General features: G+C 38.9%; 1 protein-coding gene across 1 annotated transcript; it reads right to left on the minus strand.

Annotated features, from left to right (window-relative positions):
- Positions 1 to 12,715: 12,715 nt before the first annotated feature.
- On the minus strand, positions 12,716 to 118,685 carry LOC101168518 (vertebrate ancient opsin). The gene is made up of 4 exons (XM_023965347.1): positions 117,804 to 118,685; positions 107,807 to 108,135; positions 41,965 to 42,198; positions 12,716 to 14,307 (listed from the first exon to the last, which is right to left on the minus strand). The coding sequence occupies exons 1-4, from the start codon at positions 118,174 to 118,176 to the stop codon at positions 14,026 to 14,028; spliced, it is 1,218 nt and encodes a 405-aa protein (XP_023821115.1). The 5' UTR covers positions 118,177 to 118,685; the 3' UTR covers positions 12,716 to 14,025.
- Between the last annotated feature and the right edge of the window lie 25,494 nt (positions 118,686 to 144,179).

Here is a 144,179-nt window from a genome sequence, read left to right on the forward strand (position 1 = left end):
TAATAATTACCCCCTACAACCACCACCTCTGTAATCATCCTCCAGACTCCTTAACTCACCATTTTCCCCCTATCTTCTGTACCCTTAACCCCTTGTCTCCAACATCCCTCCCTTCTTTCCTCTTCTTCTTTTCCGTCCAGTCCAACAAAAAAAAGGGAGCCAAATATAATCTAAATAAATAAAGTGTGTCTCTGTGACAGACTGAGGACTTGCCCAGGGTGTATCCTGTCTTTGTCCAAAGTTGGGATAAGCTCCAGCAATCCCATAACCCTATAAGGGATTCAGTGGGTTTGGAAAAATGAATTTAAGCATGAAATCTGAAAAAAAAAGACAAGTGTCACATGTGGTTTTAATTAAAGCAGTATTCATTTATGGGTTTTTGTTATTTCAGTAAATTTAGTTTTGTGAGGTTCCTTTTTTCTCATGTTTGTCTCTGCACCAAGGCAAATATTCCTGCACTGGCCTATATGTTGTTGATTTAGGATGTGCTCCAGAAAACAAGGACAAAAAGGGGAAAAGAGTTCATTTTTTAATGTATTAACCCATAGGTTTAGTTTTAATTATGAAGACATCTTACAGCAAGGGACTTTTTAGCTCTGCTAAAGCGTGTAAATATCAGAAGTTATTTCTTAAAGAATCGGTTTTGCCATTGCCTCTGTCACAAGTCAGCTTGCAACGAAAATTAGGGATCCCCCCCCCCCCCCCCATCTTTTCAAGTAGATTTCATGAAAATGAGGTGTTTTACTAAATCATGGGAGGGATCGGTGAATAGTGAATCAGAAAAGCCTTAATAATTAGGTTGTCTTAGGGACAGTAGCTTGGCTACGATCCATATTTTGAACCATGGTAGAATCTTGTGAGTTTCCTCAGAAATTGATTTTTTTACTTGAACAAAATGCATTTCATCCAATGCTGCTACTGCTAAATTGTCAGGCAGGGACATTTCCGAAACAACTGTCAAAACAGAATCTTACTTGTACTTTTTGGCATTTTTTTCTTTTCCTTACATTGAACAAAACTGTCATGCTTTTTTGGGTCAGTTTAAAAAAACAGTTTACAGTTTTTTTGAGTGGCATTTCTGTCCTTTGCGTCTTCAGGAGTGGAAAGCTTTTTACCTCATAAAATGAGTTCAAAATGCCAGTTTTTCTAAATAACCCATTTACCAGTCTCAGCACAGGAGTTTATATTTTATTGAAAAGCTTTATAGAATTCACTGCTGCCCAGTACAGCTGCTTTGCCAAAGAGACAATCTTGACTTGTGCTTGAGAGGATGACCATTGATGACTACCCACCATGTGGGTCTCCATGTGATTTCTTTTTTAAAATATTGTCCAGTTCTGTTTCTGACATCCTTTTTAAAAAAAATCAACCAAAAAATCCAACAACAAACTTTTAAATACTGATGACTTACAAACATAAAAAGTTGATTGTAGTAAAAAAAAAAGAATAATCTAAAGCTAGTTTTCACCCAACAAAGACTCTGGATCCTAAAATCTTCAGAGTTCACATTATGGAACCTGTTATGTCACACTCCTATCAAATCATGGTTCAAACAAATTCAATGTTTTTTGAGTTGTTTAGTGAGCCAGTCAGGATCAGTCTGTCACAAAATTGTGAGGACTGACCTAATCAGATATTTATTGGCACCCCGCACAAAGAGGATAATACACAAAAGGTCAATGCTAAAGAAGTTGACAGTTAAGAGTGCAATTTCCAAGCACATTCATAGAAAATAGAATGAAACCAGTTTAAAAAAATGTGCGAAGGCAACAAAAGTCTTTAAATGATAATCAATTGAGTACAACAGGTTAACTAGTACTTGATTCAAAAGCTGTGGGGTTTCAAAAGCCACCATGTTTGTAATAGCAGGAGCCCAAATGGCAGAGTTGGAAGAGTGTTTGTTGCTTCAACAAAAGAACCTAATGCATGGTGAAGCCAAGGTCATCACACTTGTGGTTTTGTAGACGAAGTTTGAAGGATTATTGCACAGATGCACATGTAACATTCAAGATGACTAGCCAATCTTGGACTAAATTTATATTAGTTTAATCCCAGCAGAACCAAAAAGAAGAAAAATGTCTCTCAAAGATTTAAAGTTGCCTTTTCATCCAGCATTTGATGTCAAAATTACTTCCCATAATCTGATAAAGAAAAAAGGGGGCACAAGGTGCTTTAACTAAAGTTTCCTTAGTCAGCAGTGTTTTTATGTCATTTATAAGTGTTGATCTGCAATATCAGGTCCCACAGCAGACACTTGGGAGCCCTTTCTGCTCTCTCTGATGACCAGTTGTTTAGACATGTGGACTTTATTTTCTTTCAAAACGTGGCCGCTGCCCACGCTGCCAAATGTACCAACTTTAGATTTAAGGACAATAGTAGTAACCCTGTGATTTATTAGCCACCAAACGTACCTGATCTGAACGCACAGAAAATTTATGGTGCATTGTGAGGATATGAGACAATGTGAAAAATACAAAAGCTGCAAGCACAGCAACCTAGGCTTTCAAAACATCCCAGCAGAGACACAGACTAATCACCTCCATGCTGCACTACCTCCTCACAGTAATTCATGTAAATCAAGATCCAAGCATGTATTTGTTGCAATATTTAGTCATATTCTTCAAGAGAAATATGTTTTTGTAGCAAGAAATTATTTTACATTGAATTTAGTAGCTAATGTGATGTCCTGAGATTAGAAATTTTAGGTTTCGTAATTGATAAATTCAAAAAATCTATAAGTATACTCTATAAGTAAAAAAAACAACCTGGAAAGTGATCAGTGAACTGTATTTTAAAGAGCCCTTTTTATACAGTCTGTGCTTTAAAGTTCTTTCCAAAAGCCCCCAAATCCCCCCTCCACACATGAACCAATGAAAACAAACAGATAAATTCGTAAAAAAAAAAAAATTAACAGTAGATAGGCAAATCTAAAACATAAGGAACTTAAATGCTGGATTTTAAGGAGATATTAGAGATATCCATAGAAACAAATCATAGAAATTCCCTCAATTGATTTACACAATTTTCTAAAGTTACATTGACAGATAACCATGAAAATTGTAATAAATAGATAAATTGCAGTAAAATAAAGTGCAGATAATAAATAAACATAAAACTCTGTGATGAAAATTTGTGATATCATGTTCAAATGGAGCAGATAACAATGCCTATAAAAATTACAAGAAGTATCTTAAAGTATAGAATCATGTAAATGCCCAATCCAATTAAAGCCTTTTTAAAATGAATCAAACATTAAAAATCAAAATACATTAATAATCTCAGCAGAAGCTTAGCTGAATGATGAGCCTTTAGTTGAGTTTTGAAGCTCTGCAGAGGCAGAGACTTTATCCCCAGGAGACTGTTTAAAGACGAGCACTGTAAAAATGAAACAAAATACTAACCTTTAGAACAGTTACAAGACCATTACCTTAAGATCTGGTAGAAATTCTTCATGGTTTGCTTAAAAAAAGGCCCAAAACCATTAAGATATTTCAAAATTAAAATAATATTCTATTCTTTGTTGCAAAGCCAGCAGCTGCATTTTGGACAGTTTGTAATTATTTTTATTTAAGTTCAATTAACATTTCAATAGCATTTTTTGTTTTGGGATTCATTCTTTTTTGTATCCAGTTCCTAATGAGTTTAACTGCAATTCTGCTTGAACCTGTTTCTTCGTCATATGCTTGCTTCTCTTTGTCTTCTTTTAGATTGTTGTTTATTAATTTTTACCTCTTACTTTTTTAACGATAAACCTACAAGAAAGGGTCTGAGGCTATATTTAGCCACCCAATGCCCTGCAACCAACACACATTTCTTGGCAAAACACACTAATGAGGCTACCAAAAGGAGACAGGAGGGTTTCCTGGCCCACCACAAATCAGTGAGTTTACGGTGGAACTGTCTTGGTGCTAACCTAAAGAATGAACCTCATCCCTGGGGAGAGGGAGGTCAAGGAGCGACAGAAGCCCCATAGCCTGACCTCTTAGATTCTACTGGCTGGCCTGCTTTATCTTCAAACTTAGAATCACTCATCAACCCCTGAACATGGATTTGTAAACAATTGATCAAAAGGGAATCTCCCTCTTAAAGGAACCAAACAATTCCACAAAAGGTTAGAACCACTAGAAACCCCTATATTTCCCTTGGATTGCCTTAACAACTTCTCGTATAGCAAGGTAAGGACTAAGAGGAAACAGCAGAAAAATGTCGCAGAAAACCCTCATAACTGGGCCTGGAACTTCAACTGTGGGTAGTTTTGCAGCTAAAAAGCAAATCTGAATGGCAAACATACACTGACATATTGTTTCGCCAAAGACGTGGTTTCTGAGCTGAGAGAAAAATTACAAACATCAGGACTAAACTCTGAAAACGTTGCTGTAGTAATATCTGAAAACCACAGTTGAAGGTTCAGAAAAGATACTCTACTGATCTTCTGGAGATGCTTTCCCTACATGAACACTGATGTGTTCATCAGTTTCCTGCAACATCAATAAGGAAAATGGAAGGAAGATTCAACCAGTTGTGGGTGCTAAACAGGTGGTGATCAGTGAAATGTAGAAACTTTGACCCTGGGCTTACACTGCATCCAGTCCAGCTCCGGTTCAGTCACCTGAGCGGTCTAGCTACAGCAGATGAATCGCAATGGCTTCGGATGGTTGCAGTCCTGCTGCAGTAACAGGGTAGGCTGCTGACCTCGTGAGACATCGAACTCCTGTAGGTTCACGTGGTAACCCGTCATTTATATAGTAAGTACTGGTAAAGAAACCCTCGTTCCACTGTGATTTGGGATTTTCACAACACTTCTTTTGTGCGTGACCTGTCTTCTTTCAATGGGTAAGCACAATGACCAATGAGGATGACAAATGATCGATATGACGCTCTACCACACACTTTGTGACCCATGTCAGCGGAAATTATGTCATGTTTACACCACGGGGGAAACATAGTGAGGGCATCGGAAAATATGTTTTATTTAAAAAAACGTACCGGGTGCACTTTACACTAGCCAGAAATGATTTTCAGTTAAGATTGTTTCATTTGCCCCAATTCCACTAAAAAAGGGCTCAAAGGATACTTCGACTTCTGATTTTTTGATTTGAAATGGTTTATTTCAAGCAATAAAAGCAAGAATAATGTACAAAACAATACAATCAGCAGTTATGTATTTGTACAGAGACATATCAAACTCAGGATAATTAGAAATTAAATCAAAGATTGCTCGAAAGGGAGTGGAAAGAAGCAAATTTATATAATCCCACCCCTGTCCTACCGTAACCATTTTGTTACATGATTTATCATAAAACCGGTTAATAACTTTAATCAGACAGAATTAAGAATCCTCAAGTATCAATAAAGCAGATGACAAAAAATATGTGCAGATTTTTTTTTCATCAGAACAATCATAAATATAATTATACATAACACTATTTCTGAAATCTTCATACTATTTCCAATATTCAAGCGATTTAAAAGCTTGTGTTTTGAGTGCTGCCGACATAAACACGTGTCTGTTATGTAACCCGGAAATCCCGACGTCTGCTGTTTAACCTGTACATGCTAGTTTAAGCGTCGTAAGCCCCCGGCCATCCCTCAACTCATCTGGATGAATCCCATCTGCTTGACTATTTAACCATGTATTGTAGAGATAGATAAGCCAATTTTTCTCCAAGAGTTCTGGTACATCGCCTGTCCATCCTCTGAGAGGATCCTTCCTTCATGTGGACATCCGTGAGGTTTCTTTTTCTTCTTCTGGAATCCGTTTTTAGGGAGTTTTTCCTCACTATTTCCTTACTATTGCTGCTGCTTGGAGCAGCTAAAACCCCAGATAGGGTTAAACTTCACCAAACTTCAGTTAGATGACAACAGAAGTCGTATCCTTAAGGAAACAAAAAGAGACGAGTTAAGAAAACCGAAAAGCTTCTTTTAAACGAATCAGGACCTTTTGCCAAGTTAGAAACTTTGCTTGTCATTTCAGACTAAGACCATAGTTTCAGTGCTCACCTAAAGGAAACATCTCAATCAAATGGTGAAGAGTGGAGATCACAATTCTCGGTTAGTTGGGTGGTTTCACTACAACCAGGAGAAATGACCACATCCCTCCGGTTCTCATGTTCTTACACTGATGACCAGTTAAAAATAGATTTTATTTTAAAGTGTTGCTGTTAGTTTAAACTGGTTCTGCTGAGTCACTGTGAAAGGCCTGGAAGTTAATCTACAGTGACTTTATTAAACCATTACCCATGGAAAGCCCAGCGCTGTCTGCACTCATATACAAGGTGCTTCAGAAGTTGTTACCTTGCAGACTCCACTGGGCTGCTAAACAGAGATTTCAATAACCTAACCTTGTTCTGTGTTTAAAATAAACGATATAAAATCAATTTTCAGGATGGATGAATATAACAGCAAAATGTTTTGCCTCAAACCTTGTTTTTATTGTAGATTAGGGATTGTCCCTTGTGCAGAAGATCAAACACAGACTCCCCCTCGTATAAACTTTTCAGATACACTGAACCATGAAGAAACATATGGGACAGATTTTTATTCACTAATTTTGTTTGGTAACTTTCAATGCATTTTTCTGGTCTAGCTCATATTGGGTGCTTTAAAACATTTGCTCAAAATATAGCTTTCTGTTGGTTAAACAAAATAATTTAGTAGAACATGATTGATAATAATAATAAATTGGAATTTTCTGGACTTTTCCTGAAGCTCAAAGGGCTTACTATGATTATTCATTCATATTTGGTAATGTAAGCTAATGTAACCACAGCTGCCCTGGGGCAGACTGACAGAGGTGTGGCTGCCAGTACGGGCCTGCGGCGCCTCTGACCATCACCGGGACATTCATACACATCCACACTCCAGTGGAGCCACACTGGAGGCAAGGAGGGTGAAGTGTCTTTTCCCAAGGACTCTTTGATCTGCATTATTATATCAGAAAAATGCGACACATAAAAAAGTTTTGTTACATAAGAAAGCTAATGCTAAACTGTCATAACCTCTTTTTTTGTGCAAAGGTGATCTTTGATGATGGCTAAAGCAAACCTGTAAAAAAAACAGAGGACAGAAGGATTTATTGAAATGTGAAAGAACTTTTTTTTTTTTTCTGCTGGTGTTACTGACAGAAACCACTATTTCAACTTCAGAAGCAAAATTAGTCTTTGGTGCACCTGGCTATTGCTGGTGGTATTTAATCAAATAAGAAAAAAAAATCCAATAAATATTTGTGTGAAACAGAGTGTGAAATCCTATTCTGGAGTTACATGGCTGTAATAGCAAGACTGTGTGAGTAAAGCTCTGACAAAAAGAAGTAAACGGAGCACAGCTGGGATGTACCTTTAGGCCACATTTGGCCTGTTGTAAGACTGTTGCCAAATCAACTAACTGTAATTGGACTCCTAGCCTCTCCCAAAAGCCTCATTTGTAAGTTTTATCTGTCACTCTACTCTTGAGCTTACACAAGACAGCCATGGAGAAATCAAAATATCATGTTTAATGAAGTATCTGGTGGTGCTTTGCTTACTATGCAGCTGACAGCCCAGGCTTAGAAGTGAAGCAGAGAGTTGGTTGAAGCATGTTTGCAAATGGAAAAACAACTTCTGCCATATGCACGTAAAATGAAGCACAAGAAAGTAGAAAACCACGAGCAGCGGAAGTTATACAAGTGTTTTCCCAAGAAGTTGCATTTCTCAGTGGTTGGACTCAAAAGCACACGTGCAGTATATGAGTGCAGTTGTCAGTTAGTTTAGTTTAAATAAGTCTACTTTTATAGGCCACGCTCACTGTAAATGTCAGTGTTCTGCACAAGTACTTCTCAGACTAATTATTGATGTGAGGAAAAGAACTATTAATTCAGTATGCCACAGCACCTCCACTATGAATTGGACTTTGGCAAGGTAAGGTGTTTACCCCGAGAGGCAAGGTAAGTTTCCCCTGAAGTCACACGCCCTTTAAGATCTAGATGTCTTTTCCGTGTTTGCGACAGGAACCGTTTCTTGGAATTTCTTCTTCGTATGAAGTCTTCTTGTCAATGATGAGACAGCATGTCTTTTGACCACATTAATGATCTACAAAAAGTGCTTCTAGTGTGTCTGGGTTGTAAAAGGGGTTATGAGGCTACACACTGATTGGATAGTTGCACGTTATGCCTAAACAGATCTCGGCTCTCCAGAAGAAATCAAGGACATTTTGTTATTTGTGGCAGTGGTTGCATTAACTGTATTCACCGTCAAAACACAAAGTGACAGTGCATGTATGCTTAGATGCACCTAATATAATTGCACTATGCACCATGAAATCATCAAGATAGGCTTTTCAAGATTACAAACAGGTCTTGCCACCTTAAAGCTTGAAGGGCCTAGAAAACTAAAGTGTAAGACTAAAATGGATAAATCTTTGCAGCTCAGCTGTATTTTTACTGAACAATAAAACATTTAAAAAATTTGGATTCGATGCAAGATTGCTGTGACTGTGTTAGAATGTAAAACAGAACATTTCATGGTAAACGTGAATGTGGACCATCAGTTACATTTTTAAACATTCATCACACTGTTGTGCATTTTTCCCATTTTCCAAGAAAGCAAATTGCTTCATAGGCAGCATTTGGTCTCATGTGATTTCCTCAGTTAGAGGCTCTGGTGTTTACTGCCGATAGCTGAAGAATAACAGCATTGGGGAGGCTGTGGTGCAGAGGTTAGGGCAGTCGACCACTGATTGGAAGAGGGTTACGGTTAGTGTTTAGTTCCCGCCTTGGCCAAGGCCATGTGGCCATGTGTTGAAGTGTCCAAGACACTGAAACCCACGTTGCCTCTGGTGGTTGTAGGCTGGCGCTAGTGTTCGACAGTTGAGCCACTATCAGTGTGTGAACGTGTGTGTGCATGGGTGAATGGGACTGTGACTATAAAGCGCTTTGGGCCTTCAAGGAAGGAAGAAAAGCCCTATACAAGTATACATCATTTACAAATATATTTTCCTAGTTTCATTTATTTACATTTGTCTTATATGCATTCAACAGGGAGTGTATGGAAGAACACTAATAATGGATTGGATTTAATAGTGCTTTTCCACAAGCACAAAGCGCTTACAATGTGTCCACTATTCATTCACTCCTCATTCACACTTGGTGATGGTAAGCTACTGATATAGCCACAGCTGCCCTGTGGGAGACTGACAGAGGCGTGGTTGCCAGTAAGCGCCTGCGGCCCCTCTGACCATCACCGGTACATTCCCACGCCTTCACACACACACCAGTGCAGCAAACATTGAAGGCAGGAAGGGGTTAAGTGTCTTGCCCAAGGACACAATGACAGTTGACTTGTGGGAGCAGGAATCGAACCGCCTTTGAATATTGGCCAACCTGCTCAACCGCCTGACCCACTGCCGCCACATAATACAGTGTATTACTTACAGATAATTCAAACATGAGGGTGAACAAAAGCCTGAAAATTCTAAAAGTTCTTTTCTGAGAACAAATTAGCTGAAAATGGGTCAGTTTGTACAATTTATGTTTTGTCAATCCTTGACAACAACTCCACCCACTGTCTTCCCATGACTGAACATTGATAAAATAACCAGTTTAGCTGTGTAGCGTTTAGTGTTGTGTGGAGTTGTGTTCACAGATGTCCACCATTGTGACATTGTTACTGTTGAATGCAAAGCGCCAACTTGATGGTTTAACCCTTTAACACCGGAGATGTCTTTGACCACACCTTGACCATTTATGCGATCAACACATATCAGCTGATTCTGACGAGGAGAATAGTGGCTTCCTCGTGTCAGAATCAGCTGACTTGATGGTGTAGGCACTTCACTACTGTATGGTGTTGCATACCAAAGCAATGCTGCTTTTCTCCACTTCATAATCCACTGAAATTAAGTTAATTGCAAAAACTGTTGAAGTGTTAAGGTAGTCATGAATGTCAGTACTGGAACTAAAGCTCTGTTGTTAACGACTTTAATTATTTTCAAACTTCTAATTTTGATGGTAAAAATGTAATGTTTTCTTTAATTAATACATGTTAAATTTAATGCTGAAAAGCCTATGTTTATTTCTTTTTATTATTTTACTGTTATACATGCAAAAAAATATTTCAATCTATTTCACAGGATATTATCTTGAAAGTTGTAATCTTTGTTTCTTCTTGACAATTTTTCAGATTTATTAGTATACATGCATACAGACTAAAGTACTCATTTGAAAAAGACAAAAAAAGTTTACAAACTGTATTTTTGATGCATATTTTGTGGTTTTGTGATGAACACGTGGAGTGGACTGGGAAAGGTCTTGAATTAAAAAAGAAAAGAAAAGTGGCAGTGAGAATGGAGTAGCCTGTAAAATGTTTGACTCATGAACCAAACTAATGTAAATGCAGGTGGAACTGAGCTGCAAAAAGTGACTAAGTAGTTGCTTTGTTATGTTTTATTCTGGTTTAATTATTTTTTATCCCTTTTTGTGTTTTATCATTGTAGTGTTTGTTTATTTGACATTGTGTACAGCACTTTGGGCCTCCAAAACCAAAGTTATGAAACAATTTATTCTTAACTGATGAAAAGATGGGATTAAGATACTCTACCTTGAGTTGTCCTATATGGTGGTTTATCTTCAAAAATGTATTCATCCAGAGGTTCTATAGCAGGGAAAGGTATAACAAGGGTCATCTGGACATTGTTTTATAAATTGGAGACATTCCTCCTCTTATCCAGGAGGCTTCCTCAATTCCAAATTGAAGTGCTGAGAGAACTGGCATTTGTAGACTACAGGGAGGGAGCAGTGGGACTTGAAAGTGCTGATGACCATGTGACGAAAACAAAGACCTGAATGGTTTCAGGTCATGAAGACCTGGAAGTCCATCAACAACCACACTGAGGGTTGTTAGGAGTCATTATAGGGGTTATTTGTCCTCGGCTAGAGAGCAAAGCTATTTTTGCCAAAATAGATAAAACCTTCGCCCAACAGAAATGGCAGACTTACATCCTGAAATCCAAACAGGACAAACTGGTTTCACCCAGGTCATTAACACCTAAAGGGGCTATTAAGGCAGGAGAGGGTAATGACTGTCCCTCACCCTCTCACTCCAGCTGAGGACTCCTATGAAATGACTTGTAACAACCCATAGCATAGTTTTCAATCGACTTCCAGGTCTATGTGACCCAAAACTACACAGGTCTTTGTTTTGGTCCCATAGTCATCATCATTATCAAGTCCAGGTTGTCCCTCCAAAGAGCCTATAAAAAGGCGGTTGCTCCGCAGTTGAAGTAACTCAAGTATCATAGTGACTGTATGCTGCTGCTGGCCCCTGAAGACCTTTTGAGCTTTGACTTATGGGCTTCAAATTTCATGTCCCAGGAGACTGTGACTATATACAGTATTTAAATGAAGCAGGAAGTTAAACATTGACCATTGACTCAATGGTAATAAAATTTTTCAATTTAAACTAAACAAAGCATATACAGGATACAGTAAATCTGCATTTTTTTGTATTTAACAATAATTCACAATAAAAGTGGACAGCATTTCTATCTTGTAACCTTTAGAAGATCTATTAAGTGTAATTCATTTAGGTTTAGGTTTAAAGTTAAGGTCCCATTAACTGCCACACACCTAGGTGTGTTCTCCGTGTTTGTCCAATCCCCTGGGGGAGCAGTATGCTGCAAACATAGCTGCGCTCGGGAACCATTTGGTGGTTGTTATCAGTTCTTTGTAATATTCAACTCTTAAGATCTAAAACTGAAGTTTTGACCAAAACAAATCTGTCTTTGCTTTAATCTTCTTCCTGGAATCGGGTCCAAAAATGTTATACACAAAGAGAGTGGCAAAGACATCTGGAATGATCCTCAGCTAATTAACTTCATCATCTTCCAATGCAATGACAAAAATGTTTTCCCTTCTCTGACTAATACGGGACAGCAAGTCGTCAAATGGGTTACGATCTCAGCTGAACGGGAAGGTCTTCATTCAGACGAAGTTCCTGCAGTGGATGGTGAAGCTCACCATACTGGGAGAATCTCTGAACCCAGAGATGGAAACGTGATCATCGATGCTTTTGTAGAGTTCTTCAAAATAAATATACTTGATCTCTCAATGTCATCTGTGTATTCCATGCAATAAAAAAATATTTCATTTATTCACTTAAAACAATTTGAAGAGAACTTTTAGACTTGTGCAAAATTCCTGTCAGTAACATATTTTATATTAAACATTTTACTGGAAATCATTGAACTGATGAAGTTTCTGAATATGAGATACAGATATACAGTCAGTGCTTCCATGTAGCAACGAGGCTAAAAACCTCTGATGGTAGCTCCTCCCACATGCGGCGAGAGCAGCAAGTTGCTGAACACTTATTTTTAGATTAGTGTCAAACAGCAAATTTGCTTCATATCAAAGCAGAGGCGGCGGATGCGAGTCACATCTGTGTGAACTCAGCATATGGAAGAAAAAATCCTAATAAGACAGCTTTTTAGAACAAATTGGATGCTTACTGTTAAGCATGGTAGTAGACAGATGATAATTTGGGCCTGTGGCTAAAAACGTCTGCTAGAAAAGTCGAATAAAATATAAAATATATTTAAAAAAAAAACAGTCTAGCCAGCTTGTTTTTTTCCACCTTTTTTCTTTTTCATGGCATCATGGTGTAACAAAATAGTTTGTAAACATACACGTCTAAAAGTTGTTTTCAAAGACAAAGTAAAAGAAAATAACAAAAATGAAATTAGGTAATTTTTTTATATGCATTTTTTTAAATTTATTAAACAACTCCCTTTCAAAAATATTAAAATGTCCTTTCCTTTGGTATCAAGTCATACACCGGAACCATTAACTGTACGGACAACAGTTTGTGTGAAAGTGCTAAGACAAACACAACACAATGGAATAACGCGAATCTAGAATGCAACGTACACGCTGACACAGAAAACACAGCATTTCAAATCACAGCCTTAGCTTGAAATATACTTATCCTCTCTGTTGCAAGAAAAAAGAATGTGTCAAACTGATTGATAAAAGCTTATGTGTTTTGTAGTGAAGAACATGAACCAAACCTCAAATCAAATAAATGCAATAAAAAAAAATCGATTTTTGCTTTTTGGCGGTTTCACGTGTGCCATTGATTTTTTGAAAATGCAAACATTTGAAACACTGTGAATTGCAGAGGCTATAACTTACACATAACATGAACATGACAGAAATTTTTAAAGGATGTCTAAAGATATCATTTTTGAAAAAGAAAATCCTGTTTCTCACATGTAAAAGCCTTACCATTTTGACAACAGGTATACATAATTAAAAAGGTAACGGGGAATTAGACATTAAAAATACTGAACAGTAAAAATACTGGTGTAGTTAACCTCTCAAACACATTTGGTTTTTCTATTGCACACTCCACATGCATGTTCCTACAGGAATACCTTGATCTTTACCAACATGCACATATTTCTTTGGGTCACTTTACTCTTGCAAAAAAATAGCATGCTACCATACCAATCCTGCCTGTACACCAAATAAAAAAAGAAAGGAAATAGAGAATAAAATTGACTGGTAGTTTTCTAAAGTCTTAAGTCTGTATTTGAAGTTCATTTTTGGATTCATCAACATTTAATAGGAATTTTAAATCTATAACTATAAACATCCTTTCTAATCAATTTATTCGACATTAGTACGAAATGTTACAAAAATACACAAAATGTCCTTCTTGACCTTGAACAAATCCCATGTCTGTTTTTTTTCTTTTTTCTTTTATAGTCAATACCTTATTACCGAATTTGTTTTTCTGCTCTTGTCCAAAAGAAAGATCCATTCAGTGCAATCCTTACTTTAGGGAGACACTCAGCTTCTGCAGGTTTACTGTCTCAAATAACATCCAGGGACATCCCAGGGCTTCTTTGTTTGAAATCCATCTCTAGCCAAGAGAGATTTGGTGCAACAGCAGTGCTTGAGCCACATGCACTGCCAGGCTGATGCTCCCCTCTCATTGTTAAAGACTTGCAGTTGAAAAGCTCTGATATTTCAAAAGTAAAAAAAGAAAATTGTCAGCCATCAAAGTGGGCCACTAGTGACACTACAACAGGTTTGTTGTCTGAAGAGTGGGCTTTGGAGATGTCAATGGTGGGTTCACAAGATGGGCCCAGTTGGGGCACAGCGGCGGCTGGTTGACCCAGTGAGGCTACCAAAAATAGGAAATCATTGGTGCGGCGGACCCCAGTCACGGCCACCCCCCTCACTGCCTTGGTGGCAACCTTAGAGGAGCTTCTGGCGCTGGAGCCTCGTAGTGGAGCTTTACATCGTAGCATGGCCTGGAAGCATCTGAAAAACTGGGTCAAACAGGCAAACGTGATTAAAAATGGGCTTAGACCACAGTGGATTTATGTTCCACATGCACTCTGAACTAATTTTCCAAGTTGTTTTTTTGGGTACTGATGCTGGAAGAAACAAATATAATGCTCCCCAATGGGGGAGTCCCAACATACCAAATGAAAAAGTTTATGAAAAGGGAAAAAGCTACTCGTTCTTTTATGTGTTATCTCAATTAAGTTTTAGATGTAATAAACAGCTAATTACAGTCTTGGGCGATGTCTGAAGTAAAGGATGACACAGGAGTGGATTTTCACTCATGTCCCATCCCATTCCCAGACCAAAGTTAAAGAAAAATAATCCTGTCCCTTTCCTCTCCTGGAAATCTGACTCCTACTCCAAAAATCCTCCCTTATATTTTGTCTTTATTTAGTCATTATGTAAAACATTAAATGTAAATGTCTTTGCTCTTATTGGTTGGTTCTCACTCATGTAAGAATTTATCCCGTCCCAGTCCGATGATTAATGGCAGAGACGACTTCCATCCCACGGGAATCCCATGACCCGTGGGCTTCCCGTAAAAATGTCATCCTCTAATCTTAATTCCCTCCCTACTTCCTAACTACTTAAAAATCATAGTGCCCTGGATTTTAAAAGCAATTCAGGCACATGCTCACTCCTTCTTTTCTTAACGGCAAATATGAAATCACAGATTTCACAAAGTTAAAATCCAATATGTATGAACAATATGCAAGAACACTATTTATGAATCCATTGTGTTCTGATGATGAAAAAGTAGATGTTAAAAAAACAGACACAGACACATCAACCCGAATTTTAACTTTTGACTATCTGCTTGCAATTGGAAATCAAAAAATGAATAATTTGTTTATGTATTCATCAGCCAAACACAGTTTGATGATTTTTTAAATTGTTATAATGGAAGTAAAAAAATTAAAAAAAAAAAATCTCTATCGGAGATCACATTTTTGTATCATACGTTATTAAATTTCATCAAGCGACAGAAAAACATTTTGTCTGGGAACCCCAGGCAACACTTGAAAAGTTTGACTGTGGAATTTTTTAAATGTACTTTCTCCTTTTTAACCCATGATGGTTTTCTTTTTATAGAAATAGGTTGCTTAAGGCACTTAGCCTGCAGAGCAGGCTGGAATACCATACGATGATGAATCATTATGTGAAAATAAGTTGTAATGAAAAAAAAGTGGTTTTATTGTGTTATATTGGCGCCAGAGCCACTCCGGCAGATCACTTTGTTGATTTGGGGCAATTATGAGCATGAAGTTTCCCACTTTCATCATTCTGATCCATATACCCTCCAAAAGTAACAAACTTTGGTAACGCTTTCTTTTACAGTTCTGTACTTACAGTGTACTTAAGTGGTATTTACATGGTACTTATTGTGTAACTACTGGGTACTTACATGGTACTTTTTATGGAATTTACTGGGTACTTACAGTGTGTTTACATGGTACTTTCTATGGTACTTTACTGGGTACTTTCATGGTACTTTTTGTGTCTACTCTGTACTTACATGGTACTTACTGTGTATTTATATGGTACTATTTGGTTCATACCTATGTGGTACATACTGGGTATTTATAATATTCTTACTGGGTATTTACATGTTGTGCAAAGGTGTCTTTTATGGTACTTACCACATGTAAGAACAAGGTAAGTACAAATAAAGTACCTTGACCTTTAGGTCTGCACTCGCTGCATGTTTCATGATATTTACCATGCATTTACCACAGAAACTACCCCTTAAGTACACTGAAACTGTACTGTAAAAGAAAGTCAGCCCTATTTCCACTCAACTACAAGGTACTTTCATTACTAATTACCGGGTATGTTCACTTGAATATTACTTGGTACTTTCCCCTTAAGTACAATGAAACTGTACTGTAAAAGAAAGTCAGCCCTATTTCCACTCAACTACATGGTACTTTCATTACTAAATACCGGGTATGTTCACTTGAATATTACTTAGTACTTACCCCTTAAGTACAATGAAACTGTACTGTAAAAGAAAGTCAGCCCTATTTCCATTCTATTACATGGTACTTTTAGTAGTAAATGCTGGGTATGTACACGTATTACCTTCCTGTGCAGTGTACATACATACACACTTGGTATTCTGACCTCACCAAATGAGACAATGCTAACTTGTTGGTAAAGGTCAAATAACTACATTGTAAAAACATGTTCTGCCCTGATTACTTCTTGTAACATGAGGCAAGTTTAAAGAGAAACAAGACAGCAGTGAAAACCACAATCTTTAATATGATACATGTCTGCAGCATACAAAGTGTCATCACAATGAAACATGTTTTAAGTACAAAACAGTACAAAGGAGCATTCCAAAAAACACATTATTGGCCTGAGGGTCGTGCTTTTTGTCCATCCAAATTCTTTCAGCAGAGTTTGGTAACGGTGCAGGACTTCTTCAGGGTTTGTAACTGCAAGAAAATTCACAAGAAAAGCTCAAATGAAAATAAAAAGCATAACGACTTTGATGAAATACAAAATAAATTTTACCTATTTAATCATTTCTGTAATGAGTTTGTTAAATCTCTGTGTAGTCTTTATCGCTTTGGCTGTAATACTTGAAATCAATCAATTATCCTCATTTATAAACATGATAGATTATTCACAACTTTAAATTTTAGTTATATAAACAAGAACAAAAAAGAAATCAAAGACAAAAAAATCAAAATTGCCATAAAAAATATAATTTGTTTAGACAAAGAATGACAAAAGTAATGTTTTAATTGCCAATTGCTGTGTTTATTTCTTCTTTATAAATATTATTCGCACCTACAATTTGCATTAGCATGAAAAACATGGCAGTGTAAAAGAAAAGGAAAAAGAAATAAATAGGCAATTTCAAATTCAACGCAGTTATTCAAAAAAATATGTTTTAATTTTCAAACAGTTACATTTACTTTTGGGTGGTATTGTTGTCTCTATCATATTTGAAAATAAATAAATAAATAAAAATAGAATAAAAACGGAGAAAGAAAAGAAAATGCAGTTAAACTCTTCATTAATGTAAATAATATGTCCACTTGGTGGATTTAACTTACTTTAGCTTACTCTCCTGTGGCTTCACGGATTCGTCTGGGATGTCTTCTTCACCATAGCTGATCTAAAGCGGTAAAAAAACGGAAGTACGTCATCATTATTTTAAATAAACGCCTTTCTTTGATTTTCCCAGAAAGACGTGCGCTCAGTCAAACGAGCACAGAACAACAGACTTTATCATTTAGGCTACGTGCTTGTTTTACAGGTGCCTCTCTCCTGGTAAGTAACAACAATGTTTGTAGATTTTCATGACAAACTTTGAAAATTTAAACATTTTGAAATAACTGATTTTTTTTTTTTTTTTTTTTACAACTTTATTGAACAAAGCATAAGCATACAAAATCCAGCATCAAAGACTCAGAAAGAGCATCAGCAGTGATAGTCAATGTCATCAATCCAAACTTATTGAATCATTTCAAGAAGAAAAAAATAATAATAATAAAATAATCAGAAATATATCCAAAATAGAATATGCTGATAGAAAAATAATGAAATAACTGAAATTATTGCAGTAACGTAGACATGCTCTTACGTCACATTTTAAACACAGAGATAGCGGCTTGAAATCACGAGGTTAGCTTCTTTATAAAGTTTGATCAGTTTAAATATTTACATGTAATTTATCCAATATTTAAAAAAATAAAAACACTGGCTTACCTGCCAAATGAAGAGAAATTCAAACTGTTGCGCGCGCCTCGAGGCTCTCCGGATTAATGCACGTTCACTTTGGGGGAGTTGTGCTGCATTCAAGTGCGCTGGGAATTTGCAATTTTACTCGCCCCAACCTACTTAACAAAAACACACACTCTGGGTGTTTTTAGTATTAAAAGTAAATATTTAGCCTTGTTGTTTTACATATTTTCCTGACATATATAAAGTTCATTTTTAGAACAATATTTAAAAAAAGTTAAGTTTTGAATAATTTATTATCATGTTTATAAATGAGGATAATTGATTAATTTCAAGCATTACAGTCAAAGCGATAAATAATACACAGAGATTTATCAAACTCATTACAGAAATAATTAAACAAGTAAAATTTATTTTGTATTTCATCAAAGTCGTTATGCTTTTTATTTTCATTTGAGCTTTTATTGTGAATTTTCTTGCAGTTACAAACCCTGAAGAAGTCCTGCACTGTTACCAAACTCTGCTGAAGGAATTTGGATGGACAAAAAGCACGACCCTCAGGCCAATAATGTGTTTTTTGGAATGCTCCTTTGTACTGTTTTGTACTTAAAACATGTTTCATTGTGATGACACTTTGTATGCTGCAGACATGTATCATATTAAAGATTGTTGTTTTCACTGCTGTCTTGTTTCTCTTTAAACTTGCCTCATGTTACAAGAAGTAATCAGGGCAGAACATGTTTTTACAATGTAGTTATTTGACCCTTACCAACAAGTTAGCATTGTCTCATTTTGTGAGGTCAGAATACCAAGTGTGTATGTGTGTACACTGCACAGGAAGGTAATACGTGTACATACCCAGCCTTTACTACTGAAAGTACCATGTAATAGAATGGAAATAGGGCTGACTTTCTTTTACAGTACAGTTTCATTGTACTTAAGGGGTAAGTACCAAGTAATATTCAAGTGAACATACCCGGTATTTAGTAATGAAAGTACCATGTAGCTGAGTGGAAATAGGGCTGACTTTCTTTTACAGTACAGTTTCAGTGTACTTAAGGGGTAGTTTCTGTGGTAAATTCATGGTAAATACCATGAAACATGCAGCGAGTGCAGACCTAAAGGTCAAGGTACTTTATTTGTACTTACCTTGTTCTTACATGTGGTAAGTACCATAAAAGACACCTTTGCACAACATGTAAATACCCAGTAAGAATATTATAAATACCCAGTATGTACCACATAGGTATGAACCAAATAGTACCATATAAATACACAGTAGGTACCATGTAAGTACAGAGTAGACACAGAAAGTACCCAGTAAAGTACCATAGAAAGTACCATGTAAACACACTGTAAGTACCCAGTAAATTCCATAAAAAGTACCATGTAAGTACCCTGAAAGTACCCAGTAGTTACACAATAAGTACCATGTAAATACCACTTAAGTACACTGTAAGTACTGTACTGTAAAAGAAAGCGTTACCCAAACTTTTTGTCCCAAATTGACTCTTTAACCTATGAGCCATAGAAAACCATGTGATAAAAGTGGAAGAAGAGTTCCAACTCCTTAACTTTGGGCCAACAAACTGAGCTGTGTGCATTTTCCCTTGGATTCATCTAGGTCAGTGTCTAAAACTGATGGCCGGAAACTCCTGGAGGGGCATGGAAATGTTGACAAGGGTGTGTGAGTTCAGAGGAAAAATAGGAGATTGATTGAAGTTCGTACGATAAACAAACCCATTATAAAGCTGGCCGAAATCTTTTATTCATTTTATGGGAATAACGTCCATGTGGTTCACTGTGAAGGGGCAATGGCAGCAGCTGTCTCCGTGCTGCTTCATGCAGTAATGAGCCAGATAAACACAAGAACTCTTTAGAGATAAAAGGTGAGGAGGATCTCTGCTGTCCCTTTTTTTATTTCTCTGTATCAGTTTTTGAGGAGTCACTCAAATGTTTAATTCTATTACATTAATTGAAAACACCCAGTATTTAAAGGTTGGGGTAAATTACAAGCAGAGTAAAACTATACTGGAGCCTTTGATTGTGCACATTTTAACTGTGCAAAACACTTAGAAAGTAATGATACATTGTTCTTTTATTGGCATGTCAGGAGCTCTTGTTTGGTATGCAATCTACGTTTTGCCAGCAAGAAAGATACATACAATGTAAAAGAAAAAAAAAAAGGAAAGTCAAGTGCACATTGTGGGGGCAAAAGCGGTTATCGTTGGGAAGGGTGAATAATTTTCCAGAGGAGGTGAAGGGAGCAGGGAAACGGAATTCCTTTGCATTCCATCAGAACCGCAACTATGGTAAACAAGGTCAAGCTGACCTTCTGAAGTTTGAACCGAGCATTTGCTTGGGATAGAAAAAGGTGATGTACTCATTTGTGGACAATAGGATAAATCAGTGTTTTCATGATGTAACATTGTAATACAGTCTTTTATTTATTCATTTACCTGGGTGGTCTTCTACCACAAATGACATAAAGCTGAACAGGCGTATAAAAAGGTGCAAGAAGAACAACCAGAAAGTAGAAAGTAAAAATCCCCTTTAAAACATGGACATTCAGACATATTTACAGATGCTTATTTATAATCTTCTAAAATAAATAAACCTGGGGGGCGGTTGTTCCCTGCCTGTTCCCGTGTGGCGTTGGGGGGATTCCGGCTGCTGCTGCTGCTGCGGCGGGGGTCTGGGTGTGGGGGTGGCTAGGCGCTCCTCCTCCTTCTTTTCACATTCCACCATCCATTTTAGAAGATTATAAACACTCACCTGAGCACAGGTGTTAGCTCACCTTTGCACTAATAGTTTGCATGATTGAATGAATGACAGATTTCACACTAGTTGGTTTAAAGGCATAGGTATGCGTTTGTGAACACTATCTGTTTTGTGTGCATGTTGACATGTGGACATTTTTGCAGCTAGCAGGTGTGTTGATAACATTTGAGTGTGTGTGGACAGGCCCCGCCCTTTTTGTACTACATTTGAACCGTACCGTAATGATAAACAACCAGTAAACCTGTCTGCTCTATGCTGCTTCATGGTCTTACCCTCTCACTATCACCCCCCCCCCCCCCCCTCTCTAACGTCCCTCTCTCTTCTTCCCTTCTTTCCTTTTCCGTCCGGTCCAACACCAAAAATTTTCAAACATGGTTGAAATTAATAAAGTTTGGCCTCAATTACAAACGGGGTTTATTCAGACATACCTTTGGTTTGTCTGAAGATTAATAACCCCTCTTGTTAAAGTAAAATATGTCCAACACAAGAGGCCCTCAGCTCTCATCTGCCTGCCTAGCTGTTGGACAGGACAAGTTAAAAAAAATAAAATAAATAAATAAATAAAATAAATAAACCTTCAAAGTGATTAGTGTCTTCTTTGCATCGTAAATGAGATTTACAGTCAAGACTTCCATGTAGCAATGAGGCTAAAAACTTGACCTTAGCTTCTACCACATAAGACCAAGGTCTCTATAATAAAAAATAAAAAATAATAATTAGTATTTTATATATCCCACAATGTGGGATTTGATGCGCATTTGACCCATCCCCTGGGGGAGCGGTGAGCTGCAGCCTAACCGCGCTCAGGAGGCAGTAGCATTAAGGGTCTTGCCTAAGGACCTCACTGGGTGATGTTAATTGCTCGCCATTGATATGGTAATTGACCCATGTACCATTGTTTATCCACCTCCGGGAATCGAACCCTGGATTCCTGCATGGTAGCCTCTCACCTTACCAACCAAATGAACACATTTTTGTTTAAAGACTGAGCATTAAATTTGACACGTGTCAAAAGAGGCTGCACATACAGATTTAACACTAGTTTTAAAAAAAAAGCGTGAATCTCGTGTGGTGTGAACGCAACACTGGTAGATTTGCTCACAAGGGTTGTAGTTTTCTGTCAATAGTGCAATTTTTACCCCAGAGCAACTTACATATATGGTTTTGTTGCCTTTATTATACATTTTTTTGGGCTGCTGTGATTTATAATCCAGTGCAATGATACTCCAGAAAGAACAGTATCTGAAATTCCACTGGCACTTTTATAAGTTTGTACGTCATTTTAATAACTCAGTTTTTTCTCATGTTTTGTCATTTTTACACTTATATTAATGCAAAAAATAGTAGGCATGATATTCACAAATTGTCATTCAAATGATCTTCTTTTTCTCTTGGTAAAGATCTTGCATGTAGATCTCCGATCTTAACCCTTAAAAAGAAAATCTAAAAAAATAAAATAAACAAATCATAACAAAAAATGGAAATTGGGCCACAGAACATATTGTTAAACATTATGTTGTTTTTTTCTGTTATACTGATGTCACCATTGGTTCTTATATGGAGAGAAATTAGACTCAGTCGGATTTGTGCATGCGTAATTTTTGATTTTTGCGTAAATTAGGATTTGTGTATGCATATTCTTGCTTTGGGCGTGCGTAAATTAGGATTTGTGCATAAATTTGGATTTGTGCGTGATTTGTTACTCACATAATACGTTTTGTGTATAAGTTAAAAAAATACAAAATGCAATTTACGTATGCACAAATTAAGATTACAACAGCTTGAAACTACTTACGCACTTTAAAAAACACACACTATCTTTAAAAAACACGCACAAATCCCTTGTTACGCACACACGAAGCCAAAGTTACGCACGGATCCACCATGAGACTGTTTTCACATCTCACAAATTCGTCCGTAAGTGCTGCGTTTAAATACCAGTGGAATGACCGGTCATTAGAATTTTCCTATCAGCCTTCCCTTCTAAACGTTTTTCCTTCAGTGGGTGTAGCAGGGCTTAAAAAAACTTTAAAGGAAAGTAAAAATTATTATCTGAGAATATGACGTTCACTTTTAAACGCTAATATATATATTAAAAGTATATTATTCTCCGAGACACCGAATTGATACAAAATCCGTAACAGGTACGACCAGTAGGGGCACTGTTTTTTTTCTTCCGGAAAAAGTCAAAGGCAGTCAGACTGAGAGAGTCATGGGAAGAATGGCGGCCCATCTCGGTGGTCAACACTAACATCTACTGTCTTCATGTATTGATTGAGTCATTTTCTGGATACGTTTAGAAGGGAAGGCTGATAGGAAAATTCTAATGACCGATAATTTCTCTCCATATTCTTATGAGTTAACCCATAATGTGATGGTTTGAAGATCACATTTTATTTTTTTGCTACAAATGCAGTATTTGATTTTAAAGTCCAGATACAAAAACTACCCAAAGGCTTTGTTCATATGAGCAACATGTTAATTATGTGCTTGTTTGTTTTTGTCTACGCACACAGTTAATGCAAGCATGGATCAGTGTCTGTTGAAAATTTGTTAGTTGTTTCTGTACACTTAGAACATGGTGAGTTCCACCTCTGAAAAGAAAGCTTAGTAAAAGACACATGAACCCTGAAAAGTTAACTAATCAGAAAAAAAGCAATGCATCATCTAAAATATCTACTTCCTGATTGTAATTTAGAGAGAGATAATTCAATTTCATGAAGTGATTTATGAAAGGCACAAAGTGTGCATTCCTCTGCCATGACGGGATGTATTGTCTTCACCAGGGCAGCCACGTGCTTAACATTCAGAAGGAACACTTTTGCCGCTTGGTTTGCTATATCATTTTGTTATATTTTTAAGATGTTATCATGAACAAGCAGCATTTTTATGAAATGTTTACACGTTTCCTGTGACTCAGATTGAACCTTTGGAGCTACGCACCCCCATAAATATTGTTGTCTGACCGGCATCACGAAAAACATCAAAACCTTTAATGGGAAGGGAGGTCTCAGAGGAATGGTGCAGGGGAGAGAGTGAAATGTATACACTTTCTTCCAGGAAAAAAAGTCAATGGAGTCTTGAATACACTAACCATTCAAAAAAACTGATCTTGATGTTTTAGGATTCAGATTTTATGCATATTTTTTCTAAATTATTACACCACCTTCCACATAAAGTGGAAAATCCTGTTCCCATCTCAACTGTGGACATATTGATGGACAGACAAGAGGATTGTTAATAATTGAAGACTCTACTCATAGGGGGGAATTCTAAGAATATATTCAGAGGAATTCTTTTAGCATTAAATTCCATGCACATTTGTGACACGTAGATCCATAGGCCAGCACAGAACAAATAATAAGAGCATACCTGACTCTGTTTTTCTGAGCTCCTGCTTGTGTGGACAAGGAAACAACACACTCTTGAGTAAACGTAGTATACTTAGTATACCTTTAGTGTTTCATGTATACTTATAGTCTACTACATTTTCTCACGGGTGCATGATAAGTCATGACAGCACCTGGTAGAGACTACAGAGTATTTCAGCTGTACCTGTTCCTGTTCTGGTCATACTGACCAAAAAAAAGGAGCCAAAGATTTTTAACAATATAAACAATATATTAAAATATTAAAAAAATGTTAACTAATATCACTAATTCTGAACAAACAACTGAACCTCATTAAAATGTATTACTGAAAAACTGATGTACTCTACATATTTATTCCTTTAAATCTGGAATTTTACAGAGAAATATATAGTTTAACAATAAAGTAACTTACAAGATTATTCAACACTTTTAACAAAAATATTTTAAAACAATGTTAGACTACTGTAATGTAGGACCATGTAAAAAGCTCTATTCAGTTTTGATTTCTGTTTAGCTGGACTATAGAGCGCACCTGAAGAAGAAAAAGAAAACAAGAACTGTAAATATATATGCCACATTTCTCTACAAGCAGAAATGTCCACTTTGTAACATGAGGTATTTACACCACAAACAGTGCCTCATTGGTGGAGGCATGTCTGACTACTCTGTATTTAGGGTGAACTGCTCTCACCCCGCATTAGCAGCTGGCAGTACTTTTCAGCAATTAAAAAAAAAACAAACGCTGGTGCTTGTTATAAAAAAATTCTGTCACTTTCCTACCCAAAATAAAATAATGATCCGCTTCCTCGTTTCTGATAGCTGACAGCTCCGCTCTGCTCCGCCTGCAACAGCGGGTCCTCCGCTCCAAGCGGGAGCCGTCTGATCTACATACATCTTCCACCTAATTTTTACAGTAAAAGGTCGCTTATGTCCAAAAACTACAAATAATTGTCCTATTTTCTCTTTCATTCAATAAAATCCCAATCACAGAACATTAAACCAAGTTGAAGTTTATTTTAGACATAGTTTTATTACACCGATCTCACAGCCGCTAGGCAGGCGTTCATCGATTCTAAAGGATAACAATCTCTAAGTAAGCTGCATTATTGTTTAAGCCGCAGGGTTCAAAGCATGTGAACAAAGTAGAGGTGGGGTAGGGCGGTCGATTGGAAGATTGCAGGTTCGATTCCCACTTTGCCCTCCTTTAGTATCAACTTTAATAATTAAATTCAAAGTGTCCTTGGGCAAGACACTGAACCCCACATTGCCTCGGATGGTTATGGGTTGACGCCAGCGTTCGCCAGTGGAGCTGCCATATGTGTAAATGTGTGTGAATGGGAGTGTCTGTCAAACACTTTGAGCCTTTGAGGAAGGTAGAAAAGTATACACCATTTATAGTCTGGAAATTACAGCACTCACGTGTGTTTAGACGTGGTAATGATGAGAAGTTTGGCTTTGTTCAAAGCCCAACCATTTCTTAATTTACCATGCTACTCAAAATTACTCATTATTCCTGGGGAATGACAAATTTAAGATAGTACTGTAGTAGTATCCATAGCTTGTAATGTACTCTAATTTGGCAAATGTTGGTTTGTGTTGATAAATCCATTTGGTTTTGTGTTAATTTGAAAAAGCCTTCCTATGTGCATTGGATCATTTGAACGTTTGATACAGAATTTGGGCTTTTTATCTATTTTTTTCAATTTATGGGTGTTTTATTGTTGTAGATTAAATACTACTAAAACTGGTTTTCTGATAATCTAAAACCTTGCACACTTAAAATCAAAATTCTTGTTTTAATGTTTAATAACCTTAAAATCTATCCAATTTTAAAATTGGATGGTCTATTCTATTCTATTCTATTTTATCATAACCGTGGGAAGCCGTGGGACAAGAAGGAACCTTCTGTTTATTAGAAATTAACTGGATTAACTGGATTTTTTTTCATCAGGCATATTTGTCGTAATTCTTTTGGAGTCATATCAACTTGTGTGTTTTGTCGATTCGCTTGTTAAAAATTTGTATCATCAATAAAAAACAAAGACGTGACAAGCTGGCAAACTTTTACAGCGCTGTTGTTGTATAACTTAAGTGGTTGTACGTGAAAAATACCTGATATGTGTAAATATTTTACCACACCATAAACTCGTCTAAGAAGAATTTGCAGGCAATTGAACTTCTTTGCAATACTGTCTGTCAAAAGCTTGCTGCGAGATGCAGAGACGGAGTGAAAGGGAGGAACACCCCGAGGATATGACCACAGCTTCCACACGCAGTGTCCATGCAAACAACATTCCTTTTGTCAGTTTCTCTATAATCTATATCTAAAAGTGAAGGCTATGGTGGGGAGCTGCAGAGAGTCCCCGCTGCCCTCAGCATGTTCAAACACCTCGGTGAAAGACGGGCAAGAAACAAAGAAGGGGCTGTTGTGAAGACAGCAGGCAAAGGGGAGAGGATGAAGTTCGTTAACATACAGACACTTCAAGGCTATGGTCAGAAAGGTGAAGGCGATGACAGATGAAGAGATGATGCATGACAGGCGTGTGGAAGGAGTAGAGCTGACAGAGTCTTGGAGTGATAGGGGTTGCAGATGACTCGTCTCAGAAATCCTTTTCAGGTTCAGATAATGCTCTCTGATCTGACAGACAATAGAGAGCTTCTTTAATTTTTAAGGAAGCTTGGATCAAAAATAGCTTTGTTTCTATATGCTTGCACACAAACACATAGTTTGCCAATCTCATAGATCTTGATGCTATTTTGACATGAAATATTAGATTCTGTCATTGGGGTATCGTGCTTTATCTTATGAAGTCCAAATGAAGAGACTTAATGATGGGTGAAAACTTTTACATGGTATCAATCAGTCCAGACAGAAAAAGGAATAGTATGAAAAACATTTGACTTCTCAGAGTTTCTTGGTGTTTTCTTCTTCTTTCAGATCAGCACAGATGGCACAATTTGGATTAAAAGTCAATAATTTCCTGACACTGAAGTGAGCAGACAAATCAATTTTGTAGATTTTCTACAAACTCTGAAGTTTGTGATGGAAAGTGCAACTGGCCTAATATAAACACTTTTAGTTCCTGGAAAGGAAATTGAATCAAGAACTGTTTGATATTACAGATGTATTGAGCCAAAAAGGAGCATTTAACCTAATATAGCTCGGGACAGAGTGTGGTCATGTCTAGGAAGCAGGACAATGGCAGAGGGATTGTGATATTTTTTCACTTAAAAAATAAAATTATCATCAGCAAAACAAATACTGATAAATCATTGATCTGATTATTGACTGGATTTTGTAGACAGAAGTGGCCACATCTTAAGGTGAACCCACGCGTGTCCTGCAGTTCCCCTAAGGCAGATCATGAAAATGGAACGTAGGATTGTCATGTGTGTGGTAAATGTATTGGGAAGTATTCGTAAGGAATAATTCATAAGGTTCATGCGCCTATGACACACAGGTGATGCTGTCGTGCGGTGTCTAGTCATTAGTAAGGTGTGCCCACTGGCTCCTTACTGACTGCATGCACTGGTGATGCGTTAACAGCCCGACAAACTGCACTCTGATTGTCCTATTTGCCAATGTCCTACAGTGCACAAGGGTCAAGCATTTATCATTTTAACAGCACAAATGGGCTCCTTCGGGATTTCGGGGGTTGAATTAAATGTAAAATCTGTACGATGTACCTGCGTCTTACCCACATGACCCTTACTAGACTACTATATGTGTTCACTACGACCTGTTACCCCTCAATATGCCTGTAGAAAAATGTGCATGAACATTTTCCTACAGCCTCACTAAGCGTTTCCTATGACAACAATTTGTTGAAATAAATCACACAAAGCCTTTTTTTTCTTAACCATTCCTGCTGCTGATAAGCTAGATACCAAGACAACAGATTCTTATTGACATAACATGTAGGATTTGGATTATTAACAGTAAAAAGGACAGGAGATAGTGAGAAAAGCCAGCAAGGTAAATCTCAAGCTGCAGCCTTACTTTAGTAAAACTTTACCCACACCTTGATGATGTTTCTATATATGTCTAAAGTGTTTTGGCATTTATACGAAATATTAGTTTGAGTGTTCTCTGATGACATGTGATTCATAAGGAGCTCTAAAAAGTCGTCTTAAAGTGAAATTACTGTGTTACACTGTTAGAACAGCAAATGAGGGCATGAGAATTTAACCTCTGGAGCATTTTTACACTCCATAAATGTGTACTGATTGCAAATGTGCTAAATTTTCTTGCAGATGTTTTTTTTTTTAATTTACTTGTAGTTTTATGATGTGCTTTACATGTTTCGACAGACTCACACTTCTGTTGATCCAGTTTAAAATATCCATTTTATGAGGATTTCTATGAACCTTGTTAATTTAAATATAATTATCAATGCAATATAAAGTAGGTTTGCTGTTACTTTTATAGAAAGCTTTTTTTTGGTCTGATCGAGGTATATGAAAAAAAAAGTTTTCTATCATATGCAGCTCTCACTGTGAAGAGAAGAAAAAAGAGCCGCAGTTGATATTACTGTCAAATGATGCATGCAATAGAAAACAATTTAAACTCAAATAATATTAGTCACTAAAAAAACAAAACAACTGAAACTCTTTTTAGGAAGGAGTTGCATCAAGATAATGATAGTTTGCAGCCTGAAGAAGCTGTGACTGGACAAATAACAAATTTGAGGCACCTGACGAGTATCAGACAGAATTTATTTTTTAAGTCTTTTTTTTCTGGATGCCCTTACAGACAAGTATAAGGAATAACATGTCAGTCCATGCTCATCCATAGAATTAAAAGATAATACAGCGTGGCATGCGGTTCTTTCCCACTGATAAAAGATTTAAAATGTCAAAGTGATGAGGGAACATAACATTTGTCTCCAGTGTTGTCATGAAAAAGGAGTAAATCAGGCTTCAGTAAAAATCTCTGACCTACCAGGAGACAAACCAGCTGGCCCTTCAGAGGCTCAGCTATCCTTTGAGTTTCTCATGAATAAAAACTCCTGTTAACACATTTTGGAATTAAATATTTAAGCAGCGGTGGAGAAGATTAGAGGGAATTCCAGCACCTGAGCAAATATCTTGATAACTCATAACAGTGAAGACTTTGATTCTGCATAAACAGTCTGTTTACAATAGTTTACTTTAGACTTTACCAATGTTTAGTCAACTGCAGCTCATTCATCATTTTTGGCTTGTTTGAGTGAGTTTCTGCTGAGTAACAAGTGGTGTGAACAAGATTTAGTGTCTTTCTTCAACTTTAAGTTTTAACTTTATTTTAAAGAGAAAGGTTGCAGCATTTGTGTAATGCTTATTGTAGGTTGGCATAGAAAACAATAAACTTGCAAATGTGACAGCTCTGATACAAAATGAAGCTTGAATGGTGTGTGCCCTAAATTCACACCAAAATGTCACAGAGACATTGTGGACCGTCACATATACGGATCTTGATTTTCTATGTTTTTGCCTACTTTTTTGTGTTTACTTTATCCTTACAAAATGGGTGTTTTGTGATCTAAAGCGTTTTAAATCTATTCACACAAAGGGTGTATTCAGACTAGACACATTTGGTTCGCTTAAAGAATGAATCAGAGTTCGTTAACCCTGATTATCTGTAAATTTTCAGTCTGAATACATCCAAGTGAACCCTGGTCTGGGACTACAAAAAGCTCTCTGAACCATCTTTTGAGAGGCTCTCCGAATGTTTTAATTGGACTGAGCTCCGGTTTGCTCTGAGGTTTTCTTCCGTCTGAATAGTACTCCACCACAGTCGTGCTCAGAGCGGACCACCTGAACGAAAACCGCCACTGTAGCCGGGCATTACGGGATGTAAACATTGTAGGAATGAACCATAAGCCGTCGACAAACATGGAGCAATGATGAGACAAAGCAACTCATTGAAATTTGGTTGGATAAAGTCAGGCTTATTAACGCTGCTCACACCGTTTTCCCGACAATCTATGTGTCACAAACACTTATCAGTGTACCTTCATACCCGGTAGCAACCGCCTTGCAAAAAAAATGTTGTACCTGACGTTGATGCAAACGTTTAAAAATTGGGTCACCGATAGTGAACTAAGGACTGCATAACGCAAAACTTCATTATTCTTTCTCTTGTTGGTTTGCTCCGGCCTCGTAATTTTTGGCCAATGACTGAAGAGATGAATTAATTAACTTTTAATTGAATACGTGTAAATGAATCAAGGTTCTCATGAAATAAATACTTGGAAAAAAATACAAGCAAATAAACTTGACTTTCTTCTGTTTATTGAGTCCTTTGTGTGTGTGCACTTTAAAAAAATGTAGAGGTCATTTAAACACTGGACATGCTTTTTTTTTTATATTATTTTGCATTTGATCTATTTTGGAGCTAAATAAAAGCAATGATAATTGATTTAAAATATCATCCTCATAGATCATTTTAATTCTTTATTTTATAACAGGTGATTATAAGTGAGAATTAAGAATCAGACTCATTAAGAATTGACACATAACTGACACAAACAGATGTTTGGGTACAAAACAATGAAAGCAGTTGAAACACTTAAGCATTAATACCTCAGAATGTGTTTACCTATTATTCTTCCAGGTTAATTTTATCACAATAATATCTTAATAATCTTCTAAAACACTTAAACATAACATATAATGTAGTGACATGCACATTTTAACCTGGAAACAACTTGTCTTTCATAGTTTAGTATAACTTTAAAACACTTGTTCAAGTCTCAAGAAAGCCATCGATGCAAATTCACTTTCAACCGAATCATTTTGAAATGGCACGATTTGGTTTATCAGGTCATTTGCAGAGGTTGGGGATATCAAAACGCCTCACACAGGATGTGTGATGATGAAAAAAACGATGGCATTTTTTTCAGGACATAACAATCCAACATGGTTTCATGTTGAACTTCATCAGTAAATGTTACGCTACATTCAATGGGATAATCAAGTGAACACTTCCAATGAAAAGTCAATGTAAACCCTTGAATATACGAATTTCTGGCTTTCACGTTCACATGTCGCTAACCAGGCTTTTAAGTTGTTAGCGACGTATCTTACAACTCTTGACAAATCTTGACTCAAATCAGACTCCACGGGAAACAAAAAACTTGTATTCAAAGAGAAAGTTGACAGAGTGAAAACTTACCTATAATCCTCTTATTGTCAGACATCCTCAGACATGTTGGCAGTCGGTGCTCCTTACAGAGACAACTTCACACCAGCTGCTACTTGTATCTGTACAGCATTTTTAGTCTTCAACTCGCCTCAACTCATAGTTTCCATAGTAACGGGCTGGGAGGAATTGAAGACTGAAAATGACATACAGGACATTTGGTGTCCCCTTTTTTTCCTCTGTCTCAGGATGCAGCCAGGTGTATTATTTGCTGGATAAAGCAACTCTGCAAGTCAGTTAGTTGTGGTGGCAATGGAGGGCATGCTCAACAACAAATCAACTTTTAATAATACCTCTGTGAAGAAAGTTTACTCTTCAGAGCAAAACATTACTCTTGAATGGCTTTGAAAAAGTAAAAAAAAAAAAAAAAATAAGATTTATTTTCCAATATACAGCAGTGTTCATAATTTTCCGTACAGTACATGAAATCCCTCTGACTGACTCTGAGGGGAATATTTTCACAGAATTTTGTGCTTCACTTAAACCACAGCGAGATTTGAAAGATTACACTCAGAAAAAGGTATTATCTGTGCACTCCAGAGGGACAATCTTGGTAATCTTCAGTTGCTTTTTTCTTTGCGCCAGGATGAAGAGAATAAATCTTGAGTAAATGTATTATGTACAAATAGATTTGTTCGGAAAAGCCAATGGAAAAAGTTAAGACCTAACCAACATGGACTTTTGAGAAGTTAACTTTTGAATCAAAGTAAATGGAATTAACAGAATAAGGTTTTTGGATGCACATAGCAAAAATATGCCCTCTGAACTGTTAATAAAGTGTTTATTACCACATTAAAAATGCTCGGTTGGTAAGGTGCAGGACTGTCATGCAGGAAACCCGGGTTCGATTCCCAGGGCGGAACGAACAATTAATGGTAATGGGAAATGGGGCAATTACCATAACAATGGAAATGGGGCAATTACCACAACAAAGACGGGCAATTACATCACCCAGTGAGGGTCCTTGGGCAAGACCCTTAACGTTAATGCCTACCTCACAACATGAGAGACAATGAACCACATGTCATGCCGGCTCAGACGTCGCCCGGCCAAACAAGGTCTGCGTCAGGTGCTGAGGAACCAGAGCACCCTGATGGAAAGTGGGCTACTGGAACAAGACGGAAATGGACTAGATGTGAGAACAAGGTTCTGTTAGAATGCTACTACTCAAGTAATCCCACCCAGAGGGGTTACATGCAGAGAATGTGGAATGAATGGATGCTTCGAAACCCACAATCAAGGCTAACTGCCAAACAACTGGTAGCTCAGTGCTCTGACATCCACAAACGGTAACTCCTATCACAACTTGAGATTGAAGCGATACAATACAATGCCACGGGAGAGCCAGAACAACAGGTCAGAGAGGAGGTTATGCCACACTCCCACCCTGAGATTGGGTACACAGCCCCAACAACCACAATTACGCTGAGCGAGGCAGCAATTGACCTGAAAGACAAGATCATGTCTACAATGAACACTAGGCAACCCCGACACCAACTACAACGGTTAAGTGACGTACCTGAAAGTCTACTGGAAACTGTGAATGAAGCATTGAGGGCAATTACTACCACAAACATTACAGAAACCAATGAACTGGTTTACACTTCAGCAGCAGTGATCCTTGAGATGCTTGGTTACAAGAGCAACCATGGAAGAAAACAGTACCCACCATGGAAGCAACGGTTAGAGGCCAAAATCAAGGCAACTCGGAAAGATGTGAGTAAGCTGACAGAGGCTCAAAGAGGTACAATGAGAAAGCAAGTACCTAAGAGATACAGCCAGATGCCCATACCTGAAGCACTGGAAACTGCCAAACAAAGGCTCCTAGCCTTGAGCAGCCGCCTAAAGAGGTACACAAGAGACAATGAAGCCAGACGAATAAACAGGCTCTTCGCAACTCAACCTGCAAAAGTGTACGCTCAGAGGCAGGGTCAAAACAGCCGAGCAGACCCACCAAGGCTAGAAACTGAACAGTACTGGAAAAGTATATGGGAGAAAGAGACAGCACATAACAGCAAAGCCCAGTGGCTGGTCTCTCTGAGAAAAGAACATAGCAACCTCCCTGAACAGAATCCAGTAACCATCACAGTGGCAGACATCCAAGAAAGAGTCTCAGGTATGAAGAACTGGACAGCACCGGGCCCTGACATGATACATGCCTACTGGCGAAAGAAGCTTACCGCACTCCACGAGCGCCTGGCAGCACAAATGAACCAGCTGCTAAGGGATGGGACTCACCCCGAATGGCTAACGGAAGGGCGAACGATCCTGATCCAGAAGGATCCCTCAAAGGGTGCAGTCCCATCCAACTACCGGCCAATAACCTGTCTGTCCACAACATGGAAGCTCATGTCAGGCATCATTGCAACAAAGATAAATAGGCACATGGATCAATTCATGAGTAACACACAGAAGGGCATTGGTAGAGACTCCAGAGGAGCCAAACACCAACTCCTGGTCGACAGAACAGTCGCTCAAGACTGCAAGTCACGACACACCAACCCGTGCACAGCCTGGATTGATTACAAGAAGGCCTATGACTCAATGCCACACACATGGATCACTGAATGCTTGGAGCTGTACAACATCAACAGGAATCTAAGAGCCTTCATAGGAAACTCAATGAAGCTGTGGAAAACCACCCTTGAAGCCAAGGGGAAGCCACTTGCACAAGTGTCCATCAAATGTGGGATATACCAAGGTGATGCTCTGTCCCCACTGCTGTTCTGCATAGGTCTCAACCCCTTCAGTCAAATAATCACCAAGACTGGCTATGGATACCGACTCAGAAATGGGGCCAACATCAGTCACCTCCTCTACATGGATGACATCAAGCTATATGCTAAGAGCGAGCGTGACATTGACTCCCTGATCCACACCACCAGGATCTACAGTACTGACATTGGGATGTCATTCGGGCTCGAGAAATGCAGCCGGATGGTGACAAAGAGAGGCAAGGTAGTCCACACAGGAGGGGTCTCACTCCCAGAAGGAACAATAACAGACATCGAGGACAGTTACAAGTACCTTGGAATCCCGCAGGCAAATGGCAACCTGGAGCAGGCAACAAGGAAAGCTGCAACAGCTAAATACCTCCAACGAGTAAGGCAAGTCCTGATAAGCCAGCTCAATGGCAAAAATAAGACCCGGGCAATAAACAGCTACGCACTGCCCGTTATCAGATACCCTGCAGGAATAATAAGATGGCCAAAGGAAGAGATACAGACCACGGATGTTAAAACACGAAAGCTCCTCACCATGCATGGAGGGTTCCATCCCAAATCCAGCACCCTGAGACTGTATGCTAGCCGCAAGGAAGGAGGCCGAGGACTAGTGAGCGTAGAAGCCACTATCCAGGATGAAACATCCAAGATCCATGAATACATCAAACTCAAGGCCCCAACTGACAGGCTGCTCAGTGAATGTCTCAGGCAATGGAGAACAGAGGATACAGTGCTGGAGGACAGATCCTCATGGGAGGACAAACCCCTGCATGGGATGTACCACCGGACCATAACTGAAGTGGCTGATATCAAGAAGTCCTACCAATGGCTAGAAAGGGCTGGCCTACAGGACAGCACTGAAGCGCTCATCCTGGCAGCCCAGGAACAAGCCCTGAGCACCAGAGCAATAGAGGCTCAGATCTACAACACCAGACAAGACCCAAGGTGTAGGCTGTGCAAAGAAGCGCCTGAAACAATCCAGCACATAACTGCAGGGTGTAAGATGCTGGCAGGGAAAGCATACATGGAGCGCCACAATCAAGTGGCTGGAATAATATACAGGAACATGTGTGCAGAATATGAACTGGAAACCCCAAGGTCAAAATGGGAAACACCTCCGTTGTAGAGAATGAGAGGGCAAAGATCCTGTAGGACTTCCAGATCCAGACTGATAGGATGGTAATGGCGAACCAACCAGACATTGTAGTGGTGGATAAAGAACAGAGGAAAGCCGTTGTGGTGGATGTGGCAGTGCCAAGCGATGGGAACATCAGGAAGAAGGAACATGAGAAACTGGAGAAATACCAGGGACTCAGAGAAGAACTGGAGAAAGCCTGGAAAGTGAAGGTGACAGTTGTGCCTGTGGTAATTGGAGCACTTGGGGCAGTAACCCCCAAGCTGGAGGAGTGGCTACAACAGATACCTGGAAAGACCTCAGACCTCTCAATCCAGAAAAGCGCAGTGCTAGGAACAGCTAAGATACTGCGTAGGACCCTCAAGCTCCCAGGCCTCTGGTAGAGGACCCGAGCTTGGAGGAGAAACCACCCGCGGAGGGTGAGAGGGGCGTTTTTTTTTTTTTTTTATATATATCAGTTAACATAACCCATTGAGAGCCCTTCCCATCCAGAGAGGTTACATGCAGACAAATGACATAAATACATATATATATGTGTCAGTGTGTGTGTGTGTGTTTTAAACACACATATATACACATGTATATACATTTACACATATACATGCCTATGTGTGTATATAGTATGTTTCTTTTTCACTGGTCCTGTTCAGCAGCTGAGCAAACAGATCAGAGCTGAACAGTGTTGAACAGATTTTATTGTTAGGGGGTTATAAATCTATAAATAGAATTAGAAAATAAATTTACCGCTTTATACCAAAGTGCATAAAAAGAAAAGAATCAGCAATAAATATGTTTTCTGATGGTTTCCATCAACTGACAAGGTTTACTTCATAAAAATTTCACTCCAGTCTATATCTGTTAACGTGGTGAACTTTTATCCAAACTCTCCAGGGCTGCTTGGACACAAGTTGCAAACTAATAAGCTTCATTGCCCGTTATGAAAAATGACTAAACACATATTTTGGTGCCTTGGTAAAAATAGAAAATAAGTAAACAGAGTGGTCAGTTGCATGGCTAAGACAAAAGTTAATTAAAAAAAAATAACACAAACACCTGATAAACAACATAAGATAGCTGCTTCCTGTCTTTCTTTCTAATAAGGCAGCTTCATAAGATTTCAGAGATAAGTCAGTGACGAATTTTGGTCACATAACACTCCCAGCACCCTTTTTAATCATATTTTTACAGCTCATTTGGCAGCTGTTGATTGTAAAATACTCCATTTTATTCCTGTCTTTCAGCTCTGTTCTAACACTTTTAAAGGAAGCTGTATTAACTGCAAAATCATTAAAATTGTTTGGCCTGATCTGGGTCTATGATAAATATATTTTTTTTAATTACGTATTTAATGAAAAAAATGTAAGTATATCTACTTATGTAAACAAATAAAAAGCGAGTTCATGATTTGTAAGCTAAAGGCTATGTCACACAGCTACTATGTACATTTTGCACATAATGCACAGAAGGAAATTGGTCATATGTGCATACATTTGGAAAGGTAAGAAGTTGTGGTTTGTATGTGAAATTTTTAAAGATGTATCATGAATGAACCACATTAAATCCCAGAAGAAATACGAATAAACCACGCAAAGAACACAAAAATCAACATAGAACATGAACCGTGTGTGATTATGGAGCTGTTTATGCGCAATTGATTAGTTATCTATGCGTCGATTATATATGCAAAATATAAGATACATGGGTAGTACATGTGTGAAAAGACTTAGATATACGTGGAACGGTCATGGAACCCACAAATTTGCGTATTCATATCACAAAAAAACGTGAACACGTTTTTTTTTTTTTAACAAGCAACTTTGCTAAAGCTGCCTGTCTATTAATCGTAACAACAATAAGATATCTTTAAAAAAAAGAAAGAAAGATCGTATTTCATTGCAAATTTGAACTCAGAAGTGCAAAGGGAAGTGTAACATTTATAAAAGCTAATTGAAGCATGTGTAACATCACCAGCCCCCTTTTAGTTTGGGGAAATCCCCAAAAACAGTTAATTAAATTTAACAAATCAAATCATATTAATAAAATTGTCCAGCAATAGATGTTGGGAGTTTGTTCCAAATTGTTTTATTCATGACGCCATTGAGTTCATCAAACGGTAGAAAAATAGAAAAAAATGTTTTTGCTGCACTTTTGATTACATAGAGTGAAGGAAAATTATTAAATAAATCTGTATTTTAGCTAATCTACAACATTTAACCAGCAAACTCAATCAATAACTACTGTATACTATTACATGTAAGAAAAGACAATTGTTATCAACTGAATGTGAGACTTTAATTTATGGTTTATTTTTAACTCCTAAAACTAAAGTATGTTAAAAAGATTATTTTAATTCAATCAGTCATAATAATGAGTCACTATAGTTAGTCATTATAAAGTTTTTGCTCTCTGGATCAGAACATCTAATTTAAATTCAACAAAGACTCTTGCTGGAGAAGAATTATCTAATTTTCAGAATCTTGGATGCATTTCAGCCATTGTGTTCAGATCCAAACTTCATCCTGGCTGAACCTGAAAGTGCTTCATAAATAAAACTCCAGCAGAATGATTAAACAAAACTTGCTTTTTTCACCTTCCTCATCGGTTGGTGGAATTAATTAAAATACAGGCAAAAGATGCACGACAAACAAGACACTCTGTTTGAGGTCTGCTGTGGTTAATTATTCGGTTTCAAAGACTGTGAATGCCTTATTCCTGAAACGGTTCATTCAAAATGTATGCAGAGCTGGTTTATAATCAGATGCGGCTCCTCACATGTGTACCGCCAGAGCCACGATGTGAGGAATTACTGATAAAAAAATGTCTGATGTTGAAGTTCATTTCCCTAGCTTGCCTGCCTTTTAGCTTTCATCCTGTCCCCTGTCTCACTGGCCTTTCAGCTACAAAAACCGTAAGTAGGGCCAGCACTGTCGCCGAAAGCCAAATAATGTGTCTGGGCCCTTCCAATTGTGACACATGTGTACTTTTATTTTTTTCTCCACAACAAAAGAGCTTTGGAAACTAACTTTTTTTTAGCTAACTTCTTCTAGATTGCAAAACATTGTTTTTCAGGTTGGTTTTTCTCTTTTTTGTATGCTTCTTTTTTGTTATTCAGTTTCTATTGCAGAAAGTTTTAACTTTCATACTCCAGATACACTTAATAGGGTATTATATTGAAAATGTCAAAACAGATGTCAAAACAACATTAAAAAAAATGATGAGGTAACACTTTATATTAAGATTCCTTAACAAGCTTTGTTAACACATTAACAAGCATTATAAATTAATTTATAGGGTGTTAGTAAGACATTTATTAGTACATTAAGTCTAATAAGGTTTATTAAATTACTTAGTTAACACATTTACAAGCATTATTATTAGGATGTTTTCAAAATGCTAATGATGCATTTACTGATATTATAGGTGCCTAACAAATGTGTCAGTGTTAATAAGCTTAATAGGATTTATTAACAACCTTTGTTAACAAATTAAGAAGTATTATTATTGTTTGGGGTTCTAGTAAGATATTTATTAGCATTATAGATGCCTGACACAAGCCTAAGTGTTCATAAGCTTAATAAGTTTTATTAACTAACGTAACAAATTAATAGGCTTTATTAATGTGTCAGATGCTAGTAAGATATTTATTAGCATTATAGATGTCTTGCAAATACCTGAAAGTGTTAATAAGATTTATTAACATCTAAAGTCAGACCATTGTCTTCTAAATCCATATTTCTAAACTGCTTATAAGCTTTACAAATGTATTAATTAACTTTGTTAATAGTTTATTAATTGTTTTGCAGCACCCCATCTAAAGTGTGGACGTTTTTTAATGCAAACAACCACAAAGCATAAAGATTGTAAAAAGAACTTTATGACATTAAAACAGACTAAACATACACAAATTGTTCTGTAAAAGATATATAAAAATTTAATTCAGACAAATAATTTTTTTTAAAAAACATATATACTGTTGTTGGATGACTAGCATCATAGCTAATAAGGATAAAGTATTAGCATCTATCCTGAGTGAAACATTCATTGCAAATCCCATCACCAGGAGACAGTTCTCTGCATTCAATGCCAATAGCATTCAACCACTGTTGCCTTGCTTCAAAGTCCACAATAAAGTTACACAAGCCAGTCATTTTTGAAGAACGACGACAATAAACCTACAGGAGCCATGCTAAAGCTAACACGCTAACGACCGACCGGTGCAGAATCAAAGACGGGCGGGGCTTTTTTCGTCACCTGTGTGAAAGCAAAGTCTAAGAGGCCATTCAATTGGCTGAAAGTGAGCACGCCTGTTTTGCTGATGAGTTTGATTGACAGATTCATTAGCCAATGGTGACATTGGTTAACCTGCCCATCTTTGATTCATAGATGGGCAGGTTAGCGTGTTTATTATAATGCTAATAAATATCTTCCTAGCATCTGACACATTAATAAAGCCAAATAATTTGTTAAGTTAGTTAATAAAACTTATTAAGCTTATGAACACTTAGGCTTGTGTCAGGCGTCTGTAATGCTAATAAATATCTTACTAGAACCCCAAACAATAATAATACTTCTTAATTTGTTAACAAAGGTTGTTAATAAATCTTATTAAGCTTATTAACACTGACACATTTGTTAGGCACCTATAATATCAGTAAATGCATCACTAGCATCTTGAAAAATCCTAATAATAATGCTTGTAAATGTGTTAACTAAGTAATTTAATAAACCTTATTAGACTTATTGTACTAATAAATGTCTTACTAACACCCTATAAATTAATTTATAATGCTTGTTAATGTGTTAACAAAGCTTGTTAAAGAATCTTAATATGAAGTGTTACCGATGATTTAAGCTAATATGTCTTAAATGGCCTCTGCCATGCTTTTACGTTTATTATAATATTCATTTCTTTCAAAAAGAATCCCCAAAGAGGTATTTTGATCTCTTAAAGCATTCTGAGTGCTGCTCTAAAAACCTTCACTCTGGCCACTCCCAACCAACAAAAACGAGTGGGTCCTCACTTTGTGACGAACAGCCCCTTCTAGGAATAGTCTGCACTGCCAGCACCGCCACGGAGCTAGCAGGATTTGGCAAAAATGCCTGTATTTTATTTGCACAATATGCACATCCATCTTTGCAAAAGTTTGGATGTTGTTTGTTGTTGTGGGCGAGATGCTGACACGCTGCCGAGGCTGACTCTAGGTTGACGTCAGGAACTTTTGTCATAAGGTGCATTAAGAAAGACAAAATAGTCAGAGAAAAGTCTGCCAGTCAGTCAGACTTCATTAACTACGTTCACAGTAACTCTAGGACTTGTTTTGAAACACGCTATATGTCAGTGTGTTTGCAATACCTGTCACTCCCAACCTTGTTTGCACGAGTAAAAAATAAAAGCAGACTGATATTGCACAAAAAAACGTTACTTTGACTACGCTAAATTACAGACTGTTAGTAACCATTAAAAAAAAAACACAGTTTGACACCATTATACATTAGTCATATTACCATATTCACAAAAACACCCAACCTTGTTTGTAACTCATAAAAAACAAAAAGCAGACTGGCAATTTGACAGAGCGCCTCTCAAAATCGCTTCAGCATCGATAAGCACAACCAGAATTAATCGATATTTAAGGCACTCGGGATTATATGGCGCTTTTTTTTGTAAGTGCACCTTACTGTGTGGACAATACGGTAATATTATTTTTTGTAAAAAGGCAAAAATAAGACCAAAAATTGGTTTGGCCACACACATTTAAAAAAATTCAAACGACCCAACCAGTCTGGTAGATTCCATTTCATTTTCTGGGTTTTTGCAATGGATTTTTATAATGTTCCTCAAAGGTGACATGAATTCAGTTCTCTGTCAGCGTTAACTGAAATGTTTTAGTAAGAGCCCTTACTCAAAGTTATTAACTACCAGACTGTTTAGTCATAGTTTTTAAAGGGTGTTTGATTGATTTATGAGACATGGTGTGAATTCAGTTAGGTGACAACATTTGAATTGTATTTTCATATGACCTGTAATGCAGTGCAATGACATAAGATGAAAAGGAATGACACCTCTTTCCTGGACATAATTTGTAAGTTATTTTACTGTCATAGAGTGAGATCTTATATTCATCCACTCCCCAAACAAAATTGCCTGATGCTACTGCAAAAACTGAAATTTAAGAAAGTAAAAAGATCCTTGTTTCAAGAAGAAAATGTGTTATGGTCTGCCTTGCAAGAAATATAATCGTTTTGAAGGATGTTTTTCAACAGCAAAATACTCTAAAATGTCTTTGTGACTGAAGTTATTCTTAAAAATAAGATTTTTTACCCCCATTGGCAGTTTTTTTTTTTGCTAATAAAACAACATTTTTTTTAGATTTTAAGATTTTTTGACTTCTTTCTGGGGGGGGGGGGGGGGGGGGGCACCTGTTTATGCAGTGTTAAATAATGAGGAACTCCAGTGGTTCCTAATTTGTTTCCTAAATGAGCAGAGTGCTTTTCATTTAATTCCTATCTGTTTATTTGAGAATACTAACTTGTATTTTCCCTTCTAAGAGATAAGAAATTGTGGTTCAAATTTAAATAAAATCTGTTTAATCATTCACCAACCACTCATCTATGAAGAAATGTAGATGTTTGCCTGAAGAGTTATTTTATAAACACCTAAATCGAATACTTTGACCAATTTTAAATAACTTTCTTGAGAAAACTAACATTACTGGGTAAGAGTACGTCCTGTTATTTCCAGTCCTCACCTGTTTATTCATAAAGACATAGATGACTGGGTTGATGGCAGTGCTCGTCTTGGCCAGGACCGAGGGAATGATGCTTGCCTCTGGTGTGACCAGGTCCGGTGGTCCGAAGGTGGCCAGCAAAGCCATGATACCATATGGCAGCCAGCACAGCAGGTAACAGATCACCATGATAACCACCATAAACAACACTCGCTGCTCCCGTTTTCTGCTCACTGACACATTGATCCCACTCACCTGGAAACAATAATGAAACAGAAGGGAGAGAAAGACAAGTAAGTGCTAGATCTGCCATGATGACACAGTGTGTTCAAACTTTAGGCTTTGACATCTAGATTTCCACACCTGAGGGAGCTGCTAGAGGAGGAGGTTGTAAAATGATATGTTTTAGTGAAGGTTGGGTTCAAGTGGAGAAAAATAGAGGTTTGACAATGGAAGCACAAAGGGAGACAGGGTTAGACAATTTAGACAAGGAATACAACCATACATAGACTGTGATCATCAATGGAATGGGAAGCTGAGGAAGAAACAACTACAAATGTTACACTGTCAATTTTAGATCTCTTGAAATTGTCAGACCCCGCCCACAAAAAAGGAACTGTCAAAGCTCTGTATATTGTTTTAATATTTGACACAATGGATAAGATCCATGAATCAATGTTTTGTCGGGCTTTTGTGATAGGTCCTAAACTCAATTTTCCAAAAAAACTTCTCTTCTCCCTTGAGGAACTTCAGAACAAAGTAACATGTCTTTTGGTTTATTTGTTATAAAATGTGCAGTCAGACACTGTTGTGCTTTTTGCTGCAACTTTTCTCTTGGCAGCAAATTCATTTCATTCCAGTCTCCAATTGTACTGTACGACAATTTTTAGGGCCACCCAAAAAAAAAAAAAAAGGAAAATTACGAGATTTTATCTCGTAAATTTACGACTTAAAATCTCGTAAATTTGCGAGAAAAAAGTCATAGATTAACAAGTAGAAAACACTGAAGTTGTCTGTTTATTGGAGCCTAGTTTGAAGATGAAATATGTGGAGCCTTTTGTTTGGCGACTCCAAATCAGATTATTTTCAGTGGAGCCGGCTTCCCGGGGTTCAGTGTCAGTAAAGCGGAGTCTCATCTGTAAAATAAGGAGATCAGAGACACGTTTGGGTGCAGAGGACCGCTGCAGCCTTTATTTTCCTCTTCATTCACTACCCTGAAGTTCATTTGTCACTTTCCGTCATGAACCTGTCATCCGAACACCAATGCGGAAGTAAACAGTGTTACATATGCCCCCTCCTCCAGATGAAACGTCCCGTTTCAGTATAAAACAACAAAGATGAATGAAAATAGATAAATAGCATTAGAACGTTGAAAAAGCAAAAAGTGCTCCTCCTCCTCAGACGGAAACGTCACACAAACGTAGAGATCTTGTCTTTGGAAGAGGAAGAAAGGATTCAAGTGGACAGGTGCAGGGATACCGATGGCTTCGGGCTGCAGAGATCCTGCAAACCAACCATCAATAAATAAAACTTTAATAAATTGTAAATCAAACAAATGAGCTTCCAGACATTTGGAACGTTATTAATAAACATTCAGCTCACCTGTTAATTTGAGTTTAGTCGGTCTGCTCTGCTGCTGCGCAGCGTTCACCAGCTGCTGCTCTGCATGCTCACTTCCACTTTAACCTTGTAAATTTATGAGTTTTTTTCTCATAAATTTACGACTTAAAATCTTGTAAATTTAAAAGTTTTTTTTCTCATAAATTTATGAGTTTTTATCTCCTAAATTTACAAGATAAAATCTCGTAATTTTACTTTTTTGTTTTGGTGGCCCTAATACTCCGTAGTAGTACTGGTCACAATCATTTTTACGTTTTAAAACTATGACATTGACGGCTGAAGACATTAATGGCTGTCTTCGGTGTCGTCTTCCTGACTGTCACTTTGGGACTCACATGATTCTCGTCTTGTTGGATCTAGCAGCTGCTTTCAACACAGTTAACTATAATATTGGATTGCACCATTTAGTGAAGATTCGTGGTGTTGCTTTGAAGTTGCCAGCTTTTATATTTCACAGCTATGTGTAATCGGTCAGGTTGCAATGGTGACAAGTAAGGGAATCACCCCATTCACTGTGAAATGTGACCGTAGTACAGTTGCATGCATATCGTGCCATTTAACGCATATTTATTACAAGTCATTAGAAGACTTGATGGTGGAGGGAACTTGATCCAGAAATTAGATGTTTCCAAATTCCAGGTTTTAAAAAACAAAACTGATATTACTGCATTCTGAGCGCAAGAGAGGGTTAACATTTATTTCATTCTGACATTGTTTAAAAAACAATACATTTTCACTGCATTTTTACTTTCTAATGCAACTATAACTTCAGCATATTCGATCAAGATATGGAACAGGGGGCAAATTAAATTTAAAAAAAGTATATATATACCACCTACCTTGTCTTGTCTCTACCATTAATTAACTACAAACCTGTTATAGATGTAAGCATCTTCAGAAAAACTTTGCACTTGTGAAAAAAAAGCCATAAAACCATAATCTTAAACATCCCTTAATATCACTGTAAATGACATACCAAACCATTGAAACGCTGAAGAAAATCACATCATCGGGCTTGAATAGTATAAACCACATTCAGAAGTTTGTCGCAGTTATCATGGACATAATCTGCATATATTTTGGATAAATTATCTGCATTTGCCATGTTGATTTCTAGTTATTTTTTTACATAATAATTTAAGTAATTCATCTTTGTCATGTGCTTTATTGATACTTCAGGATTCTTAATTCTGTCTGATAAAAGCTAGGAACTGGATATTGATAGATCATGTAATAAAATGGTTACGGTATAACTGGGGTGGGATTATGTAAGTTCGCCTCCTTCCACTCACTTTCAAGCAATCTTTATTAATATGTCTAATTATCTTAAGATTGATTCATCATTGTATGAATATATAACTGATGATTGTATTGTTTTTGTGTATTATACTTATTTGATTGCTTGAAATAAAACATTTCAAATCAAATCAAAGTGCCAGTAGTAGCTCCGGGTAATATTCCTTACTGTTCTTTATTACTTTTTTTCTTCATCCCTCCTCATTTTTCATGCGCAGACAGACACATGTAAAATTAGAGAGAACATTTCTGCCACCGTGCTACCTCCATATGTGCCACATGTTGAATTTTAACTCTCTCCTTAAACCTCGGCGGCTGCCGCGTGGGGCGTTAAAATACAATTGCCGCTGCCTGATTACAAGTGCCGTATGGCCATTGTGTGGCCACCTGCCGAATCTGCTGAAAAACAGTCATTTAAGTCGCCATACTGTGGCATTTTGGCATATGTGACCGTAGCGTAAGTGGGAATAGAAGAACGATAGTGGTGTTGCAGTTGTTGTAACACTGTTAATATGAACATTCCCTCCCCCCTTATGCGTTCATTTTAACTGACTATACCACTAAACTCACATGAGCAGAAAGAAGTACATTGACATCAACCTTTTCTCTCTATTATACTGCATTTATCCCACAATGGGAAATTTGTTCCCCGCATTTGACCCATTCCCTGGGGGAGCGGTGAGCTGCAGACGAGCCGCGCTCAGGAGGCAGCAGCGTTCAGGGTCTTGCCCAAGGACCCACTGGGTGATGTTAATTGATATGGCAATTGCCCCAGTACCATTGTTCATTCCCCTTCGGGAATCGAACCCTGGTTTCCTGGTAGTCTCTCACCTTACCAACCGAGCTACCCAGCCACTACGAACCTGAGCTGTCTCTGCATGTCTGCCTCATGGCCACATGTCAACGACTGTCACTCAGTTTCATTAGCACTGAGTTAAATGCTTACAGGTCTCTTTTTTTTTTCACTCATACAAGGGAGGTTAAATTTTGAGTTATAAGCAAATATGCTGTGCGAAAGTGCACAGAGAAGCAGAAAAATATGAATATTTAAGCTTTTTGAGAAACGAGAAGGCCCCACTGATCTGTCTTTGTCCTTCTTCTGACTACTTGACATGAAGAAAAATTACTCTTGCCACTCAAATCTCTGTGTTTGTACAAATGTGGGTTACAACAATGGGGGTGACGTTTGACTATCTATCACTCTCCTGCCTAATTGTTATACTGAATTGTCTGTAAGCCAAAGCAAACCTTCAATCACTGACATGGTGAAAACCATATTCTTGTACCCATATTCCTATAGCAGACTGACAAAAGAAGTCAATGGCAGTCTGTCTACATATTGCTCATTTGGGCTTTCCAAACCTTTTAAAAAATGACCAAATTCATAGAAACATAAAACCTTGTGGGTTTGCTTGTTTGCCTTATAGGGAGATTCTCAGTATCTATTGGTAACTTTGAAACTTTCCTATATTCCTTTGTTTACCAAAAAGGGGCCTATATCTAAGACAATAATAACTTAGCATGCACACATACAATATGTGATACTTCACAGCAGTCAACTAGCAATGATATGTTAAATCAGAGACATTTGCATTTAAAATGAGATTTCAGAAAGTAGTGTGAGAAAAAAGATTTTTTTGCTTTACTTAAAAAAGGTTCAACTTTTCCAGGAAGGAACGTCATACAAAGGCCAAATCCGAGTTCTTCACCTAACCCTACCAACTGTAAGGGTATTTGGAAGGGTAGAGTTGTCCAAAACAGTTTTTTTATGGGCTAACCCTTGTGGTTGAGGGATGGCGAGCCCTCCGCAGCGAGGGTGTTCCGCGTCGCACTGTGCTGCGGAGGAGAAGTGGTTTTCCTCGCACGGGTGTGCTTTGATGCCCAGAAGTTTACATTTAAATGTAAGTAATGAAATGTAGTGTTTTCAAAAGACCTGTATCCATTTTCTCATTTCAATTTACTTGCATACGCCTCTTAACCTCTTTCACACTCCCCGTTATTTAAAGTCCTCCGCCTTCTTTACCACTGCTCCCTGAAACCTCCCCATTCCATTTGGGTTGCTCTCCTTTCTCTCCACATAGATACTTTTTTTTGCTGCAGCTGACCCACATTCCTCTCTAGATGTTCTTCCACCTGCTTCCTGCTCTCACTACATACCACAATGTCATCTGCAAACGTCATGATCCACGAAGATTCCTGTCCAACTTCATCTGTCAGTCTGTCCATCACAGCAGTAAACAAGATGGGACTCAAAGCTGATCCTTGGCACTGTCCCACCTCCACCTTAAACCCCTCTGTCAAAACCTACAGCACATCTTAGCACAGTCTTGCAGCTGTTGCACATGTTCTTCACAAATCCAATGTATTTCTCTGCTAATTCAGCCTTCCTTACAAAACCACATTTCCTCTCCATGTATTAAAGTTTATCGCTTTACAACTTCTTCTTGTACACCTTGCACAGCATTCTCAAAGTAAATATTGCATCTGTAAAACTCTTCCTTGGCAGGATACTAATAACTTTTTACTTATCTTACCTATTTGGCAAAAAAAATTATGAAAAACCAGCTGAACAGGATTTTCTAAAGATCACATTTTTAATAATTGTACCTCAGAAAGTTTAGTGTACGCATGTCAACACACCCAGCATTTACTGAAAAGTATACTGTAACATGGTAACATGTTCTGGCAGCTGGACCACATATGGCATGGTCCAAATTGTCTGAAATGAGTCTTGTCTATAGCTGTGGAAAGTTCTAAAGAATCTTCTTCTTCCTCTTTCGGCTTTTCCCATCAGGGGATGCTACAGCGAAACAACCTCCCTTTCGAGGATGAGTCGCACGGTTAACTTGGCTATGTTTTACACTGGATGCCCTTCCTGACGCAACCCTCTCAATTTCTGCGGGCTTGGGACCGGCACAGAAGCAGAGAAGGGAATAGGGAGCAGCCCGGATTCGAACCCTGGTTTCATGGACGGAAGGCGCCGCAAACCAACACAAGCTAAACCGGCTCCTTTGGAAAGTTTTAAAGAATAACTCGTTATATTCAAGCCTTGTAAAAACTTTAAAGCTATCAAATATTTTTAATCTAGTGTCTTTATCTAGCAGCATCAGAACATAATAGATGGACGGTTCCATGGACTTGAACTAGAAAATGTAGTTACTGAATTTAAGCCTTTTGTTAGTGTTGTATTCCTCTACTCTTCTATATTGTTAAGATCAGCTGTCATTCATTTTTAGAAAATCCTTTTCTTTCATTCCGTCCAATAGATGTTTTCACCGTTTCAACCAGCAACTGCAGGCTGGTCAAAAATGCCAGCTGATTGATAGAGTGCCCTTACAAGAAACTGTTTCATATGCTAAACTGTAATCCCTGAAGTAGTTTATTAATATTTATGAGTTGATTTCATCTGATGGCACAAATAACTACTGGCTTTTGACAGAAGATTGAATGCTACAAGATTGGTAATGAGCATCAAAACAAATGAATGCTTTAAGTTATGGATGATTGGATGCTGAGCCACACAAACAGCAAGTGATCTGCGTACAGCAGAGCCTTTGTTTATGACAGTTTAAAAAGGGTTATAGATGTTAAAGAGAAAAGTGAGGCTGATGATTCCACGTGTGAACAGGGTATGTTAAGGAAGGAATCACTTTATTTCTTTTGCCATCTTAATTAAACATTTGATAGGTAATATCTCTTGCCCGAAAGAAAAATGTGTCCAGTCTCCTAAATTAAAAAGTACCCACAGATAGATCATCCAAATATTGTGTAAACACACATGCATGACACCTTTAGGATAATAAAACAAAAACATTTCATTTGCAGATAAAAGGGAATGGCTGTATAATGGATCACACCAAAACGTATGAACATTGTTTAAAGATGAGGTATCCCATTGTAGCAACAATGTTTTTGTGATGCATTAAACCCAAGTTTCTGTTCTATGCCTTTTAAAAACAGGTAAAATGACTAAATGTTTATATCATTTCTTGACAGTAGATTACGTGTAAAACAATTTGACTTAGTGTCATAAGATGATATAAATTTAATTTACAATGAATTTGTATTTTAGTTTAGACAATTAATTTGTTTTGATATAAGATTTAACAAGTTTAAGGTCTAACTTTGACTAGAAATTCACAGACATAGAGAAACCTTCGCTCTACAGAGGTGAGGGTCTGAGACACGTGCTGTCTTCAATGTACAATCCTGTTTTGTCTTCTCTGCCCAGAGGACTAGGGTCCCATTCATACCCACCACACAAAAACAATCACTACAAAAACAATCACTACTAAGTGGCGCCACCTCTAAACCACACCAAGACCACCACCATTAGCCAATTATTCTGATTATCATGGATGCTCACATAGCATCCATTTATTTAACTTTTCGTCACACCTCTGAAGTAGTCAGCATGAATTCCCCATCAGCAGTTAGAACTGAAGACACTACTCTAACGCTACGTTCACACCAGGATCGGTAAAGCGCCTTCAAGTGGCCACTTCCAATGAAAAGACCATGTAAATGTGACTAAATGTGCGTTTTGTCTTTCTGCGTTCAAAACTCTTTCGTTCACACACGTGTTAAAAGTTAAAGCACTTAAACTTTGACCAATTAGGGATTCATATTTGGTAGTGATGTACTTGTGGACTTCCTTTTCCGGGTAACAAGCGGACGCATGAGCCTGTTGGGTGCTCTCAATACGATCTTCAAGCAACTTAAAAGTTGATTATCTCCAACAACGAAAAAAGAGACCAAACAATGGCCCCGAAAAAAACCCCAAAACAAATGACAACAATGATATAAAAAAAAAAAAAAAACTCGACAACATCCAAGCTACGTTGTATCCTTTCATGGAGTGAGTGAACGACATCCAGGCTAAGCTAACTCCTCTCACAGAGCTGTAGTGGAATAGTTTTGAAGACTCCGAGCTCAAAATGAGCAACGTTTATTTATTCAAAAAAATAAAAAAATACATAATCAACAAAAAGTCTTCATTTCTTCTTCCTGTAAGTATCCAATAGTCGTATTTTATTTTGTTGGAAACTACTGTGCATCCTGTGTTTTAGATCAATCATTTAAATAACTTAGCTCTAAAGGTTGCGCAGTCAGCAAGATGGTATTTGTATCAAAGTGTTCTTCTCACAGCAAGATCCAGCGCTGCAGAAAACAGCTGAAGTCATGCAAGCTTCTGAGTCTAAAAATCAATAAATCCAAAAAAGTGTATGCTCAAACTATATCCTTAACAGACTGTGCAGACCAAGAACCCAGCAGTGGGCTGTGGTAACGGCAGCGCAAAACAAGTAAACGTGTATGTGACACATTTCTACGGAAATTTCACAAAATACTTGAGTGTACATGTGAACATGCCTAACAGTCATGGTCAGATGTTTGACTATTGTGTTCGTTTGTGGGTTATATTTCACTATTGTGCTCTTTCACCACTTTTCTCTTCAAAGTTTGGCATGAAAAAAACCTGCTTTCAGTCCTTGTTAGACACAATCTTCTTCTGTGGGTTAGGACAGTCTTTTCGTGATCCTGTGATACCAGGCACACATCTATTATCAAAACGTCCTAGCTGTTGGCAAAGCCATCTATTCTAATCACATTGTGTCACATGTAAAAGGATAAATAATGGTGTTTGAAGTGAGAGACGTGGATAAATTATACGGTGGTTCTGTGTCACTTTAGATATTTGACATTAACACTTTTCTGCAGGCATTTCATATTTAATTTTCAGAAGGTGATCTTGAGTCAATTTGTTTTTACATCTACAATAAAAATGTTTTCACATTTGAGTTACTTATAAGGTAAAAGCATGGGGAAATTTGATTTTTTTTGTTGACCAATTTAAAAAGCTGTGATAAAATGTTTAAAACACAAAACAAAACCCTATGCCCATTGGTGCAAATTAGCCATAATAATCTACCTTTAGAAGTCTATAGTTTATCTCTTTATGTCTTAGTCACATTCTAGATTGACCCGTTGCAGCGCATTTTTAGGTTGGAGGGTCATAAAGAGGTGCGGCTGGATCCTAAATGGAGCACGGGTTTGTCTTGCAGTTCCATTGGAATCATGCGGCCACCTTAAGGGAAGTCATGAAAATGGAATGTACCATTATCGAGTGTGTGGTAAATGTATCGTTCAGTACTGTATTTGTCAGGATAAGGTAAGTTGCACATACTTATGATGTACATATGATACTTTGCCACACGCTTGTCAAGGTGCAAGTAATGAATCAAATTAGGCTCATTTCTTACTTTCTAACTGTCATACTGCAAGCATTGGGTGTGCAAACAGCGTTCAAGGAGCGTGCAAGAAGCTTCTGTACGACATGCCTAGGTCTCCTACTTCACCTACTTCACCTTTACTTATAAAATGTTGTGACTACAACATATCACCTGCAGCATGCTTGTTGAAAACATGTGAATGAACTCCTCTATGGTCACACCAAGTGGTCTAAAATCTTAAAATTTTGTGTGACCTCCTGCGGGCCCAGTACAAATATGTCAATTTTTCGCCTCCTAACAGAATCGACCCGTAAGGGAAGTTGAGACTAAGGCATTAAATGCAGAACAACCTGACTTTCTGCTTCTTCATTGCTTTAAATCAATCTGATGCCAAATTTTCAGTAAACAATGATGTATCTGCAAAAATAAATGTGCCTCCTTCTGGGAACAATCATTTAACCCTTGTGCTATCTTAGATGACCCCACCCTTACATTGACGTGTTCTCCCTACCATGACAAAGGTGGATGAAGGTGGAAAGATTTCATGTAATCCGTGGACACCAGTGAAGATCACAAATCATTGAAGAAAAAAGGTTCAGCGCACTGTCTAGTGGGTCTAGATGACCCAACTCCAAATGGTAAAGTGCCTAGGATAGCACAAGAGTTAAAGGAACTGCAGTATTTGGTTACTTAGAACAAATGTGGGTGGTCGGTTAAAACATGGCCTGCACCAAGCTTACATAGCATTGTGACTGTAAATTCAGAGTCCGAATGCAGCACACCTCTTGCATTTTTGTTCTGTCTTCAGCAAGGCTGTAGCTAACTGCTTGCTCTTGAGCAAGTTCAAACACAGACGGCTGGACTTGAGAAGTAACTTATTTACATAATGCAATGTGCTGACACCTCAAACACTCTTTTAATTTTTAGAGTTGTACACTAAGGAGAAAGCTCCATGGGTGTTTAAATCAATACAACAAATGCTATTTCTCTAAATTAGCGAGGGAACTGTTGGGAAAACTACATTTGCTGTCAATGAAGTGAGCTACATTCACTGTGAGATCAGTAATGTTCTATATAATTAGGTTTCTTCTTTTTTAAGACTTGATGCTTTTTCAGAACCCAGCGTTAGAAAAACGTATAATGAGAAAGAAACGTTTCAACACTTAACTGAGAAAATAATAATAACACCCCCCCCCACACTGATGAGGAATCTTACTGAAGCGAGAAAAGAGAAACTTATCATATGGGTAGCAATCATAGAGAAAAAATCTATTTTTAAAGCGGCTCCTTCGTACTAACAGCATTATTTATAGCTAGACCATGTAAAAAGTCATTTTGTTAGGCTTTTGGTAAAAATGACCTTTGTCAGAATTAGGTTATGAGTAAAGATAAAGAGTTTTGGACAAATAAACTCTCAAATCCATTTAACACTGAGGTCCATTTCTCATTATCAATCTGCAGCTAAAGGAAGCAATGACCCATCTTCAATTTTTATGCTGGGAATGTGTGTGCATGTGAGGGGAATGTACGTACTTAATCTTTCTTCAGAATCACATAAATGAAACTTGAAATGAAAACCAAAAAAAATGATCTATTTGTGTAACACAATTCTCTAGCAGAAATACATTGTATTCATCGTAAATAGCTACGCTCACACCGAAGGCGAATCACAGAGCAGGGGTGGCCAGTTTCAATGTTATGTCGACGTGTAGAAAAGTTCAAAAGTTTTGTGGCATGTCAGGCGCAGCTTGGCGGTCTGGCAGCAGCACATTTCAGGCAGCACGGCAACGTGGCCCAATGTTTCTTAGAGTTCAAATATCTGGACAAAGAATTTGTGTCACTTGTGTCACCAATCATGAACTAAACAAATGATGTAATTAATGGGTGGAGTCCAAAGCTAACATTGAGGATAATCTCATGGTTCCCCTCCTGAACTTTATATCAATTTTCTTATTTGAATTGAGACAATAATAAAAGAAGTCTTCTAATTTGTTTCTTGTTTTTTTCTCCTCATACTATTGGAGGACAGCAAGCCGTCAAAGTGGGTTGCACAGAGGCAGAAGCAATTCCTGCAGTAGATGGTGAAGTTCACCATACCATAGAGTCTCTGAAGGATCTCATGAACCCAGACATGTAGTCAAGCTTCTCTATGCTTTTCTAGAGCTCTTTTAAATAAATAAACCCAATCTCTCAACATCATCCTTGTGTTTCCTGCATTGACTGAATATGAGATAGACAGTCAATACGTCCATGTAGCAATGAGGCCCAAAAACGTCTGACAAGAGCTCCTCCCACACACAGGGGAAGCATGAAGTTTATGAACACATTTGTAGAAGAAGTGTCAAGCAGCAAATTTGACATGTTTTATGGGGGGGGGGGGTTGGGGGCTCAATTTCACAGGGCCAATCACGTTCAGTGTGATCGCATCATGGTGCTTTACAGTCACAGTCCTTTTCACCCATGCATGCAAACATCCACACACTGATGGCTCTGCTGCCAAACATGGCACCAACCTAATACCATTAGGAGCAATAAGGGTTTCAGTGTCTTGCCCAAGGACACTTTGAATTTAATTATTAAAGTTAGCAGAATATTTAATGTGGCAATTTGTTCTTTAAACGAAGGGCGTCTAAGGGCAGGGATGCCAGTATAGCTTAGTCAGTTTGTCAGTTCATTTTAGTATTTTCCTATTGAATTCTTTGTATTCATGGTCCTTTTGGGTTTATGTTTCACTTCGAAGCCCATCGAGACGACTGTTGTTGTGATTTTGGGCTATACAAATAAAATAAAATTGAATTGAATTGAATTAATAGTACTATCTTATGGGGTCTAGATGGTGGATAAAGGTGGAAAGATTTCATGTAATCCATGGACACCAGTGACGATCACAAATCATTGAAGAAAAAAGGTTCAGAGCACTGTCCAGTGGGTCCAGATGACCCCACTCCCAATCTTAAAGTACCTTGGATAGCACAAGAGTTACACCAAACAGCGTGTTATCTTATTTCAGTTTTTTTTTTGTCACAAGTAAGCGGTTGCAAGGTGTCCCCAAGTTAGAGTAAAAAATGTTGTAAGAATTGTTTGCTACAAGGTCGTTCTATTTATTTATTTTTTCTATGAAAAGGCCAGGGATTTCTGTACAAGCCACAAAAGCGTTATGGTTCTGTCACCTGTTAAAGCACCTGGTCATTCATAAATGACTGTACACTCAAACCTTTGCAATTCTGTGTACAAACAAACTAAAAAAAAATACATTCTTTGTTAAGGCTGCCCATATAAGATAAATTGCTTCCAACAGCGACATTCCAAAAGCTAGCAAATATAAAACAACTATGCAAACCTTCATCAGAATAATTAGACTTCTTTGTGCTGACCATTTTCTCTTCATGACTTTATAATCTTGTCTATAAATGCTTTTTTTTTTTTCTTAAGTTTGAGTGCATGTTTTTTTTCTGATCAGTATTAATAAAAAAGTGAATATTTTGGTTCGTTTGTGTGTGTGTATGTGTATGTGTATTTTGTTTTAGTCTTGTTCTCAGAGTGACATTTTAATGTCAGTTCAAAGACTGCAGATAAAAACTGGCTTTTTTTTTTTTAACAGAAAAATATTTACAGAAATGTGCATCAATGAAAAAATAAACCTGACAAATAAATAAAGAAATCCTCATCATTTGTGTTCAAACAGCCCAAGATGGAAGAGTGTACAACGGTAGTAGGTGAAAAGTTCCTTTTTTTTAATTATTTTTTTTATTTTTCTAGAGTCAAAAGTTCATCACTGCTGCTGTCTGTGTTTCGGGCCTCAAGGTTGGAGTTAATAAAAGTTTCAGCAAAAGCAGGACAGACCTTGGATGAGAAGAGATCAGATTTGATAGCTGCTAGTGAGATGAAGCCTCCCGTACTGTGGATGTGGCTGCACTGCATGCTTTGTATGACAGCTCCTTGTCTATGGGAAAGTCAGAGCTCTTGCAGGATGCATACAGGAGTTATCAGTGTTGTCAGTGGTGATGGAAAAGTCAGCTGCAAGGGAAAAGTGGGGAAGTCTTAACATCCACCTCATGCATTTTTAAGTATTAGTTTTCAAGGAGAATATTTCAAAACTGGCTGTTGCCATGTTTGCGAGTCTGATTTTATTGAATTAAAGAATGAAAAAAGTAAAAAAAAGACTATTTTTATATGGGAGCTTACAAGTAACATTCTTGTATCTTTATTTGATTTAGAGTAACACGTGGAGAGAAAAAACACCCAAGTGACTTTATTGCTTCTAATTTGTCAGACAAGTTGAATCAATAACAGAACACCGGGAGGAGAAGACATGTTGAGAAGACATAGTTAGCTGGATATACACAGTTTCTTACATTATGCCTTAGTTGCAAAGTTAGCTGCAAAATAGATTCTTTCATAGTCTGGAAAAGCTGAGTCTCCAAAAAAGCCATCATCAATAGAAAGTTTGGACAGAGTTTTTGACCACATAACTAAAAGATAGCTGGGGATGTATTGTTTTAAGTGCTCACTAATAAATTCGACATTAGTCAAAATTCCACCAAGGGCATTGATACAGGTTAGACAATAGTAGGTTTAGTGACACTAGGCGAGATGACATCCTTGATTCGGCCTAAAGCAACGTCTCTTTTTTTGTCTCCAGCGAAAAAAATCATCAATCATTTAAGCATTTGCTGCTTCCTTCTATGAATGTCTGCCTGCACTGTACTATTTAATAGATAATCATTTGTTTGTGTGTTCCACCTCTTCCCAGGACCAAATCTTTTTGAAATAGTCATTTAAGTAAAGGTTTATTTTTGTTACAAATCTGTTTTGTTCCTGTTGTGACTGAAAGCTTCCCAGGTGCAATTTTCTGGTTCCTTCAGTTTAGGTCTCTAAAAATGTGATGGATTAATGAAAAGAAAGGAATAAAACTTGAGAAATAACTCTAGCGACACCCAATATGCTTCATAGTATTCTTGTTAATGTTGGAACTGATTTTATTTTCAGTACTGTTGCAAAACTCTGGACAGCCTTGGAAAATCTTACTGCCTCTCCAGTGATCATTAATAGTGCTGTCATGCGATTAATTAATCATGACCAGTACTTAATTAATCTGTTTTTAATCTAACCTAATAATTGATGAAAAAAGCCTCATTGATACTGCGGTGTAGTAAAAGATCAAAATAAAACTAAAAAAGTGACTTTATGAAATTTCCTTATTATATTAGACTTCAAAGCTTTACTTTTACACCACCAAAGTTTTTTTTTTTTTTTTCAATCTCGAACAATTAGGGACAAAAGCAAGAACAAAACATCAAGTTAAGAATGCTCTGATTTAACACATAAAAAACATTTGGAACACTTTCTGAGAAATAGAAAAAAAATTGACCACAAACCACTTAATAATACCTTAACACTTGCTGACGTACCTTATTCCACAGGTGACTGTCTCATGCAATCAACCCTCTGCAAAACCCATTAATTTATGATTACAAACACCTCGTCAGGCTTTATCCCTTACGAAATGGATTAAAGCTGTGGCATTGTGGCTTTTTTCTGGGTTAGTTCTGTTAAGAACTACAAAGTCACACACTGACAACGTCACACCACCGACCACGCACGTACTGCGTGCAGTGACACCTGCATTGAAGCGCCATTAGTCCTGGCCTCTGCAATTCGCTTTTAAGTGGCCAATTTAAATGAAAAGTCGATGTAAACACACATAAACCTGCTTATCAGGCCTCCCTTGTTCAAAACATCCGCCTTCGTGGTCTTTGTTTTTGGTTATGTTTTGTGTCTTGGTGATGTCCCTCTACTTTAACTCCCACTTTGGTTTTGTCATTTATTGCAATAGTGCCTGAGTATTTAAGTTTGTTACCTTATTTCACCTTTGCATCTGTCAATCAAATAAACGGCTGCACTGACAGTCTTTAACCCCTACCGGCTTAACTTTATTTTCTTTATGTTACCTATTTTCTCCCTCCCTTGGGGTGGGACACAACAAGATTTGCTGTACTTTGACATTTCACACCAAGCCTCTTCCAACTGTAGGTGGTGGAGAAGCAGACGAGCTCCGTTACATCAAAAATACTTTGAATCTTTTTTTGACTTTCAGCTGCTGCCTTTAAGGCTCATCACTGTAAATCTTCCGCCTTATTATATCTTCTGAATCTTCCTCACTCACACCAACCACCTTCATATCCTCCTTGACTACATAATATAACCTCCTTTTTTCTAGTAGCCCTAGTAGATCTAAACTGATTTTTTTTTACCAACACAACTACGGTCCCTACTCTCAACAGATCCAAACCATCTCCATCTGATTTCTATCCATTAATCTCCAAAACGTCTAACATGAGGTGTTCCGCTGGTGTTTACATTCCTGATTCCATCCATCCTTGTTACTCCCAAAGAGAACCTCAACATCTTCATCTCTGATGCCTCCAGGAGGCAATGCCCCCCTAAATGCCAGGACTGCCCCCCCCAAACGTGATGCCATGCAAACGTTCCAAATTTCAAAAATATTTAAAGAAAAACTGAGCACTCTCTGCTCTCTCTGGCTCTCATTCAAAGTAGGGGCTGGTGCTGATAGGTAGATGCAAGGTAGGGCGTGGCCTCTCGCCTCACTCCTGCTTCTTGTCTCACATTCCCAGCAGACTGTGTCAGTAGATTTCAGCCGCTGTTCTGAGTTTTTGTCTTCTATTTATTGCTGAATTTTTTTGATCACTTGTGATTTCAACTCACTCTTGTCTTCCCTATCTATCGCTTTCTTTGTTCTGGTTTGAAGTAAACCAGGAAATTAGTTTACAAAAAATCAGGTTTCTTGAGCATTTTACTGCTTCAGGCAAAGTGTGAAATTGTCAGACAGTGCTATGATGGAGCTTCTGTCATGAGTGGGGTTAGGGGTGGTGTTGCAAAAGAAGGTAGGGAAGGATATACCTTATATCCACTGCTATAACTACCAAGCTGCATGCAATGCAAGCGGAGCCATGTACAAAAACTTTTCTTGATCTAGCAGGAACCCAGCACTCTTTTTTTTCATTGTCATTGTGCGTCACAGAACTATGATGTTCCCTCCCTAAAACAACAGTTGGAGATCAGCTGGACAAGCCATCGTAATGTGACCAAGTGCCTTGAGGAGAATCAGGATGTTATCATGAGTATCCTGTCAGAGGTCACAGAGGACAGAGCTGCTGCTGTTGACATCTGCACAGAGGCATCTGGGTTACTGATGATGTTAAAGAGGCGTCATTTCTTTGAAAAGGAAAGTTTCTTCTCAAAGTTTTGGGTTCCTTAAAGTCGGCAAATATCATGCTGCAGGCTCATTCTGCTGACCTGTGCTGTGCTTCAGAAGCAGTCAGTGCATCTCTGCAGGCTCTGAAGCAGATGAGGGATGAGCAGAGTGAGACATTACCCAGCATGTCTGCACCGGCTGCTAAAACATAGAGAACAATGAGCTTAGTGCTCACTGGTAGTGCTATCTTGTCCACTGTGGGCCGTGCAGAAGACTCCTTGACTCCTTGCCAGGCTCTGAAGAGAATCTCGACCACATGAAAGCAGTTAATTATTTCCACCTCAATCTCACTCTTTTCTGGATGTTAAGTCCTCTGTAGAAAATGGCAGGAAGTGACAGTGAAAAACTTTCCAACAATGTTTTGTCACAAAAATAATGCTAGAAAAATAGTTCACAAAGACTGATGCTGACGGCAATGTAGAGTTTGTAGACCTCTCCACTGTGTGCAAATATCTAGATGGGTATAAGAATTCCTTTTTCCGCTCCATCGTATGTCTGTGACCTCCATTGTGATTGGTGTGTCATCTGCATCATGTGAAAGCTCTTTCTCTTACCCCCTCATTTGTTAGGACTTTTGAACGCAATTAATAGAGGACTAACGCTGTAATGACTGATATAAGCCATGCTGTGTGTTCAGAACTAAAGAAACTAAAGTGGAAAAAAAACTCAAAACAATAATTAGCTAAACAGATTGATAAACTTTAAAATAAGTTAAAAAAAAGTGACAAAGAATACATTAGAATAAATGAAAAAGACCAAAGATAAACTTAAAAACAAATAAAAGTTACACAAAGTATATGATAAATAAATAAGATGTTAAAAGAGATGGATAAACAGATGGACAGTCTTATAACAAATTTACAAAATAAAATAAATGAAAAAGTAAAAATCACTCGCTCACTCAAAAATAAAAACAGTTCAAAGCTTCTGGTCAAAAATTTGTCTAAACATATTTAAACTGACAAAACAATCCCCACTTGCAAATAATCCGATTAAAATCTCTTCACAGAATTTACTATACCGGACAGAGGATGTTTAAGATGGGTCTCAGAAACACAGCTTGTTCTCAGAACCCGCGTTCAGCACATTCTTGATACACTCCTGCCTGTCATCTTTTCTCTCTACCTACAAACAAACCTCAGTTACCCCTTATTTTACAGTACAGTATTTACAGTGTACTCAAGTGGTATTTACATGGTGCTTATACTGTAACTACTGTGTACTTACAGGGTATTTACATGGTACTTTTTATTGACTTTATTGGGTACTTGCAGGGTTATTACATGGTACTTTTTAAAAGGACTTACTGGGTACTTTTTTGTGTCTTCTTGGTATTTACATGGTATTTGCTGTGTATTTATGTGGTACTATTTGGTTCATACTTATGTGGTACATACTGGGTATTTATAATATACTTACTGGGTATTTACATGATGTGCAAAGGTGTAATTTAGAAAAAAATACAATAGATTTGACTGCAACTATTGCGGTAATTACTTTCGCTGGAAAAGGTTAGGAGCTTAAAGGATCTTGAATTTAAACTTAAATTCAAGGTTCTTTATTTGTACTTACCTTGCACATAAATGTGGTAAGTACCATAAAAGACACCTTTACACAACATGTAAATACCCAGTAAGAATATTATAAATACCCACTATATACCACATAGGTATGAACCAAATAGTAATACATAAATACACGGCAAGTACCATGTAAGTACAGAGTAGACACAAAAAAGTACCATGTAAGTACCCAGTAAAGTCCCATAGAAAGTACCATGTAAACACACTGTAAGTACCCAGTAAATTCCAACAAAAGTACCATGTAAGTACCCTGAAAGTACCCAGTAGTTACACAATATGTACCATGTAAATACCACTTAAGTACCCTGTAAGTACTGTACTGTAAAAGAAAGCGTTACCCAAATTTCATTGTGATGACACTTTGTATGCTGCAGAAGTGTATCATATTAAAGATTGTTGTTTTCACTGCTGTCTTGTTTCTCTTTAAATTTGCCACATGTTACAAAACGTAATCAGGCCAGAATATGTTTTTACAATGCAGTTACTTCACCTTTAACAACAAGTTAGCATTGTCTCATTTGGTAAGATCAGAAGACCAAGAGTGTATGTACACTGTATGGGAAGGTAATACGTGAAGATACCCAGCATTTACTACTGCAAGTACCATGTAATAGAGTGGAAATAAGGCTGACTTTCTTTTACAGTCCAGTTTCATTGTACTTAAGGGGTAAGTACCAAGTAATATTCAAGTGAACATACCCAGTATTTAGTACTGAAAATACCATGTAGTTGAGTGGAAATATGGCTGACTTTCTTTCACAGTCCAGTTTCATTGTACTTCAGGGGTAGTTTCTGTGGTAGATTCATGGTAAATACCATGAAAATACAATGAGTGCAAGGTACTTTATTTATATTTACCTTGTTCTTACATGTGGTAAGTACCACAAAGACACCGTTGCACAACATGTAAATACCCAGTAAGTATATTTCAAATACCCAGTATGTACCACATAAGTATGAACCAAATAGTACCACATAAATACACAGCAAGTACCATGTAAGTACTGAGTAGACACATAAAAATACCATGTAAGTACCCAGTAAGTCCCATAAAAAGTACCATTTAAATACCACTTAAGTACACTGTAAGTCGGACTTTATACCACCCGAGATCCAACGGACTGCCACGGCCTTAACCATACCCCCCCTGTGGCCAAGGAGACGGAGAAGATACCGTAAACAAAAGCGGGGGAGGAGAAGCGGAGCACGCGCCAGGCTACATGCTAACCCGCATCGACCAGCTCTCCCCAGCCTCTTCCTCGCTAACGTAAGATCACTCGCCAACAAACTGGATGAGTTTCGGCTACGGATCGTCTCGCGGCGGATGGACAGCTGTGTGGCCATCATAACAGAAACCTGGCTGGACAATAACACACCTAACGCCGCGGTGGAGCTAGCGGACCGTTCTTTGTTCCGCGCGGATCGGACAGCAGACTCCGGTAAGGGCAGAGGCGGCGGACTGGCGCTTTACATTCACAACTCCTGGTGTGCAGCCACACACATCATCGGAACGCACTGCACACCCGATCTGGAATACCTGGCGGTGAAATGCAGGCCATTTCGAACGGCGAGGGAGTTCTGCTCTATCCTGATCATAGCTGTTTACATCCCACCTCAAGCTAACGCTAAGCTAGCGCTAGAGGAGCTCTACTGTCTGATCAGCAGGCAGATGAACTCCAACTCAGAAGCAGCTGTGATCGTGGCAGGAGACTTCAATCATGTGGAACTCAAAGCAGTGCTCCCCAAATTTCAGAAGTTTATTCACTTTCCCACCAGAGACAACAACACACTGGATCAAGTCTACTGCAACATCCCAGGTGCATACAAGGCTGCAGCAGCTCCTCACCTGGGCATGTCAGATCACATCTCTGTGGAGCTAACCCCCACATACAGACCTCTGATCTGCAGGACCAAACCAACCATCAAAACAGTTCAGGTATGGACCGAAGAGGCTTCTTCTGCACTACAGGACTGTTTTGAACTCACTGACTGGGAGGTGTTTAAAGATGGCTCAGACCTGGAGGCCTACACAACATCCGTCCTGAGCTATGTGCAGTTCTGCACCGATGCTGTTCTGCCCACAAAGTCCATCAAAGTCTATCCAAACCAGAAACCATGGTTTGATGGAACAGTGCGGTCTCTGCTCAAAGCTCGGGATGCAGCCTACAGGTCAGGTGACAGGCTGGCCTACAGCAGAGCCCGGACAGAGCTGAGGAGGGGCATCAACCAGGCCAAACGCAGACACAGACAACGGGTGGAACAGCACTTTGCTAATAACAACCCGCGGGAGATGTGGAGAGGCATCAGAACCATCACAGACCACAGGAGCAGCATGCAGCAGACCACTCATGACCCCACCCTGCCTGACACTCTAAACACCTTCTTTGCACGCTTCGAGACGCCCGGCAGCAGCAGAGACCCTGGTCCTCTATTACAGCTGGAGGAACAGTCCCAGCCTCTCGTCCTGCAGCTACATCAGGTGAGCTCCACTCTGAGGAGGATCGACACCAGCAAAGCCGCAGGACCAGATAAGGTGTCAGGTCGGGTTCTGAAGCTGTGCGCACATCAGCTGGCTGGAGTTCTCCTGGACATCTTCAATTGGTCCCTGCAGCTCACCTCAGTTCCCGTGTGCCTCAAGTCCTCCATCATCGTGCCGGTGCCAAAAAAATCATCCGTCTCGTGCCTCAATGATTACCGGCCGGTCGCTCTGACACCGGTGATCATGAAGTGCTTTGAGAGGATCATCCTGAACCACATCAAGGACATCATCCCTGCTACTCTGGACAGTCATCAGTTCGCTTACAGGGAGAACCGATCGACAGAGGACGTAGTCTCACTAGCCCTGCATGCTACCCTGTCCCACCTGGAGCATCCTGACACCTATGTCAGGATGTTATTTGTGGACTTCAGTTCAGCCTTCAACACGGTGATCCCGGACAAGCTGACACTGAAGCTCCACAACCTGGGTCTGCCTGCCTCCCTGTGCCTCTGGATCAAAGACTTTCTCACCAACAGGCCCCAAGTGGTGAGAATCGGGGACTCAACATCATCCACTCTGATCCTGAGCACAGGAACACCACAGGGGTGTGTCCTCAGCCCCGCCCTCTTCACTCTGTTCACCCACGACTGCTCCGCTATTCATTCCACAAATCTGGTTTTAAAGTTCGCCGACGACACCACCGTAGTGGGTCTCATATCCAACAATGATGAGACTCACTACAGAGAGGAAGTTCAGCACCTGACAGGATGGTGTGCTGACAACAACCTCATCCTGAACACCTCCAAGACCAAAGAGATCATTGTGGATTTTAGAAGGACTAGAAAGGTGGCACACACCCCCCTCCTCATTAACGGGGAGGAGGTGGAGCGGGTGGACCACATCAAGTTCCTGGGAATCCACATCACATTTGACCTCACCTGGTCGCTGCACACATCCCACCTGGTGAAGAAGGCTCAGCAGAGACTCTTCTTTCTCAGGAAGCTTAAAAGGACTGGACTTTCATCACAACTTCTGGGGAACTTCTACAAGGCAACCATAGAGAGCATCCTCTGTCTGAGTGCTACGGTGTGGTACGGGAGCTGCACCGCTCAAGACAGGAAGGACTTGGCCCGGGTGGTGAAAACCGCACAGGAGATTGTGGGAGGACCTCTCCCACAACTCGACTCAGTGTATGACAGCCGAGTCCGACGGAAGGCTGGTCGTATTGCTGCAGACCCCACCCACCCAGGACATAACCTGTTTGTACCTCTTCCCTCTGGGAAGAGATACAGGAGCATCAGAACTCACACAAACAGACTGAGGAACAGCTTCTTCCCAAGAGCAGTGAGGTCCATCCACCCCCCACCCCCCCCACACATCACACAACTGGGTCAACGAAACCGCCCCCTCCCCCCAGACTTAACATAACCCACTAACCCCTGTCAGCACACAGCTGACAATGCTCTGACTCTATTTTAAACTGTGTGCAATATTCATGCTGTATGTGCAATATCCATTCTAATGTGGAATACCCACTCGTGCAATATTCACCCCACTCTACTGTACAGTATTTAAGTATTTATGCCTTATATAGCTCCTTATTCTTATTTTATTTTATTCTACCTTTTTTATATCGAGAGTTGCTGGAAAAAATTTCATTGTGCTCTGCAGAATGATAATAAAAAAGATTCTGATTCTGAGATACTGTATTGTAAAAGAAAGCGTTACCCAAACCTCTTCTCTTTCTTTGACCAATAGCACCATGTAGATCAACACCGCTGAGGGCGGTCTTCTTAGCCCAGGACATGTGCAACCTGGCACAAAGCTTCTGTATGTGACTCATGATTGAGTTGGCTTTGGTTTTACAAGGGATGTCCTTCTAGATCAGTGTTTTTCAACCAGTGTGCCGCGGCACACTAGTGTGCCGTGGGAGATGGTCAGGTGTGCCGTGGGAAGTTGCCCTCATTCACTGATCTAAAATCATTTACCATCTCCAGGATATCAGCTCTTTGTTCATCCAAACAGAGCCTGATAAAACACTGAGTAGTTAGGAATATGAAAAATCATTAAATACTTTTTTCTTTGTGTTTATTTGATTCTATTAAATATATTTTGATAAGAATTACGGTACTGCGATTTAGCTGCAGCTATAACTGTTTACTGAAAAGTCCCGCCCCTTTAACTGTCTCCACCAAACATTCTTGGAGGCTCAATCACATGTCATCAGTCTGACCAATCAGAAGTGGTTAGTCTTCACTTCCTAGTTCTGATTCTGCTCATAAAGTCGCTCAGTTCCAACAAAAATACTAGCTAAAGCTTGTCCTTAGCGGTGTAACTTTCCAGAGAATCTGGTATCAGACCATGGAACAAGTGAACAAAACAATAAAGCTCAGAGACGCAAGTCTTTTTGTTTTCGCCGGCTGTTTGCACTACATCTCCCATGATGCATTGGGTTAGAGTGACAGTGTCTCAGCGCACAATGAGAAGTCCTTGTTAAACGTCTTGAAACCACAACGAACACACATCAAACAGTTTTTAAATCTTTTAACTTTTATTACATCTTTTACAAAAAACAGCTGCAACTTCCAGCTTTTTCTGCCACAATTATCACAGAAATGCATGTGAGATTGCAAAGGGACTGCACATCAATACAGACTATAAGTTTCTGTTTGCTTTTTTTTAAATTTTGGATGCTGGTGTGCCGCTGGATTTTTGTCAAGGTTAAAGTGTGCCGTGGCTAAAAAAAGGTTGAAAAACACTGTTCAAGACAAACTCTCTGCATTCACAGGAGTTGGGATAGGCACACAAAAATACTTCAGTTCATCCAGTTTGAAAGCAAATCTTGAAACTTTTATCATTGTAAATCGAGTACTTTTTATTGTTTCCGTAAGTTTTTGAAAATGATTGAAGTACAACTGCATTTGACAAATGTCAAACAGAATAAGTCACCTCAAGCATCTCTCAAACACATAAAACATGTCTACAGCTGAGTAGGGGGCACAGCCTGACAGCTATGTTGACGCATTACTGAGACAAGGCTGCAAAAACCATTGCATTTCCATTTTAAAGATAGCTTCGAAAGCTTATGGTCTTTGTTTCTATATCCTCTTCCACAATCTGTGTATTCCATTGACACTGTCAGCTCTAATCGCACACATCTTTTTTTTAATCACATCTCTGTCCATATATGCTGTAAAAAACGTGCAGGACTTCCTGTTGATTGAAAATAATGCAAAGCTACCACTGGAACCTGGTCAAAAGGAGGCGCGCACAGCTGTAGACAAGTGCTTAACTCTAAGGCCAACTTGGTGGGGACAGAGGGTCGAGGTGCTAAAATTAGATTGCATTTGATTGTACAAAATCAAAATAGTACAAAAACAACTCCTCAGCTATAAAATGGATAGCAGATGTGAAAATTAAAACTCGATCTTTTCTTTTTGTGTGTGCTGCCCAATATGGAGCAGTTTGTTACCATTTGGTACAATAGTTGTCTGTTAATCATTTTTTCTGTTTGAATGAGGAGAAGCTTTGAATCTAAATATTAGCTAAATTATGCTTTCTTTCAAAACAACTCATCGAAACAGGTGGTCTGAATTAAGTCCACTATACACAATATTATGTATATTACAGTCTCTCCCCTATCCCCTGACCTCAAGCCTAAACAGCGCAGACACTAGTTTACTAGTATAGGATGCCATTGCACAAGTACTAAAATTTCCAATAATTTATTCTGTAGATTTTAAAAAGTTGATGCACTTGTTTGTCTGGCCCCTGAGAACCAATGAGCAGATTCTAGCAGGCTTTCAAAGTCAATTTGACTTTTTTTTTTTTCTTTTTACATTTTTGTTCATTTTGGGTAGCAACAATTAACTGCAGCTAACCCCCTAACCCTAATAATTAAAAATAGAAAGAGATAAAACAGTGGTAAAAAAAACAAAAAAAACAAAAACCAATAGAAAAGTAAAATTACGACGGAGTATTAGGGCCACCAAAAAAAAAAAAAAAAAAGCCACCAAAAAAAAAAAAAAAAGTAAAATTACGAGTTTTTATCTCGTAAATTTAGGAGATAAAAACTCGTAAATTTATGAGAAAAAACTCGTAATTTTACAAGATTTTAAGTCGTAAATTTATGAGAAAAAAACTCGTAAATTTACGATATTAAGTGGAAGTGAGCATGCAGAGCAGCAGGTGAACGCCGTGCAGCAACAGAGCAGACCTGTTGCTGCACCAGTTGAACAGGTGAGCTGAATGAGCTTGAACGTTCCAAATATCTGGAAGCTCATTTGTTTGATTTACAATTTATTCAAGTTTTATTTATTGACGGTTGGTTTGCAGGATCCCTGCAGCCCGATGAAGCCATCGGTGTCCCGGCTGCAGCTTTCCACTTCAATCCTTTCTTCCTCCACCAAAAACAAGATCTCTACGTTTGTGTGACGCTTCCGTCTGAGGAGGAGGAGCACTTTTTTGGCATTTTCAACGTTCTAATGGTAATATAATAGACTATTTTCATTCATCTTTGTTGTTTGATGATATAACGGGACGTTTACTTCCGCATTGGTGTTCGGATCTGATGACAGGTTCATGACGTAAGGTGACAGATGAACTTCAGGGTTTGTGAATGAAAAGGAGAATAAAGGCTGCAGCGATCCTCTGCACCAAAACGTGTCTCTGAGCTCCTTATTTTACATATGAAACTCCGCTTTACTGACACTGAACCCCGGAAAACCGGCTCCACTGACAATAATCTGATTTTGAGTCGCCAAAGGTTCAGAATCTCTTTGTTTTAAACCTATAATAAACCTGGAAATAAAGCTTCACAAAAGGCTCCAAATCTTTCATCTTCAAGCGATGCTCCGATGAACGGACAACATCGGTGTTTTCTCCTTCTTAATCTTTGACTTTTTTCGTAAAATTTCGTAAATTTACGAGTTTTTTTCTCGTAAATTTACGAGATAATATGTCGTAATTTTACTTTTTTTTTTTTGGTGGCCCTAATACTCCGTCGTATAAAATAAAAAACACAACATATATAAAATAACAGCGGTCAAAAAATAAAAAAACTCGAAAAATATAAATAACAAAAAAAATTATAATAAAACAGCAGCCATAACAAAAATAAATAAATACAATGAAATACAAATTTAAACAGCTGCCACATTTGACTTGTGGGTTCTACAGGATTCAAATTAGTTTGTTATAAAGTGTACAAATAGTCTTTTCAATCCATTTTTTCGTTGGGTGTAAAAAGACCTGGTTTCTGCCTTGTCCCAAAGTCAGGAACTGAACCAAAATGACAAGTATTTAACAGCAGTCTGCTCTGTGTCGTGAACTAAATTTGTCCCCTGAGGAAAATGGATGGTATATTTTAAGACTAACAGTTCTTAATTAATCAACATAATTTGTTAATTTAAAGTCTTTTCACAGATGGAGCAGGCGACTGACATACCCAGTGAAAGCCTGGGAGGCGAGAGATATTCGGAGTACCTCCTGTGCCTCCCCCAGCTGCTTGCTTGTCTTCATACCCGCCTCCAGCAGCAGCAGACTTTGGCTGCTGGACTGTGAGATTGGTGGTGGCATTAAAAGCACAAAGCAGGTTGTGTGTGCCTGACACTGGGGTAAAAACAGTCAGAGGCAGATAGAGCTGGAGTGAAGAGAGTGAGATAGAGCAAAAAAAAACATGTTTGAGAGGTAAATGCACACTGCAGGATGAGTGCACATGGTGCAGCAGAGAGAAACGAGACAAGAAAAGTGGAAAAGTAAATTTCCCAGAGGGGGAGCAGTGAAAGCGTATAGGGAGGATCTGCATGCAGGTGGATATATGATTTCTACTCATGTGAGTCCAATTTTAATGCCAAATTAGCACCGAGGTGCTGCTGTTGATAAGTGTTCCTCCTCTCCTCTTCCTTCCTGCTCTTCTACCCTCATTATGGGATGTCAGTGTGGGACTTTGCCCCGTGTTATAACCAGCAGGTGATCTTCTGGTCTGCTGCAGAGAAAATTGTGCTACTGCTACAGTGACATGAGCGCTCAACCTGAAGAGATGAAGTTGAAACGTAAGGGGCACTTCAATATCCAAGCTTCATTGAGCGCACACATCCACCCTTAGAGACCCTATTGGAAACAGAAACCAGCAGAAAATAATTAGAAGAAATTCTTATCTGGCATACTAGAGGAAAACAAACACAACTCTTGGGAAAGCATATGCCAGGATACTGAGTATCTAGTCCTGTGCTGGAGGGTCAGTTGCTTTTTTTTGAGGAGGACCTGCTATGAAAAACTGTTAACCTTTTTACACCGGAGCTTTTACCATAAATTTTAAACCCTTAATGCTCTCAACTCAAATCAGCTGATTCTGTTGCAGAGAAAAGCAGCTTTGTGCTGGTATGCAACACTTAGTAATGTGTTGCATATTGGTGAAAAGCCACTTTTCTCTGCGAATCAGCTGATTCATGTTGATCGCCTATGGAGTCACAGTATGTAAAAGGGCAGTGTAGATTTTGACAGAGGCATCTCTGGTGTTAAAGGTTTGAAGCTTAAAACGGGGGAAAGAAAGGTAACTGTTAGGGTCACCTGTTAAATTTGTCTTCTTCAACAATTACAAAAAGTTTCAATAGTAAAGACTAGCAGTGATGTGTAAGTTTTCATTTCCTCATCTGAGCTGAAATCTGGCTCTGAACTGTGCGGTTAGAAACCTTCGATATTGCTTGTCATTTTTTTTGCTACACTAACATTGGCTGAGGCTTGTGAGGTGCTTGTCACTGGTGGCAGAGAATGCAAATAAAAGCATGCTGGGAAATAAGTCAGGTTCACAACTGGAAATGAATTTCTAATGAGCTCCTGCAGCTCTGCAGAAAATATGTCTTAAAAATGAAACAGTTTTTTTTTTTTTAATAGCTAAAAACTGCATAATTATAATTAAAAGACCACTGGAAAAGATTTTACAATAGAAAGAAAAATTGGCAGAACATAATGGCCAGAACCCTTGGTCCCCTCCATATCGCTCGAGGAAAATCGGTGACCCTAAGTTACAGCTTTTCCCCTTTGTTTTAACATCTTTGAACCCTTTTGAGTTAGGGTTTGTTGTATAATTTCTGCTTCCATGTGTCATGCGCCGTTTTGTCTGAGGCCAGGGTCCCTCTCAAAAAAAACTGCAGGACGCCAGCCCTCTGGGATTAGAATTAGAAACCAAGAACTAAAGAATGTTAAACTAAAAATGTCTAAAGTCATTTCCGACTTTATATCTCATTCTGCTTTTTCAAGAGAAAACCTTTTTCCAAGTCTGCAAGTATCTGCTTATGAAATGCTACAAGGCATGAATACTTATCTTGGGAATGTTGAATGCGACTAAAGTTTTTTGAGGAGGAACAAAATTGGCGATACGTGTTCAGTGAGGACAACTCTTAAAGTTCATTAAATCAGGAAACTTTTTCACTTCTCCTGTCATGGCTCTTGACTTTGGAAACTTGCTTTCACAGAGACCATGATCCCTCATAACTGCTACTTTTTTTTAAAATCTGATAATTTATTAAACATAGACATTTCATGCATTTCTGTCAAAATATTCTGGTTTTGACTGAAACCTTGGGGCTTTTTAAGACCTAAAATAAGAGAATTATATATATAACGTGGCTGATTTTTTTTTTTCAAGCATCAGTTTAGTGCTTGGAAACCTAAGTTAAAACATATGACCTTATTTGCTGCTCATTTGGAAAATGCCTCTGTGTGATTTCTTATTCCCTCCGTGGCAGGACGCTGACAGCTAAAACTGCAGTGTGATATCAAAGCAGACTCACATCCTGGCACCGGGACATGAATGTCAGAGAAAACTCCACGCTCGCCGATCTAATCGCACTTTTTGCCCTTCCATCATCTCTGCCAGAGGGTGGAAAGTGCAGTCACTGAGATGAGACATGCAGCTAATGCTAAGAGTCACATGAAAACTCGTCAGTGCCATTTTACTGAAATTGTTTCACTGAAGAGTGCTGGTAACCATCTATGCAAAACTCCAGTCGTGCATTCCTTTACATCAAACCTGCATCCAAATGCAAACATAGTAAAGACTTTTCTACGTTGATGTATGCACTTGGAATTCTGGAAGCATAAACATACAGAGCAGTTTGTCTGTTAGAACACAGCAGACAGATGGGAAAAAGACACTGGCACAGCATTTTTAACGGTCTGATTGCATCTCAGCGTTCCAGCTCCTGGGTAGGCCTGACTGCTCTGCCAGCACAGTTGTTGGATGCTAAACATGATTGATTGCTGGATTTGTGTGTGCTGCATTAGTCTCGTGCAGCCTGTCAAGCGCTACATGTGCCTGTCGCTTATCAAAGAGGCCCTTCTCAGCAAGAATCCACTGTCTGGCTTGAAAAAAAAAAAAAGAAAAGCGCTCCCCTTCCTTTAGATGCTTCAACTTTACCCCATAAGCATCATGTCGAAGTTTGGCAAAGTATGAGTAAAACTTTATTTGAATAAAGGATAGTCCAAATTAGTCTGACAAATGTTAAGGACTTCCAGAGACCATGTGCTTTCAAACAAGTTGTGAAGGAAAGAATCAGGGATCAGACTGAGGGTGAAGATGTGTCTGGCTGCAAAGTGATTTCAAAAGTGAATGTGCTGAATGGAAAGTTCGTGTAGATAGATGTAAATGTGTGTGTATGTGTGTGTGGAAAACTGAGTTGCAGTGTTGGGACATTCTTTTATATTTGAAATAATAACACTCTAAGGACTACAGCAAAGAGGAACACTTTATGAGACATGTGGAATTGAGTTTTTCAATCGTTGACCTAAAGGTAATTTTTTTTTTTTTTTTTTCCTCTACCATGAGATTGCTTCCGGTAATATCTGGTTATCCTGCCTCTTGTCCTCTTTTTAGAGCTTGGAACTGACTACAGACTAGAGAGGGGGGAAAAATTAACAAATCAATGCTCTTGTCAATGTCAAAAGATTTAATAGGAAAAAAAAAAATCAAAACCAAATGAATTATGCCTGCTGGGTGTAAGAAAAGAACATAGTTCACAGCAGTCCTGCTTTCAGCTGTGTCCAAAATCCCTCAAACCAAAGTCCTAAATGTCCATGTAGGAAGTGTACCTTATTTTGAAGAAAAAAAAAGAAAATTTGCTGGAAAATAAATAAAAACACTTCTCACAACTAAATCACTACCTTGACAGTATGATATTTGTTTCATGCTCTGTCAAACAAATAACGTTCTTATTTTTTCTAATTCATTTGACGTGCTTGTCCAGTTAACCAGTTAGTCTCTGACAGGGGCAATGATACAGAAACCTGGACACCAAGACATATTTTAGATGAATTGCTCTCTTTCAGATGGACTGATGAGCTTCTTCAGTTTAAGGCAGAACCTAACAAACAGGGCCTGATGGCCCACAAATTCTTTTAGTTTTTTCTTTAAACTATCAGTCATGAATTGGGAAATAGCTGTCATCCATGATCAATCGAGTCCTGAACCTTGCGCTTGGTCTGTTCTCAGACTGCCTTTCAACTAGACATTTCTGTTTCAAACCAAACCTTGTAAACAAAACCAAGTGACTCACAAACTCTTTCGTCATTGGCCAGGAAGTACAAGGGCGGGGCAAAGGAACAAGAGAAAGAATAATGGAAGTCGTGCGCTTTCCAATCCTTGTTGGGATAGTTTAACGAAACGTTATATTTCGCTGAACAACTTTGAACGTCTGTCTCAACGTCATAATCAAGGGAAATCTGTATAAACAAAATACCAGGATGCTGCGTTTGTTAGATAACACCAACAATACCTCTAGGAAAGTAAAAAAAAACACATTTTTTTTCCAAATTGTAGAGCATTTGTAAGGAACATGCACTTGTCATGAATTTGCAAATCTGAAAATGTTGGTATTTTTATTGCAGAATTAAGACAAAGTGATGACATCACTGCACCTGAAAATAAGTACCTGACAGCTACAAAACAAAGTTTGTCTTTGATTTATCTCTAGCATTTGTTGTCTAAGCTATCATTTTGGATCATGATAGGCATAATTTAAAACTACCATTTTTTATTATCATTTTCATATGAAGTTTTTTAGCTATATAGCTTGAAATATTTAAAAAAAAACAAAAAAAAGAAGGATTTTCAGTTTCCTCTGTGTATACCTGTGTTGAAGTGTCCTGAGGCGGTGAAAGGAGTGGTCAGAATCTGTTTGCGTCAGACAGCTGCTCACATAACCAAAAAACAAATAATTCACCCAAACACCTACAAAGTCATTTAGAGCAACTTATTGGAATGTCCTTGTGTCCCACTGCTTCGCAGCATGGGGCTAACAGCTCATCACTCAGTTTGGCCTGAAACTGCCGGAAACGCATACACTCATATTGACATACCCCACCTTCCCAGAAACTTCAGCCACTGCAGGGTTTTTAGCAGCTTTCAGCATGAGTATTATTGATTACCCCAGCATGGCTTTGCTTTAGTGCACATGACTTTTTTCCATCGTCAACTTATTAATCTACTGGAACATACGGTTTTCCAGAAAGACATGGAACCCTTGTTTATGCAGTGTATTAAAAAACCTTTGTTTTTCCTAAATTATTTTGTGATTTAGATGTTAAAATATTTTTGTATTGCATCTTTGTTGAAAAGTCACGTTGGAATACATCCTCTTATTTACAGCGCCATAATTAGTGCTAAAAATATGTTTACAAATACGTGAAAAGCATGGTCATTTACATCAGTGGTTTTCAACCTTTTTTGAGCCAGGTACACTTTTTCCTGGAAATCCAGTGGCACAACCCAAAAGTCTGTATTAATGTACAGTCCCTCCATCATCTTGCGTGCATTATTTGTAGTAATTGAGGCACAAAAAAATTGAAGTAGCAGCTGTTTTTTTCTTTAAAGTTGCAATGGTTTTCAATTATAACTTTGATTAAATAAGTTGAAAATTTGCCTAGGTAAACTGAACAAGCTACAGAAGACCACGTCTGATCAGATTTGTCTTTCATTTTCTAAACCCTTTTGTCCCTTTCGGGGTCACGGGGCTGCCAGAGCCCATCCCGGCCACTTGTGTGCGAAGACAGGGGATATCCTGCACAGGTTGCCAGTCTCACCCATAAACACTCGCATTCACACCTAGGGACAATTTAGAGTAACCAATTAACCTGTGAAGCATGTTTTTGGACGGTGGGAAGAAGCTGGAGTCCCCGGAGAAAATCCAGGCATGCACAGGGAGAACATGCAAACTCCACAAAGAAAGGTCCACTATTGATGTTCTGTTTCAGGTCCCCCATCGAGGATATGAACTGGGGGCCTTCTGACTGTGAGGAAAGCGCGTCACCGTGCAGCCCTTTGTCTTCCACAGACATTATTTTCAAACAGTAATTTTCAAACAACTGTAATTTCCTAAAGTCGTCACACTGTTTTACTCTGGCATCTTGGTTTTGTACGTTTTTGTATCAGTTTCTGTGAGCTGCTCAGTTCTCAGAAAATAGAAAGGTGTCAGGTCATTTGGTGTCGTGCAACACTTAGAATAGCTTTTTCCGATTCATTTTCAGTGTGACTTTCAATGGGTCATACTGAAATCTGAATGCACTTACCATATGAATTATGTTTGAATCAACCCTCAGTTAAATATGTGTACATTATATTTGTGAAAGCCTCCATCCCTAAAAGCTTTGGCTGATTCATGTCCTTAAAAAAGTTTGTGTGTGTATGTGAGGGGGGTAAACATTCACCGTCTCAAAGCCAAGCAGTCACCCTCCATAAATATGCAGCCTGTGATATATGGGTTTGATAGATTGCTACATTTTCAGGGAACACATTTTTCTGACATGTATGACTGGGTTTGTCTCCACTGAGACAAAAATGATGTTATTTCACACAGACAAATGGCTGTTGTGGTTTTCAGTTCTAGACAAGAGCTTTGTCACATAAAAGAATTTTTTTTGTTTGTTTTTTAGAAAACCATGGCTTCCCTTGTCAAGAGCTGTCAAATGGGAATCAAGACTAAAAGTAAAACTTTACCAGGCTGTTCTAAAGAGCACAGATGACATTAGCAAGACATGCAGAGCAAGATTTGTCATTTTGGCATAGACAAGCTAAAATTGTGTGAATCTATAGCCAGTAATTAGTCAGAAAATTCTAAAAACAAAAAAAGTTGACCACAGCTGGACAGCACAGATATCTCTATGAGATCACACGTGGAGTATTAAAATCATGAATGAGGAGAATCAGAATGACAATTAAAGGAAATCTTGAAAACTGTGTTGATTTTTGATTTTTTTTTTTTTTGCATATCAACTGAAAGCACCCACAGTTTACTAATTTTTTCCTTATTTACTTCTTTGATTTTTGATGAATGTGTGATTTACTTAGACTGATTGTGCAAAGGGCAAATAAGGTAAACTACCATATTTAAACAAGGATTTAGTGCGCACTACAGATTTTACGTCAATGCAGTAAAGAGAAGATAATGAGTGCAGGATTAAACCATTGCTGGAACAACTTCCTGCAGTTGAAATTGCTATGGCATCTATAACACATGACGTGTGCCACGATGTCTGTGAGAGAAGCTCTAAGATGGGGCGCTTAAACAATTGCTGCTGCACCAAAGTGCCCTGAGAAAGACAATCTCAGAAAGATGGAGATGAGCTGACTTTAAAAACAAGAAATATCTAAATTAATAATGTTATGTTAGAGAAAAGCATGGCATAAAAAGGACATCAATAAGGACTTTTGCTTCATTATCTGAACAAAACATGGGGCTAATAGGAGAAATTTCCCTCTGTAATGATCCCTTGTATAACTTATTAAGACAATCAGGATATGTACCTTATTCCTCCACTGCTGCAGAGCGAGGTCAGTGCTGTTTCTGTAGCCATTAACCAAGACAATGCACCACACCACGTATCAAATAGTCCACTTTTGTGAAAAACGATTTAAACCTAAAAGATAACAAGATTAAAGTACTAGTAACTGATTTAATATGTATTTATTTCCTAAGTGACCATGGTATAAGCTGTAAAATGCCAATCAAGGGTTGCACAATCAGGACTTTGCGGAGGCAACCCTCAGTGTCATGCATTAATTTCAGACCATGTAAACCTCGTCGGGCATTATCCCTTATGTAAGTCATACCAAATGTTGACTATTCGATAACCTACATCAAAATTATCCTTGCATCTAATATTCACAAGTACTTAAATAACCAAAATGCTCTGGATCAAAAGAACGGACCAAAATCTGTTCTTTTTATAAGCACCTAATTGAAACGATGACTGCAGCTATTAAGGTTGTGAGTTTGTACCTGCCTTTTTAAACAAGCAATCATGCTTAACGCTTAGGAAACTACATTGCATGTTTGCATATATTCTTTGAGCAAAAATTTGGAAAAATAGATTTCATGTACTACTCTACCTGTTTTACAAAAGCATTTAGGTGAGGAAAATAGTTTTTTGCTTGCCGCAAACTTGTATGTTTTTAAACATACACCACTTTAGCTGATTGGGTCCTAAAATCATCTTAAAATTGCGTTTCTGAGTATATCTTTATTCTAATAGATATGAATCACAAACAGGTGAAAAGGATTACGTTTCAAATGGTCTTTGTTACGTAGAAACTACACTGGGCAGGCCATTTGCCCCCTGCTTTCCTTGTTTGAGCTGTCTCTTAGTCACTGGGAGGGGAAAAAGGGGTAGGGTTGCCATAAGTCCCGCCCACATGTTCTACAAAGTGACAGGTTTTTATTTTATTTTATTTTGGCTAAAAATTTCATAATCATAATTAAAAGACTACTGGTTACACTTTAACAATAGATCAAAAGATGATCAGAGTGGGACTTTGAGGTAAAAGGAACAAGGTCCAGTCTTCATGTGTACATGTGATACTAAAACTGATAAGAAAAACAAAGCTGATTTTAGGACAGTTTGGTACAACTACCTGCATCTTTTTTGGATGCATTATGTACTAAAATTTACTTCATGCACATACTAAAAATGTTAGGATACTGAAAAGCACCAAATAAATTCTGCAGATCTAAGCAGCCTGAAATGCAGCGATATCAACACACCTCAGTAGTCATTTCTTTGAATGATGTTCTCCTGTTACCTTCAGAAACAATAAAGCCCTTTCATGGTTTCTGTGCCTTTGAAGGCTGATTTACCAAAAAGCATCACTTTGCCCAAAGTATTCCTTATATTTTAGTACCACTCTTTTGTTGCAGTGAAGAGCTTAGATAAGGTGATGAAGTGTAACTGCCTTATTGGTCATGGAAATAATTCAGTCTCTGGCTTATAACAGATAAATGTGAATAAATATGAATGTGTAGTGAGAGCCTAAAGCAGTTATTATCTGTAAAAACATTGTTTCAGCTTGAGTGTTTATAGTCTTTGTGCACTGAGGTAGATTTGGTGCATGGAATATACAAAGCCAGCATACATAAAGCTCAAGACTGAAGCCAATGGATTTTTTTAGCACCAAATAAAAAGCACAAAAAAAAAGCAATTTTGAGTAAAGAAAATGTCAATTCCACCGATCCTCAAACACAAATTTATTTATTTTATTTTTTTACGGAAAAAAAAAAAGGTTAAATCCATTTCCCTCTTAGATTCCAGGGAAAGAAGGGGGGGGGGGGTTTCCATCCCGTAAAAATTGAATTAAACAAATTTAACAGCAGATGGTCAAAGTCTTTATACATTGTGCCTGGTTTGCAAAATCAGTTGAGGACCTTATGTGTGCTTCACCTTTTTTAATGAAGTTATACCTATCCAGTCGTCTTCCTTTCAGTTAAAAAAATCAGCTATAAAAAAATGAATGTTTCATAAAATGTCGTTCTTTAGTGTAAGAAATATGTTATTATGTATATATATATATATATGTATATATTTATATAGTTTACTTTGAAAACCTTATGAATTGCATGATATAGGTCCTTTAAGGTCCTGATGATATTGCTTATGTGTTTCTCCCTCCATCAACATCCTGCCAACACTATTTGACTCATTCTTGCACTGATAATTAAACACTAACAGACTGCTAAGAACGTCTGACAATGAGGGAAATCTGATTACATTTTTTCTTTTTTCAGCTCTTGTTTCTCTGTAAGTCATACATTGTATTGCCTTTGTTGTATCTATGAATCCTGTGCCAACACTATTTGGGTTTTTTCCCTTTTTAACTGCAGCGATCGATGATTCCATTATTCAGTGATGCATTATTCATGATGCAAAAATGCCCTGCTCTTCTTTATTCAATCTTTATTATATGATCTTAGAAAAAGAAAAAGGGGTAGGGAAAAATAAACATGTTTTTGAGCAACACAAGTTTAAAAAGTAATTGTTTTGTTTTTGCTGAGATTAAGTCATATTAACTCTTGTGCTATCCTAGGCACTTCAACATTGGGAGTGAAGTTATCTAGACCCCACAAGACTGTGCGCTAAACCTTTTTTTCTTCAATGATTTGTGATCTTCAGTGGTGTCCAGGGGTTACATGAAATCCTCTTCACCTTTTTTAACCTTTGTCATGGTAGGGATAACACATCAATGTAAGGATCGGGTCATCTGGACCCCAAAGGATAGCACAAGGGATAAACCAAGAGATTTTGTATTTCTTTAAACCTAATTTGCTGCCCAAACAGAAAAAAACCCCCGAATTTATTGTAGGTCAAAATATTTAACAGAGAGTTTGCTGAAATCTTCATGCTCTTTTACAAGTCATCTTTCAAAAATGGCGTCACATTTTTGGAAAAAGAAAACAATTCAAGGCAATGGGTTCAAGGTCAAAAATGTTCTTTGTAGCTAGAATTTGCATTCTATCTGAATCAGCATTTATCAAGTTACTTTCATCTCTTTTAATCAACTTTCCTAACTCAAGATTTTTTTGTGATTCATTGAAAGATGCTAACTATCAGAAATTCAGGATTTCAAGTAAAAGAGGTGGTTTGGCAGTAATATCACGGTCTAGCTTACTTCTCAGCCCTAAAGTAAAGCATGTTTATAACTCAATTGAAAGCATCATACTGTCTATAAATCACCCAAACAGGAAGACTCGAAAACCTGTTTTACTTGTAATTTTTTATGGCCCCCCGGCCCATATTCTGAATTTTTAACTGAGTTTTCCGACTTCCTATCGACTACTATTTTAGATTATGATAAAATTATAATATTAGGGGATTTTAATATCCATGTTGATGACCCCAATGACTGTTTAGGAAATGCCTTTGCAGCTTTATTAGATGATGTTGGTTTCACCCAAAATTTAACATAATCCAGAAACCAACATAATCCAGAAACCAACTCATGGTTAGACTTGGAACAGGCGTTATGTGGAAAGATCAACCTGTCAGATCTTCCATTTATTAGTCAAATAGTTAAAAAACAGGATTGTTTCAAAAGTATTAATATAAATGCCACTTTAACAGCCTGGTGGGAATTTCTCAAAATATCAAAATCATCAATTCAACCGTGCAAAATGACACCCATCTGGAACAACCCAGACATCCTCATAAACAAAAAAATTATCCACTTCCCAGCTTGGCAAGCAGGGGGCATAAAACAACTAGAGCACATAATTATTGATAGAAGATTCATAACTCCCCAGGAACTTCAAGACAAACATGGAATATATAACTTCTTGGAATATCAGCAACTTAAATCAATTATTACTAAAAAGTTTAAATACAGAGACAACGATTTAAAGCTACCAGATGTAGTTACCACTCTGATCAATTTCTCAATGAATAAAACTCTCTCCAAAATATACAAACTTTTATGTAATTTAGATAACAATATTTCACTTCCGACAACAAAATGGGATGCGGATTTGAGCATCAGCACAGATGAAAGTTTTTGGTCAGAACTTTGTCTAAACACCTTTAAAATGACAAAAAATCCAAATCTGCAGCTAATCCATTTCAAAACTCTTCACAGAATTTACTACACTGGACAGAGGATGTTCAAGATGGGTCTCGGTAACTCAGACATTTGTCAGCACTGTGACAGTAATCTACCCGACAATTACATGCATGCACTATGGTTCTGCACGCCTGTCCAGGCTCTCTGGCAGCAGGTATGTGCCGATCTATCAGTCTGGCTTAAGGTTTCAATCACAGCTTCACCGTCACTTTGTGTGCTTGGTGACATGAGTGCCATCGATGTAGAAGGAGGATTAGGCTCTATCATTTTCATAACTCTTTGCATTGCTAAAAAAACTATTTTAATAAATTGGAAAAGCAAAAAAAATATAAATATAAGTCAACACAGAAATCTGCTGCTTGATCATATCAGCTTGGAAAAAATGTCAGCCCAAAGTTCAAGTAACTTTGAAAGAATTCGGTCTCTCTGGTCTCCCATAGCTAACTCCGTGACTTAGGGGGTGGGGGGGGCATGGTCGTCGCTGCTCCTTGCCCTTCTGCCGTGGGCCGGGGTGGGGGTCGGGGCCTCCGGTGCCTGGCCGGGGGTGGTGGGGGCTCCGTTGGTCGGGGGGTCGGGTCCGGCGCCTGGGTGGGGCGGCCTGGGGCGCTGCGTGGTCCTCTGGGCTTGGGTGTGGGGGTGCGTGGTGGGGGGGGTGGGGTGGTGGTCTGGCTTGGCTTGGGGGGGTGGTCCCTTTGCCTGTGCTGGGGGGGGTTGGCGGGGGGCGCTGCTCGGGGGGGGGGCCCAGCGGCGCTGGATGGGCTTCCCGTCTACACCTGGGGCTGGGATCGGCCCTTCCCTGGCTCTGGGGCGGGACGGGACAACCCTCTTGGGGCCCCCGGTCGCTCTGGGTGTCATCCGCTTCGGCTGCGGGGTCTGGGGGTGGGGTGGGGTGGGGGTCTTGTCGGCCCTGTCCTGTGGGGGGGCATTCTGGGGGAGGGGGGGGGCCCTATTGGTACGGGGCAGGGGGGGTTGACGGGTCGGGGTCTCCGCTGAGGCCATCGGCGGTTTCCCCGGCCGGTTGGCTGCCTCGGTCCCGTCGAGGCCTGACCAGAGCTCTTCTAGGGCCGGCGTTTGGGGGTGGGGGCCTGGGCTTGCTCCGGGGGGGGCGGCGCTTTCTGGCTCCCCTCTCTCTGTGTGGGGGTGGTGGTGCTGGGCCTGGGGTGTCTGCGCCTCCGGGGGTGGGGCCCCGGGGCTGGGTGGGCCTGGCCCCCTTGCTGGGGGGGGGGGGCGGGGGACGGCTGTTTGACCACCGGGGGACAGTCTATCATCTGTCCCCAACTTACCCCCTTCCTCATATAACCTCATAATAGGGTGAGGGGGTGGGGGGCTTAGCCTGCGATGAGCCTTGGGGGGGGGGGGTTCACTAGGCAGTGACCCCCCTCCTGTGGTTGCCGTATGGAGTGGGCCCCCCCTCTTTCGGTTTTATTTGCACCTTAGACATGTAGGGCCCTTGGTAGGGGGGGTGCTTGGACATCACTGCCAGCAAGCAGCGGATGTCCTCCTAGCACCCTACCCGCCAATTTTAACCGCACCTTAGACATTTAGGGCCCCTTGGTGGGGAGGGTGAGGGGACGTCACTGTGAGTAATCAGGAGACGTCCCCTTAGTGCCCTACCCGCCAATTTTAACCGCACCCCCCTTAGTACACACACCCCTCCCCCCTCAATATATACATCCCAACATAAACACACACACATGCACACACACACTCTCTCAAACACACATACACGCACACACATTTTGCAAGGAAGGTGGGACCTAGGACCATCTGTCCCCTGCCTCTTCCCTGGTGGGGGGTACGGGCCCCTTTGCAACGGCGGCTGTGTCCCCGGGGTGCTGGCTTCCTGGGCCCGGCGGTGCTCTCTCCGCGCGGTGGGGGGGTTCACATTACATCTGAGCCGGGGGTGTTCGTGTCCCTGGGGGGTGGGTTCTGGTCCTTGCTCCTGAGTGCTGGGCCCCGCCAAATTTCCAACTGTGGCCGAGCCTGGTCGGGCCATATTTACAACACCCCTTGTGGGCCCTCTTTTTTCCCCGGGGTTCCCCCCTCCTGGGCGGGGGCGGCGGGCCCCTGCCTCGCTCCTCCCTGGACCAACCGTTGGCCGGGCGGATGGCTGCCTGGAGTGCGGAGTGGGTCTCCCTTGGGGGGTCCTGGCCCGTACCTGGGGTTGGGGCGGGGGGATGCCCGGAACTCCTGGGTGGTGGTGGGGTGCTCGTCTGGGGCTGTGGGCGTCCTTCTCCGGTGGGGCCCTGCGTTGGGTTCTCCCGGCGCGGCGGGGGGGCTGCTCTCCTGGTTGGGCTGGGGCGGCGCCCTCTTTCCCTCCGTGCCTCCCTGCTCTCTGGCTCTGGGGGCCTTGCGGCGGCCCTGCTGGCCCTGGCCTGGGTGGCGGGCTTGGTCGCCCGGGCGGCGGTTGTTCCCTGCCGGTTCCCGTGTGGTGTTGGGGGGAGTCCGGCTGCCGCTGCTGGTGCGGTGGGGGTCTTGGGGTGGGGATGGCTGGGCACTCTCCCTCCTTCTTTTCACGTTCCACCATCCATTTTAGAAGAACATAAACACTCACCTGAGCACAGGTGTCAGCTCAACAGACTGAATGACTGAAATATTTCACACTAGTTGGTTTTAAGGCATAAGTATGCGTGTGAACACTATCTGTTTTGTGTACATGTCGACAGGTGGACATTTTTGCAACTAACAAGTGTGTATATAACATTTGAGCTTGTGTGTGGACAGGCTCCGCCCTTTTTTTTTGTTTTTTTTTTACATTTGAACCTTACCATAATGATTAACAACCAGTAAACTTGTTGCTTTATGCTGCTTCATGGTCTTATCCCCCTTCCCCTCCTATTATCACCCCCTACCCCCCCTCTCTCTAACGTCCCTCTTTCTTCTTCCCCTCTTTCCTTTTCCGTCCGGTCCAACACCAAAGATTTTCAGACATGTTTGAAATTAATAAAGTTTGGCCTCAATTACAAAAGGGGTTTATTCAGACATACCTTTGGTTTGTCTGAAGATTAATAACCCCTCTTGTTAAAGTAAAATATGTCCAACCCAAGAGGCCCTCAGCTCTCATCTGTCTGCCTAGCTGTTGGACAGGACAAGTTAAAAAAAAAAAAAAAAAAAAAAAAAAAAAATTTAAATGAACCCACTCGCTGTCATAAGCACACCCTGGACTTTGTTTTAACCCATGGTATAGAGATTGGCCAGCTGAGTGTCCTTTCTCATTACCCCATAATTTCTAATCACTTTCTGATTACCTTCCAGTTTACATTAGAACATGCTACTGCCCAAGTTAACAAAAGGCTGCTTAGAAGAACCTTATCTGACCGTTCTGTGTCTGAGTTTAAACTCACAGTTTAACCAGTACTTAGTAACATTCTGAGCAAATACTCTGAGTCCAGCTCCCATAGTATCAGTCCTAGTATAAATGAACAATTTGTTAATGATGCCTTACATGCCCTTAGGAGTACACTCGATGTTGTTGCCCCCTGAAACATAAGTTCGTTAGACAAAACCGAGTAGCACCATGGTTTAACGCTGAAACACATTCTCTTAAACGAGTAACCCGTAAATTGGAAAGAGAATGGCGTTGCCCTGATTCAGAGCAGTTTCTGAATACGTGGACATGGCCTATTTATAAAAAAGCTCTGCGTAGAGCTAGAACCCAGTACTATTCAACCTTAATATCAGAGAATGGAAATAATCCAAGATTTTATTTTTTGTACTATTGCTAGATTAACTCGCAGTCAGAGCTCAGTAGAGCCACATATTCCTGTTTCTCTCAGCTCTGATGATTTTCTTACATTTTTCGATAGTAAAATCTCAAATATTAGACATAATCAAGTTATTCCTACTATCAGCCCAGAGCAGGCTGAAGCAGCAGAAGTAAAGGCATCCATAGAAATCTCTGTAATATTAAACTGCTTCACTATTGTGGATCAAGCGGAAATAACATCAGTTATCACATCCTCCAAATCCTCAACTTGTCTGTTAGACCCAATTCCCACTAGACTTTTTAAAGAAACCTTCCGCGTAATTGCTGATTCCATATTAACGATAATAAATACCTCTCTGGAAACGGGTTACGTGCCACAGTCTTTTAAATATGCAGTTGTTAAACCTAAAGCCCAGTTAAGATCCTAGCATTCTGGACAACTGTAGACCAATATCAAACCTCCCCTTTGTTTCTAAAATCCTAGAAAGAATTGTAGTTAAGCAGCTTTACCGCTATCTACAGGACAATAGCCACTTTGAAGACTTTTAGTTGGGGTACCGCCTACCTCACAACATGAGAGACAATGAACCACATGCCGGCTCAGACGTCGCCCGGCCAAACAATGTCTGCGTCAGGTGCTGGGGGACCAGAGCACGCTGATGGAAAGTGGGCTACTGGAACAAGACGGAAATGGACTAGATGTGAGAACAAGTCTCTGTTAGAATGCTACTACTCAAGTAATCCCACCCAGAGGAGATACATGCAGAGAATGTGGAATGAATGGATGCTTCGAAACCCACAATCAAGGCTATTTGCCAAACAACTGGTAGCCCAATGCTCGAACCTCCACAAGCGGCAACTCCTGTCACAACTTGAGATTGAAGAACTACAATACAATGGCAATACCACGGGAGAGCCAGAACAACAGGTCAGAGACGTGGCTACACCAAACTCCCACCCTGAGATTGGGTACACAGCCCCAACAACCACAGATACGCTGAGCGAAAGACAAGATCATGTCTGGAATGAACCCTGACACCAGCTACAACAGCTACACCAGCAACCTCCCTGAACAGAATCCAGTAACCATCACAGTGGCAGACATCCAAGAAAGAGTCTCAGGTATGAAGAACTGGACAGTACCGGGCCTTGACATGATACATGCCTACTGGATAAAGAAGCTTACCGCACTCCACGTGCGCCTGGCAGCACAAATGAACCAGCTGCTAAGAGATGGGACTCACCCCAAATGGCTAACGGAAGGGCGAACGATCCTGATCCAAAGGGTGCAGTCCCATCCAAATACCGGCCAATAACCTGTCTCTCCACAACATGGAAGCTCATGTCAGGCATCAGAATATGGACTGGAAACTCCAAGGTCAAAATGGAAAACACCTCCGAAGGTAGTAGAAAATGAGAGGGCAAAGATCCGGTGGGACTTCCAGATCCAGACTGATAGGATGGTAATGGCGAACCAACCAGACATTGTAGTGGTGGACAAAGAACAGAGGAAAGCCATTGTGGTGGATGTGGCAGTGCCAAGCGATGGGAACATCAGGAAGAAGGAAAATGAGAAACTGGAGAAATACCAGGGACTGAGAGAAGAACTGGAGAAAGCCTGGAAAGTGAAGGTGACAGAGGTGCATGTGGTAATTGGAGCACTCGGGGCAGTAACCCCCAAGCTGGAGGAGTGGCTACAACAGATACCTGGAAAGACCTCAGACCTCTCAGTCCAGAAAAGCCCAGTGCTAGGAACAGTTAAGAAACTGCGCAGGACCCTCAAGCTCCCAGGCCTCTAGTAGAGGACCCGAGCTTGGAGGAAAACCACCCGCGGAGGGTGAGAGGGGCGTTTTTTTTATATATATAGATATATCTCTCTATATATATCTATATATATACATATATATATATATATATATATATATATATATATATATATATATATATATATATATATATATATATATATATATATATATATATATATATATATATATATATATATATATAAATAAGTATATAATATTTCTTTTGCTAAAACATTCTCACTGAAGTCCTATTTAGGGTGTACCCTGCTTTCACCGAATAGTAGCTAAGTTGGCTCCCACCCCCCTCTGACCCTAAGCAGGAAAAAAATGGGTAATCACTGAATGTAATATGAACAGCAAATCCAAGAGATATCATTTCAGTATGTATATAAAGATTTTCAGTCATCCATGTCATGTCATGTCGCAGGTTTCTATTATTTGGGGCAACTGGACTTTAACCCTTGTGCTATCCTATGACCCCACCCTTACATTGATGTGTTATTCCTACCATGACAAAGGTGGATTAAGGTGAAGAGGATTTCATGTAATCCATGGACACCAGAGAATATCACAAATCATTGAAGAAAAAAGGTTCAGCGCACTGTCTTGTGGGGTCTAGATAACTTCACTCCCAATGTCAAAGTGCCTAGTATAGCACAAGGGTTAAACAACCATCCATCTTTGAAGTAAAGTTGCCAAAATGAGAGAAATCTTGTGTTTTGATAGAAGTTTAACAATGTTTTTTATGGCAAAACTGAAGAATATTCTCTTTATCATTTTGTTGACCAGTTCCTACAATCAACAACAACAACAAAAGTTTAAAAATAAAAATAACACAGGCCCAAAAATAGGACTTTAGAGTGAAAACAACCTTATTTCTGTGGGGTAATGTTTCTGTCAGTCATAGCTGTTTCATCATAGGGTTTGGCTTAAATACATCCAATCTGATGGGATATATCTGGGTATAGTTTGTATTCAGACCAGAAACTCATAAAAAATGGAATAAGCCCTAATAATTGCAAAGTATAGCTTTCTCAGTACATCTTACAGATGAACTCTGGGAAAGTCGGAGATCACTGGTTTCCTTTAGTTATGTTCCCCGTCACATAAATAAAGTTTCTGAGCACTAAATGTTCCACTGCAATACATGGTAAAGTTACATCCACAGATAGGAAAACCTGGAGGTTTCCCCCAGCAGGACGCAGACTAAAAAAAGTCAAAATCGCCTCCACAGTGCACCCTGGTGTGAACTGTTCTCCAGCTCAGCAATGCACACAAAATCTATCTATGGGTTGCAAAAAAAAAAGAATCAGCAAAGCTGAACATCCTCCACTCCATCTGTTTTATCAAGGAGCTTTGACTTTAAACAACCCTGTTGCTGTTTCACACCCTCTTTTGAACCACTTTTAACAGATAAAGGCTTCACAGCTTGGTGAACAAAGTGACTAATTAACTTGGTGTCCCAGATTTGGCCTCGGCAATATAGAATAACTTCTATTTATTCTGTGGAAGTACTGCACATTTTAAAACGTGTGTACCTGCAAAATATTTCAACGAGGAGTGAATCTTTCCCGTATCTAATTCAGGTTTCCACTGCTGCATAATACCACTAACGTACTCTTTTTTGTTCTTTTAATCACATAATTACATCATTTGTTTTTCTGCAGACAAGGAACAAACCACAATAGCAGCAGTTTTGGAAATACTGTCATCTGGTCAAAAGTCATCAGTTTGGCCTGTTTGCTCTTTTTTTTCAGTTTTTAATTTATCATCTCTAAATTGAAATGGTCTCTTGATGTCCAGTGTTTCTCCTTCATTAATAATAATAATAATAATAATAATAATAATAATAATAATAATAATAATAATAATAATAAACTTAATTTGTATAGCACCTTTCAAGATAAAAATCATAAAGTGCTTCCCAGTAAAACACAGAATATAAAAAGAATTAAGAAAAAGCAATTTTAAAAGATAGGTTTTTAGCTGCTTTTTAAAAGAAAACACTGAGTCTGGAGATCTGAGGCTGAGAGGAAGGGAGTTCCAGATTTATGGAGCCACTGCTGCAAAGGGTCTGTAACCTTTAGTCTTTAATCGGGTTCTCTTTACAACCAGCAGACCCTGATCACATGACCTTAAGGACTTGCTGGGGGTGTAAGGCTGCAAAAGGTCTTTTATGTAGACCGGTACTTGGCTATTGAAAGCTGTGTATGTTAAAACCAGGATTTTAAAATGCACTCTGTAGTGGATGGGGAGCCAGTGTAGCTGGATTGATAACGGGGTCATGTGTGAAAACTTAGATGATTTAGTGAAAAGCCTTGCACCAGCGTTCTGGAATATCTGGAGCCGTTCTGAAGATTTTATGCTCAAGCATGTGAAGATGCAGTTGCCGTAATCAAGACGAGATGATATAAAAGCGTGGATGAGCAACTCCATCTCAGAATGCGACACAATTGGACTCAGTTTTGCAACGTTTTTGAGATGATAAAAACAAGAGCGAACAAATAACCCGACATGAGAGTCAAGGGGATAAAACCGGGTCCAGGGTTACCCAGAGGTTCCTGACAGATGGCTTGATAAAAGAAGCAAGTGGACCAAGCCATTGGACTTTCTGGGGGATGCAACTGTCAGGAGCACAGACTAGGACCTCAGTTTTGGCATCATTTAGTTGGAGAAAATTATCATACATCCAACTCTTGACTGAATCCAGACACCTGCGTAAAATCTGTATTTAAAAAAAAATCATGGGGTATAAAAGACACATAGTGTTAAATATCATCAGCATAAAAACGATAAAAATATTGTTAAAAAAAACTTTAAATATGCTGCAAAGGCAGCAGATATAAAATAAACAATAAAGGTCCCAAAACTGAGCCTTGTGGACATCAGAAGTGAGGGATGCAGAAGAGGACTTAAACTTGGAAAATATAATAGAAAAAGATCTACCAGTCAGATATGAGGAGAACCAGTTTAAAGCTGAACCGGATACCCTAACCCGATTTTTTATCCTGCCTAAGAGGACGTAATGGTCAACGGTGTCAAAGGCTGCAGTGAAGTCCAGTAGCAGTAACACAGAGCATTTTCCTGCATCACTCTACATCAGGATGTTATTAGTGACTCTGAGAAGGGCTGTTTCAGTGGAATGAGCTCTGCGGAAACCTGACTGTAACTGATCTAAAATACCATGACTATTGAGAGCAGTTGTAAGTTGGTTAGCAACAACTTTTTCTAAAATTTTGGACATGAATGGAAGATTAGAAATAGCTCTAAAACTGCTCAACAGGGAGGAATCAAGCCCAGTTTTTTTAAGGAGAGGAAGTTCCACAACGATGAGAAAATTAGTGTTTTTCATGTTATCTCTTAGTGGTATTATAGCCAAGCTATTAATTAATGTTTTTTTTTTCTTTACAACAAAAATGAAGCCAAACAAAACAATAAAAGTCCCACTTTCATCATCTTTTTATCTATTTTAAAAGCACTCACAGCTGTATTTTCATTAAATTATGCTTATTTTAGCCAAAATTAAAAGAAATTGTGGCATTTTTCTGATGATGGAGGACATGTATAAGAAAACTTATATAGGATATAATTGCTGAAGAGCAGCAGTAGTTTATTAGAAATTTGCCTCTGAGTTGTGGGACTGTTGATGTGGAGTAAGCCTGCCCCCACTTCCCAGAATCCATCTTTTCACACCCTCTCCTGCTAGCTTAGAGCCCCTCACACCCCCAACCTAACATAACAGGTGCAACAGAAATGGTGAGCAATATTGGAAATATCCAGCTCTACATTTTTAAGCCAAATGTCAGCTCAGATTAGGAAAACAAAGACGGACATGGATCTACTTGTCTACAAGTGGATAAATTCCGCCCACCGAAAGGAGCTTCTACATTACTGCTTCAATCGTTTTCCAAAGGCATTCTTTTCATCTGCTCCCGATTCACCACAATTTCAATAAAAAAAATACTCAAAATGCATTTTTAAGCTTAATTTATATTTACATATGTCACCTATCATCAGAAAAGTGTCACAAAAGATGTTAAAGACACCATTTTCATTGGAGTGGGTCTTTAACTGCTGGAGGATTGTTGATTGACTCTCAACTACAAAGTTTCTTTGAGAGTTTTCAAAATTTATTTAGGAACTTCTCCATTTCAAAAACAACCATTCAGTAGTAGAGTGCATGGTGATATGAATGACTTTAAGATCTTGCTGCTGCAAAACAACCTCAAATCATCTTCCTGCCACCAAGGTTATTATAGTTAACGAAAACGAACGAAAAAACTAAAACTAGAACTGAAAAAACATTTTCGTTAACTAAATAAAAATAAAAACGAGAGTTTTAAAAAAAACGAAAACTAACTAAAACTGTTTGTTGTGTGTATAAAACGAACTGAAACTAAATAATATTAACCCCAAAAAATACTTCGTTTTTCGTCTTTGTTAATACATAAGTCTTTTGGGTTGAAATAAAATCTATTTACTTCACGCTGCTAGTTTTACTGTGTATTTGACCCCTACGGTAGAGGGCTGCATTGGGATTAGGTCCCGCCGGGTCCCGCGGGACCCAATCCAAATCTCGCAGGATTGGGCGGTTTGAATTGTGCTGCGGGCGGGAGCGGGCGGCAAAAAAAACCCGCGGGACCAGTTCTGCCATGAATATCTCATGAATATATATTAGCGGACTACGTTAGGCTGTGCAGCTGTTGGATTCTTATGTACTGAAGCTCCGTGAACGCACCAGGTAGAGACGCCCAACGGCCCCTGTCATCTAACCTGTTGTTGGGGGTGTGCAACGCCCTGCCCCGCCTCTTAGTGTGTTCTTTAAAGCCTGATACCGCGGTCGCGTGTAGGCGGAGCTACTAGCTAAAGTTATGGTCTGATCGCTGCATGGAGCGATGTGTGCATCAATGCATGGTAGACACGAAGAATGTGGAGAGATCAGGTTTATTATTTTGAAGAGTTTTACATGGTAATCATGTTTCCATGTTTGATTTCATAAAATCATCCGAGAAAGTCTCTGCTTCAACTCCTGCAGTCAAAACTGCATCTGAATCTGACGCCCGTGTTTTCATCTCTCTGACAGAGTTTGAAACCAAAGCCCCCCCCCCCCCCCCCTCTACCTGCTTTTCCTCTCTACCTGTTCACCTGTTCATCTTCTGTAGCTGAGAGTTGTTTATCCCCGCGCTACGGTGGCCCAGAAGGGTCACAACACAACACATTAACTTTATACACAACACACTAACTTTACACACAACACATTAACTTTACACACAACACATTAACTTTATACACAACAATCTAACTTTACACACAACACACTAACTTTACACAAAACACATTAACTTTACACACAACACATTAACTTAACACACAACACAATAACTCACAACACAACACAATAGCTCACAACACAACACATTAACTCACAACACAACACATTAACTCACAACACAACACAATAACTCACAACACAACACATTAACTCACAACACAACACATTAACTCACAACACAACACAATAACTCACAACACAACACATTAACTCACAACACAACACAATAACTCACAACACAACACAATAACTCACAACACAACACAATAACTCACAACACAACACAATAACTCACAACACAACACATTAACTCACAACACAACACATTAACTCACAACACAACACAATAACTCACAACACAACACATTAACTCACAACACAACACAATAACTCACAACACAACACATTAACTCACAACACAACACATTAACTCATGGCCCAGAAGGGTCACAACACAACACATTAACTTACCTCACAACACATTAACTCACAACGGAAGTAAAGCAGCAATTGAAGTGCTTTTATTCTGAAATTTCTACTGGGCTGAGCAGCTAAGTACCTAACAGAAAGTGATGTCACAGTGAGCTGTGGAGGGAGCATGTTTTTGCTACAAGAGAAGCTAGCAGCAGTGTTGCCAGAAACTTTGTCTTTACTACGGTTCTCCTTCCTCTAAACCAGTGTTTTTCAACCTTTTTTGAGCCACGGCACACTAGTGTGCCGCGGCACACTAGTGTGCCGTGGGAGATGGTCAAGTGTGCCGTGGAAAATTGCCCTCATTAACTGATCTAAAAACATTTCCCCTCTCCAGAAAATCAGCTCTTTGTTCATCCAAACAGGTCCTGAGAAAACACTGAGTAGTTAGGAATATGAAAGATCATAAAATACTTTTTCCTTTTTGTTTATTTGATTCTATTAAAGACATTTTGATAAGAATGACGGTAACGCGATTTAGCTGCAGCTATAACTGTTTTCTGAAAAGTCCCGCAGCTTTCACCGTCTCCACGACTCCACCAATCATTCTTGAAGGCTAAATCACATGTCATCAGTCTGACCAATCAGAAGTGTTTAAAGTCTTCACTTCCTTGTTCCAATTCTTCTCATAAAGTCTCTCAGTTCCAACAAAAACACCAGCTAAAGCTCTTCTTTAGCGGTGTAGCTTTCCACAGAATCCGGTATCAGACCGTGGAACAAGTGAACAAAACAATGAAGCTCAGAGACACGAGTCTTTCTGCCGTTTTCTCGCAGTATTCACACTACATCTCCCATGATGCATTGGCTTAAAGGGACAGCGCCTCAGCGTACAATGAGTCGTTCTTGTTACACTTCTTGAAACCACAACGAACATACAGTTTGTATGTAACTTAACTTTTATTACATCTTTTAGAAAAAAACATCTGCAACTTTCTGCTTTTTCTGCCACAATTATCACAAAAATGCACGTCAGATTGCCGGGGGGGGGGGGGGGGGGGGGGGGTGTAGATCAAAACAGACCAACAGACTGAGTTTCTGCTTTTTTGTTTTGTTTTGGGATGCTGGTGTGCCGCGGGATTTTGGTCAAGGTTAAAGTGTGCCGTGGCTCCAAAAAGGTTGAAAAACACTGCTCTAAACACACACAATATGAACGCACACTCCTCCCTCCGCTCTGACACCCCCCTCTGTCGCTGCACGTGCGCTCCTCTCCTCTCCTTTTTTCCGCTCAGTCTTCTCACACAGGCACGTGCAGTCCCCAACACACACGCACACACAGGACGGAGCGGAAAAAAGGAGAAGAGAGGAGCGCGCGTGCAGCGACAGAGGGGGGTGTCAGAGCGGAGGGAGGAGTGTGCGTTCATATTGTGTGTGTTTAGAGGAAGGAGAACCGTAGTACAGACAAAGTTTCTGGCAACACTGCTGCTAGCTTCTCTTGTAGCAATAACATGCTCCCTCCACAGCTCACTGTGACATCACTTTCTGTTAGGTAGTTAGCTGCTCAGCCCAGTAGAAATTTCAGAATAAGAGCACTTCAATTGCTGCTTTACTTCCGTTGTGAGTTAATGTGTTGTGAGGTAAGTTAATGTGTTTTGTTGTGACCCTTCTGGGCTATGAGTTAATGTGTTGTGTTGTGAGTTAATGTGTTGTGTTGTGAGTTATTGTGTTGTGTTGTGAGTTATTGTGTTGTGTTGTGAGTTATTGTGTTGTGTTGTGAGTTAATGTGTTGTGTGTTAAGTTAATGTGTTGTGTGTAAAGTTAATGTGTTGTGTGTAAAGTTAATGTGTTGTGTGTAAAGTTATTGTGTTGTGTGTAAAGTTAATGTGTTGTGTGTAAAGTTCGTGTGTTGTGTGTAAAGTTAATGTGTTGTGTGTAAAGTTAGTGTGTTGTGTGTAAAGTTAATGTGTTGTGTGTAAAGTTAGTGTGTTGTGTATAAAGTTAATGTGTTGTGTTGTGACCCTTCTGGGCCACCGTACCGCGCTCCCAATGTGTCCTACACAGAGAGCGCAAAATACGGTCACCGTAGGTTGACATGAGAGTCCGGGCGCCACAGCGCAGCACACGGATGAAAGAGCTGTCAATCAATCCTGCAACACTGCGCAGGTTGCCTGGCAGGGACATGATGTCAATTGATGAAGTAGAAAAGAAACTCAAACGAGGTTCATCCTGAGTCACGCATGCTTCTCAGATCTGCGAATCAGCAAAACTGGAAAAGGCTGAAGCTAAAAAAAAGTATTTTTCCGTCAGGAAAAAAAAAATTCATAAATTTTCAGCTCTGTTGAACCATTACAATGTTTTTTTTTTCCTCCATAAATTCAAATGACTTTGACCTGCATCTTTACCAGCTGGTTCAGCGCGCTTCAGGCTGTCTGTCTGCGCACGGACACACGCACACTTTTAACCGAACAGGATTAGTGAAAATATATTTAATAATTAAGTTGCAAATTACACAAAAGAGGAATGCATGAAAAGATGAGGCTGGAGGAGGGACATGAATCTCTTTAATAATAAATAATATCAATACAAATACGTGTTTTTTCCTGCGGGACTGGAGACGATACAAAATCAATGTGCGGGAATAAATTCTCTGAGTTTTGCGGGTGCGGGCGGGAGAGGACATACATATTGCGGGTGCGGGCGGGAGTGTAACGCATACGTTACGGGAGCGGGCGGGATTGGTCAGAAATTCAGCGGGCGGGAGCGGGATTAAGAAAATTGTCCCGCGCAGGGCTCTACCCTACGGCATCACGTTGTCTGTGACGTCACATGATGTCTGTCAGACACTGCCAGCTAGCGTGGTCATAGACATTTACATGAGCGTGATGGCTGCATTAAAAGTTGGGAGAAAGCGGGAGAGTCCTATTTGGGACTTTTTTGAATATAACAGCGTAGAAAACAAAAGTAAGTGCCTTGTAGTCGAAGCAGGAGACAAAATTTGTGGAACGCTCCTCAAAGGGAAAAAACCCTACGAAAAGTACATTTAAAAAGCGCACACAAAAACGCAAATCAACACAACCTACAAGCTAGCCTCTCGCCCGCCCTCCCCCGAAAAAGAGGCGAGAGCAGGGAACGTAATGCTGTTGTATTTTAATTTAAGGATGGTTGTCCTTTTGTCCTCTGAATAATAAGTGTTTCAAAATGGATCTTTGATTGAGTTTTTATTATACAATACTTATTCTGGTGATTTTGAATCATGCACCTGACAAATATCCTAATTTACAAAAAAAAGAAAAAACTAAAACTAACACTAAAACTAAACTAAAACGAAGCAATTTCAAAAAATAAAAACTAGTAAAGCTGCCTCTAAAAACCAATTAAAACTAAATAAATTTAAAAACAAAACTTCAAAACGAAATAAAAACTAAAACTTATAAAAAAATACGAAACTATTATAACCTTGCCTGCCACCTCCATGCTTGACAGAGGATTTGGGTCGTTCCTGCTGGGACCTCCAATTGGCATAAAATTAAGCTCAGAAACAATTTACTTTTTAACAAACTATAACCAGCATACCCAATGGAATGGAATAGTCCAAAATTTAAACTGTTTGACACTTTTTTTTAGACTACTCGAGAAAAGGTTTTGCTCCAGGTGTGGTTAAATAAAACAGGGGAAAATTAAAGCTGTGCTTTTATTCCCAGTAGGGCACAAGTTAAGTAGAACTTAACAGAGCTCAAGTTCCAAGAAACGGTTAGAATCTGCCAATCAAAGCACACAGATACATGACCACCAATCACATTCTTCTTGCGCACATCCTATATATACACACTTCGCATAATTTTGCAAACCAGATACAGATATTTTGCCTGTCATAAAACTGGAAAATAACCCTTGTGTGAAAGCTCTGAACATAAAAGTAAGCCCATTGTATATATATAAAAAAAACTGCACTTTTGAACCCTTTTTAACTTCTGCACACAGACAACACATAGTAATAATATTATTTCCTGCTGTTGGCTAAAATTTTTTACCATTTTGCATAACATTGCATTTGAAATGGAAGACATTTTTCTTCCAATGTTTCAAAAAAAAAGGATTCCTGTGCTATTCTGTGCCAGATTACAAAATTGGCTCTTTTTCATAATAGGAATAAACATAACACCCGAAAACCAACAATAAACAGAGTTGTCGATTTCAGATATTCACATCTGTCTCCGTTTTTTTCCTCACTGGTGGTTCGACAACAGCTTTTATCTTGAATCACGAGAACAGGGAATTTCAGATGCTCATCACACCAATGAGTGAATTGTTAAATCTAAAGCAGCTTCCTTTCAAATCTTTAACCTTCTTTTAATAGACTCTAAATATCAATGATTACATACAGTGTTCTGAGGAAATCCCCATCTATTGCATTAACTGCGTAAACTAATAACCCTTTTGCTATTACAGTAATAATGTCAATGACAACATTATCCAAACTGTCTCCCTATTGGACAATTATTAAAGTATGATTCTGAAGCATTCCCTGCAGTCTTTTAATTATGGTTATACCCTTTTTAAGACAAAATCAAAAAACCTTTGTCGGTTCCTGTAAAGCTGAGGTAGTTCACTGCGTTGTGGCGAAACTGTTGAGAGTGGGTCTTCATTTCCCATCATCCCTTTGTGTACACTCTCTTCTGCTATCTTACAGCCCCTTACAACCCCAGCCTAACATAAGCAGTGCAACAAAAATGGCGAGGAATAATGGAGCTATCATGGCTATCAGCAGTACAGTTTTGAGCCAGATTCCAGCTCAGACGAGGAAAATTAAGATGTACATGGATCTGTTTTTCTGCAAATGGATGCATCGGAATGGAACGAGCTTGTGACCTGCTGATTGTAGCTTCTACGTAATAACTACAAGCTTTTTCAAATGATTTTTTTTTCATCTGTTCCTAATTCACAACCATTTGAATAAAAATTTACTCAGAAACACATTTTTAAGCTTAATTTTCTATACATATGTCCTCCATCAAGAGAAAATTTTCACAAGAACATGTTCAAAACATCAAAAACACAATTTTCATTGGATTGGGTCCTTAAGTCTATTTTAGCAATACCCTGCTGCTCCTGAAAAGAAAAAAACAAGCTAAACATAATACATACATCTTTTTGAAATTATATTAGGTCACACACTCCTTTGAAAAAAAGCATAATTTACAAGGTTATATTCTGGGGTTTTTTTCAAACATAATTTTTTGAGAATATTTGAAATAAAACAAAGGTGTAGAGCCTTATCTTGTTTACTCCCTTTGCTTTAATTACAAGCTTTTTCTCTTTATTATCCAAACTGTGTGCTTTGGTTGCTTCACCACAAAGGTGATGAGGGGTGGAGATAGAAGTGAAGTGATAATGGTAACTGCAACAACCAAGGTGAAGAAGATGAACGATAATGGTGCGTTAAGATGGGGAAAACCTGTGAGTGGGGCACACCAGGGATGGGAGATTGAGAAAGAGAGTGCAAGGGCTTTGAAAAGAATGAAAGAGCAGGTAAGAAAACCAGGAGTTGTCCCTGCTCATGAAAAGGGAAAAAAAAGCTGCAAGATTAGAAAAAATTAACATTTAAGAATGGCAGTCAAAGCGTAAATAAGTGAAGATGTTAAACCAAAAAAAGAGCTCCAACATTCAGTCAAAAGGTTCACTACAAAGTCTGAAATAAGGTCATTAACGTATGTTTGCAGAGCAAAGAAAGAACATAGAGTGAGGAAAAATGAAGGACTGGCAAGGTAATGAGCCACTTAAAGCACTCATGAATAAAAGACAAATTTCTTCTTCGAATCAACCTGAAAAATAAATTTAATGTACAGTAAAAACCCCTAAAACATGCCAATTACACTCAAAACTCATCAAAAGCAAAAGTCAGCACTTTTCTATTCAATTCCTTAAAAAGCTTTTTTTATTCCCCCCACAGCTGTCTCTGCTACTGATCCACCCCTGTGGTGTCAGAGAGAATTGTGTGCAAATGCTTAGTGTTATATTTTTTTACAATGGTTCTTAGAGTAGCATTGGGGGTCATGAAGGTTTCCAAAAAATAGCAGACGTCAGAAATAGAGAGGAACCTGAGACCAGTTGTTTAAGTGTTGTAACATACCACCAAAATGGGCCATTTTGAAAAACATTAGTCAAGTCAGATTCATCAAACATTGCCTCTTTGTGTGAGCACAGAGCAGGAATTGATCTCAATTAGGATTATTGCATTTAAATTTTAGCTGTGTGATGGAGACGCGCAGATCCGGATGAAGGGTCACAAGAGCATTCAGGGTCAAGACGGAATCCTATTTGTTTAAATTAAATGTAGAAAATAAAAGTCATCTGTAGTTCCAAAGAAAGAAAACGTCTTAAAAATGTGGTCAGTGAGCCACTTTTTATCTGATCATCTTAAAGAATCATTGAATCTGATGTTAGCAGATGCATCAGCAGCCTTCAAATCTGTCTACAACCAAAGCTCTTCTCTTTGCAGTATTTGAAAGAATGCCTTCAAGCATCTTCCTCTTTTCTGTTTACATGCGTTTCAGCTTTTACATACAACACATAAAAACACACTTATGCTTTTTTTTTCTCACCGTCAGATATGGCATAAAAGTAAACTTATCATGATTTAGATCAATTACAAATAACTAAATTATTTAAATTTGCTAAATGTCAGAATACTGAGACCAGGGGTTTTTTCCGACAATTTTTATACTATTATCAAAGTCAAAGGTTTACACACACTATGCCTTTAAACCCCAGATGATGATGTATTTTCTTTGGAAGCTTCTGATACATTTATAGACAGCATTTAAGTTGATTAGAAACACAACTGTGGATATATATTAGGGCACATTTGAAATACACGTGCTTGTTTGTAAAACATCATGGGACAGTCAAAAGAAATCAGTCAAGATATTAGGATGACAATTGTGGATTTGCATAAGTCTGGTTCATCATTTGGTGCGATTTCCAGATGTCTGAAGGAGCCATGTTCAACTGTTCAGACAATTGTACGCAAGTATAAACATTATGGGAGTGTCCAGCCGTTGTAACGCAGAGGAAGGAGATGGGTTCTGTTTCCCAGAGATGAACGTACTTTGGTTTGATATGTCCAGGACAACCCAAGAACGAAGGCAAAAGATGTTGTGAAGATGCTGGCTGAAGATGTTAGAATGCATCATTATCAACAGTGAAATGAGTACTGTACAGACAACTGCAGTTAAAAGGTGGTAGAAACAAATATTAATGAAATGTATGTAAACTTTTGACTTGATAAAGATTTGTCAATAAATCTAGATGGCAGAAGTTGGATCTCTACTTTTCTGAAGGTGGCAGTGGAGGAATGCTGGTAGGACATAAAGGTGAGGAAGAGTCTGCAATCCAAACAGGAAGTGGACAGCCCATTTGAGTTGTAGTCCCACAACTCTGACAGGCAGCGGAGATACACAGACAGCCATAGACAGTGGAGATGCTAGGTGGACAGCGCTGGAACTCTCGATAACTTGATCAGGAGTTGGATCGATTAACAGGGGCATTCACAGGCGCTTTGGTCCAAGGATGGAAACTAGGTCTGTAATGGAGAACCTAGTTGCAGACCAGGCAACTTGGTTCCCTTTGTTCAAAATAACTTGAACAATGACAGAAGATATCGAGGACAAGGTAGAGACGTGGTGAGTTGGCTTGGTCAGAAACCAGAACTAGACAAGACCTAAAGATCACTAGAATGAGAAGATAAACCACTACGAACTGGCAATGCAAGGTTAAAGTGCAGGGGACCTCAGGTGAGACAAATAATCTTGACTATGCTTCATGAGGATGTAGCAAGAACATTTATATAAAAACATGCAACATTTGAGACATTAACTGTATAGTGAAACTACTACATTCTTTTTAAAACCAAAAAGTCAACTTTAATATGAAGCCATTTTCAAAATATATATTGAACACATATTGGAACAGGAAGAGACCACACCCAGACTTTTCCTCCAACTTCCTAGCACAGAATTGTCTAAATCTACTGGTAAATTAAAGCATTCAAACTTTTTTTGTGTTTTATTTTTTATCTTCTTCTTCTTTTTTTCACTGAAGCTAAGGGACCAAGCCAAGCTCCTGGTGAGAGTAAAATCCACACCATAATGTTTTCTCCAACAAACTTCGCACTTTGGCACAATGTGGTCAGACCAGGACCGTTCCCATGGAAACCACCAGACCCTGACTCATCCATCAGATTGCCAGATGGAGAATGGGATTAGTCACTCCAGACAATGTGTCTCCACTGTTTTAGGATTCAGTGGTAGTGTGCTCGGCCATTAAAATCCATCCCATGAAGCTTTCTACATACAGTTCCTGAGGTAATTTGAGGGCCACCTGGAGTTCAGATTCTGTAGTGATTAACTGCATAAAGTTGGTGATCTCTGTGTACTATGAACCCTGACATATATTGACCCTGCTTTGTCAGTTCTACTGCTTCTTGGCTTAGTTGCTGTCATCCCCAATTACTTCCACTATGTTATAATACTGGTTGACATTGGAATATTAAATATTGTGGAAATTCCATGATTGTAACACCTGACATCAATTATTTGGATGATTTGGCTAATACTTTGGCATTATTGTGTGTGTATATGAATTGTGCTGTTTGTGGGGAGCTCCTCAGGGAAAAGTCTTTCTAAAGCCCAAGATGAAAAACACGCGATAAGCACAAGGTCACTGCATCTGGTGAAAAGCAGGTCAAAACCAGGGCTCTGGGAGTCACAAACCATCATTCGCATGCCTCTTCCCCTTCATAGTAACTCTTTCATCTCTCTGCCACCTTCACTTATACTTGATATCTTCATTTCTCAGCCTGCCCACGCATGTGTCACATTAAGGATGCTGAGGAAAAGTTGTAGCACTTGAGAGAGCATGGTTTGAAAATCCAGGGGGACCCGTGAGTCACATAACGAATTCAGTCCACGGGTAAAGATGCTGAGACAAGGGTGAGACGGCTGGATATCTAACCAAGGACCACTTGATAAATGTGTTTATCGACATTTTTTCTTCTGTACTCTGATTTAATCTATCTCATTTTATGCTCAACAGATATGATGTATCTTTGTGAGTCTACTACAGCAGAGGTTCCTGGAAAACTTTTTGCGATCATGTTACATCACGTCTTTATTGTTGAAGGTTTTCAGGGCCACGTAGGTACGTTTTACCCCCTTAAATATGTTTTTTTTGCCTGTAAGCATACCGTATTTTCTGGAGTGTAAGTCAAGTTTTTCGCATAATTTGGCCAGGGCGCGACTTATACTCGGGTGCAACTTCAATGTGATTATTTTGAAAATAAAAAGGCTCCTTTGTTAATTGTTTTCTCATCAATAACCACTAGAGGGCACTGTAGATGTGTGTGTCAGTATTTGCCATTAAAAGCAATGCAGATGAAGAAGCCTACTAACTCTGATCAAAAGGAGTCTAAAACCAAATGGTGCAGCTTATATTCCAGTACGGCTTATATATGATTTTTTTTCATCTTTATTATGCTTTTTTAAATTTTTTGCTCCTCTAACTTATTCTCTGGAGCGACTTATAGTGTGGAATATTTAATATATCCTTTTGCAGTTAGGCATCATGTTTAGTTTGCAATAGTGACTGAAGGAGTAGTGATGTATTGGAAAAGACCAATGGTCCAGTGCTGCAACCAACTAAAGTTAAGAGCAAAAATAAAAATGAATAAAGTAATTTATTTTACTTTTTATGTTACTACTTGCATATGGGATAGGTTGTTCTGGACATACTGTCACATTTGCATTCAATGAATCATTTCAAATTATTTTCCAGTAAGGAGTTGTTTCCGCTACTACAAGATTTGTTTTGTGTCTTTCATCAGTTTCCGAGGGAAGTCTCAAGTCTTCCTTTAGCCTACAAACATCAAACTCATAGCTTGTGTAATTGTAGTGCAACAACAGAAATGTGAAAATGCAAGTCACATCTATTTTTCTGCCAAAGTAAAGTCTGTCCAACTTGATGACTGTTCTGATAGCAAGCCCTGATTTTAAAGAAAAAAGCCTTAAAATATGTCCAACTCCGAAACTAATCCTTACACCCAAAGTAACGCAAAAACAAGCGTTTATGTAACTGATTTATATTTAATAGGACAGCATGTGGTAAGATGCCTCTCAAGTTGCATCAGGTTCCAAGGTGACCTGTCACAAAACAATGTGACAGCTGAAGTCCATGGCCTGGATACATTTGTGCTTGAGGGTTCTTAGGACTCTGACTACAGCAATAGTTCACACTTTGTGAATGTCTAAAGATTCTTGTTTGTTCGAGTAACTTTTTCATTTTTCTAATATTGTGTTTCTACATATTAAAAATACTTGGAAATTCTTTAGGACTGACCTTTTGAATCTGACCTTCCTTGTCAGCAATCATCTTCTGGATAACATATAAGTCAGCTGACATGCTCATAAAAGCCTGACCAGTCAATCCTGATTGAAGGACAATTTAAAGTCCCAGGGAATCGGTGCAAATGTTTTGATTAGAATGTGACATCAATACTCTGAAAAAATAGATTTTGTTCAGAGTATTGTTTAACACTGAATTTGGGGTTTTTAAACTTTTAGATTATGAACATTTAAATCAGTGATTACCAAACAGAGGTACATATATCCCTTGAGGTATTCAAGCACATTGCATGGGGTATGTGTAAAACTGCCCAAATTAAAGCAATAGACAAGTTATATATTTTGATGCCTATTAATTAGAATAAAATGTTGGTGTGTTTTTGCCAAGTGTCTTGGGTTAGAGAGTGTGGCAGTAGCTCAAACACATCCAAAAAGCACATACACAAAAGGTTTAAGCTGCATACACACTGGGCATTTGATGCGCGTTTAGGAACGCGCTAAATGCGTTTTCTTAAACTTGCACTTGGCTCATGGTGTTTAAAATGAACAAGCAGGGAGGGGCTTCTTCTTTTTCATTTTCAACTGTTTACTAGCACATAATCGCCACCTACAGTTGAAAGAGGCTTGGTACAAAATGTCAAAGTGGCACAAATCTTGCTCCAGATTTTTCTTTCATAACTCTATTCCGATATATGAAAGACTTAATGTCACATAATTCCAGTCGGGCACAAATTGCAATCATTAATTTCTCTTTAAAGATCAACGTTCAAGCGGTTGGCACTTCCGTGAATTAAAGGGGATGCCAGCCATACGTTACTACTAATCCAAGTCCCTGATTGGTCAGGGTTTGACCTGGTTTAACTGTCAAAGTGCATTCAATGGCCACAAGTTTGTACGTAGAGCTTGAAAATGGTTGTAGAAGCTTGTGTAGCTATGCGTGAATGCAAGAGTCTTGAACACTGAGGTTTATTTAGACTTTTCATGTAGAGCAGTTGCTGAGAGGGGTTTGAACGTAGCTCTATGCATCCAATTGTTGTGATTCTGGGTTTAGCAGAACAAATAAACAAAAGACAGAGCCCAAAATGAAAATGTTGTTCATTTCTTATGCTGGTTTATGCAATCACAATATGATGGCAGAATATGAGGTCTTCGACATCTACAATGGGACTAGAACACAAAAGACAGGGAAATGATTGGTAAAAATGAGAAGCTTTAAGCAACAGAATTTAAGTCTGAGCTTGAAAGAAGCTTTGTTTTGTCTTGAACTGTTTCTTAAGAACCCAGTGTTGGTCGATTACCACCATCTATTATTTTCTACCAGTTTCATTAGATATTGAAATACAAACAAGTTTTGTGTGATTCTGTAGTCACACATTAATTTATATTGGGGTCCTCATTACGTCGATCAAGATCAACCGGTAGAAATATATATTTTTTAAATCCTTCTGCGAATCGTCATCCTCCCTTTGAAATACATAATTTAAGTGACAAGCAGAACGGCCAATCGAACATCCACTGAAATCTACATCACTGTGTTTAACTACATTGATCGCACTTTCTTTTTGCTCTCTTTCTACTTCCGGCGCATAAATGTGTATATATATATATAAAAAACATTCAACATTCATGAATACATGCATACAATACAAGATCTTTTGGAGCTTGTTGTCTCAAAAGTAGCGCACATGCCAAAAAAGTGTGGGCACTCCTTATTTATATCTATCACTGAGCCAGAAAGTGCAGATTTTTTTTCTAAGAACATGAAAAACTTTTTTCCTGTGATAACGTTTTTTGTGCAAAAATAAAAGCTGCATTTACTGATCATTGGAAGGGAAACGCTGACACTTTCAACCATCTGCAATCAATCTGATAGTTTTCTGAGTGTCAACCTTTCACTTTCTTTCTTTCTTTCTTTCTTTCTTTGTCTACTTCTTTCAAAGTATAAAAAAATAACTGCTGGATTTACAGCAATTGGTTTGCATGTTATGGTCATTCTGAGTGAAATGGTAAACAACATGGTGGGTCATTAAAAGCAGCACAGATTTTTTTTAAAAGCACACCGGCAAACATGCACAAAGAAGAGGAAAAGCAGAGCGGCAGAAACAAAGAACCTGAAGCTGACATTCAGTAGATATGCGAGTGGAAAAAATAAGTAGATAAAAGCAGACAAAGACAAAAAGTGAAAGGGTACTAAGCGCTATTACTTTCCAGGGCTTCTTTTGTCACTTTCACAAAGAACTGTGTGGGCTTTCAGACAAGCAAATAGTCCAAATAAAGGAAAAGACTGAAAGAAATACAGCCGTTGTTGGAGTTATTAGATTAATTGTAATTTGTCTTCTTGCACAGTAGTGTCAGAGCCAAACACACATATAAGTAATTATATGTCTGGGAAAATACAATACTTACAGAGTCTGACGGAGATGTAATCCTCCAAAATTGGTCAGAGACCTGCTCTTATAAAGTGAATTGCTGTGTGTGCGTGCTTTATGCCTTCCCAGGAGGCAACGAGAGCATTCACACATCCAGGAATGTTCTGCTCTGAGTTTTCCAGTCAGGTTAGCATGGCAATGTGAGGAGACGGTGGCTACCTCTTGCTATTTTTGATCTCAAGCAGGACAAAAAATGCGAGCGAATAGCTAAATTTTCTGTTCAAACAGGCAATCATAGCTGAGTATTTATTAAGCCCTTTTACGCCAAGATTGTCAAAAAAAAGTTTTTGTTTTTTGCCTTTTGATTTATGATTCCCACTAACTTTGTGCATTCACAGATCTAACGGTGGTGTGTAAATATTTTACAAGCTCACCCTTTCACGCTGCATTATGAAAAGAGGTGTGACCAGAGTCTTCTTCGTTCACCATTTGAAGGGTACAGGGGGTTTGCACTGAATGTAGGATCACAACAACCAGCTCATTAAACATTCCCACAAATGTCAGATAAACAGGAATAACCAGACTTGAGAAATTGATTTTAGAAATGGGAGCATCAGAAAATCCCAGCCAACCAGTTTTAGTCCGTTATGGGATTTTCTTTAGTATGTACACTTTGGTCTAAAGTTTTTAAACATTCTAACTATCCAAGTTATCGTTTACCCATTTAAAGATGTCGAGTACAAAGAACAGCTCAAAAGAGTTTAATAGTATGTTTTAAATTGTCAGAAAATTGAGGTGCGGGGAATTATCAAGGTGAAGTTACATAAAATCTACAAATTGTGGATTATTTAGATATACATAAATAAATCTATTTCAACAGACCGATGCTACGTTCACACTGGGCTCGGAAATGCAGGTTCATGCAACCACTTGAAAAAAAGTCTATGTAAACGCGTGTGTATGCGTGTTTCGGGCTTCTATGTTCAAAACGATTAAGTTCATGTGTTGCCACTCAATTTTTTATGTATATTTTTGGGTTTTACGTACAAAACACGCGGCCATTGAGGACAAACAAGTTTCCTTTGTGACCAAGAGGTGCTTAAATGACAAAACTGCACCACAAAATCACAACAGAATCTTAGGACAAGCTTTTAAGAGGCAATAAGACACTAGGTTGCTTACAGGGCAGCTTATTCAAGCATGGTTTAATTTTGTTCTTTGTAAGCTGGTCTTAGATTCAATTGACTTGCCTGGGACAGGAAACAGCGTAGCTGCACTACTGGAGACTAAAAGAGGTTATGGACCAATTAATCAAAATGTGAAAGTTTTTGGTTCATCAAGCAGAATCTCTGTGCTGCTTTTAAAAACAGACAACAATGGTGTGTGCATGTAAAATTCAATGACAGATAAGATGAAGGCAGATTGCTGCAAACTTCTTCTTAACTAATTTAGTACAGGCAGAGCTGGTTATGTGGTGCATTCAAAGACAACTCATTAAAAATTACACAGTGGACAACGTAACTGTGAATTTGAAGTTATACAAAACTTCATAAAAGCATGACTCCCCATTTTGTAAACAATGATGTGTCATTTTTTTCCTTGCTACCAATCAATAGAAGAACCATTAGTTATCGACATGACTGTAGGATTTATGCATTACCAAAATGTTTGTTATGATTTATAAAAAAAAATGATTTAGCAGTAATTCTGGGGGGAAAATGAATTGCTAGTAATGGAGGCTAGGAAATTCATACAAAAAAAACAACTTTTGAATTTTATTTGTGTTTCAGAATATGGCCCATAATATACTACCTGAAAAGTTTGCTATAAAATATTTATAGTGCATACGGATACTTAAAATCCATTGAAGTTTTATAATTTTGTGAAAACATTGTTTCAATCATTTGCAATTGTTTATTTTATTAGTTGATTGCTCCTTGGTGTATTTCACCCTATGCTTTTCAGTTTATCATTCTTATACTGTTTGTTTTATCATCTATTTCAAATTTTCCATCGTTTTGGGTGTATTCAGGCAAGAAAAGTCTGTTGGTCTGGGCCAAGTTCGCTTAAATTGGTCTGGATTGAGTCCTGAACCTTGCGTTTGCTCTCTATTCAGACTGCCGTCGAGCGGACGACTCTGTTACAAACCAAAGCTTGTAAACAAATCAACGTGACTAAAAATCTCTTCAGCCATAGGCAAGGAATAATGAGTGCAAGGCAAAGTAACCACAGAAAGAACAAAGTCCTGCACTTTACAATCCTTGTCCGGATAGTTCACTGAATCAAACTTTATATTTTGCTGACCAATTTTGAATGTCTGTATGAACATCAGGTACAACACTTTTTACTTTGGTTCGGCAGAGGGATGCTGCAAGGCGGTTGCTGAGGAGACAACTAAGAAGGTACGCTGATTGTCAGGAAAACGGTAGCCGCGTTTACATGGGCAAAAGTAATCGGGAAGAACGCCTGATCGGAAAGAAAATGCGTCACGTAAACGCGCCGTTCGGAATACTCTGCCCCGGTCAGACTTGTTCGGATCAGAATTTCTTTCCGATCGAGATAGGTGGGTTATACCGATTGTTTATCCGATCGTGGAGCATGTAAATGGTCATTCCGATCGTGTGTCACTACTGCTCTGGTTTACGTCATGCATAGACGGTGTTTCGCTGAGAGAAAGCTTTGGAGCTCATACGGGACCGACCAGCTGCTCTGCAGACGCCCGGTGTAAAGCGCCGCTCCGCTCTCGCCCCGCTGGATCTCCCCTCTCTTTCACCCCTCATGAGGGAGATCCGGGGAAGGAGCGCTTCGTGCCCCCCGACGCTCACTCGGGCCACTGGCACCCGAGTGAGCAGAGGAGCTGGATTAATAACTTCGTGTCTGATGGGAGGAGGATGCTTTGTTACATGTGCGTTTTGTTGTTTTGTTATGTGTGGGAGAATTCAGACTGCGAGCCGTCCCGCCGCTCTGGGTTAGCGGCTCCAGGACTCAGGTGGATCCGCCAGCACACGCAGCGGTTTTGGGGAAGCAGAAATAAATGTCGCTCAGTCCTTAGAATGGTTCAAACAATCACGTGGATTTGTGTTTCCAGTCGTGTCCCGACAAAATAAAGGCTGATGTTATTCCCAGACATTTACGTGCAGCCAAGATGCAGATTGCAGGGTTTCATGGTCCAGGATTTTGTGTCAGGCTAATGTTGTTAGCCTGTGTTTATAGCCTGTCCTAACCCTTCTTCCAGCACTGATCACACGGATTAAATACAATGATGAGCGAACAGGCGCTTCATACTATTCATGACATCAATAAAAGCACGTTTGGAAGATCGTCTCGTATATTACCGAGCTGCTGCATAAAATAAATGTCTGTGGCAGCTGTTTGTTTAGAACGGGACCTACTTCCTCTTTCGGGAGTTTTTAACACTACTGCACATGTTGTAATCGGAAAAAGGTTTTCTGATCCCATGTGCATGGGTGAATTTTAATCCGACCATTGATCCGATCAAGATATTCTGTCCATGTAACCGCGGTTAGTGAGAAGCAATGTGTATCACGTCAAAAGTTGTTTTAATGAGCCTGTATTCATCTGACCACACTTTAATGAGTTGCTGTGTCTCGTCGTTGCTCCATGTTTGTCCATGGCTCATGGTTGCTAACTTCCTACTCTGGCTACATGTCATAACACCCGGCCATGGTGGACATAGCCGTGCATTTGTTCCGCTCCGAGCATGCAGCCTATTACGACTGAGAAAAACTCAGAGCGAACCAGAGCTCAGTTATTGGTAACAAACCAAGACCATCTTGAAAAATGGGTCAGAGAGCAGTTCCTGGGTCCACTGTGCATTTAAACTGAAAATTTGTTCCAGAATATTGAGGGAAACAAAGTTCTAGTTCACTTTAATCAAACCAAATATGTCCAGTTGAATGCATCCTTTACCTGTTTCAGTTGAGTTTGAATTCATTTTATGACTTTTTTTTAGCCATGTCTTATACTTGGGTTCCCTACAAACCACCATTCCAGACACCTATATTTGTCCAATCGACTAATGCTTTTGCAGCAACCCGGTCCTAGTTTTTTTTTAGGGAAAATCGCATCATCTTTCCAGCTCCCAATTTTTTGTTGACATCTCCTGAAATGCAGCATCAATCCATGCCACTTTGCACACATACTGTCTACTTTTTAGTCATATAGCCCTTATAAAGACAGTCTGTTATTGACAGCAGTTTTTATCTGTTTTGGTAACAAAGCACCTTCAAAATGCTCTAATCTTTTTGCAAAGTTTTACAAACTTAAAACTTTTACATCAGTATGTGTGCTTAATTTCATTAAGTGGATACAGCTCATAAACTACATTCTTTATGCCAGAAAAGTGAAGAAAAAGTGGGTGGCATGTCTTGACCCTGGTAAAATTTGATAAATGGTCATAGAAAGGACACAGACATCTAAGAGCATCTGAAAATAGATCAGTTATTGGCCTGCCACTTACCTGTTTGATTGCATACAGTAGCTTTCCGTAGCAGAAGACGATCACCATGAAGGGCACAATGAGGCAGAAGACAAACAAACAGATGATATATGATATGTTATTGGCCGTCTTAGCCGTCCAGTCGACCGAGCAGGTGGTCCCTGGACCCTCTGGACCATAATGGCTCCAGCCAAAGAGCGGAGGCAGAGTCCACAGAAGGGAGTAACCCCAAGACAAGATGATGCCCAGGGAGATTTTGCGGTAGTTGGAGGAGTCTGCCTCAGCGGGGGTCATCATGGTGCTGTAGCGCTCGTAGGAGAGAACAGCCAGGGAGATCAAAGAAACGATGCCTACAGGGTGAAAAGAGCACTAAGATTACTGTGTGGATGTGTTATTCACACACTTGCACAACGTGCACCACAGAGTACACACCATTTGTCTGGAATGCATGCGCAGATTCGGTCTGTCGTCCATTTAATTGGACCATAAAGCAGAGATACGAGTGCTCTGCTTGTCTAAAGGCTTATATTCTCTTTGTGATATAAAGCCTCACAACTCTCCCTGAAATCAAAAGTGCAACTAGTTTATATGTTCACATGGACGCCAGGATATTGTTCCAAGAAGTAACTGTCTGAGCGAGCTATGCAGCAGAGTGAAACCATTACCTTTTATCTGATATTTCAGCTAATATTCTGTGGCCTACGGCTGTAAATTAGATGCCCTGGCACCACTGCCCCTGTCTAACAAAGGCAGTGCAGGATAAACTTCGTGAAGCATCCTTATCTCCTTGTACCGCTCAATGATCGCATATACTGTCTGTGATATCTCTGGGTTTCTAAGCCATATGAGGCCTGAAAGCAGCGTTTACATTGACCCCTTGACCTTTTCATTCTCTTTTCTATTTGTTTTGAAACTGGTATGAGCCATGGGGCTGTCTGTAAAGCCTGTTGATTTTCAGGGACAGTTGAGGGGACCTGATCTGAATACTTCTCTACAAAAGCCTTTAACCGTCTATCAAACAACATACATGCAGTAAGGTAAAAAGCAAAGGCAGAACGGTAGCTGGGGAAAATAGTAAGAGGTATTTCAATGAAATGGAAACATATTTACTGTTGCACGGATCATGTTTCTTTGACTGTGTATATTTGCAGCAACCTGAGTAAACTCCAAAGACCTCTGCCTGCAAAGTTTCAGTGACACAAAGTGTTTTACTCGTCTGTTTGCCATAAAATATTGAGCTCATAATGTTTTTCCTTCACAGACTGATTAGCTTGAGGCTTCTATTAGCTCTGGTGCCGCATTATTACAGAGTCAACACAGTTTTACAACAACCCACTTGTGTTTCTGTTTGATCTGAGCTGACGCATAGAAATCAACCCAGAACAGGTTTTGAATTGTGTTTTTGTCTCTTTGCTGTCCTTTTTCCCCAAAAGTATCAAACTTTGCTTTAGAGCTGCAATGTATTGCAGTTGCAGTTGCAGTTCTGTCTCCAACTTAAAAACAATAAAATACTTTCCAAAGTGTTGGAGTTGACTCAGTTTTGGCTGTAATTTAATTCCGTCAACTCAAGTGCAAGACCTGGTAAACTTTGACTCTTGTGACATCCTTCATTAATACAGTACTTCACTATTCTGCATATAGATATTATATTTCTGCCTCTACCTTCTTTTTTAGTTTCTTTGTGATAAATCTTTTGTGTGATAAAGTATTCATGACCTGTAATTAGTTAATATAATTAATCTAGTTTTTATAAGGCTTAATCATTTCTGTGAATAGCCTAATTTTGAGTTATTTTTATTTAAAATATTGTATTTACAAATAAGGGTCTTGATTTGCTTGCTAGTGAACCCTGATGCGGTTCACTACAGTGTCGCGTAAAAAAAATCTAGAAAAGACTGACCACTGTGCTGGAAACTCAAAGCGTAAACTTGAAAAAGTACAAATCACATTCATCTATCCTTCTTTAAAACCTGCTGAAGCCCCTTTGGGAGTCACTGGAGCCACCCCCAACTATTGTTGGACGAAGGCGGGACACCCCACAAACAGGTCGCCAGTTTGTTGTGGGGCAAATCATACCAAAGTTGAAAAAAATGAATAATTATACTGAATTTTATAATGCGCGATAGTGGGAGTGAGTGCAGTTTACTTCTTCAAGCTTTATGTCTTTTCCAGCTAGAGCACATTTCCGGCAACACAGCTCTCAAAGCTTAACCCTTGTTCTATCTTAAATGAGCACAAGGGTTAAATGTTCTACAGTTGGGTGAGGAAAACCAAAAAGGGTGACACCCTATTAACCCTTGTGCTATACTAGGCACTTTAACATTGGGAGTTGGGTCATCTAGACCCACTAGACAGTGCGCTGAACCTTTTTTCTTCAATGATTTATGATCTTCACTGGTGTCCATGGATTACATGAAATCTTTCCACCTTTATCCACCTTTGTCATGGTAGGGAGAACACGTCAATGTAAGGGTGGGGTCATCTAAGATAGCACAAGGTTTAAAGGACTTCCCTGAGAAGGTCCTCTTGAAGTCCTTACTACTTTGACTTGAAAAGTTTTAGGTGATATACCAATAGGCACAAAAACGAACTAACAAAGTATAACAGACCACTAACAGACCAATAAGTTAACAGAGACACATTGTCATTATTTTGCAACTAAACTCAATATTTTAAGGAATTTGGAAAGTATGGGAATGAGTTGGAAAAATATATCAGTTTTAAGCCTTTATAGTGCAACTTTTAATTAAGTATGATTGTTTGTGCATTTTTAAGGGTTGAAAACTTTGCTTTATTGTTAGTGAGCACACGTGTTCCATCAGTCCTGCATACTATAAAATCCTCTGTTTCACTTTCTCTCAATTTGTTTTTTGTACAGTTTGTCTCTCACTTTTCCAACTGTGTTCCGCTTTATTAGTTTTACAGCCAACCAAAAAGAAGATGCAGCCAAATGTTCGGTTCAGTTAACAGATGGCAGACTGATGCTTCCACATAACACAGTGTGACATGAGATTCTGCGTCCAGTCGTGTAGTCGTGGTCATCAGTGCATAGCCTAATTTTAGATCAAATTAATTTACCGTATCTGTACTCACAAAAGGAACTTGAGCCACCTTTAAAAATTTTATAAGTCCTCTAATTTGCGCATTGTAAAGAGTGTATGTTTTTTGTGTGATTGGCAGATGAGTGGACCAGTCCACCCAATGGGCTGTTCTCAGCACACTGTCAGGTGGGCTGGAGGAAACTCCTGTCAATAAACCCCTTGAGCTACTTACACACAGGGCATGTGTTGTGCATTCAAGAACATGCTTTACGTGGTTTCATGAGCCCAGTTTTAACATACAGTGTTCACACCGGACAAACAGAGAGCGGTAGGGAGGGGCTTCTACCACTTTTGTGTTTTTACTGATCCCAACTTTTGTCCGCCACCTACAGTTGGAAGAGGCTTGGTGCAAAACTCTAAATCTTGCTCCAGACTTTTTTTTCACAGCTCTATTCTGATTTATGGAAGACTTGGTGTCATAGAATTCCAGCAATTCTACTGCAATGCATTTCCCTTTTTACTTCTGTGTTTTGAAAATTATCCTCCTCATAAGTCACTGCCAAATCCAAGTCCCTGATTGGTCAAAGTTCAGCTGTTTGGCATTTAACCAGTCAAATGTTCTACTAGTTGAACCTTCAGCATCCATTCAATGATCGCAGGGTTTGTACATATAGAGCCCAAGAACAAACTTAAAACATTGCATTGTGATGAAAAAAAAAGAAGAAAAAACAACAACCAATAAAGAACCACACAAGTACTAAAACAAAATAGTGCTACGTAATGACTTTGGCCAACATTGGACAGACAGCTGGATTAGTCATTTAAGTCAAACGAATTATTATAAAAAAAAACTCAGTGACTTTTTTTAAATCAGAAAATAGAGGTTTTGCTTTTGTAACTGCTATAGTTAGGACAGCGAATCTGTTCAATTACAAGATTTACCTTTACTACCATGAATATAACTAAATATTTTATGGTACTTCCTTACTTTCTCACAGCTAAAAGTAACACGTTAATGTAAGAAATTATTTTTAAATGAGTTACGCATAGGACTGCAATACATATTTTAAAAAATCATTAAGAAATAAGCACACATGTGTTAATTTTTCTGGAATTACCTCTTTTTATGGCATAAAAAAATGAGATTGTGTTGAATGCCGGTTTGTGTCCCTAGTCTCCATGGACATGAATTCTTCATGCACCTGTCCCTTAACTGGGACCGTGTGCTGTGCTAAATCCTGAAGGTGATGGATTCATAGACATGTCTCCAATCTCTGTTACTCAGCTTTGAGTGACAGACCAAATAAATCACTTTTCAAATTTGCCTCAGTTTACCAGCAGCACTAAATCCTGGGAGTCATTATGCCACTGAAACCCTCTGTTCCCAAAACTCGCCACCACTTGTTATTCTTAATAAAGACTCATCCCTTTAAATACAGAAATAATGACTTCAGCACAACGTTTATGACATCCACCCGTCTGATGAGCGCTGTACTTTTCTGGTCACACTTTGCAGCTGATACTTATTTGGGGCTCAATGACCGTTTGAAATGATTGAACCTCTTCAGCGCTAAATCTAACATTTCAATTTAAAATATCTTCTAATCTATTCATGTATTTAAAAAAAATGTGTTTTGCAAGTCCAGTAAACAACTATTTGAAAAAACTCAAGTGATATTTTCTTATCAAAATGGAACAAAACTATTGTGAACACACAGAAAAAGCGTTAAAGGTGATTACTTATACATCTAGTAATTTTCAACACTCCAACCAGATGTGTAAAATCCATGAAACAGATTTTGATTTCACATCTACAAGACTGTTAATTAATCTTTTATTATTTCAGTTCATTGCTTATTCTGACCTTTGTAGCAGAGCACCATTTTTCTGTTCTCTTTCTTCCCAGCTGAGACCTGACATACCGTCAAAGCAAATTAACATCACTCAGGCCAGGTGTTGCTTGTGCCGCCATGATTTACATTCATATGCAATTCCTTTCCTCTCTGCCGAGCATATCCTCCTGTAGAGGGAGAGCGTCTGACTTCGAAATGCTGTGCGTGGGCTCAGCAAGGTTATTCCAGTGATGGTGTGCGGAGACCACTTGCGGCAGAAGGCGCCCTGCAGCAAGCAAGGACACGTAGGCTGGTGTCAGAGAGCAAAAAAGACGCTCCTGTCCTCTTCCTCTGTGGTTATGCAGAAGGCAGGAAAATTTGATGAAAACGACAAAGAGAAGGAAATGTATAAAAAAGAAAAAGAAAAAAAGGGGAAGCGGGTAGGTAAAGCAGCTAAATGGGTGTTGGGAGGCGAGAAAGAAAAAAAAGGATAAGAGCATGCCTGCTGAGCCACCTAACAGTCTCCACAAATTGTCATCAACCAAGATTTTGGCATTAAGTCGAAATTTGAAATTGCGTCATGTAGGAGTCTCAAAGCGGGAGGCTGGAAGTAAAAGAGCAGAAATCGATTTGTGAAGGGAATATGCCGCCTTTCCGCCAGCAGAATACAGTCTTTTGTCACTGACAAAGTTGCCTCTTTAATTTGAAGGCAGAAAAGAAGCTGCAGAGATCTACTGAAGACAGCAGAGTCACACTGTCAAAGTGGCTGTGAACATAATTCAGCCAGTCTATTTCACTTTTCCTTCCTCTGACCCTCCCTCACGCTTTCACTCTGTTTTACGAGCCCATTGAGGGATTACTTGTCCATAACCAATGGAGACTCTAATGATGTCTGCCAGCAATCATTCTCTCTCCGTTTCTCCCTCTCATACACAAACTCCCCTCCTGTCTTGCTGCTCTGTCACTTTTGCAGAAGCCAGAGTTTTGTCAGACATATTTTAATTAATTGGCTCCTTGTGGATGTCAGCGTTGCTTATTTTGAGATGGCACCTAAACTGAGTGCACTTGAGTTAGTGAGAGAGCAGCTTCAGTAAAAAGAGTGACTAAGGGTTGCTTTGTTTTTCTTTTCAGCTCCTTCCTTTCAAACTGAAACGTAGGGATCCCTTTTCAGAAAACTTTTAAAGTGAAAGTGAGACACAATTCTGCTACAAGTTATAAAACGTGACATTTAATACGTTTCTATAGCAAAAAAAAAAAAATAATTTTACTAAAGCTAAATGTAACATTTGGTTTTATGCTTCATATGTCTTCTTTGGATAGGACTTTTCTTTGCTTTGAATACAAATTACTTTACCCATTTAGCCCTTGTGCTATCCTAGGCACGTAGGGAGTTGGGTCATCTAGACCCACTAAACAGTGTGTTGAACCTTTTTTCTTCAATAATTTGTGAACCTTGCTGGTATCCATGGATTACATGAAATCTTTCCACCTTTATCCACCTTTGTCATGGTAGGAAGAACACGTCAATGTAAGGGTGGGGTCATCTAAAATAGCACAAGGGTTACATTACTGTCAAAAAAATCAGTGGTGAGGTCCTAGGCATGTATATTAAGTCATGAAGCATCGATTTAATGCTTGTGCTACGTACACTAAATAAATGTATTTCCATGTCTGCTACTCCTATTTGGGACCATTTCCCACCACTTCTGGTTCTGAAATGTTTGCGGGTGCATTGTCTACACAATCAGCGGTTGTCGCTTGGCAAAATGCCACTGGAAAAGAGATGGAGGATGCTGTTATTATTATATCTTACTTATTTAAACAGTTATGGTAACAAAAAACTTTCCCTGGCATCAGTTAAGTTCAATTCTGTTGATTTGATCTCAGTTTATCATTTTAAGCATCAATTGTAGACAAAACAAAAAAAGAAAAACATACAGATATTTCAAACTCATAACAGAAATAATTAAATGCATTGATTAAAAAAAAAAGAATAAGCCTCAATAGGCATGCGCTCTTTATTGAATCAATGTTTCATGACTTGATGTATATGGTTGTAACCCTGCAACGTATTTTTGTCATTAATTTACAGAGGAAATGTTATTTTCAAGACAAAGAAAAGGCGTAGTCAAAGAAATAAAACTAAGTGTATTTTTTTCAATGTTGACAACTTTGTCTATGATCATATGTTTCATTTTGACAGTAATCTAACCCCATACTTTTCTGTCATATCTTTTTCCTTTGCATCTTTTCCAATGTCTCAAGGTTTTCATGGCGGTTATGAAAGAAAAAACTCAAACTCTTCAGCAAATCAGCGCATGAAACCTAAAATACATTTTTTTTTTTAAAACGACAACACCTCTCAAAAGCCCAGATGTATTGCTTTAGAGTTGACTGGTTTCAGCATCTGCTTTCCTTACGGCAAGTCTTTAAACATTAGGGAGTTAAGATGCACTCAACTTGAATGTGAGGGGGATCCATGCTCTGAAAGATTTATAAGACCTTTTATACTAATGTCATCAATGAAAAACTACGGCAAGCAGAGAACATGCAGTCAATTTTAAATATCTGAAGATAATCCCGGCTTTCATTTTCACTTCACATCATGACTTTTTTTTTTTTAAACCTGTCAAAGTTGCTTCTTTTTTAGGGACCAATGAACTTGAGGACTTCTAAATCTGTACTGACATTGATAAATTATTTCCGTGATAAAATTATATCAAAAATTGTCCATCCCACATAATACATAATAATAAAAATAATAATAATGTAATTTCATTTAGCTATATATACATATACATATTTTTTCTCAGTTTAGATGTTTTATCATTCAGAGTTTTATAACAGCAAAGAACAATTTGACTTAAGACAAACACTCGTGCATAGTCAGTTTAAAACCCCCCCTTGGGCAAATACCATACCTTGAAATGCTTTTTTTTAGTGACTGCCTTTTTTTCAATATTCTGAAACATTTGTGTTTCTTTTCTGTCTAAATGTTTTGGATAGTGCTTAAAGCAGGAAACTTAGGGGGTTCTGTAAGACTTCGAGCCTAAAGGCATTCAATTTTGGTCTATGACTAATTTAAATCTTTCCTCAACGCTGCTGTGAAACAGTACCTGTTCAGCAAGTTACAACAAATTACCAAACCATGATCAGACCACTACTGTGCTTAATTGGTTTCTTCTTGTCACATTTTTCCCCCACAGAAAAGTTTCTTTTTGACTTTTGTGTTCAAAAACTGATATTTACATGTCTCAATTTAAGCTTTGAAAAATGAAAAGGATGAATGAATGTTTTCCTAGTTTGATTTGAATACATTTTTTTCCTAAACTATATGACAGACTATGAAATATTGCCAAACTTGTAGGCAATGTCCCAGAGATTTTCATGACTGGTGGTTTCTAAGAAAAGGTCAAAGGAGTCAGAAACCTTTAACATAGCCTGACTCTTAATCATTTGAGTTTATCTATCTATGTGAAGAGAGAATGTTGCACAAGCTGACAAATATAGTGGAAAACACAACTTGTACACAATACACTTGATGAAACAGTGTCGTCGGTGTGAGGCTTCTTTTGCTGCAGTGTTGCAATAAAGATCTGTGCAGGTCATCCCTTCCCAAAGCAATATAGAGTTTAACGGCATCTTTCTCCCCCCAGAAATTGGACCTCTTTTCTATTTGTTCTCCAAGTTTTCTTTTGGGTAAAAAATACACTGCAGCATCTTCGCTTTTCCCCTGAATCAGCTAAGTCACATCCTTTCTACGCTTTAATTCACACCAGTCTTTGTATTTTCAGTAGTATGAATGTTTTCCAAGTAGTATTGACCAAAGGCAAACATTTATACTTTATACCCTTTTTATGTACTTTCTACTTACTTGCAATGAGTTTAGATTTTTAAAATGCCTTCTAGCATTTATTTATGACTAACAGCTGCATGTGCAATTTAGAAAAAGAGTGAGTATGTAAAAAAAAGACTGTTATGGACTAGCCACCCGTCTCATAAATTGCCCTACAAGTGACCCCCAAATTGAAGTAGAAGATTAGAATAATTTAAGGTTCTTTTGAGTCGATTTAATCACAAAGAAATACAACTTTATTTTGTGTTTTGAAGACAAAAAAAAAAGCATACATTACTTTTTGTTGTGAAAATAGTTATTTCTTGCTTTTCAGAGAAAAAAAAAACATTTTTTTGTACTAAATAATCCACAATTTTCCCTTGTGGTTTAGTCTACCTTTATTTTTCCTTTGTATGTCTTCACATGTAGGTGATTTCGTGATTTTGGTCCACATAAATGGGAACTACCCCTCCAGGACATAGGTAATGGCTTCCCCTTAACGGTGATTGACTTTTTTTGCGCAAACGCATGTGCCGCAGCCTGATCAAATGGTGCAACAGTCCCCCTAACTATCGGAGAGCTGGCTTTCTTTGCCACTGGTATCAACTTCTACAGCAATGAGCTTTTAGCGGACATTAAATTTATAACAGAGGACACAAGACGGTTCTGCGCACAGAACCTGCAGCTCAGACTTTTAACAAATGAGGAAGCAGCGCCGCATGCTTCCATAACTGCGCAAAGATGTGATTTAACAATCTGTAATGCAGCTCCATTAGGAGATAATGCCTGCGCAATGTGCCACACAACTGTTATGGATCGGAACCAAGCATCCACTCATGGACACACCACCACAGCTTTGTGGTAGTGGATTACTCTATGATTGGTCGACTTAAGGGACGAATTATATGATACTATAAACTCCAATCGAATTCATTAAAAAAACAAAAAAAGATCAAGTCCTGACATGAAACTGATCGAACTAATAAATAACTCTGATAGGTTTTGGTTTTCTAGGTGTGCGCATGAGACCAGCATGAACTCAGAAACTGAGCTGCAAAGATCTTCAGGTTATATCTCACTAACTTTCGTGCAAAGTGCGCGTCCCCACGCGGATATTTACCATAAGCGAGCCACAAGACAAGCTTTATCATATCGTGGAAACGAATGGTGAGGCTCCGCGCAGCGCTCACCCGCATCCCAAACCTCGACCGCCATGGAGCGATGGAGCTGGACTGGAGCTAATCAACGTACCCAACCGGCACAGAAATCCAACAAAAACGCGCAAAAACAAGAGACGCATTTGTACTCACCGCAAAGGGAGTTGGCGAAACCGTACCACACGCAGCCCCCTTCCCCTATGAGCCACCTTCCCTGCGTGCTGGCCGCGAAGCTGAACGGAGTCCCGAGCACGCACACGAGCAGGTCGCTGATGGAAATGTTAATCAGCAGCAGGTTGATGGGAGACCGCAGTATCTTGTAACGGCAGAAGAGCACGAGCACCAGCAGGTTGTTGACCAGTCCGAAAGTGCCGATAAAGCCGAGGCACACAGCTACGATCAGGTGTCCTGTCGGGGTGAGGGTGGTCCTGTATGAACCGCCCCCCAGGTGCTCTTCCCCGGCTCCGGCGCACAGAGCGCTGTTGAACTCCGCACAGCCGCCCAGGCTCACGTTGGACACCAGCATGGCAGTCCGTGTCACTGCGGTGGCACAGCGGGAGGCCACGGCCTCTACATTTTTTTCTTTTCTTTTTCTCTCTTTTTTAGAAAAATAAATACAAAAAACAACAACAGTATAAAAAAGAGTTGCTGGAACTTGTTTGGAAAAAGACAAGTCAACCAAAAGAATCAAACATGATAAATTGTTATAGGGGGATTTCAAAACTTTCTATTTTAGTTTGTGATAGGGTGATGGGTTTTTTTTTTCGACGGAGGGGGGGATTTGGCAAAAAATAAAAAAAAAGTTTTGTCGGGTTTTGCTCCACCGTGTGGCAGTCTGAGACTCACTCTTCCCAGAGTCGCTCTTATCTCAAGCAGACACCTTCCCTCTCTGCCCGCATTTAAATCACTGTTAGCCGCTCTCCAGCAGCTGACGTGTTCTGTTGGGCTGCGCGCGTTCGCGTGTGTGGAAGGAAGAGAGCGGCATGGAAACGAGTCGGACGTCAGCCGTGCGTCTTTGGGAGCGCTGCGCAGCCCCGCTGCGCTCAGAGGTCCTTCTTCAACTTTCGGGAGCTCCTCCAAGTGCCGCGCTGCTGTTTGACGATGCGTGGCGCTGTCCGTGGTGCTGAACACCTTCCCAGCTCCAGCACCTCCGATCGGCTCTTTCTTACGCACCACGCTTAGATTGTGTGTTTACATGCGTGTCCTTGACTCCGGATTGTGGTATATGAACTCACCCAAATTTGTGTTTTATTTTTAAGTTTTATAAACTAAAAATGGAAAGTCTATGTCATCAATTTGTGCTACAAATGAGTTGGATATGCTTGTTTTATTATTTCTATGGACATTTTAGACCGTTATTTTAGTGTATTTGGATTAAATAACACAATTAGCTGAATAAATCCATTTTTACAGGAATGGGTGTTGGAAATCATAGAGAATATTAAGTTGAATTGGTGTCTTATGAAGAAAATGCTTGAGCAAATGTGAGGATTTTGCTCTTGGATATGGCTGTCAGTCTTATTTCCTTGGTTCTTTCAATGTTTTTAGTTGTTCCCCTGTCAGTCACTCCAGGTTCATATTGATCATCCCCATCTGTTTTCATTTCTGTCAATTATCCTCAGTGTATTTAGGTGTCTACTTTTCAGTTTTTCTTTGTCAGGTCATGTGTTCTGCTTTGCCACCTTTTTTGTTTCTCCGTGCTTTTAGTAATGTTTTAGTTTATTTAATGCATGTTTTAATTTCTGCTTCCGTGCGTGGTCTCCTGCATTTAGGCTCTGACGACACCAGTTCCTGTCAGCAATTTTTTTATCAGTGTCATGAAATGCAACCAGTTTATTTTTTCATCTTAAATAAACTTTAGACTCTGCAGATTCTGAATAACAGTTGTAAAAAACACAATGAACAAAAACAAAGCAGTACTTTGTTTGAGGGAATTTTCTCAGATGCTTAATTTTTGAGTTCCTTTTTGCATTCTATTTTCTGTTACAGAAGTTTCAGCTGAAAGTATCTGCTAATTCAGTAAAGGAAAAGTATGTGTTTGTTTAGTTCAATGTTCTAAACATGGAGATAATGCAGTTTTTTATCTGTTTTTTTTCATACTTTTTTAAATATTTGTTGCTACAAAAGAAAAATTACCTACGTGATCATAGTTGATTTGAGTGCCTGAGAAATATATGTAAGCACTAAAAAGAAGGGAAAAAGAAGAAGGTAGGCAATTATAAGTACTTCCTACAGTGCGTCCATAGGATGTAAGGTTGAATAGCAATACTCTGCTTCTAGTAATCAAGCCTTAATAACAGATTGTGAGTAGATGAACAGTGCAGACGTCTCCTCTAATGCAGCATTCAGCATGTGTGCTATAGAAATCTGTATATGTTTGTGATTGACCAATTTTGCTACTTAGCAATCTGAAAATAATCATTGAAGTATTGTCAGACATCTTAGACCTTGCCATACAACAGTGACACAGATTATTAACAAATAAAAAAATATTAAAGACAACTATAAATGTTTTAGAAGTAGCTTTTTTTCCTGCCACATGATTCAAACATCTTGTCCACCATATTATGTTCATTTCATCTGATTATTTTAAAGGAATATGATGGTTGTTTTTTATCTGACTGTCAAGGTTTTATTAAAAGTAGGTCATGTAACTGAATGATGATCTAAAGTAAAGCAGCACATTTACATATGAGTGACCTTCAGTATGCACTGGGGTGGCTCCCGAGGCCAGCTGAGGAGATGATGTATCTTAAGATATTCTTCAGGAAGAAAGGACAATATTAGGGCCACTGCTCAAACCCATCAAGAGAAGACATTTATGGTGGGTTAGGAATCTCTTTTAGGCGCCTCCTGGATGCCTCCTTGAGGGGGTATGCCAGTGCTCCAGATTAAGACCCAGGAAATGTTGGAGAGGCTGTCTCCGAGATGGCCTGGAAATGCTTTTGATCGTTCCCGCAGTAGACTAGACAACAAATAATGAAAGTTTTGAATTTCATCATAACTCACAACAAAGGCAGTGATGAGGTAAAGGTTTCTTTCTATGTGAATGGAAAGAAGCCTCTTTTAAAATAAGCAACACAGTAAACGGCAAAAGAAAGAACATAGAACCTGTGAAATAACAGACCTACCTAATATTGCCCTTTTTGCTCTATTTTGTGGCCAAAATATTGCCCCATTGGTCCTAACTGAGATCTTAAACAAGAAGATATACTTTTATCATGAATTGATGTAAAAACAAAAGTATTGAAATGGGATTACACATGCTTAGACAGTTGCAGATACAGGAGGTGAGGTCTCTTCGCCACTACATTCTTTTTTGCTTAGAAAGCCAACAATATAGGATTCTATAAGATTTATTCAAATGTCACCAATTGATTGATAATCAAAAGTTCATTCTTAAGGTTAAGCGCTGACATTTGGCACAAAAGCAGAATTCTCCAATATGTGTGCCCTCTGCCATTCCTGACATTGACTGCATTTGGAAAGTTGCAGAATCAGATAGAGAAACTTAAGCTTTCCCCTGCTCTAACCTCTTTCCCCCAAATAGGGCCCTTGTTACACTGGAAGGGAGGTAATTACCAATGAAAACTGTAGAGCGACATTTATTCTGACAACTTCTTCGCTGTATACAGGCCTAATTGAGCTGAGTTGAGACACTTGGGTTCTATTGTGAATACCACCCTCGTTTAATCATTGCAGAAGGGCTGAGAAGCTGGTATTTAGCTGGATTTCTGGGTCATCTTGGTGGCAGTGCTCTGACTTGATGTCCTGGGGAGAGAGAAAGTGTAAATGGGGTTGGAAGTTCATTACTGGTGATCTATGTAATGTGAGCGTCAGAGGAAAGGTCCAGCAGCCTAATCGAGGCTGTTATCACATATATTTGATTTAGTGCGGCCTGTTAGCGCCATATTATCTTATAAGCTCTGTGGAGGTGTGCTTTACTAAACAGCTGGTAAATCTTTTTTTTTCTCTAAATGCACTGAGAAATAAGTATTTTTACAGTGACAACACCTGTATTTATAAGGATGTTTGAATCTGAATAAAATGTGTTTTAAAAATCAAAAGTAGTGCTTATGTGTACAATAAAAACATGAACTAGACTGTCTGCTTCCTGAATTCAGATGGCATGACTAAGACTGAAGTCCTGTGTTCATTATTGTATTTTTCGCACTATAAGGCACATTTTAAAGACTCCATTGTCTCGCTTAATGCACCTTATAGATCAGTGTGCCCCATGTATGACAAGTTCAAAAATAGACCATTCATTGACTATGCACCTTATAATTTGGTACTTCCTTATAATGTGGAAAATATGATATGTGTGACACACAGAATGTGCTTTCACATTGTGTTAAGTTGTAAACTTTGATTTCTACAATCATTGACCCACTTGCTCAACCACCTGAGCCACCGCTGCCCAAAGTGGGTACAGTGGGTTTATCTTGTGTCCATTCAAACTCACCTTCCAAACCAGATCCGGCCACATCATCATCATTGGATAGTCCTCGCTGTCATGGTTATAGAGTTTTCAGTCAAAATGAGACCAGAGAGAAGCTTGGCAGAAACTAACAGAACTAACTGGATGATTAATGTGCATTTGTAATGTGGGGCTGCTGAGCAGTCCCGCTCTGATCGAAGGATTCCCTGTTCAACTTCGACCCCATTCATGAGTGTCAAAGTGTCGACTGGTATATATAGCTTTTTATTACCTATATATATAAAAACAACTCCATAAAATGTTTACCTCAAAGAAGGTATATAGGGTGTCTGGGGTGTTCGATCTTAAACTTCTACACTTGCAGAACATTTTACCTTGCTTCAAAAAATCTATACACATTACAAACCAGTTTTGTTTGCCCCTCCTACATCTCCCACAATGTCATGTGGGAAAGTTTTGGGGGAGCCAGGATTTATCTGATTTGATGCAAGTGCTACTGCAAAATGACAGGAAAGACGTGATGATATGGTTTGACAAGACAAAACAAGAAGTGACAAGTTATGTAAGAAATGCAAGAAACATTTGAAATATTACACACTAAAGTTAACTATAATGACTGAATCCAGACGTGAGGTCAAAGATTTCTTAATTGTGATCTACTGTAAGCATCAGCTGTTGAAACTGCTTGAGAAAATGCTGAAGCTCTGATATCTTTCCATGTTGTTCTTTTGTCCAAATCTGCACAAAAACTCAATCATGAATGAGAAAGAAAAAGAAGAAAAGAAATTAGAAGCCAAAAGATAAAGCCGATGGATGAATAGTGCATCAACAAAGGTGGGCAGTTTTTGTTTTTCCTCCTGCAAACAGGTTTCAAACGCCTAATCCCATTGGTATTTTGCTTCCATCTCTTCTCAGCTCTGTCTTCTTCTTTCTATTCTTCCTCATCACTGGTGCCCTCCCATTTGACACTGACCTTGCTCTGCAACTCAATAAGGCCAAAGCATTAAGAAAAGCTCACACAATATCACAGATCATACAAATTTATGGTCTGGGGCTCTAACACACGAGTCAGCTCCAGACTCTAATTCATCCAGACAAATGTGCTGTTTGAGCCGCATGCTTGAAATGCTAGACACTACCCCTGCCATGACATGATCCAGAAAAGGAACATATATCTGGGAGGGTGGCTGGAAAAGAGGGAATGAAGTAAAGCTGTCAGATGAGATGCTGAAGGTGGGTGGCATCACAATGCATGATAAAGTCTGGCTAAAATATCAGTAGGGACATATTTATGTAGAACGTTCATGTTCCCTGGCTTCTGTTTGGTTTTTCTTTGTGTGTTCCTCTCAAAAATACCAGTCCTTACTCTGTTGGTGATTTTATGTTATTCAACTTGGAATATTGTATATGACAATGTCTGGAAGCAAGGGAAAAAAAAAACAACTTGAATGTGTGCGTGTGTCCTCCCATGCCCCATTCTCAATTTCAAGTTCATGTCAATGAGATAATTAATTAAATGTTTATAGATTCTTTTGACTCAAGAAACCAATAATGTAGAACTCAACAGAAAGAAAATACCGATTTCTCTCTGTTGACTTATACATTACCGTTGTCAACAAAAAGAAAACACTTATTTCAGAATCAGAATCAGCTTTATTGGCCAAATACAGTACATGTAGAAGGAATTTGGCTTCGGTGTCTTGTGCCCTTGTGCAAACTAGAAAGATATGAAAAAAGTTTAAAGGAGTAAGACAAGAGAGGATAAATAATAAAAATAAAGTACTATGAGGTAGATATTGCAATATTTAAACATAACTAAATAAAAAATGCAACAGTAGTTTTGTTCAGTGTTCTTGAGTGGTCTGGATTTAGGAGTTCATTAGAGTGACAGCTCGGGGGAAGAAGCTGTCCTTGTGGCGAGTAGTTTTGGTGCGCATAGTCCTAAAGCGCCGCCCTGAGGGGAGAAGGCTAAAAATGCAATGTCCAGGATGATTGGTGTCCTTTGCAGTTCTGCCAGCCTGCTTCCTGACCCTGGACCGGAATCTGATGATTCTCTGTAGTCTGTTCCTGTCGTGTTTAGTTGCTGATCCAAACCAGACCGTGATGGATGTGGTCAGGACAGCTTGGATTATTGTCGTTTAGAATATGGTCAGCAGCTCCTGGGGCAGGTTGAACTTCTTGAGTTGTCGCAGTAAATACAATCTCTGCTGAGCCTTTTTCCGGAGTGAGTCAATGTGAGCGGTCCACTTAAGGTCCCGTGAGATGGTGGACCCTAGGAACCTGTGTGAGTCTGTTGAGGGTACAGTGCTGTTGAAAATTGTGAGGGGGGGGGTTCCTCCTGAAGTCCACTGTCATCTCCACCATTTTAAGTGGGTTCAACTCCAGGTGGTTCTTGCTGCACCAGAGGACTAGCCTCTACACTTTTCCTCTGTATGCAGTCTCATCACCCGGATGAGCCCAATGACTGTGGTGTTGTCTGCAAACTTCAAGAGTTTCACAGAGGGGGCTCCTGATCTGCAGTCATTGGTGTGGAGCAGGGGTGGCGAACAATTTTGACACCAAGAGCCAAAGTTTTTCACAGTGAGAGTCAAAAAGCCACACCACACACTGACCTGCCAAGACGTACACACAAACAAGCAATTAAAGCCATATTATTTTCCATAACACACTCCTCTCCCTACAACACAACAGCAAGTATTGTACTTGTGTTTATTTCAAGGAGAGTGTCCACCCTCAATACACACATCAAATGCTGCTTAGCCAGAGTTAACACTGCGACTATCCTGGAGGTCAAGTACCCCTTCCACACACACAGGCACCTCTCTCTCATCTCACACACACATTCTATCTCACTCTTTTCTCTGTGACGGGCAGTGAGGTTGATGGCTGGTGAGGCACTGACTCCTCTAAAGTCAGATTTATGATTAAAAACTGAATATTTCACCATTCATCCAACAGCATTTAATTCTTTGTCTCATCAATATTCCTCTTTTAATGACCCTTACACCAACAAAAACACAAACATCTGGACAGAGCATCCTTCTGCTGTCTAAGTAATTCATTAAACACATTAAACACATTACATTTCAGATTTTGCATGAAAAACTGATAATTGATGGAATATTAAAATATTCACACAAGCATGCTCAGGCAGGTGTGTTTTCATAACTACATCTCAGAATTCCTTACCTTGCTGGAGTGATGGGATGATGATCTCAGTGGGATTTCTGGCATCTCTTGTTTCTAGTAATCCTCTGCAGATCAGGTTTATATTCAGTTGTAGCCTCTCTGAGGAGTTCCTCAGAACGGACCGATCCCTTGATTTCACGTGTTTCAAGGTAATAAATAGGGAATGGCAGACAAATATTGAGGAGAACATCGACAGCAGCTTGAGAGCAGCTCTTTTACACACGGGGACTTTTCCATTCTCCACAACGTAACAGGACTTCTTTCAAAGAGATTTCAGCTCAGTCATCTCCAGTTCGCTCGCTGCCTCATCAGTGACAAGCGAGGATCTCAGGCAGTGAGTCTCTGCATTAAAGGGTCGATGAGAAAAGTAATCTGCGGTCGTTTCTGCTGCAGCTCCTCAAACCGCAAAGTAAAGTTTCCGTCCAGTTGCGCAAGCAGTGTCACATACTGCACTTTATTCATTTTGATTGCAGCTTTCTGCTGTGAGCTCCACAAAGAAGGAATGTTGGACGATGGCCTCTTTGATTGTGCACTTTGAAAAGCTTCAACTTGTTAATAAAAGAGACTATTTGTGTCAGGATACGTTTAGTTCTTTTCAGCCATGAACAATTTTACTGCTTCCAAAAGCTCATAATAATAAACATAGTGACTTGCCATTCCATTCAGTAAAATAGTGAGAATCTTTCCATTCTTCCAGAAATGTCCTGTGTTTATCTTTATACTCTGAATTAAGCCATTTTGACATGGGGGTAAAAGTCTGCACACACATCAAATGTTTACTTATTTTTTCCAGCATTGGGCGTAACCCGCGCAAATGATTGGCGGTCACTTACGTGTCGGGAGCAACATCAAAACACACACACTGCTAAATTACTTTTATTATTATTTGTTTTTAATACCCTCTGATGGATTCGAGTGTGGTTTAAGAGGGAAAAACTATGAAATGAGGCACAGTATAAAGAAAATATGATGAGCTGCAAAGAGCCGCATGCTGATTGGTCGAGAGCCGTGTGTTCCCACCCCTGGTGTAGAGGGAGAAGAGCAGAGGGGAGAGAACACACCCCTGGGGGGCGCCAGTGTTAAGGATCCGGGTGCTGGATGTGAAGCGTCCCGGTTTCACCTGCTGCCTCTTGTTAGTCAGGAAACTGGTGACTCACTGACAGGTGGGGAGAGGCATGGTGAGCTGGGACAGTTTGTGGTGGTGAAGCTCTGGGACGATGGCATTAAATGCAGAGCTAAAGTCCAAAAATAGGACCTGTGCATACGTGTCTGCAGAGTCAAGGTGGTGCAGGATGTAGTGGAGAGGCATGTTGTCTGCGTCATCCCCTGACCTGTTTGCTCTGTAGGCAAACTGCAGGGGGTTAAGCAGAGGGTCCGTGATGACCTTCAGGTGGTTCAGCACCAGTCGTTCAAAAGTTTTCATGAACAGGGCGGCTGGTCTGTAGTCATTTAATCCTGTGACTGGGGACTTCTTAGGGACAGGGATGATGGTGGAGAGTTTGAGACAAGCAGGGACCACACACATCTCCAGGGAGCTGTTGAAGATCCTGGTGAAGATGGGAGCCAGCTGGTCAGCACAGACTTTCAGGCAAGAGGGAGAGACTCCATCGGGTCCTGGAGCTATATGATCTTCTGGTTTTGGAACTGTTGCCGCACATCTCGTTCACAGGTCCCCAGTGCAGATGAGATGGCAGCTGTGGGGGAGGTTAGGATTGCAGGTCGATCCTGTGTGATGGAAATGGTGGCTGAGGGGGAAGGTGTACTTCTTTCAAACCTTGAGTAAAAGTCGTTAAGCTCCTCAGCCAGGTGGTAACTGTCTGAGGGGCAGGGGATGGTCTCCGGTAGTTTGTGATGGTCTGCAGGCCTATCCAAACTGCAGTAGAGTTGTTGGCAGAAAACTGGTCCTTCAACTTTGCAGTGTAGGTCCTCTTTGCAGCCTTGATGTCCTTTGTCAGCTTATTCCTGGCCTGCTTGTACCAGTCCCGATCACCACTCCTGTAGGCTTCTTCTTTGTCCTGACATATTTGCCTCAGCTCAGCAGTGAACCATGGCTTGTTGTTGTTAAATGTTCAGAAGGTTTTGGTCTGCACACACATGTGCTCACAAAAACTGATGTAGGATGTCACAGTGTCAGTGAGTTCATCCAGGTCTGAAGCAGCAGCCTCGAAGACGCTCCAGTCAGTGCAGTCAAAGCAGGCTCATAGTTGCATCTTTATTTATTTATTTTACCTATTATACTGCGTACTTAAATTATTATTATTATTAATTTTCTTTTATCAGACACTGGTTTGTTTTTTGTAAAACGTACCGACATGTTTCGGTGGAATACCTTCCGCCTTCGTCAGGGTCGCCATCAGGTGGTGGTGTGTGACGTCTTGATTGATCTTGATGATTGTGACTGAGGCGGAGTCACCTGTCAAACTTTGAAAAGTGACTCCGCCCCTTGACGTCCGTTTTTTGCTGGAGGATGCTGCTCAAGGTGTGAGAGAGCAGGAAGGCCCCCTCATCCCTGTTCATGGAATTATGGGCTCGCTTTCTTATCTCCACCGCCTCCAGGATCCATCTGCGGTGTCTGTTGTCTTCAATGCAAAGACTTTGGCCTTTTTCCCAGTCCATGATGTGGTTTTCTTGTTTGCAGTGGTCCGTTATGGCTGATTTCATATTTGCTTGTACTGCCTGTTGTCGTCTTGCTCTTATTAGTATTTTATTTGTTTCCTTTTCACATTCTTTTTGATGTTCTTTTTTTCTTGTGATGAATGTGCGTCCTGTTTCTCTGATGTATGTTTTATTGCAGGTGTGACATTGCATTTCTTATTTTGCTCGATCTTGTCTTTTGGGTGAACCAGTAGTTGCCTGAGTTTTTTTATACGGTTTAACTGGGGGTGCTGATGTGATGTTTTTTCATCATTAGATCCAGCATACCGCAGAAGCAATTAAGAATACTGGCTTTAAAGAAATGAGATGAGATGAAGAAAGTGGTCAGACTTGGAGGGTTTCTTCATTGACGCATGCGAGGATGGTTGGATTATTGGGGAAACACTTGTCTGAACTGTTCCAGAATCAGAGGCTGACGAAGATCCTCGTGAGTTATCATAGAAATCAGTCTCCACTTTATTGGATCATGATAATATGATACATACTGTAGATTTGCTTTCTTTCATCCCTCATCCTTCAGGCTGCAGACAGTGACAAGTGAGGTAGTGGTGACTGGGCAATGTGCTCCAAGTTTATTCCAAGAATCAGTTAGACCACCAAAGCACAAATTCAAGTACAAATTTGGTTCATAATTGAGTGCAATAACAGCTTTGATTGGGACTGTTAGACACTGTAAGTCACTATCAGTCAATAGGGGGACTTTTAACTAACTCAGCGGCCAAGTGGGGTAGTGTCTACCCTGAAGATTGGACGTTTTTTGGTTCAAAGACTAAAATGTGACAGAATGCTTCCCTGATTGACACTCAGTATTTAAGGGTTGGATTGTGAGTTAACGTAGCTTTCACTGCAGTAGGGGATGGGTTAAAAACAGAAAACTATATTTGCACATCCAGATGAGTAAAAAGAATAAAAAGAAGACAAAAGTAAACTCAGATATTCTAAAAAAAAAAAAAAGAAACATACATTGTAACAAATGGCAATAACTCCATACAATAGCAGCATTTTTCCATTTAAATATAAGGAGCAATCAGCAGAAATAGGTGCAAAAAAAAAAGCGCGATAAACAATGTCCCAACAGTTCAACTTATGTTAAATTAACTTATTTTATTTCAAGATTACAGCTTTTTGCTCTGAAATAGACTTACAGACAAAAAAAATCAAAATATCATTATGTTGCTGAATTCCTAAAGAAATACAAACCAGTCTATTAATATTCTTCTCACAATGTACCCCTGCTCACACCTTGTCTAAATTGCATATGCTAAATAAAGACTGGGTTTCACCTTGCCAGTCTTTGAATAAACATCAGAACAGATGGCTGCTTGTCAGCCTGGCATTAAAACTCAGCTGACTGTGATCAGAAAGCAGGACGTAAGATGATGAGGTCACACAAAAAAAGAAGATTCTGCACGTAGATTGTAATATGCGTTTGACCTGTTTCAGATCTACATCACTAAAGTTTAATTCTGTTTTTTTAACTGTTTAATTGTTAGCCTTCTTGCAGTTATTTTGTTTTTACATCAGGATCTATATTTTCTTTTAAATTTAAAGCAAATATCATAGCCCTAATTGTACTCCTTTAACCCTTGTGCCATCTTAGATGACCCCACCCCTGCATTGATGTGTTCTCCCTACCATGACAAAGGTGGATAAAGTTGGAAAGATTTCATGTAATCCATGGACACCAGTGAAGATCACAAATCATTGAAGAAAAAAGGTTCAGTGCACTGTCTAGTGGGTCTAGATGACCCAACTCCCAACGTTAAAGTGCCTAGGATAGCACAAGGGTTAAATGCATGCTAATGTGCTTTTTCCTCTTGTGTAGATGCAGCAGAAGAGAGAAATAATGGCAAATCTGTTCTTTGTTTATGTGACCAGAAAAGTTACTTTAAACCATGAGTGCTTTTGTTTTTACTTTAATATGTATTTATATGTATATGTACATCTCAGTGGTATATCCTGGGGAGGAGCTGGAGGAGAACGTGGAGTGAATGGATGGATGTGTTTGTGTGTGTGACATAGAAATGCAGAAAAAAACAATGAAAAGGACAGATTCAAACGTGCTACTTTTGCAAAGAGCAGATTTCCCATCTGGTGTGACAATTGGGTAGAAATGGTCAGACTTTAAGGTCAAACTGACCAATTCTGATGTCCAAACACTGCACTCAAGTGAATCTAACTGTTCAATCTGAATGATAAAATCTAAAGTTGTTCCTTGATTCTTGCTGTACGTGATATGACTTTTTTTGATGTAATAATTATGTGGGGATAATATTTGAGAGGCTTCTCTGTCTTTTTGTCTTTAATTTTGGTCTTTTGGAGATTGTAAAATGGAAGAGATAGAAGTGTGAAGTGCGTCAATATCATCATGTTTTAATGCTATTCAACAAAAAAACCATAGTTGTTTTAATATTTGCAAGTACGCATGTTGCTGTTACATTCATTCATACATATGTGTACTATAAGACTATTTTTTTTCTTTTAAAATATACGATAAATGTTTTAAACAAATCTGTTGCCTGCAAAATCATTTTTTCTGTGCTACAAATGAAATAAAACTGTTCTTTAAAAGATTTAAGTAATGTATAGTACAGACCAAAAGTTTGGAAACCTTCTCATCCAAAGAGTTTTCTTTATTTTCATGGTTATGAAAATTGTAGATTCACACTGAAGGCATCAAAACTATGAATTTACACCTGGAATTATATAGAGAATGCCAAGAGTGTGCAAAGCAGTAATCAAATCAAAAGGTGGCTACTTTGAAGAACCTAGAATATGACATATTTACAGTTGTTTCACACTTTTTTGTTATGTACATAATTCCACATCACAGTTTTGATGCATTTAGTGTGAATCCACAATTTTCATGTAAATTTTTCAAATAAAGAAAACTCTTTGAATGAGAAGGTGTGTCCAAACTTTTGGTCTGCACTGTATTTTTTAAAACTTTTATATTTATTGATACTAATATGTTTACACTGAATCAAAAAACTTAACATTTCAAGCATGTGTTGCTTAGAAGTCTGTTTTAGATGCAGAGTTAGGTTTTTCCCTTTTGGATTAGCACATGGTGTTTTCTCTTGGTTCAGCGCTCATTAACGGTTTTCTTTGAAGGTTCTTTTCAGAAGGTGTGTCATCTCTGCCAGCTCAAACGCTTTTTCTTGACAAACGAAGAAAAGCAGTTTGCTGTCCGGCCTGAAAGGAGCAAAGCGCTAAAAGCACGAAGTGATGAACGAGGCCTCCTCGAGTCCGGTGGTTGAAAACTTCTTTTCATGCCTAATTGAAAAGAGCTATGTATTTTACAATTCAGTGCAACATAAAACACACAGAACTTTATAGACTGATGTAAATGAAGAATTGGAGCAGGAATAGGAGGAGAAACCCACTTTCATAAAAATTCATAAAAATAAAAAAAACATATATTTTTTATTTATTAAAAAAGTTTAGAAAGAAAGAAGCATCCTCGGCCAATGCAGTTAAAATGCAGATATTTTTCTCGATGCCAGGTCAATAAAAAATTCAGAAAAGGAGTTAAATCTTTCCAAAAACAAAACAAGAAAATTACAATTGCCACACTGGTTCAAAGTTAGCTATTTAGTTTAGAGTAACAGACTCAAATATATCATGACCAAACATAACGCCTTAGTCCCAGCCGTCCTTACAGGCATGTAATTTTTGGACCGTGGACAACTCTGTCAACCCCTAGAGTGAAAATGTTCATGCACACAGGTCAAAACTAACACTTCAACAACATGTAAGGCTAAATAAAGGTGAAGTAGGTGAGACGTAGGCAAATCGGACAGATTTTTTTTCAGTCCCTCAGAACTCTGCACAATTCACAAGGGGCATGTTAGTAGTGTGCGCTCCTTGCGCATTCCATATGTGCAGCCTGACTGACAGAAATGAGGAAATTAAAAAATCAGAGGATAGTTTGTGTGGACATCTTATGGGCACTTCAGTATCACCTGAAAACCCCATGCATGCAGCATTTGTGTACGATCAGTTAATGTGCGCACCTTACTGTGGACACGAGTGTGGCAAAGGGCACTGTATGACATCACCACCCATATAATGTAAGAGCGTGTAACTTACATTAACCTTGCAAATACTTCATGATACTTCTACCTCATGCACAACAATCGCATGGTTCATTTTCATAACGTTCCTAAGGGTGGCAGCACAAGCCTCAAGGGAACTGCAACAAACACCTGCCCTACCTTTTTTAAGCCTAAAGGCCCCTACACACTGGGACGAATATTCGCCAGCCGTTATTCGCCAGCGTTTTTTGACACGTTTTTTTGTGTTCACACCCAGGCGATTTTCACTGACGATGAGCCGAGCGAACATGCAATTTCATTCCCTGACATTAGATGGCGCTTAATGTAAAACAGAAAAACCCCTGTACACAAGGTGGCGCTGCGCAACTTTACGCTTCTAAAATCGCTTTTCACTCAGAAGAAGAGAGCAAATATTTACGCGCTTGTCAGAATCAAACAAAGAAAACATGAATATTTCCAGCACCAGTAGCTCTAGCTCCAGTTCCAGCGAAGTGAGAAATTATTGCGCGAAATTCGTCCCAGTGTGTATGGGCCTTTAGACGCAACTGCCCTTACAGATGCTTTCAGCAGGTGAATAAGGGGAAAATCTGCAGGTCCTACATATGACTGAGGCTTTTTTTCTGTGGGTGTCAGATTTTAGCGAACTCTTTTAACACACTTAAAGGTAAGAAAGGGGGTGAGACGCAGGCGTGTTGTACAGATTTTTCTTTTTTTTAACCAGTTAGTGCTGTTCACATGAAATGTGTACGCCCCTTGCCTACATTCTCAAAACATAACATATAGAGTTCAAATTTAAACTTTGTTTTCCCCGAAGAGTCCTTTCCAAGCTTGCTTTGCTGTGGAAGTGGTCACATGATAGATTACATGTGAACCAATGGCTACTACCTAAGCGAACCAGCTCGCTGAAAATTCCCTGTATGAACCTTAGCTTCATAAGGTTCAACAGACTCATAAGCGTGTACATAAACAGCTCAACACAAACCTTTTTAAAATTTGACTGCCAAACTTTTGTTAACCTTTAACATCAGAGCTGTCGCTGGCAATGTCTAAATGACACGCCCTCTTTGACACACTGTAATTAACCGTTTACATGATTGACGTGAATTAGCTGATTCTGATGGGGAGAAAAGTGACTCTTCATATCCATATGCATTTGTTTATGAATGTAAAGCGGAGAAAAGCAGCTTTCTGGAAGATTTATTTTCTCTGCTTCAGAGTCTGCTGGAATAGTTCAGATAGTCGAAAGATTGTCAACACTGGGGTTAAATCCCGGTGTAAAAGGGTAAAAGCCATGTCACAAAGACCCTACATACATTTTGTCCATGTTGCATGGATGAAAGTTGATCATGCGTTAATATACGTGGAAAATGTTGTTGTCTGTACTTGAAATTTTCACAGATGCATCACGAATTAAACACGTTAGAACAATGGAAGACATTCAAATAAACCACACAAAGAACACGTAAATTAACGTAGGACATGAACCTGAGTGATTATTGTGCTGTTTATGTGCAATTTCTTTATGCGTCAATTACATAATTTGAACATGAAATGTGTGCCTTACACGAGATATAAAAGGTATACATTGGTGGTACATAGATTTGCAAAAATCACGCACAATTGCATAAGACTTACGCAATAATTGCGAACAAACAACATAACATAGGCCTAACATGCGTAACTCTCAACCAACCAAAGATTTTGAAAACTTAATTCGTGTAAAGACCCGTCGACCGAATCCCTCGGTGGACATCTGCGCACAGCAATGAATGGCGAACGCAAGAAACACTTATGAATGACGTGTATCACACATGTATCACGAAAGACCAAAATGTCATACGTGGAAAATGCGCAAAATGTACGCAGAGGGAAACGGCTTTTAATAATTGCACACGGCCTGACTTACAGGAAACAACCCCTTGCTTGAAGGCACATCCTAAACTTAAAGAAAAGTATCAAACAAATGTAAAAAAATGTCTATCAAATCATCATATTTAAAAAATTGGGAACAACTAGGATTTTTTCATGCTTTGTAAATTAAAGTGGCTCTTAAAGATATGGTCAAAACAAACCGCTCTCACCATAGCACAGCATTTTGAATTGTGTGTTGTGTCTCTGCTTAACGATTCTAGAGTACGGTGGCCCTGAAGTTCAAATCACAGCAGAATCTTGTTTGCAGAGTGACTGTTTTAAAACTACATTTTGTTTTAAAACCTCGAAATTCTAAATTTTCATCACACTCCCAGTGTGAGTAGAGGGCAAGCCATCCTTGCCCAAACAATTTTGTTGTTCTTTTTGAAATGACAATAAAGTTTCTATTCAATTTCCTCTCATTTGAAATGCTAGCGACTTCCCAACGTCTGCAAAAACTGTTGAAATTTGGTCCATATGACTTTTTTTGAGCTGATAGGAAAAATGTATTCATTGAATCGCAGATTTAAACTATAAAGTAATTCATTGGCGAAGCCCCTTACCCTTGATTATTAGGGGGCTTGACTAGGTTATTCAAATCTATGAAGGTTAATGAGAAAATGTATAGAAAGATCCCAAAAAAAGCCCTACCCAATAACCTGCAGGCTCAGCCTGATACCACTGGAGGAACCTGATGGATTGTACGTGTCACAGAGTTACACAGAGGGTCATTATGATATCACATCAGAACATTTGATGCAACATTAATCATCACAAATACTCAGGTACTAGAAGTGACAAGCGTGTTATCTGGTATTGAAGACTTTAGCTCATGGTTCCACGGTAAAACCTCTCCATTTTATTGAGACAACATCAGTCCCTGGGGAGATAGCTATTAAATAAATTATGATTAATGGGCAAAATTGAGCAAAAAGATAAGACGGTGCGGAATAAGGCATTTGAAGGAATAGCTGGTTCCAGAAAAAAAAAAAAAAAACTTGTACTTTGACCTTATTAGAAAATTTGGTAGACAAAAGATGATTTGATTGGAAAACAGAGGCAACAAGCATTCTAGCTCACCTTTTCTCCATTAAGCTTAGTAAATTCAATAATTACAGCAGAGATAATAAGTACATAAAAACAGCAGGGGTGATTTATTGTATTACCAAGAGCTATAACTCTGCAAGAACATTGCTTTGTCATTTGTTTTCATTGCTCGAGGACAAAGGCCATGCGGTTCCTTTTTACTCACAGGTTATCCCCCCCCCCCTCCCTTTTTTTTTTTTGAGCAGCAAAAGATAGTCAAATAACATAGTGGGTAGTTAAAAATAGAATTGCAGACAATTTGCAATACACCTGAAAAAAGGGCTTTTTTTAACCCCACAACATATAAGCAATGAGCAATCAGGTTTCATGTTAGTGCAGAGTACACCACAACTACATAAAACAATCATCGTTTCCATGTAGATGAACTGTTGCCATTACATATGCCATAAAGAGATGAAAAATGCCACGCAGCTCTCAGTTTCTCCTCAGGAAAAAATACGTCTTTCTCAGCTTTGAGCTGAAGAGGCAGAAATCTGTGATGTATGAGTGGGATGCGATTGTTTATCATTTTATCTGGTATCGCCATCTAATCAACTTAAAGTGATTTTTCTTGGAGGATGTGGATCCTGATGAGATCACAATTGATGGTATGATGAGATAAAAGAGAAGCAGATAATCCTATTTTAAACACAGTCTGCAAAAAAGGTGCCTCCTCTGTTTTGATGAGCCAAGGCTTAGTAGGCAGCTTGGCAAAAAGTGCCGCGAAATCAAAACACCATTAAATGTTTGAATGCGAACATTAATTTGTACCGTCCGACTCACACGTTTTAAATGTGTTTATGCAAGCTGCAAAATTTATGCTTTCACTTTGATCTGCTTAATGCAGCTTTTAGTAGTGAGGTTTATATTTTTATTTTTGCAGTCCTGGTAAAATAATTGCCTTAATACTGAACTAAAAGCATTATAGTTTAAATGTTGTCATAAATGAACGCATATTGACATTTTTCAATGCCTGCTTGCCAGAAACCAATCATTTTCAGGCATTTAAGCCATTCAATTAGTATGTAAATATACCCAATTATACATAGAATCAAAATCTGGGAGGACAGATGGCCGGGGGTGTAAACTTCAACAAGTCAGTGACCCCAGGGATGTCCCGTAAAACAAGAAAAGATGGATGGGAACCAAATGAACTAATACTGGCCTCTAATTAGTCCCACTTTTAAAAAAAAACAGATGCTTAAAGTTTTAAAATTATTTAATGATTTTTTACCTTGGAGAGACAAAATCAATCATTTGAACAGGCTAAAAGCTAGGTTTTAAAAACCAACCTGATCATTTCCCCCACTTGGTTTCTGCTGTCTCAAACTTGCATTGCTAATGACCACAATTTTACACACTCTAAAGCCTGATTTCCACTGGTCCGTGTGCATTGCGTTCCATTGACACAACAAATTGAACATTTATTAATCAATCAAAATGTTTACATTGCCTCAGATACGTCTGCGTCCAACATCAGTCCCTCTGCAACACAACCCAAGCTTGATGCAGAGGCGGACTTACCATTAGGCAAAGGTAGGCGATAGTTGGGGGCCCCGAGCTGAACACTTGATAAAAATGACTAAAATAAATTTTACGTCCATAATTATTTAACTCTGTCATGAAAAAACACCCAAAATCACAGAGCTGGCATAAAATGTATCCTGTAGTGTGTTTGGTCTAACTCTGTCCTTCCGCAGCAATGGTATATTCCAGTCAACAACAAATCGAGAAACTGCAAGTTACAAAAAAGAGGCAACATTACCAGACTGGGCGGTTTTCAGCTCAATAGGACGGTTTATATTTTGACTTTGTGGGCATAAATACACTGACCAAAAATATAAACGCAACACTTTTGTTATTTCTCCCATTTTTTATGGTATGAACTCAAAGATGTGAAACAAGGCACACCTGTGCAATAATCATGCTGTCTAATCAGCATCTTGATATGGCACACCTGCGAGGTGGGATGGATTGTCTTGGCAAAGGAGAAGTGCTCACTATCACAGATTTAGACAGATTTGTGAACAATATTTCAGAGAACTGGTTATTTTGTGTATGTGGAAAATGTTTCACACCTTTGAGTTCATTCCATAAAAAATGGGAGCAATAACAAAAGTGTTGCGTTTATATATTTGGTCAGTGTAGCTTAAGGTGGATGGGCACACTTTGGGTGGGTTTGGGATGGGTTCGGGAGCTTTTAGTTCCTGCTTGAAATAAATAAATTTCTAGCAGGGATGTGCGGTCTTGGGAGAGGCAGGTGACAGGCAGTGCTTCACCTGTTGTCTTCTTCACCTGCAGTCATGAGATGTAAAACCTACTAATAATATTTGTCAACTAACCTTTTCCATAAATGCAATTTATGAGTTTGATTGTAATAATTTTGATCACTTTTATCCTCAAAACCACCATTTTGTCTATTTCCTGTTTAATTTCAGTGCAAGGCTGACAGCTCTGCCACAAGAGAGATTACGCAATCCTGAGTGAAGTTGGGTTATAAATAAAGAGGAAAAGGCAAAGTTAAAGCAAAACATTTGTTGCCATACTTCCAAATGTGCTGGAAAACAGATAAAATATGAAAAGCAAGAACAGATTAAAAAAACTTCTATTGCTTCTATGACCTGCTTCTAATCTGGAAAATTAACCTGGCAAATTAAAGAAAAGACAGAAAATCATCATTTGTTCCTTCTAGGAAGTGAGGGATTGACAAATTAAAGCATTTCATAAACTTGAAGTGTTTCCAAATGGAAATAATGTGTAATGTAAAAAAATAAATTTTTTTATCATTTAAACTTGATTTCAGTTTTTAAATTCTTATCACAAAATTTATGTTTGTGACCTTTGTGGGAACCCAAGGTCGCCATACATAAGATGAAAAAAACAACAACAAAGCAGCAGTAAAATATCCAGTTGTACACCATGGTTGGGGTGAATACCTGATTCTGATTGGATGCTGGGTGTGGATTAAAAAGTGATAATGCGCACCTAAAAAATAAGTTCCAGTCACATAGCTTAAATGCTCTAAATCACTGGCTTCCTTAAAACAACTTTTGCTTCATCATCTGGAAAAAGTTAAGTAATAAAAGGTGAACTTTCTCTCTGAATTTATCCATCATGCCGATCAGTATATACATCGCTTTCCTTTGCCACTGCAGTCTTCAGCGCCAGCTCAGCAGTTATCATGAAAACACGCCGCACCACATTTCAAATAGTCAGCTTTTTGTGTCAAAGCGATTTAAACCCAAATAAATAACAGGAATAAAGTTCAGTTGATTGAATATTTATTTCTTTTGTTAGTGACCATGGCATAAGCGGGATAAAGCCCTTTGAAGTGTCGGAAAAGGTGGGTTTTCAGCACCATGGTGATACGTTAAGAGAGAGCCAGTGTTTTGGAGATCAAGGGGAAGGATGTTCCAGAGCTGGGGGGCAGAGCAGCCGAAAGCTTTGCTCCCCATGATGACGAGGCAAGCAGTGGGGATGGCCAGTTGGAGGGAAGTGGAAGATCTGAGGGAACAGGTGGGTGTGGCAACATGAAGGGGGTCTGACAGGTACAGAGGGGCAAGATTATGGATTGAGATGCAGCGCAGATGGACCAGTGTAAATCTGGCATTAGGCTTTTTGTCTTAATTGTTAGTATGCAGTTGGCAGTGTGTACTCCTAGAAGCTCTGCCCCCTTCCTGTGGTTCTCTGTTGAGCTGTCACAGCTCCCTGTACTTTAGTTAACTGATTCAGTATTTACAGAGTTGTCTCTGGGTCCTCAGTCTCAGCTCACTTTGTATGTTTTCTCTTCCAGCAGCATTCAGAGGATTTACTCCTGTTGTTTAGTTTTCAGAGTTTTATCTGACGCCTGTGGCAATCTTTTTTTTTATTGAATTTGTTTATTTTAATAAAACTTTGAATCTACCTTTTAATTTGGCTTCTGAATCTCCTGGGTTTAATCCTGATAATTGGCATAAGATAAAGTAGATTTTTTTTTTTTTTAAAGATGGGATAAAAGTTATGAAAGTGACCAACTGCAAACAACAATGAACGTTTTACGTTGTTTAGTTTGACCATTTCAATTTGGAGAAGATGGGTGAAGGCTCGTTCTAACTGACATGTAATCAAGTATTCTCAAACATTTATTCCAATCGGGAGTAGGGCTATTATAAATATTCAGATATTGCATGTGCACCTTATTTTGAAATGATGGTGTGCCAAAAAAAAACAGAAAGGCCGTTGCTTATGATAGTGTGAAGAGTTTTTAATTACATTATTAGTGTCATTCAAACGGGTTTATACATTTGAACAGGAAATTATGTTAGATGAATGTTAATGTAAAGAAGAATTGTTTAATAAAGAAAATTGCTGATTCATTCATCGAACATGAAATTGTCATGAAAATGTCATTACACAGTTTTTGCCAAATTAAGCAAAACGCAGTTTGACCTTTGGAGGTTAATGTTGTACTTTGTCTAGGCATTGAATAACAACGCCAAAAAATATATTAGAAACACTGTACTCCTCTCCCTGCCTCAAATTTTGGAGGCACCTCCAAAGTTAAAGTCAAATTTTACTCTAAAAATAAACATAAATGGGTGAAAATTAACTTTTATTAACCATTGGGGGCAACTGCTAAATAAGAGAAATAAAACTGTTTTGTGAAATATGTAGCTGTGAAAACTTTCAAAGTACAATGAATGTTTGTCATCCAATTTTGTACATTATCATATATTTTTAATGTTAGTTCCAATTGACCTAATTTTACTCTACTTTTTTTCCCATAAAATCTTCAATGGATCATAGATGTAGATCTATCATATATCTACATCTATGTGACATCAGCACCACACAATTAAAGAAAACTGATTTCATTAAAAAATAATTACCCAAGTCAAACCGATCTAGAAATGTTGTTCCCTGCTGTGATCAGTTCAATTATAGCTTGGAATTTTGATACCCATAACCTCTCATTATTGCACTGAATCTTATCACAAAGCACATAGCTTTAACTGCTAAGGGATCTGCTACAGTAAAAGTTCTCCAAGATCTCAGGATTTTACACCAATGGACTCCGTTCTGCCTTATAACAAAATATTCACAACAAATGTCCCAGTTTTTAACCAAGTTTGAGCTCATTTATGAGAAGAAAAAAAAGACACTGCCACCATCTTATTTATGACTGTGCTAATATTAGCAATAAACCACAACGATCAAACATAAATTCAGAAGAAATCCCCTTAGAATATATCGCTCTCCCCACTTGACACACTAGTGCACTTAATTAATTCACTGTCAGGACATCTAAATGTATTCACAACGGTGTGCCCGCCTGTTTACCTAATGGCCTTCCCCTTTCTCACCACCTGTCTGTTATTCTTTGCACAAGTCTTCTGTCTCCTGGTGTCCCTGAGGATGTGATTAGTTGTGTCTCTGGTCCCAGTGGGAAATCACTCATCCTGCTGCTGGTAAGTCTGTAGTGACAGATTAGACCCAGGACTCACTAGCTGCTAAATTACTCTACAGAGCTGACCAGGTCAGAGAAAAAAAAGCATGAGGAGAATGGTGGAAGAACTAAAGAATTGAACATGTGGTTGCTCTATGGTAGGAAATACACAATCAAGACTACTGTTGAAAGGTAACGTCTAAACAGAGAAAGACAAGGGGCAACACAAGCAAAAGACTGTAATTGAAATGGTATACTGTTAAAATACAGTATTGTATTTAAGAAGCGGAAAAAAATGCAACAAAAACTGACAAAAAATAAATTGCTAGAAAGCTCTCAGGGGTGGAAACAATTATCCTGCAGTGAAGCCACATATTTTCCTTTAATAAGAAAAGATTGCAATGAAAGGACATGGCATTTCCACTCGGTAATCAAACACTCAAAAGGGTTTTAATTAACTACGATATTCTACAAGCTTGTCTTTTATTGCAGATTGGCTGAGCGGTAAAGACATAATCCTTCAGAGAATGGGGTTGATTAGGCTTCATTTATAGTTAATATTGACTGTTCACGCTGTACCCTTTCACCAGCCATGTCAGTCATACAGTGTTCTCTGACTCTGCTACTGGTGGCATGGCAAATCAAATTATTGGTTACTTACTTATTAATAAACTCTTATGTTTATTGCAAATGTTTGGCTGATGATGCAAAACAGCAATTTCTATTGATTAAAAAGGATCCACTCAAAAAAGTAGAAAGAATCACTGAGAGTCTGTTGGCAAAAAAAACATGTTTTAGATTCCATTCTGTTAAGAGATACTTAATTAAAGACTTTACAATGTCAACCCTCTATTCTCATAGGCTTTAGGGTCAAATTTGAGATTAGCCATGTTGAAAATTAAATATGAGGTATATGCTGTTGTTATTTGTAACATTTAAGCCTGTAATCATGACAAATATAAATTAGTAAGCAAAAGACGAAAGCTTTTCTGGCTACTTACGATTCAGCTGATGATGTTAGCTTAATGGACTTTTGTGGAACTTCTCTCATCAATCTATAATTTTTCTTTCTAAACTTTAATCCAAATTTGCCAGGTGTATCCACATGTCAGGTCATCTTTCTGCATGGCCAAAGTCTGAATGTTTCATGATTAAAAAAAGGTGCAGCTGCTATGAGTTTTACCTTCTTTTTATTTTTTATAAATAAAACATTGTATGTCTGGAGCAGGGATTTTACTCTGGAAAAAATGTTATTTATTTGAGCACATATAGTGTTAATATGTAAAAAATATTTTCAGGAACATATATAAAAATGTTATTGATGGTGCAACCTGTATAAACATGGAATATGTTTTTTATTTATAATATCATAATGGAAAATGATATGCATTCAAACTCTATGAGCACTAGTGCACTGGATTTCTATTCCACGTCGCAAAAAAAACAAAAAAAATCTGTTAACTTCTATGTTGAAAAAGTCTGACTCTTGACTCATTCTTGACTGTAAAATGTCTCTTCATTGTCACTGCCTTTAGTCTTAATCAAACTGAACGTTTGGGTCAAATGCAGGTCACCTTGTCACCGCTATTGCTGTCAAGCAGATCACATGAGAAAAACTACTGGGAAGACAATAAAATCATACCAAAAAAATGCAAGTTATAAGAGACTACCTTAATTTTAGAAATATAACTTACGCAAGTTATATTCTTTCATGGTTTGGCCAGGGGTGCAACTTATATTCAGAAGCAACTTATTTTTCATTTTTTTCAAACATGTTTATTTTTTTCCCACTGTCAACCACTGGAGAGCACTGGAGGTTTGTGTATCAGTATTTGGCATTGACAGCAACACAGAAGAAGAAGAGTCTTCCAAACCAAACATGGAGGAGAATCCTTGGACCAGCATTGACCACCGAATTTAATGCATGCTGAAAAAGAGGCAGTGGACACAAATTTGATGTACAGTGATCCCTTGCTTTAATGCGGTTTACTTTTCACAGTTTCGCTACTTCACAGATTTACATTGTTGCATTGTGTTCTGCATTCTGATTGGCTAAAAAGTCACTCCGCTTCTTCTCTATCTGTGCGTCAATAACACTGCAGTTTAATATGTAGACGTACGTAAAACAGCTGGCCAAATTTACATTACTTACTGTACGTGCAAATCATTTTGCAATTTTGAGTTTCTCTAAAACCCATAAAAAAAAGAGCGACAACTGCCCGTCACTATGTTCTTCACCCGAACAAACACACCTGCACCGCGGGCTGCAAAAGAAGAAAACACTGCAGAGCGGAGTCAGGATGCAGCGGCTCAGTCTAAAGAGCAGTGAAATACACCTGAGTCACTATGTCCGACTGTATTTTGTATTTTTTTCATAATCATTTGAAATTTTCTCCCGTTTAATCCAATGAATCGGGTCACGGTGGGCGGTGCTAATCTCCGCAATTTGAAGCCTTCTGTTCACATCGATGATTAAAATTATTATTTGACAGTACAGTACAGAAGTTATTTGTTGAAAAAAACGTTTCTACTTTTATTTGTGAAACAAAGCTTGAGCCTGTAAAATGGTTTGTTCTTTCTTTTCAATGTATAATAGAGTATTTAATTGTATAATAATTGTAAAAAAAATTAGAGGTTTCTACTTCACGGATTTTGCCTATCACGGGTTCTTTTTTACTGAGCCCGTGTCCTGACATTAAGATATAAAAATATATCTTGTTCCCACAGATTAATATCTTGTTCCCACAGATAATTTTCTCGTTCGTACGAAATTTAATCACTTCGAGGGAATGTAATAGTATTTTGAGGGAACGCAATAGTATCTTGTGGGAACGGAATAGTATTTCGTGCGAACGACATAATAACCTGTGGGAACAAGATATTAATCTGTGGGAACAAGATATGTTTTTATATCTTAATGTCAGGACATGGGCTCCGTACTTTTTGGAACGTAACCCCCGCGAGAAACAAGGGTTTACTGTACATCGAAAAAGAGGCAGCGGACGAAAATTTTGCAAATGAATCGCGTTCGTTATAAACGCAGCATTATATGGCAGATTTGGTCAGGATCATTGTACTTTTCTCCCAAAAGTGCAACTTATACTCCAGAGCGACCTATATATGTTATTTTTTTCTACTTTATTATGCATTCTTTGGCTCCTGTGACTCATTCTCCAGTATTTTTAAAACGTAAAAATGAGATCCCGAGAGATTTCCTACTGCAGAGACTGGTAAGGTTAAGAGTCTTTCATAGATGATAACATAAATTGTTGCTAGGAGATTTTTGGGACAAAATTGCTTGTTTGAAAAAATAATTTATCCCCATAAAACAGCAGGATGCTAATCTAACATCACTTTTTTCCATTCTCACTTGGACTGATTTCGTAAAAATTTGAGCACTTTAAAAAATCTTCATATTTTTCCACAAAAGGAAATCAAATCAAACCTTTTTTTCATTCAAGTGGTCATTGCAGAGAGAAAAAAAGATGACAGAATTTCAAAATAATAGCCGTTGAAGAGGAAGTTATTTTTTGTTTGCCAAAAAGTAGGCATTTTTCACACAGTCAAGCAAGAGTTGCCACCACAGTTTTTTCACTTGATTGAAGGGAGAGTCGACCTCTCTTGTCAGCAGCTACATTTAGAAAAAGACTTACGTCTGCATTACACTCTCCCAGCTTAGGTATTAAGAGACAGTGGATAAAATGGGTGACAGGAAGGTGACAGAGTGGACTTCCTGTCTGTTATTTGTCTTCCCACTCACCAGA

The sequence above is a fragment of the Oryzias latipes genome, chromosome 17 (genome assembly GCF_002234675.1).
Source record: "Oryzias latipes chromosome 17, ASM223467v1".
Taxonomy (NCBI): Eukaryota; Metazoa; Chordata; class Actinopteri; order Beloniformes; family Adrianichthyidae; genus Oryzias; species Oryzias latipes.

What these genes read in the sequence shown, in the direction of transcription:
- LOC101168518 (XM_023965347.1), bottom strand. Translation starts at nt 118,176, where the DNA reads ATGCTGGTGTCCAACGTGAGCCTGGGCGGCTGTGCGGAGTTCAACAGC. An exon ending in TTTCGCCAACTCCCTTTGCG is followed by an intron (nt 108,136 to 117,803) that starts GTGAGTACAAAT and finishes TTCACCCTGTAG; the next exon opens with GCATCGTTTCTTTGATCTCC. An exon ending in TACTGTATGCAATCAAACAG is followed by an intron (nt 42,199 to 107,806) that starts GTAAGTGGCAGG and finishes TATTGTTTCCAG; the next exon opens with GTGAGTGGGATCAATGTGTC.